Consider the following 144,179-nt stretch of genomic DNA (forward strand, 5'->3'; position numbering starts at 1 on the left):
GCGGGCATCATAGCTAAAATAAAAGCAATAAGCAAAATCAAAAGCAACATCGTCTGACGTCGTATGTACCTGTCGAAAAAGGGGCTGGGGAGCTACCGCTGCTTCGTCTGTTCTCCTATTACTTTTTGAGAGTTAGCGGTAAAATTAGAGTCGTTGTTCTGTCTAAAAACACTGCTTTTACTTGCATTTTGTGTTTATACCCGCCGCGGTGGCTCAGTGGCGAAGGCGTTGTGCTGCTGAGCACGAGGACGCGGGTTTGATTCCCGGCCACGGCGGCCGCTTTTCTCATGGAGTCTAAAAGCAAAAACGTCCGTGTGTTGGAGATTTCCGCGCACGTTAAAGACCCCCAGGTGTCCAAATTATTCCGGAGCCCTCCATTACGGCGCGCCTCATCGGCTCCATTGCGTCGACGCGTTAAACCCTACAATCAATCAAATCGATCAATTTTTGGGTTTATGGTCCCTTTGAAAACGAAACAAAACTTTTGATAACATCGTATCCTCAAGGTTTGAGCTGTATGCTGCACCCGCTAATGGGAGCCCACGTTCGCGGAATTTATTTTCTGCGCAACCAGTCCCTGTGTTATCTATGAGCGCTCAGTCATCACCGCGTCTTATCACCGCTTCAATGCTGTCTGGACTTAATTTGGGCGCCTAGTTGCTATGAAAAACAATGCCTATCGCTTAAAGCTCTCAGCTAGTGATCCAGACGATATGGCGAAGGTGCAGTGCATAGGGTCGTTAGATGGCACCGCTCACTGAATTGTGTTTGCTGCAGATGAGAACTTCGAAGCGGCCATGTTTTCGCTAAGATTAGGTCAAGCACTTTAGACGCCGCGGCGCGCTTCGACCTTGGCCTTTAGAAAATTGCCTAGCTAAGTGTCTCCCAAAACTTTTTCCCGTAGCACTCCTTTTATCTTCATGAGGGCTATATGCGGGAAATAATGCTGGGCAGTTCAAAATCAGCTAGGGTAGCGGCACTGTGAGATAGCCGAAAATTAGATAGATGATGTGCTGATTTGCCGCTGAAATTTATAAGTACGAACTGGACAATGCGCCAAAAGGCATGCACTGTATCCTAATCGCAGACGTAACAAAAGTGAATAAAACAACAAAAAACATAAAAAACCGTCGTCAAAAGACCGTCGAGTTAGCTCTATCTGTAAGTTCGAAATCCTTAATGCGGGCAAACAGAACTGAGATTGATTGATTGATTGATTGATTGATTGATTGATTGATTGATTGATTGATTGATTGATTGATTGATTGATTGATTGATTGATTGATTGATTGATTGATTGATTGATTGATTGATTTTAGGGTTTAACGCCAACGCAACGCAGGCGATGAGGCGCGACGTAGTGGAGGGCTGCGGATTAATTTTGACCGCATGGGGATCTTTAACGTGCGCCGAAATCTCGTACACACGGGATTTTGTACGGGAAATCTCGTACACGCAAGTGAGGACGTGCCTTTGCGCTTTCGAATGGTTTCAGTCTGTCTCCTTCGCGTTGCGTCGCTGCTCGTTCCTGCTGCCATGTACTGGGAGAGTTGACCACGTGGGTGGATTTCACTGCCCATCGGATCACTCGTGTCACAGTGTTTTTCTGCTCCCTTATTACATCTGTTTTATAATGGCATGGGCAGACATGTTTCGCTACTTCCGAGTTAAACGCATGGTATGGAACGCCTCGCGCAATGGAACGCTTTAGAGACATGTGGTAGCTGTTTCAGTGTTGGAGACGCGGACGCCAGCGATCGCTCAGTGGGCCATTCAAGGCTTTCGCATTAAATTGTTTTGGTAGCCACTCTACGCGCGTATTGGGAATAACTCATAATTTCGTGACAAGTGGGAGTAGCGCTGTGCTTACAAATATTCGCACCCAGACTTTTCGCACTCGGGGTGCCCCAGAATGCGCCAAATTAAACTTGCTACGCGTGGTTCAAATTTGGGCAACACGCAGCTCGAGCCACTATAGTTGGCCACTGCCTCGCCAGATGGCGAAAGTGGGCTCAATGTCCTATGGATCGCTCCACAACGCAGCGTATCGATGCTTTCGCCGTTAGACGTGCCACAAGTTCTCGCAAGTGGAGACCGCCTACACGCACATACCTCACCAACAACGGGTTGAAGGCGTGCTTAACCGAACATGTCCGCATTAGGAATTTCAATGAAGACAGCCGTTTTTGTAAAAAGTCACTGCCTCCCTTATGCTCACCTTGGCGCTTTCGCCTGCTGTATTTTCTTTCTGTATTCGTTCAACCAGTGGGGCTCTTCGATTTACAGTCTCGGACTCACCGCGGACTCCCCGAGAAGCAGTCCGGCATTCAATTTTCCCATGCATCCCTAAGGTGTCGGGAAATCCTAGGACTACCCGCGGACTATCCGCGGTGAGTCCGAGACTCTAAATCGAAGAGCCACAGCGTCTCAATTCTGGTAACGTACACACGTGGGCGAATTAAAAACGGTGTTTTGGGGAACAAAGTAAAACTCAATAAGTCATTACATTTAGTGCTCGTTTACAAAACGCTTTTGCATTGTCATTCTTCGCCGGTGTCTTCAAATGGGGAACGTGCGCCTGTTGAAGTTGGCGCGCTTTCACAAGAGTAAGTTTTAAAACTAGCGCGCAAATAAATTGGCGCCTATGCTCGTTTTATTGCAAAAGAGTGTATCCGCACCTTAGAGTTTCATACTAAAGAGAAATATGGCGCCACCGTCAGCTGCCACAGTTGTACTGGAGCAGAGGCGAGCACGCATTTTCTGAAACTGCGCGGCTGGCCCTCTTCCAGCCCGGCCGTTGTAGGGCAGCGGCACTCCAGCAAGCGGTCCGTCATATACCAGGCAGGCACGGTCCACTTGCCCTTTGCATGGTCTATTAACAGACTGAAAAGCTGCCGCTGGCTGCAAAAAAGCAACAACACTACTTATTCTAAAGGATTATTCAAATTTCCTTGTGATCATAAAATTCAAGCTCCAAATGATTTATTTCTCAAGGATTATTTAGAAGCTTTATGCAAGATGAACAAGAAAAAATGCTACCGTTTTTGTTTATTTTGGCTTGAAGATAAAAAAGAAGCCATGTGGCTAGTCAAGCCAAGTAGGCGAGGGACATCGCTAGCTGCAATGGCGGCGCCCCCGACGTCCAGCGATTGCAGCGCCAGATTTCACTCTAGTATAAATTAGTATGGAACTGTACGCTCCGCATGGTAGGGCTCGGTATTTTTATTTTTTTTGTCTGCGCCTGTTACAGCAGCGGCTATGCACTGTCGTGAGTGCGCAGACGACAGTGCAGACGAAATCGATACAACCTCGTGACCGTTCTCTCATTTTGGGCTTGCTTTTTGTGTTCTTTGTTTATCGTCTGTTGCAGTCGAGGCGGACGAGGCCCGCAGCGTCTGCTGCCTGCAACATCATTGCACCGCTGAGCGGCTGGGCCCACCGATACACCAGTTGGTTCGGTCGCGCCCACGCAGCAGATGACGCCGCCTCGCCGGAAAAGTCCCTCTCGTCTTTCGAAATAGGTTCGCTAACCAGATTCCGGATATCCTTGCTTTCGGAACTTCGTTTGTGGTTCGAACGCGACCAGTTTCTGAAGAGCTTTTCACAAAATGCTCTTTGCACCGCATTTGAGATCCCCAGGCGGTCAAAATAAATCCGGAGTCCTCCAGCGTCGGTGCGTTAAACCCCAGAATCAATCATCATATACTTCTTTGCAACCCCTACTCCCTTTCCCCGCAAACGTAAAAATGGTACCAGAGCAAATACATAACGGCGCCAAGCCACATTTAGGTTAGGTTCGGTTAGTTGAGGTGAGGTTATTTAAGTTAGGTTAGGTTAGATTAAGTTAGGTTGGGTTGGATGGGTTCGGTTGGGTTGAGTTTACTCCGATACATGCGAATAACTGTCAATATACAGGGATAATCGTTTGATTAATTTTCTACTATGGGCTGTGGCTGTCTATATGTCGCAGCAGATACTCCTGCTGCATCAATGTTGCTCAGATGCGGCTTAGAAAAAACAGTGCCTCTACTTTATCGGTGCGCTAGGGTGTTAAGGCAGCATGCGAGATAATTTTGTTGTAACTTTAATTACAAGGTTAGTTGGACAGGCATGGTAGCAGGGTTTATTACGTCGACTTTCATCGTTTTTTTTAAATGGCGTATAGGGGCAAGGCCTCGGCTAACTACTCCGTTTGGGCGCTTTCCTTCTCGCATGGCGACTGAGCAGCAGCAGGGATGCATGTAAAATGCACGTACTGTCGTGACCAAGTGGAACGCGACTGTGAACCAGAAAATGTGAACCGAAACGAAAATGTGCACCAGAACACACAAATAGCGTGATTCCTTTCAATGAGAGTCGAAATGACGTGTGGCTTAGTTACAAAAAAAAAGTTGCGAAGTGAGGCTTTCTATATTGCCGTCAACCGTGCTTAGCGCGCCATTATTGGACTTCAACGAACAGTATTTTTCGAATTTTCGCGTTCTGGTGCATATTTTTGTGTTCGCACTTCATTTGTCCTTGAATGTTTATTGATGCAGACATACACATACACACACATACATGCATGCATTCACATACGTACATACATACATGCATACATACGTACGTACATAGACACACACATACATACAAACAATACACACGCGGGCACGCACACTCACAAACACACACGCACGCACGCTAACGTATACACCAAATACTGAACACCGTCCGCATCTTGTACCGGAGAACCGATTCCAATATGGCGATCGTTACAGGGAGGGCGCACGTGCGCATGCGCAGAATTGGGTTCGGCGCTGGTACGCAGGTGCAGTGGCGCCGATCGGCTTCCGTATCCCGTACCGGTACCGGTTCTCCTGCGTTTATATCTCTGCTACAACTTGGTGCCAACTGCGCACCCCCTACCCTGTAGTAGCTGAACATCAATGAAGCAGTCTAAAGGAGCACCACTGAGTAGGGTAGCATCAGGTCACGCGGTGATGCGCACATACGGGAGACTACTGAAGCCAAAGAAAAGAAGTCACGGGGAAAGAAAGAAAACGTGCAACCCACGCCTCCTTAAGCATGCAGAACAAAAACAAACAGCGCGAAGAGGGTACTAGAAACCTAGCAAGTAACGCACAGCGTTGGTGAGCGGCGTACGTGTGTTTGTGTACGCGCTTTTTTTTTCTTTCCCGCTTCCAACGAATTCGGGAATCGGCGTGAGCGCTGTTTATTTTTCTTACGAGTGATGCATCAGCCACATAAATGGTTATCATTCATTATAAAACAAACATCCGCAAGACGAAAAATAAAAATAACAAAACTGCACAGCAATAATCCGGTAATTCGGGAGAAAAACACTGGAGTACGGTTGAAACGAGATCAAGGCGACGAAACAATTTATCAGAAGAGCAGCGGCTTACGCAGGCTTTCATTCCAAGAGAGGGGGGGGGGGGTGACAATGGCAAAGAGAAAGGATGAGAGTAGGAGGAAGTAAATAAGAGGAGAAAGAACAAAATAAGACAAAATTATAAAATCGAAAGCAGGGAATTTGCACAAGTGTAAAGCACAAGGATTCCGAGATTATGTCCTACCCCACATAACTTTTCGGTTGTTTCGTTCAATTTTTTTCGTCTGAAATTTCGTAATGAATGACCTTCCTGGCGAAAATTAGCAAACATCGAAGTCACATGTGGTTCATACATAGTTATAAATCCACGAAAACAATTAACGGTAGCCATTTTTTGTTAACAGGCAGGGCTATTTTCGTCTGTCGCCCCCCTTTTCTCTTGAAGTGGACAATTTTAAGTGGGGGACCGGGCGCCATTGTAGGGGAGCATACGAAGGACTAAACGGAAGCGATAAATGCTAATTATTTTTGCGCGAGTGCACACCACGCAAACACACACAAAATCACATAGCGAGTGTTATTACATTTGTTGTTTGGGTGATCTTTAGGAACATAACAGGTCGAGTAACCTGGTAGCGAGCATTTTTCTAACATTTGGGGCCAGCGGGCGCAGAGGTAAGACGCCATGTCGTCTCGAATAAAATGTACGGACGTTTTTCACTAATTTCGGTTGTTAATTAGTGGATGTTCCCAAGTACAGCCACGTATAAGATAAATGGGATATTGGCCCTTAAGTGATATTGGCTTAGCTTGCTTTGTTTATATAAAAATACAATGTACAAAACGTAAGAATATTGTCGGGTCGGTAACTATACGCCTCGAGATTCGCGATCGCAGCGCCGCCTGCCGCCGCTTCTCCGCGGCGTTTGCGGGATTAGCGCTGCGTGGCTGATAGGTGGTCTTGCAGTGTTTTGGTTCTCTTTCGCTTCTCTTTGCCTTTCCGCGCTCTAAACAACTTGTTATGGTGACGTCTGTAAGCTAACTGCACGTTTAGGGCACCTAAAAAAAACAGCTGCGTCTTGGTAGAGCGCTCTAACGCCAACAAGAGCTACCCGGGGAGGCGGTTCTGCGCACTTCTTGACCGCTCTTGCGGGCGTCGGCGATGGCAGCAGCATATCACCGCTGTCACCTTCGAACACGTCAGCACAAGTGAATTCTATTTATTGTCGCCTCGCTTAGACCTGATATTGTCACTGTAAGTGGTTGGTTCGTTTTGCAGCGCAGACAACAAATGCGGCTTTGCTTCGAATATGTACGTCGTAGAAAAATATGTTTCGGGGACGTGATAACCCAATAGCTGACAAAAACTTGTGACTTTTATGGGAATATAAGCCACGCGAAAATGTTAAGTAGACTCAAAGGCTGTGCATTGTCAGATATGTGCCCACTCATGCCTTATAGTAAGAACCAAGGTATATGTTAATGAAACCACGGGAAAATGAATGGTCTGCAAGTAAGGAATAAATAGAATAGTCGTACGGGAATGAAAAAAAAAAAACGAGTGCAGCTTCTGAAATGCTAAAGACGTTTGTTCGAGCAAGGTACTATTCACCAGACCAACTAGATGCGAAATGCACTGATATTTCGCTAGACATGGGGGGGGGGGGGGGGGGGGTGAGGAGGAGGACGCTCAACTATCGTTGTTTACAAATGCGGAGCGGAATCAACGAATGAACGTTTTAGTAATCACACACACAAGATGCGTGTTCACTTTTCGTTTGTTTTTCGCCTTGAAAAACGGCTGATCACTCGCCGGACTCATTTTTTGAAGAATACAGGATAGGCAGTTCACAAGCGATACGAGGTGTCGTTGGAAGAGTTGATTGATTGATTGCAGGGTTTAACGCGCCGACGCAACGGAGACGATGAGGCACGCCGTAGTGGACAGCTCCGGATTAATTTTGACCACCTGGAGAGCCTTAACGTGCGCCAAAATCTCGTATACACGGGCTCGTTGGAAGAGTGTCGTATCTGATAAGGGCCTCTGATTTCGGTTTATGCTAGATTCTGCAGTCTCACTGTGTCATGACTCTTACGACGATGTTTCGAAGAAGAGTTTGGTCACGGACGCGGATTACTCTATAAGCCCATCTTCGCGCTTCTCGTGGAGGATAAATGTAACAGATGAATCTTTGGGAGCGCTCACCTCGGGACAAGACGACCCAGCATTAAATTTGTCGTCGTGTGCTGACTCCGGAGTCTAATTTTGCATTATCCGTCGTACTTCTTTGGTACAATGTTTGTGAAATTTATGCCGCATTGGCTTGTTCATGGTACTGATCAATATCTGATATGTGATATTGGCAGGCGTAACTTGCGTGCTGTCAGGTATGAGTGCTCCGCTAGATTTTGTAAGTGCACAAAGTCGATTTACATCATAGTGTGTATGGCCGCAACATGACCATCGGAGGAAACACTGCTTACGGAGACACTGTCACTAAATTTCAGGGCAGCGGAATTGCAATCAGCTGCATGCAAATGCTGGCTTCGGGACGCCGGACTGTGACACACGCCCGGCGCTCATATAGATCTCACTAAGATCGCGTCATAAACGTTTATACTCTCGTGAACATGCCACGCGTGCAAACAGAGTGCCTGCCCCACGTTATTCGGTATTTCGAACGCGGACAAACGGTAAATCGCTGTCTTGAACGAGCCCCAAAAGCAACGGCGACAGGGGGGAGCGGGCCGGGGACTCCCGCGCCTGCTTTCGAAACGGGCCGCTAGGGGGATTTCAGTGGCGCCCCTACAGGCCGCGCTCGAGGCGTATACACCCTACAGAGAGTAGAGTTAGTAACTTTACCCTCTAATGCCGTAGCATGGTGTTTGAAGGAACACTGAAGGATGGAAAACCTTTAAAGATGATAGGCTTTCTTGAGCTACTTAAAGGCGAGAGTTTTGGTTTGTCTGTATGTCTACCTCTCGATTCAGCCATCCTGCCGAAAGTTAAGAAATCCTTGAACGAGACGTTTGTGTAGACAAAACAATTTCCAAACTAGTAAATCTGGTAGCACACTGAAAGGAAACGTTAGCGATATTGAAGGCAACACATAAATACCAAACTGTTACTAGCAGTGTTGTATTAAAAGAGTACTGACATTATTTTTTTGTTTCTATGCTGTAATCAGTACCTATTCGCCCACTGATAACAAAAACCGACCAAAACCAGTCAGCACAGATAATTCAATGGATTTCTTTCCAGCGCAGTGTCCGTCGCCGGAAGCACAGATGGCAGTTCTGATCCATTCCGGACTGTATTGCATCAACGTTACTGTGACCACAAACCTGCAGATTGTGACATAAATCAAAAACCCGTGACGATGTTGCGGATTTCTAATCTGCCAACATGGACAATGATGATGATTGTAGAGACGCCGACAACGAAGTGGCACGTTGACGCGCCTGGCGATGCGTGCTGGCACGTTCGCTCGTGATTGAGTTCGGAACGCTGCGCTTGAACGACTGTGCACGGCTTTGCATCGCTCTCTTCGCGGCGCCAATAAACGCTGAAGATCGGCTTTCCCTTTTCGTAACATTGGTGCCGAAAATCCGGGAAGCAAACCAGCGTTGCCACGAGCCTTCTCCTGACGAGCTGGGTACGCCTTTCTTCAGCTACGACCGGCATGGAACGTATCAAGAACAAGCGCGCGTCACGGCGGGCTATGAACACGAAGATTATAAGCGAGGTGGACCAGCTGCTACAGTCCCAGCAGTTGGACCTTTCCGTACTTCGTGTCTTTCACGGGCGTCTTCGAGCGAGCAATGTAGCATTGTCCGCACTTAACGCCGAGCTTGAAGCCCACCTGACCGACGAACAAGCAGTGGAAGACTACGCTTCGGTCATGGAGTATGACGACGCAGCAACCAGCGCACTGGCTTTACTCGAGCATCACATGGAGATGTTGAAGTCATCTTCGACGCTCCAGACAGCTCCTTCATTTGATGACGCCAGCGGAGACCGCCGGGCTGCGACGTCTACCGGACAGCCCATTCCACCGACTGGTGAGTTAGGAGCACGTCTCCCGAAGCTAGAGCTGATAGGTTCGACGGAGCTATAACGCGGTGGCAACCTTTTTGGAACATGTTTCGCCATTCCGTTCACGAGACTCCCAGGCTCTCCAATATTGACTGCTTTAATTACTTGCTTTCGCTTCTTGACGGAGCTGCTGCTGAAGCCGTTGCTGGCCTTCAAGTGACAGAGTCCTGTTATCAAGATGCTCTTAATATCTTGAAGAATCGGTTTGGCAATTCCAAAGTGATCGAGCTGAAGCATTTTGAAAATCTGCGGAAACTCAGGCCTGTCGATTCAGCCAGCAACGTGCCCGCATTGAGGAAGCTGTACGACAACGTGCAAATGAACCGGCGAGGATTAGAAAGCTTGGGCGTTGGAATTTCTCCGAAGGAAAACCACTGGCTGACACCATCGCTTTTCCAGGCACAGAGTTTAAACAAGAAATGGGCCTCCTGATTTGGTCAGACCAGATCTGGAAGTTCATTCCAGAAACGAGCCAGGTACAGCAGGAAGAAGCGAATCCTGCTTTGGTCGCTGTGAATACCAGTATGGGATGGACCTTACAAGGACCGTTATCTCTGGAAGATAGCGATAGATGCAAAAGCAGCAGCCTCGTGAGCGTCCTCCGCACGTACGCGCACGCGAATGAAGACTTCTCTTCCACTTTTTGGCGGTTTCGGGAGGTAGATACAGTTGGCCTTGTAACCACACCGTACTCGCACCCCGATGAAGATGGATTACCTAAGTTTGAAGATTCTACGGTCGACAACCGCAAGAATGCGCTTTCGAGACCTTATAGGTTACCTCGGCGCCACACTACAAACGAAAAAGCGATTAGGGTATCCGACAAGGCCGAAGGACAATACCAGGATGACTGCACAGAAAAAGTGAAGCGTACGTTTTGTCCAGGACATGCCCCCTACATACCGCACCGTGATGTCATCGTAGAGGCTTCAAGAACCACTCGTCTTCATGGCGTTTTTGACGCATTCAAAGATGCTGTTACACCGTCTTCCTTGAACTACGTCCTCGAGGAAGCTTCATCATTAACCAGTAACCCTAAAAAAGAACCGAATGTCAGGGCGACATTAGAAGAAAGATGTCCGGTACAACTGCCCGAAGATCATCGCTCTAACCATCCCATTTACAGCGGTCATGAACGACTTCCTCACCGTGGAGTCAGATTTACTCTCGTTATAAGACGCAATTGTTCCAGTGTAGTTCGAGGCCGACCATGCGAGAAGACAGACCTCAGACGTTGCGAAGTGAGTGCACCTTTCAAGCTGCAAACTGCTTATGCCACAGCGCTACCGAGTGACAGCCGGCAAAGTCCTGGTGATGTTTTGGAAACTGGACAATATGGGAATGGTTATATACCGTCATGCTAGTGGAACTGGTGTGGCTGTGCTCTTAACTCTGCAAGTGTGCATTTGGTGGGCGCAAAGGATGTTGCGGATTTCTAATTTGCCGCCAACATGAACAATGATGATGATTTAGAAATGCCGAGAACGAAGTGGCGCGTTTGCACGCACGGGGAATGCCGCAGGCACGCGGGGGAGATCGGAACGCTGCGCTTGAACGACTGTGCACGGCTTTGCGTCGCTCTCTTCGCGGCGCTAATAAATGCTGAAGATCGGCTTTCCCTTTTCGTAACAGACGTAACACGCGTTTTCCGCATCGTCTGCGGTGGTCTCACGGGGTTTGCATGGGCCCGCCAAATCTTTCGACGGCAAACGTGCTGCGGGACATTTGAAAAGTAATTTGCAAGTTCGTTCAATTATACTTATTTATTGGTTTAATTTTTAATTGTGGCTCATTTGTGTTCGTTTCTGTTGATGATGTTGGCCTTCCATTAGTTTTTGAAAACACAGCGTTAAGTTTGATGGCGAAACGAGACCACCAACAACAGCAGCGCAAGAGGGTGTTTCCGGTTCCGGAAAATCGCAGCACGCACCCGGGCCAATTAAAATCGATTTTCGATGTATTTTCCGACGCGGCTGGCTGCAATAATTGCCAGAGGGCGTCATCACAAACTACTGAAGCCAGTTACGGGATTTTCTGGGTCTCCGAGTTTGGTGTCAGTACACTTTTAATTAAAAGTAGTCCTGGGCGTAATTTTTCCGATGGCAAGCAAGGACAAGCGCAGTGAAAATAATGTTTTAATCGCAAAATACAGAAAGAGCTCACGCTTTAGGTGCATGCATTGCTCGCAACCGTAACAAAAGGTTCCGACAGATGGCGTGGCAGCAGTGCAAACGCGGAAGAGTTGGAATAAATTCAGCGAGGACTTCACGGTGTTTATCACGGGCGGACCGAGACAGACAGGAGGGGGGCAGCATGAGAGGTGGGCGCGATAGAGAGGACGGCCAGTTACCTGGCAGGGGCCTCAGAAGACTATCGCCTTTCGAAGACGCTTGCAACTAAGCAAGCAGAGATGCGGCCAATGTCGTTTTGTTTTAACGTAAAAAAAAGTCATCTTTATGCGCCCTTCCGCCGCTTATTAGACGCCAGAGGCAGACATAGCTCTGTTTGAATAGAAGCAAATCGCTAAAATGTGATATTTGTATCTTCCGTTTAACCTGCATGCTTTTTTTTTATCGCGGCGTAAACTCAGTATAGGTGATATAATTTATTTGAAATAAAGAAAAAGAGATGGACTTGGGCTGGCCATTTATTGAGACTAAATGACAAACGCTGAACCACCAGGATAACAGAGTGGTTGCCAGGTGGCGGGTCTAGAAGAAGGGGGAGAATAATAAATAATAAAGAAATAAAGGCTTTTAGAGTATCGGCACTCTTTTCTATCATTGATATGTGCCGCCAGGGTTTTCATTGGTCGGTCGGCACCACGTGATGCTTGTTTATATATGGGCGCAGCCATTTTGTTTCTCGGCGCCTCTCGGTCTCTCTCTCTGTCTGCTGCGCGGACGCTAGAGCAGCCGGTTGCACTCTGCCCGCCACAACCGGCGGAGGTTTCGTTGGGAGAGATGGCAACACTGCAAGCATAAACAAAATGGCCCCCAGATGCTTCCGGGCGAACGAAGTGGCGGTACTCTTATTTAGTGACACTAGGAGAGGCCTTCGTCCTACAGCGAACCTAACAAGGAGTACTGTTGGGCTAGTCGATAGGACATCATTAGAATACTATAGCGCAAGGAACGAAAACAAAGACAAGGAAGACGAGCGCTCGTATTTCTTGTCTTTGTGCCCGTTCCTTGCGCTGTAGTATTCTAGTGGACCTAAGTTGCTGATAATGATTATGATGAATAAGTGCGCGTAACAAGCCAGGACGGGAGAACGAAGCTCCGCCCACTCTCCAGCGAGCTGCTGCCGGCTAGTAGAAATTGCAGAAAGCATAAATCGTAAATACGGTGGCCATATTGGCCTCCTCTCCACCTCCGCTAACCCATAAAGTAGTAAAGCTTTATTAGCCTATATCCATACAGGAGGGAAGCTGATGGTTTGCTAGTGCATACGAAGCTGAAATTTGCGCCCCTTTAAAAACATATACTCGACTGCAGGTGCAAGATAAATATCTCGCAATATGGTGTACTAGGTTCCATCGTCCTGTTCTTTTCAGGAAGCGCCTAAACACGTTCTCTCGATTATGTTTCCTTATTCATGATGTCTTGCATCGAAAAATTGTAGTGCCGGTATGTCTGGGAGGCGATACCGGTTTTCACGTGTTTTCCATTTTCTGCGTAATGAAGCAACTAGAGGTACAATGGGCAGTATATTAATGCGTATCACTCTTTGCAGGGTACCCCCACATCCAGGACTTGTAACGCCCCCCATTTCCACAAAAATGCAGATATCGCGGAAGTTCCACCTGTAATCGCTATAATGGCGTAAATGGAGATAACCGGTCGCGCGAAATTTTGAGAAACTAAAAATTACGGGAAATGCGCAAAGTGTAACGCCTGCATTTCAACAATAATGCTGATTTCGTGAAAGTTTCACCCGTAATCGTTATAATAGCGTACATGGAGATAATTGGTGGAGCGAATTCAGACAATTAGTTGAACGAAATTTTGAATAACTAAAAAACAAGAAAAATACAAAATAATTACGCAAAATGGCGAACCGCGTAACGCCCTGCATTTCCACGATAAGGCAGATTTCGTGAAAGTTCCAAATGTAATCCCTATAGAAACGTAAATGGAGATAATTGCCAGGGCGAACTTTTGAAAAACTAAGAAATAGCAAAAAAATTTTAAAATTACGGAAAATGTCAAAACGTATACCGCATGGCATTTCCACAATAATGCAGATTATAATAGCGTAAATGGGTATAATTTTCAAACAAAATTTTGAAATGCTTAAAAATAAGAGAGAAATAAAATAATTACGTGAAATGGCTAACCGTGTTTCCACAAAAATGCAGGTTTCGCGAAAGTTGCAGATGTTATCGTTATGATAACGTGAACGAAGATAATTGGGCGGACGAAATTTTGAACAACCAAGAAATAAGAAAAATAGTAAAAATTACAGAAGACGGAAAAACGTTTAACGCATGGCATTTCCGCAATAATGCAGATTTTGCGAAAGTGTCACCTGCAGTCGTTAAAACAGTTTAAATTGAGACAATCGGTTGAACTAAATTTTGAAAAACTAAAACATAAGAAAAGAAAAGTTTAAAAAAACTTGCGGAAAATGGCGAACCGTGTAACACCCCGCATTTCCACAATAATGATGAAGATTTTGTGAAAGTTTCACTTGTAGTCAATATAATGCCATATTTGGCGATAATTGGTCGACCGGATTTAGAGCAAACAAAAAATTTGGCTGGAAAAAAAGTGACACTCAGGAAAGGCGGCATAAGAATGCTAGGCATTATTACATAATTCTATGAATTTCTGCAGAATTTGTTGTATTATCGGCACTGCACTCCTCTACACATTTTACCCAATCCCCCTTTTGTGTTCCTTCGTGTAGAAATACCTGCACAGTCATTTGTGTGTATTCATATTCCATAAAAAGGACTAGAAAATCTTTAGCTGCATTTAAGGTCACGTGTGGGCACAATACAGTCGCATTTAAGTTGCATGGGTTATTCACTTTGACTACTGTAAAAATGCTTCTCGTTTCTTTTTATTTTTGGAACTCTTTTATTCATACATTTGCCACGTCCACGGTGGTTGGGCGTTTTATCGTAATAGAAAGTCACTTAATTTTGTACGGGAAGTACACCTCGTCGATCAACGCATGCATATTTACTTTTATGATCCAAGTGTTTTGAAGGTTGGGGGAGGGGTGCTGAAGACAACAGCTGCCTATTTCAAATTTCAAAGTTTGGGGGGTGAAATTTCAATTTCAAGAAATTTCAGGCTTGGCTTTTCCAACTGAATCTTTAATTATGCACCATTTATTTTATGCAATAGCTTTTAATCCACTTGAAACATCCTGTACAATGTAATAATTAAGGCTGTTATTCGTTTGTTTAGGGAAGAGCAATCGCGCCCTCTCGGCGTCACTGAAAATTCACTTGCACTCGCCTTAACGCCTTATACAATCGCCAACAAGAATAAAATTATAAATAAATAATCTACTCCCCGTAGAGGAACAACAAAACTCAAATGATAGTAATGTGTCAGTAACAAGTTATAAGATGATGATGATGATAAATAAATCTTTATTTGTCAAGCTGGTGCAGATGTTAGGGCACCTGCCCGGTGGGGGGCTTCCTTCTTCCGGGAATACCCTGAGCTCGTCATAAGAAAATGAAAGAAACAACGTGACTAGGGAATTAAATATTAGCCTTGACACACTTGACGTGTGACATAGGGAAATGGCTGTCATATTGAGTCTGAACTCATATAAGTGTGCCAAGACCAGGGGGGAGGGTGAGCTCCTTTTTGACCACATGGGGGCAAGACTCCCCCCTTTTGACTTCCCCCGCCCCCCATCCGGCGACCCTGGAAACAGATACATCTACACGACTTGAATGCACGCCTAAATGTGGCACCGCAAATTGGGCTTGCCTCTTTATAAAGAGCACGTCATCTATCAAAACAAAAAAAAAATGAATGAGAAAAGTTGGCACAGCGCATCCATCTGGCGCATATCTCGCTGAGCCCCGTGCCGGGCGCGGCCGCTCGCGTCGTCTGCTTCCACTCTCGATTTCGCCTGCGCGCGCTTGGCAGATGATACGCGTTTAGCAGACGATGCGATTCTCTTGTTGTCTCATCCCGGCCTCCACGACCGCTCAGTTTCTCTTCCCCGTTCCCCTACTCTCTTGGCACAGGCGACGCCACATTCCTAGAGTGCCTTGTCAATGACGTCGGCAGCCCGGACGACAACCAGCAGTGTCACTTCCTAGCGACGACACCTCCCTGACTCGACGGCGTCACTGTGGCCACCACCACCGCCGCCCCGCCCTCGTCGCCGTCGCCAGTCTTGCGAAAGGCCAAGAAGAAAGTGACGTTCGCCTCCAACGGGCCGGCGTCCAAGGCCAAGGCGAAGTCGATGCCAGACCTGCTCGAGCCGCCCGACCTCTCAGCGGCTGAGACCGAAAGTGCCCAGCCCAGGCCCGAACCCAAAGCGACGTCTTCCTCTAAGAACCCGTTCCTGTTTGCGTCCTTCATGCAGTTCTCGACGAAGCGCACTAGCTCCTTTACGAACACCGGTCCACCGGTTATGGATCAAAGATGCAGAGTTGCCGGGACCTTGTCCCCTTACAGACTGTGTACATAGTGAACGAACGCTTGAACTAAAGTGAGTTCTTTACCTGGTACCCGTTGTTACAAAATGCATCGTTTGGGGTGTTTACTTCGGTGTTTAAATTAAAAGCACGTGGTGCGGTTTATTTAGGACGGCGTTAATTTGCGTCGTGTTTGTTCAACGATGACCCTATTCGCAGGTATACGTACAGAATGTCGCAGGTCACGGTAGCGGGCCGACTGCGCGTTTGTGTTGGTCCCTTTTGATAACCACATCAGCTATCGAAGGCAGCGGTCATAGGATTGAGGGAGATCTGCCTACTAGAGTCAGGTTTATCATTCTTCGTCCAAGGTTGTTTGGTATGGTTGGGGGTATACACACGCACACAAAATAGAATTACTTGTGCTTTTTATGAAGAGCGATGTACACTCACTTTTTCAAAACTTTCTAGGCCAAACCTAAGCTTTCTGGACCACACAGAATTCAAAGAATAAGCTTTATCTCTAAATGTGACAAAATATTTTTATAATAGTCAGAAAGAAAGGCGCTTTATCCAGCTTTCCGGTATAAAACGTTTCAGCCTCGCTCTGGACGCAAGCTTGTTCATTTATTTTTTGCGGCCTGCGTTATTTGTGCTTGGCCTAGAAAATTTTGACAAAGAGTGAGCGCGCATAAATTCTAGGTGCCTGTCAAATCACGCATCGGACCTCCATAAGGTATCACCGGCTTTCACATTTGGTATAAGAGGCATTTTTTTACCACAGATCTGCAAGCATTGCAAAGTGCGATTCAAGACAATCAATTATGTGATGCAGACTGCGTGATGTACCTAAGGGGGCCAAGAAGACAAAAAAAAAACATTGTTAAAGTCGAAAGAACTAGCCTTTATTTACTCGGTCCTCTCTACTTCAGCCGCAAGAAACGTTTCATAATTGAAAAAAAAGAAATATTTAAAAAAATTTAAATTTCGCGCCAGAGTAACGCAATATGGGCAGCAGTGACGTAATATGGGCCAGCAAAAAAACATTAAGAGCCTGACTACTGCACGTTGACATTCAAATGATAAGGTCTCCCGGAACGGGCCCCACTACAATCGTAGTCATGTTTCGTGGTGCTGGCTTATGTCGGCGGCCGCCAGTTTGACAAACAAGATTCCTTGACATCACCGAAATTCCGTGACGTCACCGGAAAGTGTCTGAGGGGCCGCCAATGCACCATCTGTTTTCTTTACTATCTCAACCATTGGTTTGAAGTCTGCGATAAGACTGGTGCCTTTATCAATACGAAGCAGCCTTTTATTAAAACAAACGTGTCGTCATGGTCGCTTTAGGCGCTTACGGATAAGCGGTGGAGTATTGCTGACCAGCAATCCAATGGCCTTGAACAAGCACAGCACGCGATATTGCCCACTTTATCCTAGCTCGAATATCACGTTATAAGCACAAACTTATAACATCCGGGTGGTGTACACAAAATCGTCTACTGTATGCGGTAGCTTGAAAATGTACCACATACCCGCAGCGGTGGCTTAGTGGCTGTGGCGTTACGCTGGTGAGCACAAGGACGCGGGTTCAATTCCCGGCCGCGGCGGCCGCTTTTCTCATGGAAGCGAAAAGCAAAAACGCTTGTGTGTTCGAGATTCCGTTGCACGTTAATGATCCCCAGGTGGTCAAAATTATTCCGGAGCCCTCCACTAAGGTGCGCCTCATTGCCTGTGTAGCGTCGGCGCGTTGAACCCTACAATCAAGTCAACAAATCGAAAATGTACCGCATACGGGCTATTGGAGAATCATAACCACAAGTATAACCATCATCTTTACCAGGATGTTATTTGTGAGCTACGAGTAGAATATTTTCACCCTTGTACACACTCCAATTTAGGAATGTATGTTTATCTGGAGAAGAGGTCATTGTGCAGGTACCCCGCACGGGGCACCTTGAGCAATCTTGGTGACGGTACTGGCGATACCGCGGACCCCGAGCCCCCAAACATACGCTGGATCCAACCGTGGCAATGTGTTTATAGGTGGAGGGTTAGAAACCATGAACAGTGGCCGTCGGAGCCTTGGTCAAGCTCCGGCCGATGGGCTCCCTGCCTGTCTACCAGGCAGGGAGCTCCGGGACCTCTTTGACTACCAGGGTAAGGTCAAAGGAGAAAGTACCCCCGTCTCCCTGCTTTTCAATGTATCATATGGCATTTTCCAAACCCCCCCCCCCAGACGTGATCGGCCCCCGAAAAGGGGCCGCACCGAAGTATCTTTTCCTCCTTTGCAATCGATCTCTCTCCCAAAGCCCGATAATTTTTCGCGCTTTCTGATCATGGAATCTCTTGATAAGACAAAACCAATCACTTCGCAGTCCGTGTTTCTAATCTCCAAGTATCTTGAAAGCCTTGTGGGAAAGTCCTACAAGGCTAAAAAACTCACAACGGGAGAAGTTTTGATAGAAGTAGAAAACAAACAGCAATCGTCTAACCTCCTCAAGCAAACACGCATGGTAGATGTCAACATCAAGATCACGCCCCATCGCAGTCTCAATAGCTGCCAGGGCGTGATCTCTGATCGGGATCTAATGAATGAGACTGAAGCAGATCTGCTCGAGGGCCTCCGAGATCAGGGCGTGACAGCAGTGAGGCGAATCACCATACGCCGAAATGATGAAATAATTCCAACTAAGCACATAATCTTGACACTTGACCGCTCTAGCCTTAATGAGTCGGTCAATGCAGGTTTCTTGAGATGTCCAATCCGACCCTACGTGCCAAACCCACGCCGCTGTTTCAAGTGTCAGCGGTTTGGGCACGGCACAACGTCTTGTCGTGGTAAATTGACGTGCGCAAAATGTGCAGCACATGATCATCAAACTGACAATTGTAAATCCGAGAACTTCACCTGTGCCAACTGCCAGGGACCACACGCTGCCTATTCTAGGAGCTGTGAAAAGTTCAAACAAGAGAAACAGATCATTGCCTTGAAAGTCAACGAAAACATCACCTTCCCAGAGGCGCGGAAGAGGTTCGCCTATTTCCCCCTGGGGAGGTACGCCGACGCAGCTCGCCGGGGGGCGGAGCGGCGTCTTGTTTCGGCGGGGACCCAGTACCGCGAGTCGGACTTGGTCCCGCCCCCGCCCCCCCCTGGGTTGCCTCTGGCAGCCCAACCCGCCACCGCACCGCCTGCTAAGTCAGCAGCGGCTGTGGTGGCATCCACGTGCGTTGGGGATGCTGCTGCACCCTCTGTTTCCTCCTCTCCACCGGCCCGAAGCACATGCGAGGGCCCGGAGGAGATGGAGTTGGAGGAAACCGCAGCAGTTCCCACCTCCGCCGCACCCCCTGTGCCACCCGGGGCGCTCCTGACGCCCTCGGCGGTCGCGGCCAAAACGAAGGGCACCGCAAAGGGTGCCAGGTCCGGGGGGTCCGGTACGCCGGGTACCCCTTCCAAATCAGATGATGACATGGATGTGGGACCCTTCCTGTCTGCTTCGCAGCGGAAGGAACGGGTCCCCCCATCTAAACCTCCAGAGGAGGTAAAAAAACCCCGTCCAAGAATCCAAGCCCCGAAAGACCCTACATAAATAGTCACACTCCAGTAGCTCTAATACATAATAATGGGAAGAGAAAATATCGTTCAATGGAACTGCAGAGGCCTTCTAAATAATCTTGACGACGTCTATGAGATTCTGCATGCTAATCAGCCAAGTGTAATGTGTGTTCAGGAAACACACCTGAATTCCAAGAACACAAATTTCTTGAATAGTTACCTGGTATACAGAAAGGACAGGGTTGGCTGCACACACTCTTCTGGCGGTGTGGCCATAATCGCCCGCAAATCCTTAGCATGCCACCCTGTCACCTTGAACACTATCCTGGAGGCTGTGGCAATTCGAACGATAATATTTAATAGGTTGATAACGGTATGCTCCATATACATTCCTCCTGATGTTTCACTTTTAAGCTCTGACTTCGAGGCGCTGGTTGACCAGCTGCCCGAACCATACATCCTGACAGGCGACCTTAATGCTCACAACACTCTTTGGGGCTCTTCTCGCACGGATGCCCGAGGTCGCCTCATAGAGAAATTCCTTACATCTTCAGGAGCATGCCTTTTCAACAGTAAACAGCCTACATACCATAACATAGGACACAACACATACTCATGTCTTGACTTGGCGATTGGCTCCGCAGTTCTCTTTCCTCTTCTCGAGTGGGGTGTGGGAACTGACCCATATGGCAGTGACCACTTCCCCACCTCACTTACATATATAGATAAAGGCCCAAGCAGTTCATCTTCCCATAATAGGTTCAATGAAGCACGAGCTAACTGGAATACATTTACAGAGACATCCAAACTACACCACACATCCATAGGGCACCTACACGTTGAAGAAGCTACCCAACTCCTCACGGCGCACATCCTCGACGCCGCCGAAAAGTCCATTCCCCACGTCTCTGGTGCCCCGCGCAACCAGCGGAGGCCGTGGTGGAATGAGGACTGTAGGCGGGCGCGAGAGGCCCAGAACAAGGCGTGGGGTATCCTTCGTCGGTACCCCACGTCGGGAAACCTCCTCTTGTTCAAACGGGCCAAGGCATTAGGAAAACATGTGCGCCGTGAGGCAAAACGAGAGAGTTGGCGTACATTCATAACATCAATAAACTCCTACACAGACACACGGAAAGTATGGACACGTATACGCAAACTCAAAGGACAACAGACACACAGCCTGCCCCTGGTCAGTACAACAGGGGACACTCTGGAAGACCAGGCTGACACACTCGCACAACACTTTCAACACGTGTCCAGTTCAGCACACTACACGAACACTTTCCTGAAACATAAAGCCTCTTGTGAAAAGAAGTCCCTACACGACAACAGCAAATCACAGACTTCGTACAACTCCCTGTTTTCACTACATGAGCTGAGGGCTGCTCTGAGCACGTGTAAACCCTCAGCTCCAGGCCCAGACAACATTACATATACAATGATACAGAACTTACACACAGACACTCTTGTAACACTTCTCCACCTTTTCAACAAGATATGGCTTTCGGGGCACATTCCAAAGTCTTGGAGGGATGCCATAGTTGTAGCATTCTTGAAAGAAGGGAAGGACCCTTCTTCTCCCGCTAGCTATCGACCCATTGCCCTGACCAGCTGCCTGTGCAAGCTTCTCGAGAAGATGATAAACCGGAGGCTCGTGTACTTTTTGGAGTATAACGGCCTTCTCGAGAGCTGCCAGGCAGGCTTCAGGGTGGGGCGATCCACGAATGATCAACTTGTGGCACTAGAGTCGTATATTAAGGATGCCTTCGTGCATAAACAGTTCTGTTTAACTGTGTTTTTCGACCTAGAAAAGGCCTATGACACCGCTTGGCGTTATGGGATTCTTACTGACCTGAAGTCATTCGGTGTTTCTGGTAATATGTTTAACACCCTTGCTAGCTATTTGTCGGAGAGAACCTTTCGCGTCAGAGTTGGTTCTGCACTGTCAAAGGTACACGTGCAAGAAAATGGCGTGCCGCAAGGCGGAGTTCTAAGCTGCACTCTCTTCATAGTAAAAATGAACTCCCTTGGGAAGGCACTGCCGCCTACAATTTCTTACTCCATGTATGTAGATGATGTGCAGATATCTTTTAAATCATGTAATATGTCCATCTGCGAACGTCAAGTCCAGCTCGGCGTCAAGAAGCTTGCCGGCTGGGCAGACAAGAATGGTTTTAAAATTAATCCCGGAAAGAGCTCTTGTGTTGTATTCTCCAGGAAGCGTGGGGTCCACCCGGACCCAGACATCACTCTTAACAGCGCGTCGATTCCTGTGAACAAGGAACACAAGTTTTTAGGCATTTTATTCGACGAAAAGTTTACATTCATCCCGCATATCAGACAGCTCAAATGTAAATGCCTAAAGGCAATGAATATTCTTAAGGTTCTCTAGCATCAATCTTATGGGGCCGACAAACAACTCCTGCTGCGCTTGTACACAGCGTTGGTGGGGTCCCGGCTCGACTACGGCAGTGTCGTGTATGGGTCGGCGACAAAGACCGCACTGAGAATGCTCGACCCAGTGCTGCATCTTGGCCTTCGCCTCTCATGCGGCGCTTTCCGCACTAGCCCTGTCGAAAGCCTTTATGTCGAGTGCGACAAGTGGTGTCTAGGGCATCAGCGGATGTTGACCTGCTGTATGCATCTAAGATTGTGTCCCTTACCAACCATCCTTTTAATCCCATCATGAACAATACATCAAACTTGCAACTCTTTTTAAACAGGCCATCCGTTTCCTTACCTTTCTCTCTCAGAGTTAGGGAGGAGGCTTCTGCACTCACGGTCCCTCTTTCAGACACGCACAAGACACCCATTCAAAATTTCATCGCACCATGGCATCTTCGTCCTGTATCATGCGACCTGCCATTCACTCTTGTAGAAAAACATAGGGTACCCAAGAATGCAATTCTGCAGCACTTCCTGTTCCTGCAGGACAAGTACAGGTGCGCAGAATTATATAGCGACGCGTCGAAAACTGGTTCTACGGTATCTTGTGCAGCGCACGGACCAAATTTTAGAGTAAGCAAAACAATGAATTTTCATAACAGTATTTACACGGCAGAAGCATATGGCATTTTACTCGTTACAAACCACATCATCAAACATAAAATTCCCAAGTCCATTGTGTACACAGACTCTCAAAGCGTTGTACAGGCACTGTCATTAGGAAGGTCATCTAAAAACTATGTCATAAATGCTCTTTTCAAGGTACTAATGTCTGCACATGCCTCAAATCTTGAAATAACTATATGCTGGGTACCAGGGCATTGTGGAATCCCTGGCAATGAGGCCGCCGACCAAATGGCTGGTGATGCTGCTCTCATGACTACAGTTGACGTTACAACAGTACCTTACACCGACCTAAAGACACACATCAGACGACAGCTTCGTAACACATGGCAATTACACTGGAGTCAACAAACAGACAACAAACTACACATAATAAAACCACAACTTGGACGCTACATAACTGACTCACACAACAGATACACTGAAGTCGCCCTGGCTAGGCTGCGGATGGGCCACACACATGCGACGCACTCCCACCTGCTCACTGGTACTTCGGGACCCACGTGTAGCAGGTGTGGAAAGGGCCTATCCGTAGTCCACATACTAATCACATGCAAGGCACTTGACACAACACGACACAAACATTTCCCTGAATTATACAGACAACACATTCCTTTGCACCCATCATACTTTTTAGCCGACGAACCAATGTTTTCTAGTCAACGTGTTTTTAAGTTTTTAGCTGAGGTAAACTTTCTGCAGCTCTTGTCATATCATGTGTAATCACCCTGGCCCTATACACCAGCCATCTCCATTGTCTTTTGTTTTACATCACTTTTACTTTTAGTTACATGTTTTAGTACTTACGGTCTGATGAAAACTCAATAACTTCTTTGGCGCTCTTTGCCCTCGTTGGCCTTGCGCCATAAAACACCAACCATCATCATCATCATCATCATCATCATCGTGCAGGTAATCAAAGCCCGCCTGTAGTGCAAGCGTTGCTTAAGGTCGTACACAGTCAACGTGGGAGACATCCAGCTGAGGAGTGCAGCAGCCGTCTCTCGGTGCTGTCGTCATGATCTTAAAGATATTGTGCAACGCTTCCTTCCCTAGGAAACGAACATGAATTTCCTGTGGTCTCCTATCGCGGGCGCCAGTGGTGCCAATATCAGACCAAGCAGAACAGTTCCGCTTTCATCATCGGCAATACCTTCCGGATCTGTCTGCCGGTATGACACCCGCCGCGGTGGCTCAGTGGCTAAGGCGTTGCGCTGCTGAGCACGAAGACGCTGGTTTGATTCCCGACCGCGGCGGCTGCTTTTCTGATGGAGGTAAAAAGCGAAAACGCCCGTGTGTTTGATATTTCGGCGCACGTTAAAGATCCCCAGGTGGTCCAAGCTAATCCGGAGCCCTCCACTATGGCGCGCCTGATCGCTTGCGTTGCGTCGGCGCGGGAAACCCTGCAATAAGAATCAAACCGCCGGCTTGACAACTTGTGCATAGATGCGTGACGGTGTAGCCCTTGCTAAAGGATGCATGTTACCGACGCGTATTAGGTTGGTGCGGAGTACCTTAGGACCGCACAATATCCGTCCGCGTCTGTGTGCAGAGCATTTACAATCGCAAAAAGTCACAGAGGCACCGGCAGGATTCGAGCCTGTGTCTGGAAGAGCAGACAGAGTTAGTGTCAGTGGCCTTGCCCATTGGACTACTACCGTGAGTTGGTTCCCGAGAGCCAAACGGCCTACTCCCTCGCCTGTAACGGTGCGGAGTACCTTAGGACCTCCCAATGTCCGTCCGCGTCCATCCGCGCGCACACCACCATCAAGCGGAATTCGATTTGAGCCGTGAGTTGCAGTTTTATTTGGGGAATAATCAAGGTGCAACTCACGGCACAAATCGAATGACGGTCGGGGCGCAAATCGGATGTCACTCGCGGCGCAACTTGGATGTCATTTCGAATCCCCGTACTCCGCACCCTCGCCATCATCCACGGAGTGGAGATGCTGCCATTTTCAAACACTACAGAATAGAAACTGAATGCAGGTGTACGGGCAAGGGACAGTGCACCGGAATAGCAAGAGATTTTTGAAATGCGAATTCATTTATTAGCCGGGGGTTGTCTTGCTCCGTTAGCCGGCGTGCGCCTGCATTCCTCCGGCATGAGCGCACGTGAGCGCGTGCCTCGTAGTTCTGCCTTCGTCTTCGTCGTCGTCGTGCCGGGGGTTGTCTTGCTCCGTTGGCCGGCGTGCGCCTGCATTCCTCCAGCGCGAGCGCACGTGAGCGCGCGCCTCGTAGTTCTGCCTTCGTCGTCGTCGTCGTCGTAAATGAGAATGCATTTCTTAGTCGGGGGTTGTCGTGCTCCGTCGGCGTGCGCCCGCAGGTGTTATCTCTCCGCGCTCCTCCTCGCCCCTAGCAACAGCTGTGGCGCGCCTAGCAACCGGAGCAGGTGGTAGCTCGGGCGGGAGTAGCTTAGGGCAAGGGGAGAGGACACGCCCGAGGTAACTTGATATCGCACGCTGTTGCCACGTCTCCCGTTCGAGACACGTCTCCGTACAAGGACTTGTACACCCTTGCCTACACCGGAGACGGAGTCTTTGTGGTGACCGTGGACCTCGCGCCCAACCTCGCACGAGACGCCGTTGCCGCGCAGCTGGACGCGGCTATGGAAAGTGTGCGCGTGCGCTCCAAACCCTCTGACCCCATAGTCTTGGTTGGCGACTTCAACGTTGACGTGCGCAAGAAGAGTGGCGAGTGGCTGGTCGAGTACATGCAGACCAGGCACTCTATGCATTGTCTCTCTGCCGGCTTTGACACGTGCCCCACTACCATTCACGGGAGTTGCATTGATCTGGTCTTTACGCGAAACTGTGACGCGCGTATGCTTCTGAAGGACCCTTTGACCGTGCACTTTAGCGATCACAAGGCAGTGATTGTGGCCGTCAGGTACAACGATAACACAAACAGGTGCTGATGAATAAATGATAACGTTCACACTCCCGTCATTAATTGCGCCATTACTCGCAACACACTCATCGGTGCACCCAATGCATTCGCATTTCTGCACGATTCCCTTCGGGGAGGCGCGGGGGAATTTTTTTTTTGCTGCCTTTTCGTCCCGCTTTGTTGCCTCTGTCTCGGTTGTACATTAGCGGACGGAGCTCGCCTTGCAAGGAGTGCCGGCGCTTTCCCCGCCTGAGCAGGACCTATGAATAGCGTGATGATGTGGCCGAAAGGCGAGGAGTTGCAGCCCCCAAGCAGCAAGACCCCTGGGAAATCCCCAAGGAGGTGTGTGCCGGAGTGGCCGAGCGAGAGTAATCAGTCGAGTGTGTGGATCCGGCGGAAGGTCTGCGGCGGAACGTCTGTCGCTGTGAACGGTCCCGCTAGGGAAGACGCCAGTTCCTGGCGAAACGACTAGTTCCGGACGCAGCACAACAGGCTCGGCATCCCGACCGGCGTCCGGGGGGAGGCGTGACCCTCGTTCGAGTTCGCCGGCGCCGCCCGGTGGTCCATGTAGCTCCGGGCAGCATCCGGGGCCCGGAGCTACTCCCGGAGTCACTCCCGCCGGTGAGGGCGACTACGAGGGATCGCGCTACGACGTACGAGGCGACGCCGCCGCGTCGACAGTACCCGGCCGCATCGGAAGTCCCATGTAGGTCGTACCCGCCGCGGTGGCTGAGTGGCCAAGGCATTGCGGCGCTGCTGAGCACGAGGTCGCGGGTTCGATTCCCGGCCTCGGCGGCCGCTTTTCTGATGGAGGCGAAAAGCAAACTCGCCCGTGTGTACGCGTAACTCCTCAACCTCGGTCAGTGTAGCTTACGCGACAAAAGGCGCAGTGCATGGGCAGTGGCCTCTCTTGACAGACCGGATTCAGACACTGAGCTTTGTGACTCACTGGCGCGGGGGCTCGGGAGCTCTCATGGAGTTTAAGGTAGAGCAGAGGAGATCGTACTTGACAGCTGAGGTCTGGAAGCGGAAAGCACAATAGGCCAGTTTTGTCCATTGACGACTTTCTCCAGAACATCAATGTCCATCTCCTTGCCCCTACCCCGTTCCCTTCAATTGTAAACAAATGACACCAGTGCAGATTTGGAAATCTTTTTAACATAAATTTCGCCACCTCTACGCGGCTTTGCTGGCACTGCTTTCGAATGGTTTTCACTTCCCTGGCGAAACATGCTGGCGCTTCTCTTAGCTTGCACGGTTCCTGAAAGCGTTCATTTTTAGGTGTGCGCCTATATTTTATTCTTTACTATGAAACCACTGCAATCACTCCATCTGGTCCTGTATGTATATTTGTAAATAAAATTACTGTTACATAAAAAAGCTACTCAGTGGCGCAGTAGTAGAGTCCCGGGTTTTTGGCGCTAACGCCCTGGGGTTGAGTCCCAGCAGTTGTGTCGTTTTTGTACCGTCAGCTACACTGGCCGAGGTTGAGCAGTTACGCTTGGCTCCTGGAGAGCAGTGCTGCGCAAGCGCGAGGAGCAGTGGCGTCACACCGCGCACCGAACGTTTCTCGCTGTTCGGCGTCTCACCCACACCCCACGCGCCCAGCGTCTTCGTCGACCTCCGTTCGCAACATGGCGGCCCGGTGCATTGGATGATCATGCGAGGGGTGGCCGGGTGTGCAACCGATGGCTCGTGCGTCGCAGCAACACGACACGAGCGTGTGCCTGTGGAACCTGCTTAGCTCTGGGGAGATTGGTGACGCTGCGCCGGAGCCGCTCGATAAATATACACGTGTCACATAATGCGTATACCGTGTGTGTGTCATTGAAGCAGCAGTAAGCATAATAATCAAGCTAATCCTAGACAACCAGGAAAGCTAATAATAACCAGCTGAACCTTAACTCATGCTACGTATATCCTGGCATAGCCGAGCTGAGCCACTGCTATTTTTTTTTCTGGAACCTGTGTTGATTGGTGTCTCTTAGGTTGCTTTAGACAAATAAGGATCAACTATGCCATGATACCGTCCACAGAATAAACTTGTACATTACCACAGAATAATGCTGCACGTCCTGTGTTTATGATCATCATCATCCAGTGGTCCACAGAAAAGGCACTGCTATCCGACAATAACGTCCTCCAAGGTCGCGTTGCGATCCTAGGAGTGAATTTGGCTGTCAACATATTATCGGCAGTCTGTTAAGAAGGCATAAATCTTATTTGAAGCCCCTTCACGGGACATTCCTGGGGATCGAATAAGAACAGTAAGTTACAGGGTCGTCCAACTCGACGTGATTTATACAAAAACCGAGGGAAGAAAGCTCGCTTTTTAATTACAATGAGGGCAACTCCGCAAAGAAGAAAGTTGATTTCGTTACTTGCAAGAAGCGCTGCGTTTTCCGGCCAGTCGATACATCAGTAATTGATACGCACAGCCACGACCGTACGCGGGGCGTTAATAGCTCGCTGTTCATGCCCGTTTGCTCAGTAAAGTTACAGAAAATAATATTAGGTAATGCTCAGTTTCGAAAGCAATAGATCCCATGGCAACGCAATGCTGTTCGCTGTACAGGCCTAAGGCGTACAGCACGCCTTTGGTAGAAAAGAGGCTTCCGAAATTCTAGCAAACTGATGGGGTCGGGCCAGAGGTGCTGAAAAAGCGAGTACAAACAAAACAGCTAAACAAATAATCACAGCACTAAACATCGGACACCTTTCGTTCGCACAGGGATGGCGTGGCAGTTGTCAAAGCTAAAGAACCCTATTGCGAGAGTAACTTGCGCGTGGGACGCTAGCCTTCGTCAACACTCGACATTGGAACAGGGCCACACGTCAAGGCGATAGGACCGGTCCACATCACAGTTAGCCGTTCTTGCATTGTTCGGGTAATAACGCAAATGTATATTCAACAAACATTGAGTAATTTAAGGAAAAAAACGAAGTTGTCCGCAAGTGAACACATCTCGCGGTACACCGCGACCGACCCAGTTGACAGCAGCTGCGGCGCCATGACCACACTGCACTAGATGAAGGGACACTTGTCCATGTTCAGCTTGGTTATCCCGCGGCATTGAAAGGCGGGTAAGAACTGGTGGATGTTTGCGACGGCCAGGTGGCAGCGCAGCCGAGGCAGCAGCTGCTTCGCGTCCTCGTGGGTGCTACACGTGAGCAGGCAGAACCGTATAAAGAAGGCCTGGTCATGCTGGCGTCTCTCTCGGGATCGCTGAGTTCGAGTGTGATACTTGATCCGGTACCTGCGCAAGGGTTGAGTCAGAGGGAGCTGGTTACGCTGTTACTAGTTTGATGATCGTCTAGTTTGGCGGTGAACTAGCCTGATGATTGATGATGAGGTCAGTTCCCTCATGACAAGAAGTTAAAGGGGCCCTGAAAGCCGTTTTGAGCACACTAAATGAACTAGCGCAAACGTTAGACCGGGTCGTCCTCGTCATCTGTGCCAAGTATTACTCTTTTACGCGCAGCGCAAAGCTCGCACTTTTGTTGCAAAGTTTGTCGCTCTTGTCTTACCCTTCCCCGCGTGTTTTTGGACGCCGCCATCTTCACATGTCTACGTCACCGATTCCCAGATGTTCGTCATAAGGTAGACATCCTGTGTTTGAGCGGCTTTTTCACGCACTTCCGAGAAAGAGATGTGTCGTCTGCTCAGCGTCGGCTCGCCGGCTGATCTGCCAGTGGAGTGCCGGAGTGCTTGGACATTTTACGACTATCCAAAAAAGTGTAAACAAACGCTTAACCGTTTGTATTGAATGAAACACAGCCATAACACGACCTGGATATTCTCTTACCTAAATACGTTCCATAAAGAAAGCATTGAAACCCCGTGGCACTTTTTTCGTGCAATCGCAGAGAACGCCCTGAGCCGAATGCCCGGGTTTGATGCATACATTTCATTCAACTTTAAAACTATCCAGAGATGGGTTTCGAACAAACACAACATCACAACATGCGTTGCAAGTTTGAACCGCCATTGACGGACGATCGGTTGCCTCCTCCTGCCCGTCGTAAATTCGGCACTCAGCTCGAGTGCGGTTTGCGGGGACGAACAGCAAGTCACTTAGCTCTGGCGACTAAGTCAAGAAGGCTTTTAAACACGCAAACTGCACATATACCACATGCGAGGTTGAGTCGTACGTCGCTCAAGAAAGATAATCCAAACCATGGGAAGCACTATCCATCCGCAGACTTCGCATTTCATCGCGAAACAAACGCGTCCACAACACACACACCATCGCCTCCTGTATTTTTACAATGTCAAACGCATCGCGCACTTCCCAGTGGGAGTGAGTGGTACGCCTGCTGTGCCCACAGGTCGCGAGGTGGGGCCCCAAGCTGAACGTGGATCACGCAACCGTAACTGACTTCGAGGGCGGTTTGTGCCTTGTTGCCAAGGCAACCGAACCTCTATGTTTGAGATAGGCAAAGAGGCACTCGCGCCAGCGATAGAAAGCTCAGAGCCGCGGCGGAGCATGTTTTGCCAGCGTTGCCGCTCTCCACCACGCGTCGCCCCAAGCTGAACTGGTCACATGATGGAAGCGCTGGAAAGGTGCATCAAAGGGAACGAGCGCACGATCCTCCCTGTGCGGCTGCTGCGAGTTCGCCGCCGATAAAAAGTCCCGTGCCCCCGATGTCAACTGGATTGAAATGGATTGGATTGGATATTATGGGATTGGATTGGAATTGTACGTACTGTACACACGCGTTGTACTCATTTACATGCGCGAGTGGGCAATGCCACGTGTGATTTACGGTAAGAACGATCCCCAGTGCTTCGCCCAATCGTCGTGGTTCACTTCGTGGAGAGGAGTGAATTTTTTTTGTTCCGACTACGGCCTTGTACCATGCACAGTGGTCTTCGGGACATACAGTGCAGCATAGCCGACAATCGAGTAACGCGCAAAACGTACACAAGGGCCGGAAGAAGGGCAACAGAGACACGCGCTGTTGTCCTCCTTTTGTCCCTCGTGTACTTTTTGCGTGTTACTCGTCAGCTATGGAAAACCAACTTGCCCAGAAGTCCGCATTAATCAGGTACAGTGCAAAGCAGAACTCTGGTACGTAATGGCTAATGAATTCCACTGTGCTTAAAGATGAGACATTCATCGAAAAGGTTCAAAGGGAAATCAAAGCACTGCGGTCGTGAACTATTGGTGTGGAAAAGTGAAACACTTTCGAAGCACAGACAAAAAGTTTCGCAATCACTACAGGGTGTGAGGAGGCTGCCCGCAAAAAAGAAAAGAGGCGCCGTCTTAACGAGACCATCTGCGCGCTCATTGAGACACCCGAAAAGATGCCAGGGAAGTTTAGAGAGGACATCCGGTTAAAAAAAGAAGAGTTCCCGGGAGAGCTGGAAAAATGTTTCTGGTGTGCTCTGGTATATACGGAGCAGGGAACAAAGGTTAGAGTTTGAACCAAGGCCGTCGAAGCTTTCTGCAGCCTTCCAAAGGGAGCACACGGCGCGCAAAACCATCATGGAGGTCAAGCATCTTTCGGGCTTAGCAACAGGCAGAGAAAAAGTAGCTAAATCCTTCGCAGACTATTACACCTACCTATTCTCCCTGAGAAGGGTCCCAAACACGATCCCAGCAGATTTGCTAAATGAAATGTCCAAAATACCCGAAGAAACTAAAGAGGTTACATAGAATTGATAAAAAACCCATTCCTAGCGCCGATTGCACCTGTTTTCAACAGGTTCTTCTTATATGTTTTCACAGAGGAGGATTATTCCAATGTGCCTACTTTTCCTGAACTTGACGCCGCCTATATGGAACCTATTACTGTCACAGTTGGAGGCATTGAATCACTCATTAGTAACGTAAAATTATCCACTTCAGCCTGTATTGATAACATTAATTCCAAGATATTAAAGAACACCCTCCCCATATCAAGCAAAATATTATGCCAAATTTTTGAACAATCCCTAACATCTGGCATGCTACCTGACGACTGGTTCACAAAACTCGAGATATTAACTCGCCTGACAACTATCGACCCATATCTTTAACTTGCATATGCTGCAAAATGCTTGAGCACATAATCATTTCACACGTGTAAAATCACCTCGAGACGAACAATTTTTTTTTTACTAATCAGCATGGTTTCATAAAGGGATTTTCGTGTGACACACAATTGTTTGAATTAACCATCGATTTACACTTTAACATGAACAGCAACCTTCAAACGGACTGTATCTTTCTTGATTTTTCTAAAGCCTTTGATCGCATGCCCCACTGCCAACTAATCTCTAAGTTATCTGCTCTACGACTTGACTCTAACATTATCGTGGATTCGTAACTTCATTTCTTTCCGACAACAGTTCACTGTTGTTAACAATTTCGTGTCTCCTCTTTCTTCCGTTAGTTCGGGCGTACCGCAAGGCAGCGTCCTTGGGCCCTTCCTCTTTTTAATCTACATTAATGACTTACCCTCCGAGATTACTTCTTGCATGCGTCTTTTTGCCGATGATTGTATAATATACCTTTCTATAAACTCCAGTACTGACCACTTAACCACTCAAGCAGATCTTAACCATATTTCTAACTTGCGTAGACAAATGGCTCATGAAATTGAACTTTACAAAATGCGAGGTAATGTCCTTCAGCCGTAAAAACATAAACTCTGAATTTTCCTATTACTTGAACAACACGATGCTTTCCCACACTTCTTCCTACAAATACCTTGGTGTTCTTCTCACAGAGAATCTTTCATGGGCCTCACACATCGCGTATGCCTGTGCCAAAGCATCACGTTCATTAGGCTACCTACGCTGCAACATGCGAAATTCCCTTACTAAATTCGAAAACTAGCCTTCCTCACCTTTATTCGGCCAATACTGGAATTCGCCTCAGCAATTTGGTCCCCTCATCAAAACTACTTAATCATAATGGCAGAAAAGATTCAAAATAGAGCTGCCCGCTTCATATCACGTAACTATGACATCGGCTCAAGCATAACACAAATTAAATTAGACCTTCAACTGCCGCCATTAGATAACCGCCGCAATATTGCTCTTCTCTGTATGTTCCAGAAATATTTTACCTCTAATAAACGGACGCGGGTTCAGCTTCAAACACCTCACTATTTTTGGCGCAGATTGCTTAATCAGTTCAGCTTCATGCGCATATACGGTACAACTAATGCATTTATCTCATCACCACTGCCTCGGGCCGTTCGTCTTTGGAATAACCTCCCCGATTGCATACCATCCATATCTAATCCCGATACATTTCGCCGTCAGCTACTTACTCTTTTTAACATGTGACCATGTTCCTGAATTTTGACTGAATTGCGTATTACGGCGATTTACATTTCCCTTGTCTTTTATTTGTTGAAAATGTATCCCTCTTTCGTCATGTTCAAGTGAGCAATTTGTGCATCTTCAAATTTACCTAACCCTGTACCGGGGCATATGTGATTTCAATTATATTTTTTGTTGTTGCACTGACCCTGCCTGTAAACTGTACGTTATCTGTTCTGTACCTTCCCGATTTCTCCTTACCTAATGCCCTGTCCTGGGGCCTGTAAAGTTTTTTATGAATAAAGAATAAAGGTGTTCAACACCCCCATAAAAGAAGCGGAAAATGAGCGCACCATCAAGAATCTCCCACGAAACAAATTTCCGGGGGCGGATGGCATTATTTGAGAGTTTTCTGTGGCCTTTAGGAAGAAACTGAGTCCCATCCTCGCCATGGTTTTTGAAGAGTTAAGAAAACAAGAACGCCTACCGCCCTAAATACGCACGAGCCACTTAGCCTTAATCCTCGCAAAAAGTATCCACCGATTCCGTACCTAATTTCGCTGATTATTGGCTGATCAGCCTCCTCACAACAGATTATACGATCCTCACCCGAATTCTAGCTGGACGACTGTAGAGCGCACTGTGCGCAGTGGTAGGTCCGCACTAGCGTATTTAGTGGTTCTAGTCCGCACCAGACGTGCGGTTTCAAAGGGCGGTCCATCATCTCAAACCTACCTCGCATGAGGGTAGCCTGTGAGGCGGCAGGATCAGGCTTTCTACCTCTGGCCGTTGTTCAGCGCGACCTAAGGAATACAGTTGATTTGGTGGACCACAGATTTTTACTTGATCTGCACCAACACTGCGACATTGATTAAACAATGATTGAGTGGATCAAAATATGCTACGCGGACATTTCTACCAGTAATAGGTGGGTCGGTGAGCACGAACCATAGACATCCTTAGGTCTGTATGCCAAGCTGCCCCATGTCACCCATCTTATTTATACTTCTAAGGTCATAAATACCTCTAAGGTCATAGATGCCCTCACGCTGAGAGGTGAGGAGCTCCGTGTTCTCGCCTACACCGACGATGTGGCCTTCGTTTGCATACACAGACCACAAGTGGGCGAAGTAATCAGGCTAGCGAATCAGTTTTGACGCTTTTCAGGAGCAGAGCTAAGCCTACTTAAGTCGAGGGAAGCCTGCTTGGGTGAATGGGCCTCCAAACCAAGTTGTCTATTTGGAGTGACCTGGGAAGAGGGAGGACCAGTTACTTGGGCGTCGACCTCAACCAAAGCGTCGTAGTCACAAAACGATGAAAACCCAAGCTGTCAGCGGCGGAAAGAAAGCTCCAACCGTGGAGAAACAGACACATCACTCTATTCACGAGGGCCCATGTATGCAACGCAATAGCATACGCCCCGGTGCTGTATATATGGAGCCCGCATAACAACCATTGACGCAGGCTCCCTGACCAAGCTGCACGGGTCCTGGGCGGTGTCCTTCTGGCGTTCCATGTACGAACCCATGCGCCGCTCAAACCTTTTATGGAGCCTGGAAAGGGGTGGGTTCGGTCTCGTCAACGTGGAGCTCAAACTGACAGCCCAGTGGCTGCTCTACTTTCTGGAGCGAAGGGACTGGTTCCTCGTGGCCGCCACGCACAGCCTGGGTGCCAGACGTTTGGCACCGTGGACCGCCATCACAGCACCTTCCTGCTTTGGCACACGCGCCACCGGATTCTATAAAGAAGTTGCGCTAGCCCTGGCCCTGCTCGAGCAACATTTTTCTTCGGAGTACCTACTCAAAGCAAAGCCCAGGAAGCTATACTAGGACCTCGTGAAGAAGGTCCTGCCGTCCCCTCTCTATCTACAACCCCCAGCTACTGACGACGTATTGAAACGGGTAAGAAGACTCCCTGTGCCGACCGGTTCAAAGGACTTTTTCTTACGCCTCCACATGGGAGTGCTGCCGGTGAAGGCACGTTTGGAAGACAAAAGGTTTTTTTCCTCCATAGCGGAAAACGGGAAACTGCGGACACGTCCTCATTGTGTGTTACAACGCGGACGGCTGCTGAAACGAGCTGCAGACTGCGTTCACTGAGCGATGGGACCAGTCGTGGTCAGACCTCGGCGCCTGAGTGCACCTACAAGGAAACGCGCGCTTCGAGACTGCGCGCTTGTCATCGGGCTCCACTCTTTGCAGTGTGGATCGAGGGCCAAAGTAGACGCAGTGGAGTGCGCTCGGAGCCCCAAGCCTGCCTGGTGGCACTTTACAGCACAGGCTGGATGGTCGGTGAGAGCGATGGGAGAACCAGATACCGACACAGACGTTCGCGACTCACTGCAAAAGGGATGTCGAGCCCCGGATAAGTTCAAAGCGAAAGAAATGCGACTCTGGCAACGGCTGTGACTCGCGCGTGGTCCTACCACTGCGGTCTCTCAACGCTGTACTCCACTTATCAGACGTTCTTCACATCAACCAAGAGTATACATCCGCCTGTGAACTCGCTTTTGTTCCAGCGTTCTGTGTTCAGTCCGTAAATTTTACGGTATTCGGTAATGTCATGGTTTCGTGCTTGTAACTAATTTTGCAGTCGCAGTCATGTGATTGGTATTTTGTGACTCAGCGAAGACTCACTTGAAGATGGCCGAAGGTTATGTCGCGGCAGTATGTACAGTGCTCACGGATTGAAACGCAACACAGCGAGCGCGTGGCCGTCGGTACATCCAGCGCCGTCGGTGGACGCCCGTGGAAGCTGAGTGTTGCATTGTGGTATACCGCAAGGATGAGACCGTGTTGACCGTAGACTTACTGCTTCCTGTTGCCAATGAGCGGGACCTGTGGTTCCCCGCAGTGACATCGGGGCGCTGCGAGCCTGGAGCACTGGAGCGCGTTTTGTGCGCTGACGGTAGTCGCCCGGCTGTGCGCGCATCCGATTTTGCGGCATCATGTGCGCGAGCTCTTGTTACGCGTGCCCTTCCAGTGCGGCACAGTAATGTCCATGTAATGCAGTCACGCTCATCTGAATAAAACAAACTTTTGTACGAAGGAACAGCAATCTTTATTCCTGGGTGCAAACAAAAAAAAAAGGAAAGACGCCTTTGCAGGCACGTTCGCGTGTGGTGTAGTGCATTAATACTTCGTCGGCTCTCCTCATTTTTAGTTTATATCATGGAATAAAGTTGGCTGTTCCTTTGTGCAGACGCTCGTTTTATTGAGAAAAGTGTGACCGTGCTTTACATGCACATTATCTGCGTCGCATCGGAAGGGCACGTGTAAGAGGAGCGCCCGAGCAGACTATGTCGCTAAATTGGCTGCGCCGACTGCCGGGCGGCGACCAGCGGCGCACAAACGCGCCCCAGGCTCGCAGCGCACCACTTTCCCTGCGGAGAACCACAGCCCCGCTTGTTGGCAACCGGAAGCAGCAAGCCTACGGGTAAAACACTATCGCCCTCGTGGTATACCACAATGCAACACCTAGCTTCCACGGGCGTCCACGGGCGGCGCTGCATGTACCGCAGGCCACGCTCTCGCAGTGTCGCGTTTCAATCCGTGAGCACTGACAGTCGGAATCAGTTTGAAAGTGATCGCTGGGGTGGCAAATAAACAAGCAGCAGCGCCATGTTACGACCTGTATCAAGTTTGTATCATGCAAGAACCAACGAGGGGAAGAGCGCACTGCTACCTGTTTAGCCAAAGTCCTGCAAACAGCCACTGTGTACGTTGAAAGGCCCGCTAATCGATGCTGCCATGATCACCTTGAAATTGATCGCGACTACGCGCACACTTGTCAATGCCTTGTTCGTGCCTGTGTATCATTAATATATGTAAATTTGTGTAAATAAATTTTGTGTATCAAAAAAGCCCTGTAACGATGTGGTATAGTACTTGGTTTTAAACGAGAAGTCTCAGGCTCGAGTCCGATATTGCTACTTTTTTTTAACATTCAGAATTTTTCGGTCATCGTGATTTTGTTAGCATTTTTTTACTCTGGTTTTTACTATATCAAAAGATCCACGCGCAGGAATGTTGAATTACGTTTATTGTATGTTGTGTTCTGCTTCGTTGGGCTGGGTTAGATAAAGTTTGTTACAGTTGTACTGAATTTGGGTAGGGTATGACGCGTTCGGTTAGGTTACGCTAGGTTCGGTGAGGATACGTTGGGGCGTACTATTATTCAGCAAATTTTAGTCCGGCCAGCTTTTATGGAAACTGCCGTGAGAATTTCTCGGAGGTGATTCTCACGGCTGCCGTGAGATTATACGCAGCCTTTCCGTCGTCACATCCCGCTGCGAGAGTGCTCTTGCCTGTCGAAGGCGATGCGCGCCGAGCGAACCCAGATGAAGGCGTCGTCGCGCAGTTCCTTGGCCATCGGCAGGGTGGTGTTCTCGAGATGGCGGTACTGCTCCTCGAAGCAGCGCAGCGACTCGGCGTACGCGGTCGCCGTCTGGTCGGTCCACCAGAGCGTCTCGATCTTGTCCGCCCTGCGGGCCGCGCCTGCGGGTCCGATGGCCTCGCTCAGCGTTTTGGCCACGAGCGCGCCGAGGGTGCCGTAGTTGAAGGGCTCGCCCACGCCTTTCGGGTAGAAGACCGGCTCGTGCATCATGATCGTCGGCATGAACAGCTCGCCCCGCTCCTCCAGGTACATCGCGTCGCCGGCCAGCTGCAGCCTGCACTCATTTCAACAGAGTCATGCTGCTACCAGACCTCATAGAGTTTCACACTAATACCGTATTTACTCGCGTAATGATCGCACCTTTTTTTCCAAAAATATGATGCAACTTTAGGGGTGTGATCATTACGCGAGGTAAATTTTTCGCGAAAAGAAGTTTGAGCGCAGAAAACGCAAGTTGCAGGTCAGAATGTTTACGATAAGTCTCATGAACATAATAAAAACAAACATAACAAATAAAACATAATAAAAACTCCACCGACCACCGAATGACCACCTAGTGGCGCAAAATGCCGTGTTTTCATTACGCAAAGTGCCGGAATTACGGAATTACGGAACGCGCCGGAACGAGTTTGCTGCGAGGTGAGAACGAGTCGACCAATAAGTGGCTGCTGCTGTCACAGTGTGGGACATCAACACACGGCGGCTCGTGTGTTGTATGTCTCGTACGGCGGCTCGTGTTTATATGTCTCGTGAGTACATTATGTGTATTTAGTGAGAGTTTCTTCCGCACCAATATTGAACTCATGCTTGCCGATATCGCCATATCATCAAATTCGCGTCAATAACGTAGCCATGTCTGCTTTGCTTGAGGAGGACACTAAGGTAAGCACGACCATTGTCATCAAACTTGGCACACATACGACATATGTCTGCGGCAAGTTCAGGGTGCAATCATTGCGCGGGAAATTAAAAAAAAGTATTTTGTCGACGAACTCCAGGGGTGCGATCATTACGCGAGTGCGATCATTAGGCGAGTAAATACGGTATATACTAAAGGTAAACCTGGCGCTGCTGTCGCGGGCTGTCGTGGGCGTCACCATTGCAGCTAGCGTCGCTAAATAAGCCACTTTGATCACCCGGAAGACTCTGGGGGCCATTTTGTTTCTGGCTTGCAGTGTTGCCATCTCTCCCAACGAAACCGCCGCCGGTTGTGACGGGCTGAGTGTGACCGGTCGCTCTAGAGTCCGCGCAGCAGACAGATGGACAGAGAGAGGACATACACCCAGAAACAAACTGGCTGCGCTCATATGTAAACAAATATCACGTGGTGCCGACCGACCAACGTCCCTCCCCTACTTGGATTGGCTAGCCACATGGCTCCTTTTTTGTCTCGAAGCCAAACTCAACAAAAAAAGGGTAACATCGTCTTCCTATTCATCTTGCGTGAAGCTTCTAAATAAGCCCTCACAAATAAATCTTTCTGGAGCTTCAATTACCAGCGACTGCAATCCCTGGTTGTGACCACAGGCGCGACAACATAGACAACCGATCTTTGCTGGGTACATTTTGTCTGTCTGAAATGAAAGGGCGTCACTTAAAAGACCTTCAAGGGGCAATGCAGACAAAATACAAGTTTGTTTTATTCGAAAGATTTTGTGTGTCATAACCCCCCCTCCCCACCGCTCGTCCAGATGCAAACGAAGTTTTATTCACTGCGAAATTCATTAATTTAAGTTAAAATGCTGATTTTCCAGCTATATCGTGTGTTTTCATGCTTTGCAATGACGTCACAGGAACCAACTGCTCTGCAGCCGGTTACGAAGCCTGGTTTACCGTTAGTGAACCTAGATGCCGTCAACATACCGCGGCAAGCCCTTTACTGCGTTTGGTTTGTTTTAGACCGTATTTAAATCTGGCTTGTTTTTCTTCAGGGAGAAAATAATTGTTTCGTGAAACATAGTGCTCGCTCGACAAATATGGTCACGTAAGACAGCGTTGCTTGCGTCAATCGGCCAGTATCGTCTGAGACAACCCCAAAGCCCCGAAGTGCTGTGCAGCTAAACCAGACATAGTGCGCGCAGGTACCAACAGCAGTATGCATCGGTACTTCTGTTTACGTGTGCTTCCGTAACTTCCACTGTTCGTCCCACCATTCGTACTGCTTTAAAAAGAATGTGCACTTAATTTAAGCGCAATTAGCTCCTTCGGCAAGCTTACAAGCTCTGCCTAATTTTCGTTTGCTTATGCCGGCCTCCACCAATCGTAGAGCTGGCAGGTATGACATCATAGTTTCTGTTGCGCGAAATGAGCTAGTTTGTCGCATGGCCATTGTTTTTTCCTAGTTGTATAGCTTATTTGAGAGACGTTTACGTTAAAAGTTGTGTAAGTATGATTCTAACGAGGTAATCTTTTCAATGAACCAAACTAGTGTTTTGTTTGCATTGCCACTTTAACCCGAAGAGGTTTTGCTGATAGCGCCCTATAACTTCTGAAATCTATATTTTTAGATGTACCAGCCGTACATGGCCCGTCAAAAGGAATACTGGCAACCGTGACAGTGATCCGTGCGGCAACATACTTTTAACTGCACGGGAGGTTAGAAGAGGTGCTTAAAAAAACCTGTTCCCGGCTAGAAAAACATTAAGGTGCATCGTTTCTTATTCCTTTATTCGGTTGTTGAATCACGCGTTGAAACCGACAGAGTATTTGGACAGGTACGGTAGTGCCACGTTTAGGCACTACATGGCGCCACCTTTCCGAGTTCAGAAATTTTAGTGCAAAATTAAAATTATTTCCACCTGTGTATTTAAAAACTTCTTGTGGTTACCCAGTATATAAAACACTAGCTTTCATATGAGCTAGAGGGCGTGTACTCCACAAAAATTGGTTGTCTGCCCCTTTAAAGGCCCAAACCTATTGCTTGTATTCACTGGCGAGGCGCGCATGCAGGTAACCCTGTGAGTGCGCCGTCACTCGTTACGTCGGGCTCCGCGGGATGACGGTACTTGTCTAGGCTAAGCACATGACTGCGTTGCACCTTACAAACTGTACCTCACCAAACGCAAAGTATTGCCTCGAGTCCACTTTGAGTGCGAGTAATAACATTTCTGTTTACACCACCGTTGAGAATGGGGTTGAAAATGAGCAGACGATGGACGCTGGTGGTTTTTTTTTTCTTCGGCGTGCGGGCGCAGTGGCCCAAGCAGCGCCATGTCCAACCGCGTGGCGAATCGGCCATGTCTGTGGCCGTTTCCAGTGTTGCCAAGCGAAGAAACTCACTGCTAAACTTTCAAGGGCCCCACTCACTTGCCGTAATCGCCCTGGAAGTCTTGACCAACCACATCCCGACGAAGCGTGGCGTCGACCTGCGCCGTCTCCATGTACGTGGCCACGAAGTCGTGCTTAGCGTTCGCCACGTAAGTGTAGTTCACGCTGCTTTTCAGGGCCGCCGGGAGGACCGTCTTGGGTTGCACGAGCTTGATGCCTCTCACCTGCGACAGCGTGACTCCTTGGGATGCAACCCTGACCAGAAGTACACTCGTCGAAACGGTCGCTTTTTCGCGCCTAATGATCAGAATGGTTATCAGGCGAGCATAGTGTGCAGCCTCCCAAATTTTAGTAATATAGCGGGAGCGACGACCGATCGGCACGTCAGCGCCTTATCACGGTGTTCAGCAGCGCAATAGGCGAGAGTACGCGCACGCGCATAGTGCTATCTCCTGTATGAGTGCCCTCTGCTACACTGTTTCCTTGAGAGTGATACATCCGCTGCCACTGCATTTGAATGACTGTTCCCCACGCTGCTTAGCTACCTGTTGCGGTAGCGAAACGGCCTTGCAAGTGTTCAAGATCATCATCAGCGGATCTCCCGCACAAGGCACAACAGAAGGGAGGAAGAAGACTTGCCTCGTGCAGCGTGCAAACATCCTCATCTAGCCTTTTCTGCTGTTCCTTTTTCATTAAACTTACGCTGTGGAAACGTCCTGCGGTCTCTCGTTACTAAATATCTTCGTAGCAACTCCTTGCCGCTTTATCGCACAAGACAGCAAGATAAGAAAAACAGGGGGTGTGTTGCCCTGAGAAGTACAGCGGAGCAGACGACACTCCCACAACAGATAGTTCTGTGCACGTGCGCGTACCCTCGCGTATTTTCCCCGTGAACACCGTGATAAGGCGCTGACATGCCGATCGGTCGCCGCTCCGGCTATATTATTAAAAATTTGGGAGGCTGTACCTTTCGCGTTAATTTTTTTCACATAACGGGCACTAACACCGTTGTAACGGAAGCGCCTTGTTCATGGTGTTTCGTGGCCGTAAATGCAGTACGCAGAGAGCAAGTTATCATCTGGTTTAACAAAGCATCGCTTCTAACAAAGTCTGTCTTCGGTGTCTACTACTTCTTTGTAATATTAAATCGATCAATCGATCAGTCAATCAATCAATATATCAATCGATCCATAAATCGAGTGATCAATTGATCGATCGATCAATCAATCTATCGATCAATCATTCAATAAATCTTTTTGTAGCGTGTCCAGGAACAGCATTTGTGCTGGTGCGCAAGAGCAAGAAAAACAAGCAAAAAGTACAATGCACACGACTCACAAGTAATATAATTAGGCGATAGCGCTCGTAAAGCAGATAAAATATTACACACCTTGTCGTACACACTAATATACAAGCACTCCCTCCACAGACACACGCACGCAAGTATAATGCCCAACTGTGACGCGTGTTACACCACACCTGTGATCGTCGTACACAGATACTCGTTACAAAAATATACGTAAATGGCAACAATGTAAAGTTGTGCGAAAGCGGAATGACCTACGGTGGCTCCATTCTTAGCAGCCAAGTTACTTCGTAGTCGGGGGGAGCTTATGTTCTAAAGGTTGAAGCCCAAAGGTGGTTCGGCGGGTTCAAACATTCCACCAATCCTCGTTTTCAGTTGTGTATATTAGAGCGAAAGGTCTACAATGCTACAGCTTTTAAGGTCATTCATCGCGTCGCAAGTGGCCTTCAGCAGCCGGCGCGCAAAGCGCGCCATTCTGATCGTTTCGCACGCTCGGAGCCTCGCTTCTGCTGTATCACGTGACTAGGCGAGGGTGAAACCGCTGCTTTGCCTGCGCTTGGTGTTTCCGTCTGGCTATCGATGGCGCCCCACCTGGTTTGTCTGTGTGTACCCTCGGCGCAAGTGAAAGGATGAATCCAACAATCCAGTACAGATAACCAGACGGCAGGCTGCGAAACCCCAAGAAAAGGGAAACTCACAAAACACTGTGCGTAGTCTTTGCTTTCGCTTTAGGGTGACGTTGGGGTACAGTAACGCAGTGTCTAGAGTGCCGTCCGATGGCACTCCAGCTCATAGCCACAGCAACGGCTAAAGTGCCGTCCGGCCACAAATTTTTAAGACTGGGCTGATACAAGAACGTCTGCCGTAGTGGTGCAGAGGTTCCGTCTCAGCTTCGTGTTACTGAGTACGGTGGTTTTAGTCTGGCTCTTAATTCCTTTATTTAGTTTTTTATATTTTTAGGTACAATCATAATTTTTATGGCTTGGGTTAGTTTTCGAAGTTTTAAAAGATTTGTTTTCTGTTCGTTATGTTAGTTCGTGCTACGTTACGATAATGAAGGGCGAAGTAGTGCCAGACGCGGCATTTTCTCATCGAAACGCCGGTGGACGCCGTTTTAGTTGAGTGCTAATAGTTTCATCGGACGGCACACTAGACCGGAGTTTCATACTAGCATATACAAGAGGGAAATCTGGCGCCACTGTCTAGGGAAGCTGTGCTTCAGCGAGCGTTCCGTCATGTACCGGGCAGGCACGTTCCACTTGTCCTTGGCATGGCTCATGAACAGGCTCAGAAGTTGGCTTTGGCTGAAAAAAACCAACAATACTACTGTGGAAAGTTCATCAAATTAATTTTGGTATTATAAAATTGAACCTCCAAAAAGATTAGTTAGTCAGTTATTATGTAGAAGCTTCATGCACAATGAACAAGAAAACGACATGTTCCTTTTTTCTTGATTTTGGCTTCGAAACAAACAAAGAAGCCATATGGCTAGCTAATTGTAGGCGAGGAACGCCGCTAGCGGCAATGGCGCCACCCACGGCGGCCCGCGACTGCAGCGACACATTTCGCTCTAGTGTATATTAGTGTGAAACTCTATGCTCCAGACACATCCCTGCAGTAACGGGAAGACAGAGCGATGGGCAACAGTGCGAGCACCTTCCTGACGGCTTCCAGGCGCGAGGGCACCTCCATCCACTCTGTTAGATTCATGTGCTCGGCGACGCCGTGGAGAATGTCGTCGTACAGTGTGAGGCTGTTGTCCAAGGCCGTCGCGTTCACGGTCAGGTTCGCCACGAGGTAGGCCCACGAGTAGTAGAGGAAGCGGCGCGTGGTGTTCAGGCACAGCGCGACCACGTCCCGGGCGTGCTGCTGCTCGTAGCGGCGGAAGTAGTCGTACCGGAGGAGGTCGATGGCCACGTGCACCGCCAGGTAGGTCGCCATGTGCACGGCGGTCTCCTTGTCCCCGGTCAGCAGGTCGATCACCTTCCTGCACGGCGCGCGGGAAACACGCGGGCAGCGCTCGAAGACTCACCCAGAAGCACGTGGAGGCTAAGGGGGGGCCGTGAAGACAAAACACAAGTTTGGTTCATTAAAAATACCGCTGTGTCCCGACTGCAACGATATCAGTATTACAGCTAACTTCGAAGACGAAAAATTGGTGCAGCTTGCACTGGTGGTGCAAGCCTGGAGAAACAGCAGAGCTGGTGTCCCCTCTCCCTTCGTCGGAGACACAGCTGTTGCAGTCCCATGGATTGCCGAACTTGCCGCTGGAAGTTTTCCATCACTGGCAGCTAGCCCGGAACGTTTTGTCCGCAGGCTTTCACATCTCTCCCGAAGTGGACCGCGTTAGCACGCGCTAGAACCGCCTTCGTGAACTCGGCGTCTGTAGCTCGAGGTGAATTCTGTGTTCCCCACCTCAGGCGCAAGCGCACGTGAACTGGCGATGAGAAGAGCACGCCACGAACGCTGCAGGGGCAGAGTGTTCTCGAAGGCCGCGGACGCTCCTCGCGAGGCGCTCACTTACGTGCGCTGGGTAATTTTTGTGGGTATTTTTGTGAGCTCCTGAAGTGGCGCAAACCCACGCACAACCCTGCACGACGCCGGGAGCTGCTCACGAGGCGCATGCTCACGAGCTCTCGGTCTTTTTTATTGATACTTTTTTTTTCAGGTAACACGAACTGAAATCTTTAACAGCTCTGCCGTTAAAACGAGACATCGGAGAGGACATATGATGCAGTGGCGACTAACCAACCACTTTCCGACGATTTTTTTTTGTGATGTCACAGCACCTTCTTTGTGTGGTTAGCGACGGTCGACCAAAGCCACCGCCAAGCAACGATGGTAGTGCGATGGTAGTGCTTCCTTTAGTTTCGTGTAATCGTATCACATGAATGCTAGTGTGCGGGTAACAGACTGATGACTGTGTTTTAGTGTTTCAGTCTAATGCGTCCCTACCCACAACGTGAAGCGCTACATTTGAAAGTTTTTCAATTTCTTGCGTTGTTAAAGCGAAGCTTTCTATAGCTCTACCAATCAACGGTTCTTTAGTGGCGTGCAAGAGAACGAACTCTCAACGCTGCAGAGGAGGCGGCGGCGGGGGGAGGGTTTACCTCACGATGAACACTGTAGATGGCGCGGCGTTCCCGGAGTATCCAGCGTTCCCCGCGCGCCGGAGCCTGCTCAGCCCGGAGGGCGCGACAGCGTAACGCATTCCGTCGGCTTTGTCGTCTGCTTCAGAGGCGGCAATTGTGGGCCTGTTTTGGAGCAGCTTCGCGTCCATTGCGCGCTTCCTTCGCACGGCTGGAATAGCGTGTTCGGCAGCATGTCTTGCGTAACGCGGACCCGACGGATTTAGGATGATCGTACGGCAAAGATCTGTTAAGGATTGGTTTTCAGGGCGGGAAAACAAAATGTAGGCACCATATACAGACCTTTCACCGCTAGAGAAAGGCTACCATTTGAGCACTGCTTGCCACGAATGGGACTACGTTTTCTAAATCGGTGAATACCGATTCGGTTGTGTTTTAAGATGTATTACAAAAGGCGAAATGAGAACCGGTTCTGCTAAATAGCGATTATAAAATGTTCCCTCAGCTTTCTCGCGAATCTCAAACTTACTAATCTAACTAGTTTAAATCGGCATAAATGGGAATCACTAAGCTGACATACAGAATAGTTTCGTTGTCTGCGCTTGGGTCGCGCGGTGGTGTAGCCCCAAGCTAGCACGTCAGGACGGCTAGGTTCCTCCGTCTCACCCTTCGAAAGACGCTCCTCTCCGTTTTCTTTCACTTCCAACTCACCGCCGGGCTACAGCGGCGGCGGCGTCCGCCGCTCTAGCCCGGTCAATGCCGACGCTGCTGCAGCGTTCGGGACGCCGCAGTAGCAGGTAACGGCTGCAGAATCTCTAATTTCGCTCTTTGCAGAAGCCACATGTATGAATTCAAGTGAGGTCGCATGGGCAATTGTTGTGAGTGTCGTTTAAAGCTCTACTTTCCAACCACCTTCACAGCGTGGACTGCAGCCAACCTTTTTTTTTGGTTAAAAACCATCTTTCGTGGCCAGAATGAAGCTGAGTGAGTTGCGTTCAAATCAGGCAAAGTTGTGTTTGGCCTTCATTAGCCTTTTAAAAGAAACCTAAGAACTTCGTATTTGTGCTGAATGCAAAAACATGAATGTCTAATTGAACGCCCCACACGAATGGCTTCGGTCTGTCTCCTACGCGTTGCGCCGCTGCTCCTTCCTGCCGCAGTGTAGTGGAGAGCTTACGACGATGGTGAATTTATCTGCTTGTCTATTCGCTCGTTCGGCTGCGTTCTTCCGATCCTCCCATTACCGTTGCACTGACGTGGACGACCACCTCTCGCTACTGCCGAGTTCAAGCTCCCGGTGTCGAGCGCCTCAAGCGAAGTGACACTTCGGAAGGACCCACCTGTCGCCACTGCCGAGTTTAAAGGAACCCTGCAATACTTCCGATAAGCCCTTTCACTCGTTCCTTCGCGTTTGAAAGCACTGGGAAAGCTATAGTTATCGCCAGCACGGAGCGGCACTAGGCGATCCGCGCTTTGCAGTAGATGCGCCTTGCGTTTCTGCACTGATTTTGTGACTTTCTTTTTAAACTGGCTATCGAACGCGTTCATTGCTGCAACTGAAAGGAGGCCAGCCAATAGCCGCTACACCACTCTAATGACGTAATTCCAGCGGTCAAAGAAAGCCAAGAACGAGCAAGAGAGAAAAATCTGTTGAGCAAGTTTCTAAGTTATCTGATAGGCATAGAGCACTAGTTTTTAGCTGAGGTAGTTTGCGGTTCTCTACTATAAGTACTGAATGGGTTTATTGGTTACGGCTTGAAAGCACTTAATATTTGCAAAAAAAAATTTTTAAAAATGTGGCAGGGTCCCTTTAAGCTCCCGTTACAAAACGGCTCGTGGTGTGGAGCGCCTCGCGAAATTGAGCGCTTCCGAATGCACGGTCTCTGTCGCGGACGTAAAATGGCTTAGCTATTCCCTCAACGGTGAAAAATGACAGTAGTCGTCGTCGGCCTTTCAACAAGAGCGGTACCAAAATGGTCTGAAAAACTGTGTTATTGCGGGCTTGTTCGTACATACTTAGTTTGATAACAGCGCTAGGACAGGACACAGAGAAGGCAACAAGGCAGCGCCCAGTCTCGTGTCGCCTTCTCTGTGTCCTGTCCTAGCGCTGTTATCAAACCAAATGGTCGCCGCTGTAAAAGAGAACAAAATTCACGCATCTGATGAGTGGGCGAAGCATGATGAGTGGGCGAAGCACTGGGGATCGTTCTTACCGTAAATCACCCGTGACATTGCCCACTAGCGCATGTAAATGAGTGACAACACGTGTGTACAGTATATACTATTCCAATCCAATCAAATCCGATACAATTCAATTTAATCTAATCCACTCTAATGCATAACAGAGTGGATCCCTAGAGAAGGCAAGCGTTGCAGGGGGCGGCAGAAAGTTAGATGGGCAGATGAGATCAAGAAGTTTGCGGGGATAAATTGGTCACAGTTGGCACAGGACCGAGGTATTTGGAGAATAATGGGAGAGGCCTTTGCCCTGCAGTGGGCGTAGATAGGCTGGTGATGATGATGATGAATCTAATGCATTGCTCCTCACGCATGCGCAACACTCTATACGGACGCCAAGCACCGGACAAAGCGAGGACGTAAAGTGCTTCGCCCCTACTAAATGGGGTTCGTGTGGGATTTGAGCGCGAGTCGCCAGAGCAGCAGGCAGGTGCTTTAACCACAGCGTCAACCCGGCACCCTGGTAGAATGGAACAAGAATCAGCCTGATGCGTGCGCCATGACAGGTACACGTGGCTGCACATGCACGGCAGTTCGCGTCAAATTTTCGCAAAATATTTCGGGGGTAATTCGCGTCAAACTACGAAGAAACGAAAGCGACGAGAGGGACGCAAACGCGACGCAGCAGTGGAGAATGTCTGAGAGTCGCTAGCCTTCGAAAAAACGGGAGCAAGTGCTCGATGAATTCTCTAATTTCTTGTTTCCTATAACCCAATTTTCACATCTTCGAATACGGGTTCTCCTTTTCCAAAATTACTGTATCTCTTCTACTTTGGTTTCTCAGAGCAATTTTCCAAGGCGGCGAGCATCTCGTTCTAGCAGCTGAGCTCTTCTAAGTCGGGCCTTGTCGCCTGTCCGCTGCTTTAACATCACGGCCTCCGTGATGGGCTGGCGACAGCGCACTGCGCCGCCGGCAGCCGATCGCTGGGCGTCGTTTGAAGTTCGAGAAGCGCAGAGTAAAACATGCTTTTAGAGAAGGCTGAGAGCAATGGATAAACATAGGTGGACAGCTAAGGTTTTTAGGTACCTATACTTGAAAAGCGTGGACAGGCAGTGGCTAAGGAAGACTAGAAGGCTAGTGATGAAATACAGAAAGAACACTGGAGAAGCCAAAACAGCCAAAGAAACCAAAAGAGAAGCAAGGTTGATAGAAACGAATAAATGTAGAGAAAAAATGCAAGCTAAAACGCCGACAGAGATGTACAGTGCTGAGAAATTTCACATCAAAAAGGAAACTTTGTATGATAATTCACAGGCCAGTGCTTTGCTTTTTTTAGGCTAGAGCAGGTCGCTTGCGAACAGGGGGTATGCGTGGTCTGCGGAGAAGAAACAAACTATGCGGCACATAGTATTGGAATGCGGGGGTATCCATCCAAATCTACATTAGGTAAATATTCGGCTTTCAGATGTCCTGGGATTTAAGGGTAGTACGGAGGAACTTAAGTTCAAGGCTTTCGAGACGACGAAAATAAATTTTGAATGCTTGTGGACGAAAAGCAGGGAGGGGAATATTGCCTAAGACCGCTACCACCTGTAACAGAAAAAAGAGTATTTTGTGCCTAATAAGTCTTTTGTGCCTGCCCTATGCAGCGCCAGTATTATACAATAAGTATAAAACATAGGTTCAACTTAAGGTTCAACTTAAATTGAGAACTACTCAGTGGGCAATGGAGCGGAAAATGATAGGTGTAACATTAAGGGACAAGAAGAGAGCGGAGTGGGTCAGGGAGCAAACTGGTGTTAAAGATATATTAGTAGAAATTAAGAAGAAGAAATGGACGTGGGCAGGGCATGTAATGCGAAGGCAAGATAACCGCTGGTCATTAAGGGTAACGGAGTGGACCCCTAGAGAAGGCAAGCCTTGCAGGGGGCGGCAGAAAGTTAGATGGGCAGATGTGATCAAGAAGTTTGCGGGGATAAATTGGTCACAGTTGGCACAGGACCGAGGTAAATGGAGAATTATGGGAGAGGCATTTGCCCTGCAGTGGGCGTAGATAGGCTGGTGATGATGATGATGATGATCATGATGATGATAAAACATAGGTATATTAGTCCATTTAGATGCGAAGCATCTCATGCTCGGGGCTGTGTCCCTCCCTCCCTCGTCGTTGTCCGCCGTCCGAACCCCCACTGCGCGTGCCTGGCCAGGCACCGGTGATGATGATTGTGGCAGGATGCGCCTAGTTATTGGCCAACCAAATAATTCATCACGAGATAGCTTCGCGTTCAACCACCGTCGTCATCTTCCCGTATGGGGACCCTGAGTAGTATGCGAGGCATTCCTCTTTTCCTCTCCGACGCTCCTCTTCTCACCGGCATTCATCCTCTCCTCACCGAAGCTCCTCTCCTCTCCGGGATCGCGCAACGAATGGCAACACCTGCGGCTGTGTGTGCGATAATGCGAAGCAGCTTAGGGTTAGAGACGTGACGGTAGCTGCTGCATACTCCGCTGTGGGCGCCGCTGTAGCTCCGCGGTATAAATGACGCGCGCGCTCGCTCCGCTACCCTCATTCTCCTCCCGCAACGCCGCGATCGAACTGAAAACTAATGGGAACTTGAGTTGACCCCATGGCTGCTTCGCATACTAGTCAGGGCTCCCCTGCGGGAAGATGGTGAAATGTTTTATTAAGATGACACATCATCACCTCGCTACAAAGGGAAACTCAATAGCAATCGCCATCATCATCGATGGGAGTGGATAACCAGAAAAAGCTCTGAAGGAGGAGAGGGTAGATTGCCGGCGGGCGACCTTTCACCCAATGCCCTCCGAATGGCGCGAGCGGCAGCGGGAGCGCGCAACAGAACGGCAGAGCTGACGACGCAGAACACCCGAATTTCGAGAGCGGAAATCCGAAGCGAAGCGTCAAAATTGATACGCGTCAATAAAACTCAACCTCGCAGCAAAGCCAGCTTTCTGATAAACGTTGTGTACATCTCAATCTAATGTAGACATCTCGAAAACCACCCACTAGGACGACTCTATCATCACACCGAATTTCCTCTACGTGCTCGCTTCGTGCACTTCTTTGTATGCGCCGAGCTCCGCTGGTCATCTTTCTTCTAAGATTGCAAGGCACCTGAATTTCGTAGCGTAAGCTACACTGGCCGAGGTTGAGCAGTTTCGCGTGGACCTTGAAGGGCCGTGCTGGGCAAGCGCGAGGAGCATTGGATTGGGTTGGATTGGATTTGGATTGGATTAAAATGGATTGTATGTATTGGAAATCCAATCCAAGTGGAGTACGGGTGTGTGGAGAATGGGGTCTTCACATTCGCTGGTCTGCGCATTCCAGAGGAGTGACGTCATTGCCACGGCAGACGCACTGGCGCCGACGCGTGCCTAGCTGTGCGCCTCGGTTGCCCAGTAGACAAGTCTGACGCTGCGCGGGAGCCTCTTGATAGCCGTTTCTCGTGGCTCCTGGAGAGCCGCACTGCGCATGTGCGAGGAGCAGTGACTGAACTGGACTGGATTGGACTGAACTGGACTGGACCGGATTAGATTGGATTGTAAACCGTTTTAGCAGCAATAAGCATGATAATCAGCTAATCCTAGACCACCAGGAAGCCTAAGAATGACCAGCTGAACCTTAGCTCACGCTAAGTATATCCTGGCATAGCCGAGCTAAGCCACTGCTAATTTTTTCCATCTGGTTTTTCCAGCCGTATTCGTAGTAAAAGAATGGAGAGTTTTTTTTTGCCTGCACAGATTGCAGACTCCCAGCCTTATAACCTAATCTAATGTAGATATCTTGAAAATTACCCGCTAGTACGACTCTAACATTACAGCGAATTTCCTCTACGTGCTGGCTTCGTGCACTTGTTTGTCTGCTGCGAGCTCTGCTGGTCATCGAGTGCAAGGGAACTGAATTTTTCCATTTGGTTTTTCCAGCCGCATTGGCAGTAATAGAATGGAGAGGGTTTTTTTGGCTGCATAGATTCCAGGCTCCCGTACTTGATCTCTGCGAGGCCGGTAACGAATATCTCCTTGTCGACCGTCTGCTTGTAGCTGTCGGAGACCAGGTTCTTGTTGATGGAGTCCATCCACACGTTCTCGGGGGTCGAGTCGTGCAGGCTACCCAGAATGTAGAACGGCCCCGTCTCCGTGCGGGATTGGCGAGAGAAGATGCCCTCGATCTCCTTGTCCTTTTTGAGGATGTAGTCAAGGGCGTCTTTTCCCGCGGACCGAGATCCAACATTCAGGACCTGCGTCGCAGGTTGCCAGAAAGCAGCCTTCGTGAGCACTTACAGGCAAAATACAGGTAGTGAGAATCGTGGAGAACCGCGGCGCGCGATCCCGAGCCGGCGCGCGGTTCGGAATAGACGCGTTGCGCTGAAACCGGTCCCGCGCTCCACTGGTTCGTCGCCTCATCCCCCCCCCCGGGAGAGGTGGCACCACCGTTCCGTGCGGGCTTAGAGTTAATACTACGTGCACGGCATAGGTATGGTGGCTATAAGGGTAGAAGGGGAGGTGTCAGCATCGGCGCGCCGGAGAGGCACCCACAATTCATCCCGATGCGGCGGCACTGCTGTCGGCTCCGAGATGCCCGCGAGAGCCCCCGCCCGTAGCAGACACCTTTCGCCGCAGCTGTTTCACGGTAATGCGGTTGTGTCGGGTCTTATAATAAAGGCTAGTTGGCATACTTTCCTGACTGCTTGCTGCAAAACGTGTATTGGCGCTGAAAACTAACGTCGTGAACTTCTTCCTTGTATGTTAGCTGCCTGCGACGCTCGCATCGCGAAGTGCTGGAGGATAGCGAATCAAGTGACTTGCCGTGAGCTTGTCACCAAAACAACATCCGTGCGGTTTTCGCTTTGGTGCCAAAGTGTTCAAGAAATGTCTTAGCTCAGATTAACACGCAGCACGAACCGTACAAAAACAAGTTTGTTTGAAGGAATTGTAGGTCAAAAAATTGCGATCACCTCCCCTCGCGGGAACGTGCGTTTCCGTTGGGTTGATCCTGCCATCGCGTGAAACGTGCCGTGAACGCGTATGATGCATTTCCGTCTACTGCGGGGTACCCGCGAGGGGAGGTTGGCGTAATTTGTTGTCGTTAGACTCCATTCAAAGCGGCGTTGATCTTCGGAGCACCGGCGCTGGAACGACGGAGCGGAGCGGCGCAGGTAGCGCGTTTTATACCGCCACATAACGGTGAGGGGAATGAGAGAGAGCAGCGCATGCGCATGCGTTAACCGAGCGCTAGCGTGCGCCGACGCACAGCTGGCATTGCGAGGAGCGAATCGCAAACCCGCCGCTGGCATTGCGAAGAGCGAGCGCTAACCCGCAGATGGCGCTGCGGTGAGAGCGGCGGAGAGCGCAGCTGGCGCGGCGAGGAGAATGGGGGAGGGCACGGACAACGACGCCGGATGGACGCATGCATGCATGGACAAGGCGGGTGAATGAGATGCGTCGCATCTAAAAAGGAAGTTCTCTTTCGTGCAAGCTTTTATGTATATTTGACACAGACTCCGAAGTCTGAATTGGCTAAAAACACCCTCAGAAGGTAAAGTAGGTAGAAAATGTGCATCAACATTGCAAACTTGGCTATAGCAAGTGAAGACACAGTCAGTATTTGATTAGCAAACACAGATAAAGTCATAACATTTAGTGTCCCGAAACTATACCAATTTCGAACATCACCAGATTGGGATATCAAATACGCGATTGAAACTGTTATAATATATTGTTAAGGAGGGATCAGGACATAAGCCACAGAGCAGGAAACGTGTAGTCGGTAAAACGTTTTGTCTAATTTGATATTTCAACTGAAACTAGGTACATCTAAGAACTTCCGAGATACTCTCTTTACAAACAGATTGAAGACAAGAGGGGTGGGCTTAGACGCGAGAGAACACCGCAGTAGTTCCCGCTCAAATCCCAGTAGTAGTTGAAATCCCGCTCGGGCGAGGGAGGATAAGGCTGAAAGTACGAAAGCAGTGTTATAGGCAAGCGCTTTACCGACTGTATAAGGACACAAGAAATTGCGAGTAAATATTTTCCGCCGTGAAGGTGGATGCGTGACTAGAAAGCTGTATGCAATGCACATCTCAAACATGGTTGGAAAATGTGTACATATCAACAGGGGCTCCGGGGGGGGGGGGGGGTGGAGTGCCGCGGAGGCTCAAGCTCCCCGCACATGCTTTTTGAAATGAAGGGGCTTAGTTTCCCCCTCCTGATTCTCGCACGATTAGAAAAATGGTGAAAAACAAGACAAAACAAAAAACTGGCTGAAGTGGTACAATGTGCAAGGATCTGTTGAGTGCGGGTGCCATTCCAGTAATTTAGCCAGGATCCGACTCACCTGCAAGGCTAATCGTTACTTAATTCCCGATTCGCCTTATTTGAGTTCTTCTTGGAACTTGTTACTGACGCATTCCTATCAGAGTATTGTAGTTAGTTTAGTAACGAAGAGAAAATTGTTTCCTTACAGTAATTTAATTAATATTCCCTATGTCAATGTCGACTGTATCACGCGTGATGGCATACAGTGCAGTTCATGTTACACGCAGAGGGTACGATTGACAGCTTCCCTAAGCAAACATATACATAATAAATTTACTTGTTGCAATAGGACGCTTGAAGTAGATGCTGCTACTTAAAATAATTTTCTTCAACTAACAAATTAAGTAAAGAAAATAGAACTCGCCGTATTGATATGGTCCTCTCAGCGGCTAATTGTCTTATACATTTTTGCTAGATATTTTCACAAAGCACCGGTTACAGCCGCTTTCTGTACCGCTCGTACGTTTACAGCTTCGGCTAAGTATTTATCGCCAGTAACTGAAATTCGGCATACTGTAATAGTCATCATAGCAGCCAGTTGTTATATAACTTTTCATGCGACTTTCTATTCAACAAGTGTTGAGGCTGTTTTTATAACAATACAGCCTCTGTGGCCATGTATCGAAAGCAGACGGGAAATATTCTGTAACGTTTAGAACTTCACTGTGAACTAATTTGTCGCAACTAAAACTCGAAGTAATTATGAAGTTGTCCTTGCGTCCAATCGTCATAATATTGCTTTTGGTAAAGTTTCGTTAAACAAGAGCTACAGGCGCTCAAAAGTTGACAGTACACGATAAAGTTGACTTCGCCGCAATGCATTTTTTGGCTCCGCGGTGCCCCAATACACGGAACCCAAGACCTAAACAGCTTTTTGAAATTTGCGGACCATATCCACAAACAGCTTCGATGTAAAAAAATTACACCAGCACGCTGCAGACGTGAAAACACGAGCAATCTTTGCCGTCAAGGCAGGGGTGGCAACGGCGGTCTGCTGCTCGAGGCATCTCGGTAACGACGCGCGCGCCGACGCGCGGCGGCCGAAATACCACCACGCCGCCGAACACGGCGCGGCCCAGCCGATGCTGACACCTATGTTGACCGATGCTGGCGCCGATGCAGCCGATGCTGACACCTATATTCGCTGGACAGTGCGAAAGTCGCACTTTCTAGCGAATATAGGTGGCGCGACGGGGTATCCAAAATGGAGGATGGGACGATGATCGGGACGTCGCGAAGCACGCACGTCTGGGGGAAAAAGCCGATCCGGGCCCATTAGTGTCTCTTCAGGCCACGTTTACCCTTTTTGATGAGACACGAAGGTGCTCTGTCGAAGGCGAAGCAGTGTATAACGCCAGTGGCACAGTGTTTTGCGGCATCAGGGAGGCCACCGATGACAAGCTGGGCATCGACGGATTGTGCCTGCAAACGAATGGCGTCTCCAGCCAACCGCACAGCGTGAACGTTTGTTGGCGCAGGTTCTATAGAGGATGCTACACTTCTATCCATGCTCGTAAAATTGTTCAAGCATACTTTACGAATATTTATTAGGCACCAAGCAGAGCTCGGTAGATGCAACCGAGCACAGCGTTTTTTTATCGCCACTTGGGCAATCTTGGCGGGTTAAGTGCGAATAATGCGAGTAAATTATAATTTTGTGAGCTGTTTTTACAAGCAAAGCTCAAACGGCGTTTATGCAGGTTACAAGTAATAATAAAAATAGCGAAACTAAATATCAAATGCTGATGCCTCCACGGCAGGGCCTGTTAAGTCAGCTGTGCTGTGCTTTCAGCGCGCTGTCGGAAACGACAATGCCCCAGTAACACGTTTATTTATTTATTACAAATACCTACATTGCCCATTCCTGTGGGGGGTTCGAGAAAGAAAAAAAAGAAGCAAGTTCAAAACAGTAATCACACATAATGCTAAAAAGAGAACGAAGCACAAACAACCCAACAAACCACAAAATGGAAAGCGGCAGCATATTTTAAACGGAACCAGCGCGTTAATGAAAGAACAATGACGTTCTCTTGTTGATTCTTGGCTTCACTTTCTTCTCGTGCGTGCGCATAGGAATTTTAAGTGGTGGCACGGCGCCTTTCTTCAACCGCGGTTTCAGTCGCTGCAGACCATCTATTAATAAACGACACACTCAACTTGCACGAAAAACACAGCATCAATAACGAGAGAGCGAACTAAACTTAAGGATTTTGCTCCAGAAGAAGTCAGCTCTCGTGAAGTGACTACTGCAAACCCCATTGTGTTGCTGACACCTTTTCCAATGCGGAGCATAGTTATCCAAACCTTTCGGGCTTTTTTATCTCAAGAAAGGTATGAACGCTGTCTTTTTCCGGCACTGAGCGATAACTATGCTGCGGTACACAGCACATTCGATTGCTTTTTGTTTTTTTATTTATTTATTTATTTATTTATTCAAAAATACCCCTAAAGGCCTCACTAGGAGGGTATTACATAGTGGGCAGGATACACTGAGAACGAAAAAAAAAGGAATACTAGAAGCACGTTAATAGGCAAACAAATAAATACAAGTGGGTGTTAGGCAAAAAAAGAAAAAAAAAATGAAACCAAGAAAGAAGGAAAACAAACAAAAAATCTTGAAGGAGCTCTAGAACCTATAAAAGCACTTTTTAGTAAAGTTAACATGCGAAGTAAGTGTGTAAAAGTTCTTGGAATTTGGTCGGATCTGTAAAATTTACAATGTGAGATGGTAGGGCATTCCAATCCACAATTGTGCGAGGTATGAAGGATTGTGAATATTTGGAAGTGTGGCATTTCACACGCGTCACTTTTAAGGCATGGTCCCGTCGGGGAAAGATGGTCAGTGTCGATAAAAATAAATCAGGATGAAGAGAATAGTGATGGTACAGTTTATGAAACAATGATAAACGTGACAGTTTACGTCGATCTGATAGGATAGGTAAAGATGCGCGATTTTTTAGAGCCGTGACGCTGGTATGACGTGAATAATCTGAAAAGATGAAACGAACGGCACGATTTTGAAGTGATTCAATTTTGTCATTTAAGTATGCTTTGTCAGGGTCCCAAATGGCAGATGCGTACTCAATTTTAGGTCTGATGAGAGTTGTGTATGCAAGTTTGCGGAGGTTAGATGGAGCACGTTTAGTCTGTGCTTTAAAAAACCCAATGAGCGGTTGGCGGATGCAAGAATGATGTCGATATGATGAATCCATGTCAGGTCACAGTGCAGGTTAAGTCCCAGGTACTTGTAGGTGTCTGCTAGCTCAACAGTTGTGTTATTTAAGGAATAGGAAGTTTGAATGCGCGATGCGTGGTTTGTAAATGACATGGGTTTAGTTTTAGAATTATTCAACGACGTTAACCAAGTGGAACACCAAGTAGATTTAGAGTCAAGGTCAGTTTGGAGGGCCAGTTGGTCAGTAGAGCAGGTTATTGTACGGTAAATAACACAGTCATCAGCAAACAGCCTACTCCTTGAAGAAACGCAATTAGGTAAGTCATTGATATAAATTACAAAAAGCAAAGGGCAGAGGACACTGCCTTGAGGAACACCAGAGTGTACTTGACCGAAAGAAGAATTAACGTTATTAGCAGATGTGATTGAACCCTTGATGACAGAAAATCTTTAACCCATGCAATTACAAGAGGGTGGATATTAAGTTGTGTAAGTTTGATTAGCAATCTGTGGTGAGGTACCCGGTCGAAAGCTTTGGAAAAATCTAGAAATATTGAGTCGATTTGAAGCCCAGCGTCAACGGAAGAGGGAATATCGTTAATAAAACCAGCGAGCTGAGTGTCACACGAATGCCCTTTCCTAAACCCGTGTTGGTATTTAAAGATGATATTATGTTCTTCTAAGTAGCTAATCACCTGTGAGTGGATGATGTGTTCGAGAAGTTTACAAATAGTGCTTGTTATTGATATCGGTCTGTAGTTGAGTGTTCAATTCCCACGTTTTCAATGCGTGCTCAATTCCCACGTTTCCGAACGCTCCGTCTGCCTTCGCCCGGGAGGCCGATCATCTACAAACAGCTTCGGCAAAAAGGCGCGCGGCGGCGCCACCGTTGCTGGAAAGTGCGAATTTGCGCGTGCGGAAGGGAGAGTCGGTCCGGAGGTCCGGACTGGTGAACATCGGCGGAACAGCGCGTTGGTGGCCGATACCATGCATCTCAGGTGGGAACTGTTTGTCGCGCGCCGCGAATGGCTGCTTCCTGTTGGCGATCACGACCCTTGTGCTCGCATGCTTTGGAAGTTCCCAAATAAAGGGCTGTGCTTCGGCACTACTGTCTACTGTGTTCTCGTATCGGCGAACCGCGATGGGCTGGCGTAGGCTCGGGAGCCCGCGTGGTGGTCTACGCCGGAGTACTCACTAGGTCGCCCCGAGGAACCACACTATTCCACAAGGTTTGGTTCATTAAGAGGACTACTTTGTACCGATAACGATGACCCCGATCTTATCGCACATTTCAAACAAATTACCCCATATTGAAGAGAACAGATGAGGCAATGGCGAGTCGGCAGCCACTCTCCCGCCACGTATAGAGGAAGCTTTTCTTTTCTCTATGGGCCTCCTCAATTTGCCAGCCCTGGACGGTCCGCGGGCATGCAGTCCGAGGACTGCCATCGGACCAGAAGTCCCTTAGAAATACATGGGAAATTCAAGCGCCGGATGTACCAAGCAGTCCGCGGGTAATCGAGGAGGCCCAATGTGGCGACATTTCCTTGAAGTCACATAATTTTGTTTGTGCGACCGGCAGGCTCCGACCTACGAGGCACCACCAAGAAACAAATGAGTGCAGATGTACATAATCTATACGACACTCCGTACAGCCGCGGCGCCTTTGTAGATCCTTTTGATCGAGTAACTTGAATGCTAATGTGCAGTAATACGCTGTGATTGTAGTACACTCGGCTCTTCTGCGTCGCTGCTGGCGCTATTGCGTCACCGCTGACGTCGTGTAGCGCGAAATTTGAAAGTTTTTTGATATTCTCGCGTTTTATTCGGTTTTAAGGAAACGTCTCTCGTAGCCGCAATAGAGGTGAGTGAGTTACCAAAGGCTAGTTGTTTCAAACTTAACGAGATTGTAGTATTTTGTCTTCATGACGCCTTTTTAGGTGAGCATTTCTGCGGAGGTTCTGCACCATAGGAGGCAAGGGCCTTCTCACCTGAATCACTTCTCCCAGGTAGTCGTCGTAGGTGCGGTGATTGGACACTGGACTTGCCTTGAACCTCAGCGATGTGCCTTTGAGGACGTGCAAGAATATGTCTTTGTCCTGTCAGAGAACCAGTAAGACGTGTAAGGCGTGTAGCTGGGGACTCAGAAATTTTAGTGTACGAAGTGAACAGACTCATGCTGAATGAATGTCTCTTAAAGGAACACCAACGTGAAAAAGCCGGTTGCCCCTAATCAGTAGATTAGAGCAGTGTGGATACAAATAGAGCAAACATTCGTTACAACGAAATCACCTTATTCGAAATGTAGCTTTCTTCGAGGCGCGTCATAGTCCCCACTGCAGTGCAGGCAGGTAAAATCAATTCCGCTTTTATCAAAATTTCCTTTATAACGAAGCGAGTTTCCTGACTCGAGGACTTCGTTATAGCGAGTATTTACTGCATATACGACTCGAAGTAGCAGTAAAGTTGTTTATTACCGTAAAAAACGCCAGAGGCATGAGAACAGGTATCGCCACCTCATACACCTATATATTTAGCGAGAATGGTTTACTCACGATTAAAAACACAAACACTGCTTTGCTCACGTTTCGACAGGAAGATCAGTCCTCATCGGAGTAACCGACGGAGTTACTCCGATGAAGACACCTATATAGTGTATTTTGCGGGGAACAGAAATATATGGGACGAGGTATTCCGTAAGAACACACATCAAACATGCAGTCCTTATCCTTATTGCAGTGCGGTTCGACACCTTGAAGGTGCTTTATAGCACCGAATGAGGCAATTCTCAATTTTGTTCTCGACTTTGGTTTCCTTATTCCCGTATCTTACAAAAATGACATTCGCCGCTACAAAGCATCTTCAAGTAGCCAAACAGCACTGGCAATAAGGGCTGCATCTTGTATAAGAAGTTTCTAACTCCGAAACTGTTGGCAACCAAAAACGGGAAACGTGTCAGTGGACTTCTTTCACTATTTTTATACTGGCCCATCGAACCTCATGATCTCTCTCTCTCTTTATATATATATACATATATATATATACTTTACAGAAAAGGTTCCTGGCTATAAGGTTAACTGTACGATAGAGAAGTCACATTGAACAACATAACAATAATTATTCTAACGTTTCGACCGGGGTCCAGACTTTTTCAAAGATACCTTTGAAAGGTATCTTTGAAAAAGACCGGACCCCGGTCGAAACGTTAGAATAAGTATTGTTATCTTTTTCAATGTGACTTCTCTATCGTATATACATATATATATAAAAGCATCAGATATATATATATATATAAGGGTCAGATACACTTCTAGTAAATATAAATAGCCCAGAAAGTGAAGGAGAACACAGTCACCCAGATAGCCGAAGTGGTAAGGCATTAGACATGTAATCGAAAGGCGTGGGTTCGGTCCCCACTCTGGGCGCGTGTTTTTCTTTCTTTCTTTCTTCTGTATAATTAAAAAAAAGTTTACTTAATTAACCGTAGTGATAAGGAAAAGAGCCTAACCACACCCCTATGCCTCCTTTGGCATTGTAGACTGCTGACCTATCTTTCTGTATTTCCTCAACGAGCCCCTCATTTTCTTACTATATATATATATATATATATATATATATATATATATATATATATATATATATATATATATATATATATATATATATATAGGAAATGAGGGGCTCGTATAAATAACACAGAAATAAGGGTTGGCAGTTAAGAAAAACTCGGAAAGCAAAGGGGCGGTTGTTGTAGGTCATTGAAACAGATAAAGAATTTGAAAAGAAAGAAAGAAAGCGGAGAAAAATGCCCGCCAGGTGGGATCCGAACCCACGACCTCCAGAATACCGGTCTGGTGCGATAACAACTACGCTACCGGCGGGGCGATTTTCTCCCCCGCTTTCTGGGGTATTTATATCAATGTAATTTTTTCCTGTGCTTGGGGGTGGTAGCCAGCGCCACTCTGACTTCTCGGGTGAAGGGGACCTTCTTTTTAATCCCCGCGCCGTGACTCCAGTGTCTAAGACATGTCGAGAATGGTGAACCAGCGTTGAACCCTCTTAAGCTCCCTATGGCACCAAGATTGCCAGTACAGAGGCCCTCGCTATACATGTAGCGAATCAGAATAGGAAATGAGGGGCTCGTACAAATAACACAGAAATAAGGGTTGGCAGTCAAGAAAACCTTGGAAAGCAAAGGGGAGGTTGTGGTAGGTAATTGAAACAGATAAAGAATTTGGAAAGAAAGAAAGAAGAAAGAAAGGTCGTGGGTTCGGATACCACCTGGCGGGCATTTTTTCTCCGCTTTCTTTCTTTTCAAATTCTTTATCTGTTGCAATGACCTACCACAACCTCCCCTTTGCTTTCCGAGGTTTTCTTGACTGCCAACCCTTATCTCTGTGTTATTTCTACGAGCCCCTCATTTCCTATTCTGATTCGCTACATGTATAGCGAGGGCCTCTGCACTGGCAGTCTTGGTGCCTTGGGGGGCTTAAGAGGGTTCAACACTGGTTCACCACTCTCGACATGTCGTAGACACTCGAGTCACGGCGCGGGGATTAAAAAGAAGGTCCCCTTCTCCCCGAGGAGTCAGAGTGGCGCTGGCTATCACCCCGAAGCACAGGAAAAAAATTACATTGATATAAATACCCCAGAAAGCGGGGGAGAAAATCGCCCCGCAGGTAGCGTAGTGGTTATCGCACCAGACCGGTATTCTGGAGGTGGTGGGTTCGGATCCCACCTGGCGGGCATTTTTTCTCCGCTTTCTTTCTTTCAGTCCAAATTCTTTATCTGTTTCAATGACCTACTGCAACCTCCCCTTTGCTTTCCGATGTTTTCTTGACTGCCAACCCTTATTTCTGTGTTATATATCTATATCTATATATATATATATATATATATAAAATCCGGGGAGTAGTAGAACTTCGAAGATGGTAGAGTACACAAGAGAAGAAAAACTTCGAGCAAGGTAAAAGCACTATTGTGGTCTACGTTTCAGCAAAGAGAACTTGCTTTCCTCAGGGCCCTGAGGAAAGCAAGTTCTCTTTGCTGAAACGTAGGCCACAATCGTGCTTGTACCTTGTTCGAAGTTTTTCTTCTCTGATATATATATATATATATATATATATATATATATATAGCAGAACAGAAAGTTACGGGACGAGGAACTCAGAAAGGACACATATCAAGGTTGCAGTCGTCATTGCCAGTGCTATTCGGCTGTTTCCGAAATATTAATTAGTGCCGATTGATGTTTCTTTGATAAAGTGATAAATAGGCGAAAATAAGAAAAGAAAATAATAAGAGAAAAGAAAATAAGAGAAAAAAATCCGCCGTTGTTTCCGGGAGCGCGAGTCGAACCCACATCTCCGCATAACGCGTGCGGTTAATGCGCCGCACGCGTTATACGTGTGTGATGATATGATGCTGATACTGATGATGATGGTAATGTTTGCGGTGATCAGACAACAGTCAATCCCACGGGATGGATATGTGCCAGGTGAAGACGCGGGACACGAGCTAGGTTAGAACATGGCGGACAGTGCTGGACTAGGCCTGCGCAGCGGGACCTCCTTCGGAACGGGCCCTGGGGAACGGGACTTCCAATATAGGTGTGGTTTTCCGGGGTCTCGGTGTCTTTCTCGGGAGCCGCGGCAGGGTGCAGGGACCCCGGTACCATATGTTGAAGAAGGTGGCCATGATAATGATTATGAGTTGTTTAACCTTCGCTTACTAGTTACGCAATGTCTAGAGTTTCTTTCGGCGGCATTCCATCTGATCGTGCAGGCATGGCTAGAGTGCCGCCAGCCGACATTCGAATATTTAAGCCTAGGTTAGTGCCGGCAAATGCGTCTGTCGTTGTAGTGTAGATGATCAATCTCGCCTCCTTGATCCCAGAGACGGTTATTCGAGACCGGCTTTTGCCTCGTTATTTTTCCTCTTTAAATTGAATTAGGATTTTAATGCCCTACGTGAGCATTGGTGTTTTAAATGATTTCTTTGTGTGCGCTAGATCATGATAGGTTATGTTTAGCTTATAAGTTTGTAGCGCCAGAGTGATGTAGTGGGAGACGCGGAAAATATCTCATAGAAAACGCCGGTGGACTTCGATATAGCGGAGTGCGTATAATACCGTCGGACGGTGCTCTCTCTATTCAGGGCCTATTAGTAAACGGAAGTTCGGAACTTTAGTTCATCTACAACGGCCGTGGGAAGAGATAGCCCCGAGATCACCCAGGGCCGCTTAGTGAACCACCGCAGTGCTGAGACACTTGTTTGCAATTTGTTTTATTCACAGACTTCGAAATTTTGATTTTTCCCTATTTGATGGCACATATTTTGTCGCCATTTCCCCTACGCGCAGGTTGTGCGGGTTGGCATGCTTTGAAACCGCTGTTGACCAGTCGTCTCAAAGCTGACGTCTGCAAACAGATAAGGTAAGGATTATCGTCACTAAATAAAGGCTTTTAGAGTATCGGCACTCTTCGCACATTGTTATATGCCGCCAGAATTTTCATTGGTCGGTTTGCACCACGTGATACTTGTTTACATATGGGCGCTGCCATTTTGTATCTGGGCGCCTTTCCTGTCTCTCTCTGCTGCGCGGACACTAGAGCGGCCGGTCGCGCTCTTTCCGTCACAACCGGCGGCGGTTTCGTTGGGAGAGATGGCAACACTGCAGGCCAGGAACAAAATGGCCCCCAAACGCTTCCGGGTGCACAAAGTGGCGGTACTCTTCAGCGTATCCTATTTAGACTGACTGACTAACTAAAAAACATTCATTTAGGGAACTTTTTACAGGGAGGGTGGGGAGCGGTCCGAAAGGGGCCGCCTCGTACAAAGACTACGGGGCTCCCCCTTACGGGTGCCCAATGGCGTCGGCCACGGCCCTGGCCCGCCCGACCAGGGCCCGTTGGGCCGTCAGGTCAGAGCAGCTGAGCAGGGCTGCCTCCAAGTCCATATGGGACAGTTTGCGTAGAGGGGGTAGGTTTGGGGTTTTTTGGCACTCCTACACCATGTGGAAAATGTCAGAGGAACCTTCCTCACCCCGCGGGCACTTGCCCGTAAAGCGGGGTCGAAGTGTTTTAAGACTACCGGGAACAAGAAAGTTTTGGTATAAAGGCGAAGGAGGATGCGCTCCTCCGCCTTCGTGAGGCCCCTACAGAGCTTGGGATAGACGGAATGGCCGGATTGATAAAACTGTCTGACCTCCTCAAAGGTGTAAGCGGGATTGGGTTCTTGGTCCGGATCGGTAAGGGATGAGGATGATGCCCGGAGAAGGAGCGCGTGGGCAGCGGCGTCAGCGCCTCGTTACATTGGACGCCCGTGTGAGCTGGAGCACATATGATCGTTCGATTCGCGGGAACACCCAGTTAGTTACTGTTTTGCAGAATTTTGTAAGCAAAGTACGGAATGCACCCCTGCTCGATATTGCTGTAGGCACCCCTTGAGTCGGTGATAATGACCCGCGAGTCCTTAGCTGCAGCGGCTAGGGCAATGGCAATATCCTACGCGTGTGTAATGTTGTGTGCACGGAAAGCGAGTCCGTTCACTGCGGTGTTTTGGTAGACGACCACGGTCGTGTACCAACCCCTGTGGTGCGGGCCGGAGGCGTCTACGTAAAAGACTCCGTTTTTACGACAATAGTGGCAAGCCAATGCTTCTACCCGCGCCACGCGTCGGCCACTGTGGTCATCTCGTGTCATGTTGGCCGGCAGGGGACACACATGCAGGGTGTATCTCTAGACTTAAGGAATCTGTGCGCGCCTTTCCGTATGTATTGAGTGATGGATGTGTAGTCGGGCAAGGAAGTGGCAACCCGACGGCGTGTTAGAGAGTCTAGTGTATTGATTCGTCAAGTGCGCCTCACGCAGCTCCTTGAACGTGTTCACCATTCCCAGGCCTAGAAGGCGCTGGTTGGAGGTGTGTAGCGGAAAGTCGAGAGCACGCTTGTAGATTTTACAGAGAATGACCTCGAGTAGATTCTCGTCAAACTTGCGTAGGTGAAGGTATGGAGCCGAGTACGGTTCTCGGCTGGTTACGAATGCATGCGCCAGCCACAAGGCATCTTTGCATCGTAATCCCCGATGCTTATTGAAACCCGGCGGATCATCCGGCCCACCTGGTCCCCACTTACGCAATTTGGCCAATGTTGTGTCTGCTCTTCGATGCTTGTGAATGAAGAGCCCCACCACTCTGGTCTCATCGCGTTCGGGTATGGGTCCGCTGTGAAGGGATTGGTTGATTTTGGTGGTGCACTTCGGTGAGGGGCGTATGTGCACGAATTCTGATTTGGACGGGGATCACTGAAGGCCACAGCGACGGGCGTAGTCTTCTACGATGTCCGCAGCTTGCTGCAGGTTGGCCTCCATGTCTCCTGCCGAGCCGTGTTACGCCCAGATGGTGATGTCGTCGGCATACAGCGCATGCCGGATGCCTTTGACTTTCGCCAATAGAGCAGGGAGCCTTATCGCTGCCAGACTGAATAGGAGGGGCGAGAGGACCGCTCCCTGCGGCGTCCCTCGAGTGCCTAATTGGTATGGGCCGTGTTCCATGTCCTGAATTCGAATATATGATTTTCGGTCAGTGAGGAATTGCTTAATATAGTTGAAGGCATTTTGGCCACAGTCCACTTGTGAGAGATGTGTTGGGATAATTTCGTGAGTCACGTTATCAAAGGCCCCCTTCAAATCCAAAGCGAGCACAACTTTGTCATTGAGAGGGTACTCGACGGGATCGAGGATCTCACGATCGAGCTGGAGCAAGATATCCTGCGCGGACCGGTGTGGGCGGAACCCGAACATTGTGTCTGAAAATACATTTTTGTTCTCTAAAAACTCGGACAGCCTGTGGCGCACCATCGTCTCCATTAATTTTCCCGAACAAGAAGTAAGGGAAATGGGGCGGAGGTTGTCCCTGTCAATGGCTTTGCCCGCTTTGGGTATGAAGGTGACCAGGGCGGTCTTCCAATCAATCGGGAAGGGTGCTTCCCCTAGCCAAATGGAGTTGATGTAAGCAAGGAGCATGGCGTAGGCAGAGTCGGGAAGATTAGCAAGTAGTTTCACTATGGTGTGATCCCGTCCTGTTGCCGTTGCTCGCTTCATTTTTGCTAGGGCCGCCTTCAGGTCGTATAGCTGGAACGGTGGATCCAGCTCCGCGGTCTCGCTACCTGCATACGAGTACGCGGACCCTCGGGGGTCCTGCTGTGTGCTTAGGTATTGGTCTCGCAGTTTGCATGCCAATTTTGTCGTATCCCCATCGAAGCTGTAAATCGCCCGTTGGAGGTGCTTTTGTGTGTCTGTTCGAGTTTGGGTAGAATCGATCAAGGCGCGGAAGAGGCGCCAGGTATTCCTGCTGGACATTTGTCGCGTGGCCGTGTTGCATCGGTCCACCCAGTTAGAGTCGGCGAGCCTGGCCGCGTTCTCCGACGATCGCTGGGTGAGCTCGGCGATGAGAATTTTCAGTTTTCGATTGTGTTTTTTGCGGCGCCACCGGCGAACGAGGCTGTGCCGAGCAGCCCAGAGGTGAATGAGGTAGTTATCCACCTCCGAAGTAATCTCCGAGAGTTTAATGTTGGTTTCTGTGGAGCGAAGGGTCGAAACCAATTGCTGGGACCAAGAGTGGTACCCTTGCTACTTAATGGGGGTGCAGTTTCTGTATGTTTGTCGAAATGTATTACAATCGGGCAACTTTGCCTCTGCGTAAGATCTTGCCAAGGGATGCGGGTGCGATTGGTGGTGTTGAGTATGAAGTGGTCGCTGCCGAGGGTCTCCTCGGTGTTGACCCAATCTGCATATTGGATGTTTTTCGTGAGGCTTAGGTGCGGACATGTGTCCTGGGTCACGGAGTTACCCACGCGAGTTGGGTAGGCAGGGTCGGTGTGAAGAGTTAGGCCCAGCGTGGACACAAGTTCCGCCACTTACCACGTCGCTGTTCACGCACATATCCCTAAAGTGTGCTGGGGGCGCCAAAATCGCCCCCAATCACCAGGGTTCCTTGCCCGCAGCCTTTAAGCGCGGCTAAAAAGGCCTGCGAATGTAATGTTGGCAAGTCTCGTCGAGCAATAGATGTTCAGCACGTGTAGTGGCGGGTCCTGTTTGCGTAGCGGAAGGATTGTTACCATCACGTACGAGAATTTGGGCTTAAGGTCAGGGTCAACTAGGTTGGCCGTGTAATTTTTATGCACGCAGATGCAGGATAGTGGTCTTGCTGAAACGTAGTATAGTTTGTGAGCGTGGCAGCGCTGCCTGGCTCTTGAAGGGTTACCACAGCAGGAAGGTTTTCAAACGTCGTGAGGAAAAGTCGGAGGTTGGCCCGCTTTGTGCGGGACTTAAGCCCGGACAGTGCCAGTGGGTGATTTGAATGGGGTTGGCAGAGTTGGATCGCGCGTATTTCCAAATTTTAGAGGTGCCCGCCATGGTCGGTCAGGTTAACAAGTGATTGTGATGGCGGCGCTCCCGAGCCAGTCCTGGGGGTTCTCCTCCAATCCCGCGAGGGAGCCGCTGTCATCATCATCAAGATCAATCTGTCGTCGATAAGTTTTGGGGTACAGGCATGTCCTTAATTAAGCCAGTTCATTTGTTGGAACGCGCGACTTTTTGTATGAGGGTGGGGATGGCCTCTGTCATTTTCCCGATAGCGGCTTCTACGAGAGTCGAGAGTTGATTTTCGAGGGCAGTTATGTTTGTTTGCGTGGCGATGGTTAACCTTGATGTAACAAATTCGCTACGCTGATGAGCAATTGTTTTTTGCACTTTTTCTGAAAAAATCGGCTGGAGATATGCATTAATTTAGGAAACTCTGGCCGCACCGCGAACTACCGTGCGTTTCCAGTGTGAGTGGGGTGTCGGCTAGGCCTTCCTCTCGGTGTGTAGTTGCGCGTCTCCACTGTGTCGGTTCGTCGGTGATGAGTTCTGCTGCCACAGAACGAGGCGTTTTGTCTTTTCAAAACAAGCTCGCAATTTCAGGTGCCGTCTCCGCCTGCGAGAAAGATTAACGTTGTCGCAAGTATCCCAGCTCGCACCCTCGCAAACCGTTTAAGTGCGGCAAAGAGCATCACGTTAGGGCACCCTTTCAGCATACGTTTGGTCCTTGATACTGGTTAAGGCACCTTAGAGTGTCAAAACGCAAAATTGATACTAATGTTACGTTTGCAAAGAGAGGGGTAAATTACCTTGATTCTTTGGAGTGCCGTGTACTACCTTCGTTGGAAGGCAGAAGGCACAAAGCACGCATTTTTTCACTGTCAAATACATTCTCAAAGGTTTATAGTTCATTATCTCTGATGTCTGGCATTTTAATTCACTTTTTGCTTCATTTACGGAAGCCTTACCTCGGAACCTGTAACAATGAGAATCTGCATGTAAAGACAAAATGCGAATTTTTATCAACCTTGTTACATCCCGGTTTAACTGTATTAGTAAATAATAAAACATTACGACTAATTCACTACCTATCTAATTCTTAATCGCTTGTGGCTGTAAACTTCCCCTATAGCTAACATGTAAAACATATGCCATAATAGCATTGACAGCGTTCTATTTAGGTCCCCTAACAAAGTTTCGCTGTTTTCTTCAAGTTATGCTCAGTCATTACAGCGGGGGACTCCTCATCTTTCGTAGGGAGGATTATGACGCACGCATGCGCACAACCTTCAATATCCAGCAGTCGTCCGCCTCCTTCAACAAGCCAGCTCCGCAGTCTCCCACGTCCGAAGCATTTACAACTGGCGAACGATTTTTTGTAACACTTATATATGAACGATAACTAGTTGGCATTTCTCCATCGGTTTGTCCACAGCAATGATATGGCACAATGTCAGCAAATTTTTTACGATACAACGGTGCCCAGTATGAAACGTACCTTTTTCTAGACCACTTATAATACACCGCTATATACGTCGATAATAGTGTCTAAATCACAAAACCTTTCTTGCGAATTCGCGTTCATCCATCGCACAGCTATTCCTTCTACTGCCTAGAAGCACTGGGTTTTATTTTACAAAAATTTCTACTACAATATTTTATCCCAGTCTTGAACATATTACAATTTATCTCATTCGCTGCCGCATCTGTTCATTCCTTCCATTTGCAATTTTAAACTGTTAGTGAGGTCGGCTCAGAGACATAGAATGACTCTTCATAATCGAATTACCGTACGTCCTGCTGCTAAAACAAGACCTATAAGAAAAGTTCAATAATTCTATAAGGGTGGTCTATACGGAAACAAGGACTATGAAGATGGCGTTAGAATCACCTTCAGGAAGACAGGTATAGCAATGCCACCCCATCAAAGCCTCAGTAATGCGTATCACTCGCACAACCAACCATCGTTTATCCCCAACTAATCAGCTACAACAAGGTCTATAAGTAAGGCCCTTAGTTCTTTAAGGATAATCTGTAAGGATCCAAGGCATATGAAGATGACCTGCAGGAAGAGCGTAGTAATGTCACCCAACTAAAAGCCACACTCACGCTTGTGACTCACACAGCCCTCGATCGTTTATTCCCAACTGCTCAGCTTAAACAAGGCTTTAAGTAATCTCTATTAGTTCTTTAGGGATAATCTATAAGGATGGTCTTTAAGGATCCAACGCCTATGAAGATGACCTGTAGGAAGAGAGGTGTGTAATACCACCCCATTGAAAGGTCACGCTTGCCACTCGCACAGCCTTCGATCGTTTATTCCCAATTCCTCAGCTAAATCCAGGCTTAAAAGTAAGGTCTATTAGATCTGTATGGATAATCTATAAGAATGGTATTTAGGGATCCAATGCCTATGAAGATGACCTGCTGGAAGAGAGGTGTATAATGCCACCCAAATTGAAAGCCACAGTCACGCTTGTCACTCCCACAACTATCGGTCTTGCACTACCAACTGCTCAGCTAAAACAAGGCTTATAAGTAAGGTTTATTAGTTCTTTTGGGATAATCCATAAGGGGGGTCTTTAAGGATACAACGCCTATGAAGATGACCTGCCTGAAGAGACATGTGTAATACTACCCCATTGAAAGGCACAGTCACGCTTGTCACTCGCACAGCCCTCGATCGTTTTTTCCCAACTGCTCAGCTAATACCAAGCTTATGAGTAAGGGCTATTAGTTGGGTAGGGATAACCTATAAGGATGGTCTTTAAAAATCCTAGCTCTGTGAAGATGGCCTGCAGGAAGAGCTGCATAGTAATATCACCCAACTAAAAGCTACAGTCATGCTTGTCACTCGCACAGCTCTCGATCGTTTATTCACAACTTCTCAGTTAAACCTGGCTTATACATAAGGACTATTAGTTCTTTAGGGATAATCTATAAGGGTGGTCTTTAATGATCCAACGCCTATGAAGATGAACTGCACGAAGAGAGGTGTGGATTGAAAGCCACAGTCCCGCTTGTCACTCGCACAACCCTCGATCGTTTATCACCAACTTCTCAGCTAAAGCAACGCTTATAAATAAGGTCTATTAATTCTTTAGGGATAATCTATAAGTATGGTCTTTAAGAATCCTAGGTCTGTGAAGATGACCTGCAGGAAGAGAGGTGTGGTAATGCCAACCAATTGAAAGCCACAGTCTTGCTTTTCACTCTCACAACCCTCGACCATTTATTCCCAACTTCTCAGCTAAAGCAGGCTTATAAGTAAGGTCTGTTAATTCTTAAGGGATAATCTTTAAGGATGGTCTTGAAGGATCCAAGATCTGTGAAGATGACCTGCAGGAAGAGCTGCACAATAATGTCACCCAATTGAAATCCACAGTCACGCTAGTCACTCGCGCAACCATCGATCTTCCACTACAAGTGCTCAGTTAAAACAAGGCTTATGAGTAAGGTCTATAATTTCTTTAGGGACAATCTATACGGATGGTCTTTAAGGATCCAATGCCTATGAAGATGACCTGCATGAAGAGCTGTTTAGTAATGTCACCCAACTATGCGCCAGAGTCACGCTTGTAACTCGCACAAACATCGATCGTTTATTCCCAACTGCTCGGCAAAACTAAATTGCACCATTCGCTCGATGAACGCTACTGATTTCCCCCACTATGCTGCAGGTCGGCCGCCATTGGAGTACTCGCTCACCCGTCTGAACGCCAGCTCGAAGAGAGTGGTGACGCCCCTGACGAGGGACAGGTGAATCATCTGCACGAATAGGTCGCGAAAAGTGTTCCGTTGCATCAAGCGGCGAACTTCGGTGACCGCGATTACGTGTTCCACGGATTCGTGAACCGATTTGGTTGTCGTCATGAACGCGAAACACTTGGAGTAAAGGGGGAACATAAGATGGCGTCCGCCGGCGTCCACAGGCTGTGGATTGGTCACGCTGAGCAGGGTGCGGTTCAGATGGCTCCAGAAGGCATCTGCGCAAACAAGTCCCGGAATGCTGCAGGCTGTGTTCCAATTCGTGGTCAGCAAGGTAGACTGCTCATTAGACGTCTAAAGCAACAAGAAACGGCACTGTGGCCATCGTCGTCATCATTATAAACTTTCGTCACCCCTCCTAAATAATTCTAATTATGATAAAGGGAAGAGGGATATAAGGGTGGAACTATGGGCACAGCCTTATGCCCATAACCCCGGTGGCAGTAGCTCCGGCCTTGGCTCTGTGGACCCGTTGTAACTGGTCTTGTAGAGCGTGACTTTGCAGGGCCGCCTCCAAAGTTTCAAGGGAGGAGTGCATGTCACTCTGTGTCTGCCTAAGGATGGGGCAGTTCCATGTAGCATGAAAAAGGTTGGCTTCGTCTTTGGATTTGGAGCATTGCATTTGCTAGGAAACATTGGTGCCAATCAGGGGCGGAATCTCCAGCTTCGTCCATTTTATGTTCGTTTTACGCTATCCGTTTTGAGCGAGCCCAGATTGGCTGAAAGCAGACGACCGGATGTGACGCTGGACATACATCGGTCAGTGTTTTCGCAAGAGCATCTACGTCACGACTGAAAAGGAAGATAATTGAACGTTTTCGAAACGGACACAACTCAATTTGCGCCCATGGACTTGCGCGGAAGACGTTGGTCTGAAGTTATCTCGACGTTTGTGCATCTTGTATACCTAGTCCTCGTGTTGGGTAGGTAGGGTTCGTCGTTACAATCGTTTTCGGAGTATATAGACGTTCACTGTAGATTACCCGAAAGCTCCAAACAGTGCCGCGGCCACTGCCGCAAACAAAAACATTGTTGCAGACGTGTTAACTGAGCCAAACCACAGCTTTGTAACAGACAAATACAAGATCATAATAAACATTAAGCAACTAAAAATTAGCAAGAGCAGGCGCACAAGAAAATCGTACGAAACGTGTAAATTAAGAAACAAGCTTGTTTGACGCAGCATTACATGCATGAAGGTGACGCTGGTGTTTTTTTTCAGGTTTAGACAGCAAAGTAGCCTCATCGTGCATCGTCGTTGACTTCAACGCTGCCTTCGGGAAGCAGTCTTCGTTACCGTCACGGTTGCGAGGATTGCAACAAGACTTAACATGCCGGAAGATCCACTAAGATGGCAAAGAAGCCGTCGAAATAGGAAAATGAAACAACACGCATGGAAGGACACATAGGAAGAGCAGAGTAGTGTCACTTCACACTACTCATCCGCCACGTGTCTGGACCCTTCTGGAACCCACCGCTTCGAGCAACGCCGAAACACAAGAGGCGTGTGTAGCGTGGCTCCACCCATACAGTTCGTCGGTGCAGTCGCGTGCCGTCGTGGGCGCCGCCTTAGCAACTACAAGCATTTATCTTCTACTTAGCTCGGCTCGGCTTTCGACATGGCTTCTTTTCGCTCCTGAATCCAAAATCAATAAGAATGGGCAACATTTTTTTGTGTTCGTTTTGTCTGAAGTTTCTAAATAATCTCTGACAAACAAAAAATTTAAATAACCATTTACAATACTGATTTTTTTTTTTTGCATTCACAGGGTATACTTTTGAGTTTGTTGGTGAGCGATGCCAAGAAGGGACGGGATGTTTCTCCGAGGTGAATAACAGCACCCGCACTGAAGTGCGGCTCGCCTAGGCACTAGCGCCAGATCTCCCTATCGCGTGAAACCCTACGGCCACCCTCATTTCCCCAAACGCGCGTCTGTCAGTTGTCTTTTCACAAAAAAATGTGCGATACGCAACACCTCTGCCGCGCTGAGGATAAATGAAGCGCGCGGTCATGCAACGCCTCGTGCGAAATTGTTTTGCGAGCAGACGGTATAATTAAGCGCACAGTGAGGGTGCAGACAGGTAGACGGGAGGTGTATGCCCTGCGGAGGTCATGCTGGTACAGCCGGGCTCAGGATATCAAATGAGTAGTGGGGTTATCTAGTTTATGCTAGGAAATGACTATTGCAGATTGATTGATTGTAGGGTGCAACGCGCCGACGCAACGGAGGCGATGTGGCGCGCCGTAGTCGAGGGCTGCGGATTAATTTTCACAACCTGGTGATCTTTAAAGTGCGCCGAAATCTCGTACACACGGGAGTTTTTACTTTTCGCCTCCATCAGAAAAGCGGCCGCCGCGGCCGGGAAACGAACCCGCGACCTCGTGCTCAGCAGCACTATTGCAGAATAATTTCAGGTGGCGCTCCATGCGGATCATATCACAAGTACTTCATCAGCGTAAACGGCCGCAACCCAACGCGCCGAATATGCCGGGCGTGATGCGCGTGATTGCGCCGGTTCCGCTAGAGGTGTATCGGACGCTCCACTATCGCTACTCTCACAACCCAATCAGCTGGAAACTCGGGAGTAGGCAGAACTCGAGCCTTGTGGAATAGCGCCTGTCGGCCTTTATTGAGAACGATTGCGCAAAATATGGGCCTGGGAAAACGTGGGGGAGGTCGCGTTACCGAGCACTCTTAATAAAAAAAACGTCGTAAAAAGGTAGTTGCGGCCGTTTTTACTAACTCCTTAAGAACCGTATTATCCCGGGGTTTTGCACGTAGGCTCTACCGCTAACAACTGCATGGTTAGGAAATTAATGGAGTGTAGGGAGTAGTATGCACTAGATTAAGGTCGTGCTTGTGACTAGGTTATGCGCGGCCAGTTAGTAGACGCATGTAGCTCAAAAGAGTGTTATCACTAGGACATCACTAGGAGAGGTAGTGGTACTTAGTGCCTGCTTCAGTTGGTAACCCTAACTAGTACTAAATTTACTACTTCCAGTTACTAAGTACCTAGTCTATACTGGGACAAGTAACTTGTCATTGTTCCATTAGTGAATGCCCCAACCTTTTTTTTAAGACTGTGAGAAAGAAAGAGGAATAAAGTTTATTGAAGGCGCAATATAAGGTTTTGCCGCTGTCTTGGTGTGCTCCCTAGTCTTGGACTCAACATTCCCTAGACCTCTCTACAGCCAGGTAGACAAGGCGGAACTAGTAACCGGTCTGGGCTGCCTCCTGGCGCTCGCGTGAAGACAACGTTGTTTTGGCAAGTTGGCTCAACAGCAGCGTGGAGTATGGGCGAAGACAAGGAATACACACGGGAAAAACGCTATCAAGTGTTTTGCGCTGTAGAGGACGCGTCGTTTTGCACTGTCACGCTGAAATAATGGATAAGCAACATGCCCAAGATGTTGCATTACCAACGTGCTACCCACGTTACGTTCTGGTCCTGTTCACCTGTCAGTTACTCCAGAATGAGTCCGATATGGGAAAGACGACGCCAATATAATTTCCTTTCGTACCCTTTACGTCCTCGAGGAAAGAGAGCGTCGATGCACGTCGGTGAGCCCAAGTGTTGCAGACGTAGCTGTAGAAGTCTTGGCACGGGTCAATATCCTCTGTGATGTGTTCTTTGACGTAGTCTGCTGCCAGGCGACACTCCGGCGTGTAGCACTCGTACCTGAAAACCGCCGTCATCATCACCATCATCAACAGCAGCAACCTGCGTATGTCAACTGCACGAAGGGCTCGCCCAGAGATTTCAAATCGCTTGCATCTTCCGTCGCCCCGAGTTTACTCTTTGCCTCAAATTTTATTACCTCGATTACCCCTGCACAGATACTAGAGCAAACGCTGTTCCTCCAGGTACATAGAGAACGCCCCATTTCGTCAATTCCTCGTATCGTGCATATGACATTCAAGCTCAGCCAAAATCAAGCCAGAACCTCGTGCGGTTGCCCAGTGAACGCGTGTAATCGCTCCTTCGTTCGAGACCATAGAGTTTTATACAAATATACATTAGACGGAAATCTGGCGCCACTATCTAGGGGAGCCGCGCTTCAGCGAGCGTTCCGTCATGTACCGGGCAGGCACGTTCCACTTGTCCTTGGCATGGCTCATAAAAAGGCAGAAAAGTTGGCTCTGGCTGCAAAAAAGCAACAATATTACTGTAGAAGGTTCATGAAATTTGTTTTGTTATAAAATTGAGCCTCCAAAAAGAATAATTTGTCAGTAATTATTTAGAAGCATCATGTACGATGAACGAGAAAAAAATATTACCCTCTTTTGTTGGTTTTAGCTTCGAGACAAAAATGAAGCCGTATGGCTAGTTAAGCCATAGAGTTTTATAGTAATATGCACTTGAGAAAAATCTGGCGCTGCAGTCGCGGGCCGCCGTGGGCGGCGCCATTGCAGCCAGCCACGTTCCTCGCCTCCTTAGCTTGGTTAGCCATATGGCTTCTTTTTCGTCTTGAAGCCAAAGGGGTAACATTGTTTTTTGTTTATCTTCCATGAAGCTTTTAAATAATCCCTGTCAAATAAATATTTATGGAGCTTTAATTTTACAATAACAGAACAAATTCGATTAATCTTCTGCAGTAATATTGTTCCATTTTCGAGGCCAAAGCCAAATTTTCTGCCTGTTCGTTAGCCATGCCAAGGACAAGTGGAACGTGCCCGCCCGATACATGACGGCACGCTCGTTGAAGCGCGGCTCCCCTAGACAGTGGCGCCAGATTTTCCTCTAGTATATATTAGTATGAAACTCTATGAGCTACGCGAAGTAGGCGAGGAACGTCGCCAGCGGCAATTGCGCGGCGCCGCCCACAGCGGCCCGCGGCAGCAGCGACAGACTTCCCTCTAGTATATATTAGTATGAAATACTATGTTTCATACGGAGGGGTGCGGAGAGGGGGATGGGGGAAAGAATTAGAGCTCGTGTCATCAGAAAATCCTACAAGATGGTGCTGGCTGTATCCAAGTTCAATGCGCGTTTGCCCTTACAACGCCACTGGAGCGAGCCGTGTCTTGCCATGCAATTTTTTTCACGTTCACTGCGTATCCCGACAAACTTCTCAAGCTTCACAGTGTTCAACTGCAGCAAAATTTATGAATATTGTTGCATGTAATGTATCGTGCTCGAAGTGCTAAACTATTTCTTGGGAGCGACCACAGTTCACGCTCACAAAAAATAAAATTTACCCATACTTTTCCCCTGAATTGTGCGTCACGTCTACGTCGTGGGCAAAAAACTTCGCTGGCCATCCACCGAGTGGAATTTTAGCGGAACTGCATGGTAGTTCGAGAAAGCATTATTGCTGTAGCAACAAAGATAATTGCTGCAGCAGAGATACGGTTGCTATAGCAACACGTGTGTTGCGCTGGTGACGGCCTATATAACAATGGATAGGGTGCAAACTTGGGAAAATTCTTTAGAGAAGTCACACACAAAACAGAGATATCAATACCCCACCTGTGAAATACCTATACGGTAAGAGCGAAACAAATACATTAGGACAAAAATATAGAATAGCCTCGCCATGAATGCTATACAGAGGACTATTTCTGTCGAGAGTCAAGAAGTGTGGGAGAGGGTAGAACTCTTACTACATTCTTAACATCGTTCCTTGCCTGCAAATATCGCGCCACGTTTTTTTTTTGTTCGCATAATGTTTCACTACGTATTCGGCAAAGCGTGCAGTTTTTGTCCTTTTTTTAGTGCGCGCGTATTTTTCATGAACCATGTAGATATTTTGTTTACGTCCTAACGACAAAGTCGGTGCTTGTGTTTAAACATTTTGCACGGGCATACTACTGCACCATTGCTGAGGGCCCAGATCACACAAATGTCTACTTGGTAACAATGGGGAAAAACAAATTGAGAAAATCTAAATTGAAAATTTGAGAGGAAATAACGCTTGCAGTAGCAGCTGGATTGCTGTAGTAGCTGACCGCATAGGCACCCTGAACCGGAAAGAGGCCACTGTGAACGCACAGCTTTTAGGTGCGAAGCACCTTAGGACTCCGCTTTGTCCGTACCTTGGCGTCCGTCTACACAGTGCAACGCATGCACGAGGAGCATTGGATTGAAGTGGATTGGATTCAAATGGATTGAATTGGATTTGGATTGCACTGGTTTAAATTCGATTGTATCGGATTGGATTAGATTGGAATTGTACATACTGTACACACGCGTTGCCCCTCATTTACATGCGCGAGTGGGCAATTCCACGTGTGAGTTTCGGTAAGAACAATCCCCAGTGCTTCGCCCACTCGTCATGAATAACTTCGTGGAGATGCGTGAATTTTTTTCTAATAAAGAGCTCTGCCAGCAGTGCCGATTTCTCAGCCAGTTATCGCCCACTTGCTGCAGCCCGTCATGCGAACGGTCTACGGGGCTAACAGAGAGAAGGGGTAAATAAAGAACAGTGATGAATGCGTGACTTCCTCGTTGCCTGATTGGCCGGCAGCAATATCCGCGACTGACGTCTTTGTTATCTGTGCTACTTAAACTTTGCGGCCGTCTCCGTTGGTATCGTCATGATGTTACCCAAGTGCCTTTGCGTGGCCGCCCGTGGCCCGGCTCGTGATGTGGCTGTTGGCAACATTTTTAAGCGGTGGCTCTTGGTACCCAGGGTTGGTATCTCGCCGATACTTACGTAAATTAAGTGCTACAACAGAGGCGATGAGCATAGAAACTTTCTCACAATACATAGCTTCCACGCGACGTCACCTTACCATTTTTTGTGCACAGCTCGCAGCTTCCCTGCTGGTGCTCGAGATAAGAGCAACAGATAAGTGCACTGCCTTTCACCGTCCACGCGGTTCGTGAACATGGCGGCTATTGCGACGTCAGTGGAAGACATGTAAAAAATGACACCCCGAACCACCATGGTATATAACGAATAGCTCTACTGCTTGAACGGAAAACATCAGTGCTATATAGACCATTCCAACGAGGGCGCCGCCATCTTGCGTGCGCAGCGTCCTCTCGTAGCTGGCAGGTCTGCTGGCTTGGGCGTTTGCTCCGCGGCGCATGGGTGCCTACGCCGGATCGGTGAATTTTCCGTTGTAGCGCGTTGTACGTTCTTTTCCGCAATATACTTTAAAAGGGAAAGTTGTTGCATACAACCGGTCTAAGCGATCTGGCTTACATTGGCGGCTTTTAAGGCCACGGTGGAGCTGAAATTCGCTTCGAGGTATACAGCGTGGTCCACGATGGATAAACGATGCCATATTGAACACGTTTGCAGTACTTCATCACAATTTTTTTGTTTGCGTGTGTGTGCCCGGGAACACGTAAAGCGGGTATTTTGATCGTTTTACTGCAAAGACTAATGTTCATTAAAACAATCTAAACGTGATGCGCTCGGCGCCCATGGGCAACAAACAAAAGCGCGTGTCGAGGTCAGTGAAACAGACTTCTGGTTTCACATCCTTTCAGGGTTTAATACAGGTTGTTTTGGGTGGACTTAGTAAATATTTGGCACACTACATAGTTTGTATTAAACATTATCGATATATCAACACTGCCGCCAACTATAAACAACACTTCCTCTTTTCAGAATTTCAAGCTGATCTGCAGCACAATTTAGCGCGCAACTAATGTACAACATAAATAAAATGAACAGCACAGCTCCTGGAGAGCGTCCACGGTTATACAACTAATTATTAGGCGTCCGCCGTTGGGCAACCAGACAAGCGTTCGCTTTTGCGTTGCTTTTATCTAGGTTTGTTGGTGCCGACAACGAGGCATCACATTTGGGTAATACACTGAACACTTTGCTGGAGTGAGTGAGTGAACAGTTTTATTTTGCCCGAGTCGGGGATGGGGGAAGAAGGGAGGTGGAACCCTTTTCAGTGGTCTCCTCCCCCTTCCGCTCAGATTGGCTGTGGAAAGGTACAACCTATTGAGGAAGTAATCACTGTGAAAATCGCCAACTCTAGCCCACGTAATACTTGGAGCCGGGTATGCCGCAATGTGACCGGAGCAACCGTGGATGGAACTAATACCATCTGCGGCACAGGCAAATTTCAGTGACCCATTTTAGTTTGGAAAGACGGTAGAAGAATTTTGTGCCACTACTTCAAGGTAGGACAGTAAGAGCTGAGAAGAACAAAATTGCCAAACCTTTTGTGTGCTTTAAAGTGTGCAACTAACAAGCTGCTAGGCTCGCTCATTTATTAGCAACATTTAATTAAATGAATGCGTAAATTAGTGGCAAACCCGCACGCGCGATGCCTACGAAGCGTAGTCAAGGTAAAGGAGCAGCCGCGCCGGGCCCGCCGTGATCGCGCGCCCAGTCCAGAGAGGAGGAAAGGCGGCCGCGCGCCGCGACCACTGAGTACGAGAGTACGTTTCCCCCTCGCCCGATGGAACGGTCTATACAACGTTCCTATACAAACTGTGCAGTCTAATCATTCGGGCGTGGCACCGCGATATGGGCGCAGTACGTGCCGTCATGATGCTTTCTATGGTAACGGCATGCTAGAGTTACTGTATATGCTATATACAGTCTACAACATGCCTCGCGGCAGCGCTTATGGCGACAAGAAAGAGCGACACGCAAATGAAGAGATCACGAAGACAAAATAGAAGTTTGGTTCGCTAAAAAGACTGCTTTATCTCGGACGATGATACGTTTGTTATCGCAAACTTCCGACAAATAACGGAGATATTGATAAAAACAGATAAAGCAGCGGCGACTCCCCAATCACTTAGTTTTGCGCCTGGCGGCAGCAGACTAGCTAAGTTACTGCCAAGAAACACAACAAGGCGATTATAGCAGGGTACCTCTATAGTCAAGTTTGGTCGTATCAATGAATGCTAACTCTCGTTCTCGAAAAACTGCCACAGAAACATCGCGGACTGTCTTGTGTATGCCGCAAGCACGCGAAATTTTCATCCAGTTGACAACATTGGAAATGTTTTATTCGCAGCTTGGCAGCGAGCCTTCGCGGCCGTTCCCGTGCTACTGTCACTGGAAACGTCACAGAGTAGCGGCACTCTTTTCTACTATTGTTCCGTGCCGCCGCCGTGATCATTGGTCAGTTCGCACCACATGACATTTGTTTACACTGCGGCGGTGCGCGGGCACCGCCATTTTGTTGCTTATGCGTTTTCTGTCGGTCAATTGTGGTATTCTCAGCTTGTCCTCCCTAGTCTGCGGCTGCGCATGCTTGGCGTCGTTCCGAACGCGAATCAAAGATAACGCGCTTCGCACCATTTCAGCTGCAGATGTGCCTCCGAAGATGCCGTGTTGCTGCGTCATCGGCAGTGCTGTTTACAAATGACCTCGTCAAATTTATCGGTGAGGCTGACCGAGGCAGCAATGTGGCAACACTGATAAACACCAAAATGGCCGCCGTTGCTCACTTGCGTGCCTCAGTGACTGTACTCTGTGGCTTATCTAGTGACACTAAATGACAGTACTCTGTGGCTTATCTAGTGACGCTATACGTGCCCATACAAGCGCGGCTGCGGTTCCTCGTGACAGGCAGCGTAGTTCTTAAGTTCGGCCGTAAAGACCGCTCTTGTTTAAATGACGAGAGCTGGTGTGATTTTACTTTTTGCGCCACCTTGCGACACCGCCTTTGGCAAGGCGGTATGTGTAAACCACGGCCTCCGCGATCGGCTGCCGGCGGCACGCCGTAGCAACGGCGGGCCGCCGGCAGCCGATCGCGGAGGCCGTGTGTAAACCATAGACTTTCATACTAATCTATACTAGAAGGAAATCTGTCGCTGCAGTCGCGGGCCGCCGAGGGCGGAGCCATTGCCGCTAGCTACGTTTCTCGCCTACTTGGCTTGAAAGCCATATGGCTTCTTTTTTGTCTCGAAACCAAAATCAACCAAAAATGGTAACATTTTTTTTCTTGTTCATCGTGCATGAAGCTTCTACATGATCACTGACAAATTATTTATTCTGGAAGTTCAGATTGATAAGATGAACCTTTTATAGTAATATTGTTTCTTTGTTTTCAGCCAGAGCCAACTTTTCAGGCTGTTCATGAACCGTTCCAAGGACAAGTGGAACGTGCCCGCCCGGTACATGACGGAATGGTCGCCGAAGCGCGGCTCCCCTAGACAGTGGTGCCAGATTTCCCTCTAGTGTATATTAGTATGAAACTCTATGGTGTAAACCAACGCCGTCTTTGTGAACAACTGGGACGGCATTTCCGACCCGAAAACCACCTTCTCCTTGCATCCAGTGCTATTTTGACGGCGGACGCTACAAGCGCCACCTGCAGAAGGCGTACGATGATGATGATTATTGCTGATTGATATTGGTATCTCTTTGTAGTGGGGTGATGACGTGTCATCTTACCAAAAAAAAAGAACATACCTATGTTTTACACTCTTTGTTTAAAACTAGCGCTGCTCTTAGGGCAGGCACAAAAAGAAAACTTATTACGCACAAAATACTTTTTCCTGGTACAGGTGGTAGCTGTCCTAGGCAATATTCCCCTCTCTGATTTTCGTCCACCAGCATTTTGAGCTTCTTTTCGTCGTCTCGACAGCCTTGAAGTTAACCCCCTCTGTGCTACCCTTAAATCCTAGGGCTTCTGGAAGCCGAATATTTCCCTTGGATGGATACTCTCGTATTCTAACACTATGCGCTGCATAGTTTGTTTCTTTTCCACAGACCACGCATACCCCATAATTTCGTGTATACTTCCCCACAAAGCTCCTATTACGCAAGCAACCTGCTCTAGCCTGAAAAAGCAAAGCACTGACTTTGGACTTATGTTAGAATATTTCCTTTCTGATGTGTAATTTCTCAGCCATGTACATCTCTAACGAAGTCATAGCTCCCATTTTTTTCTCACCATTTATTCGTTTCTATCTGCTTGCCTCTTTTTTGGTTAGCTTGGCTGTCTTGGATTCTTCACTGCTCTTTTCGTATTTCATCGTTAGCCTCCTAGTCTTCCTTAGTCACTGCGTATCCACGGTTTTAATGTATAGGTACCTAAAAACTTTAGCTGTCCCCCTACGTTGATCCATTGCTCTCAGCCTCCTCTCAAAACATATTTTACTCTGCGCTTCTCGAACTTGAAACGAAGCCCAGCCCGTATCTCCCTGCACTGCTTCGTTAGTCGTTTTTCCAAGCTATCCTAAGGCCAAAGGGCCTACCGTTCTCTGGTTCCCTTCAACACCTGCTAGAACGTCTCATTTTAAGAAGAGGACTGCATTAGCAAATGTGAGACCCATCACCATTACTCCTTTCCACATTCCTCTCACTACTTCATATTTGTTGTACCCCCTCCCCAGAGCTTTATGCTTCATTATAGCTGCGTTTCGCTTTCACTTCCCTGAAGTTACTCCACGCGAGTTTTTAAGTAGTTATTCCCTTCGTTTATCCACACTCCCAAATATCTATATTCCTTCACTTTCGGTAATTCGCCATGTTGGGGTGACACTGCGTCAGTTCTAATGCCCGTGAAAAATATTAATCCCGTTTTTTCTGCGCTACAATTTAACCCGAGGTCAGTGTCGTCCTGACCGCTAATATTTATAAGGTCGTTGTATATCGGTCTGGTTATCAGCTAAAATAACGATGTCGTCTGCGTATAACATTCCCGGAATACGCTGTTGTACCGCTTCGCCTTGCAGCATATGGGTTAGGCTGAACCCTAATTGACTTTCTTCCAGTTTCTTTTCTAACCCTGCCATGTAAAGCATCAACAGTATTGGGCTCAAAGGGCATCAGTGTTTCAGTCCCCGATTGGTGTCGACCAGCTCGGCGCATTTGTCCTTGCCATGTAAGGTTCACTCTATTAAATTGCTATAAGGAACTGTAATAACTCGTCATATAATCCCTGGAGTTTCAGATTATTTCACCCGAATCTTTGAACTCGTTTATAGTATCTCTTCTCAAACAGTTTACCATTTCCTCATTTCACTCCCTAGCACTACTTCCGGTCCAGAGATACGCCACTCCTAAGAATGTATTTTTCCGCTCTATGATGCCTCTAACCCATAGATGCTCATTGCAGCTTTCACGCATTATCTGCCAGTCGGTCCCTTGTTTAATAAGCCCGCCAACGCATCCCCCTCTCTTCATTCCTGTGGTCACGTTGCATCCTTCCCAGACACAATTGTCAATGACAGGTGGGGCTCCTACTTCTCGGAGGTTAGTCTCGGCTAAAGCGTATACGTTTATTTCTTCCTGTTCAAGATGGTTTTGAATTTCTACCCACTTATCAAGCTTCTCTGCCTCCCTGCATGTTTATGTAGCTGATTAAATATTTATTGCATTTGTTTTTCCATTTGGCTTTCCGCTCACGGGGTCTATTTTACACTCTCGCAGCCACCGCCATTCTGACGATGGACGATATACGGTGGCCCGCGGCACCTCCGCGGAGTTCTTACCATTCTCGGGAGGCCCTGGTACGGTAGATGCCGTACACCGAAAGGACGATGAAGGATAGGAAGAGGATGGCTGCTATGCCTGTGATGACGATCGCCTGCGTCGAGATGCCGCGGGATTTTCGAACCGCCCGCAGGTTTCCCACGTTGCCAAAGAGCTGAGGATGTCTGCAGCGGCACACGACAGAGTTTCCAGTTGAAGAACGGGAAAAAAAAGAGGGCGTGCTTTTTCACTGAGCGATTTTGAGGGAACTTGGGGATAGAGCATGTATACGTGCGTAAGCAGCACAACTCACTGCGCAATCGGCAAAGACGAGAGAACAACACTGCCGTGCTGACTTTACCTGAAAGCTTGTTGCGCGTAACGGTAGCATACACGTACCACCATGAGCAGGAAGATATGATAAACAACAACAGGGGTCGGCCAAAGATTCGATCGAGGGATGAGCTACGAAAATTTGGGGTTAAGGGTGGACTTAGCTAGCACTCGATAGACGTTGCTGGAGATCTTCGGGAGAGGCCTTCGTCTTTCCGTGGGCACAACCAGGATGATTATGACGATTACGATGACAAAAAACATCCGTACGCGGCCATTCCGTTCTCACGACCATTTTTTACTTGCCTCCCTGCCATGCAAACGCCTCCCTTCTCTCCTTCCTCGAACCCCTTACTCTCCCCTTCCTGTCTCGCTCCTACGCGATAGATACGGCGGAGGTTTGTTCAGTTTCGGCGCACATTAAAAATGGCCAGGTTATCAAAATTTATCCGGAGCCCTCCACTACGGCGCGCCTCATCGCCTACATTGCATCGGCGCTTTCAACCCTACAATCAATCAATCAATCAATCAATCAATCAATCAATCAATCAATCAATCAATCAATCAATCAATCAATCAATCAATCAATCAATCAATCAATCAATCAATCAATCAATCAATCAATCAATCAAGTTTGCTCAAATCCATTCAATTTTTTCGAGATCCACTGCTCGCGCAGCGTCTACTGGAACCTTTCGTTACGGTTGGACTTGAAATGCCGCCACGAGATCTAGGCTTTTGCGCGAGCCCTGTCTGTATCTTTTGTGTTAAAACATTGCTCTCAGCGCGAATTCTTTATTCGCTATCACAGAAACCAAGCACGCATATTATTTCAATGAAAAAAACAGTGCTAATAGCCGTAATGTTTTGTTTTTCTGCCTCAAATATGGCTGCTCGCTTTTTCTCAACGGTGTTGACAAGTAGTAAATATTGTACCTGATGTAGCAGTTTAGAAAGGTGTTTCCTCTAAAACTTCTCGTTTAAGAATTCTTTTAACTTTAGTCCGGGCGGTGGTATCGACGGACGTGCAGGCAGGAAGGCAGACAGACAGACAGACAGACAGACAGACAGACAGACAGACAGACAGACAGACTATTTTTGAGGCAAAGAAAAGGAAATTAGCATAAAGTGCGTACAGGCTAGTATAAAAAAGACTATCGTCATTGAAATACAAGCAATATGTGACCCCTTTGCGCATCAATAAAGGCAACCTGTTTCGCCAACAAAAGTATTAACGCTGCGCTAACACAGCAGGGATGTGTGATGAAGCGCCGCGATTACGTGTCCTTCAATAAACTCCCTTGTTAGCAGCTCTTCCTACCTGAAACGTTTAGGGCGACAGCTCTATCATTGCAGGCACAAACCCAGAAAACGCCCCGTAGTGTCCTTCTGACCTTCAAGCTCAGCCAAGGTCAAGCCAGCGCCGCGTGAGGTTGCGCAGTAAAAGTGTTTATTCGCTCGTTCATTTCAAGAGAAAGGGTGCGAAGAGGGGCATAGGGGAAGAGTAAGACCGCTGGGCATCAGAAAATGATACTATATAGGAGGTGCTGGTTGTATCCAAGTTCACTGCGTGTTCGTGCCCACACCGGTCATTGGGACGGCCAGCGCCTGTATTGCCTTTTGGAGCAATTGTGGGCGCAGTCACTGCGCGACTTCGGCGCGAAAACAACTCTCGCTCGACAAACTTGGTTTAACTGCTTTCAACAACAGCAAAAGTTCTTTCATAATGTGTGTCCTAGCATCCTGTTCTCGACGTTATATGTATGATACAGTTGCGTACAATAACCTTTCAGTTGGTGTCACCGCTGCTGTCACGGTTGTTCCTAAGTCTCTCGTCCTTGTATTTTGCGCTTTTATTTTCCGTCACGCTCCAACTCACCCAAGCTTCCACGTTATGTAACACAGAGACAACACACTGCATTGTATACACGGTGTCACAGTTAACGGGTGCACGGATATTTAAAACGACCGAAAAAATACAAAATGAAAAATACGTCAAAGGGACTTGACGTTTTGAGTTCGTTTATGTTCTTCAGGCGCAATGGTTTGTTTCGGTTTTTTTTCCTATTGTGCGTGTTGAAGTCAGCGAAACCACCCTTTTTGGGTGTTAATAACACATCGGAGGAGCCAGTTCTGAAATATTCGAGTGTCATGGGAAACGGCTTCCTCTGGTAATGTTGATTTGCGTATGGTTAGAGCAGCCGTTTTTTTTTCATCAGTATAGTTAGAGAAAACTTGCTCGAACGCATATTACGCGAACATTAGGCGCCATCAATTCCGCCTATGTGTCTGTGCCATCTCAGCGGACAATCATGTGAACAGTCTCACGTAGACTCACTAAATAAAGGCTTTCCGAGTATCGGCCCTCTTTTCTCTCATTGTTATGCGCCGCCAGGATTTTCATTGGTCTGTCGGCACCACGTGATATTTGTTTACATATGGGTGCAGCCATTTTGTTTCTGGGCACCTCTCTCTCTCTCTCTCTCTCTCTGCTGCGCGCACGCTAGAGCGGCCGGTCGCGTTCTTCCTGTCACAACCGGTGGCGGGTTTCGTTGGGATAGGTGGCAACACTGCAAGCCAGAAACAAAATGGCCCCCAGACGCTTCCGGGTGCACGAAGTGGCGGTACTCTTAAGCGTAACTTATTTAGTGACGCTAGCATCAACGGAAGAAGAGAACGAGATTGAGCTCCGGCTTGGTACTATCATCCACACACGGCTCTACCATCTGCGCGCCGTTCGTCATACACCTTGTAACCTCAATACATATAAATGTAACTCGTAATACATATACTTTCGTGCCAGATGATGAATGTATACATACCGACGCGCACGCGCACTCACACACACGCACATCTGACTCTCCCTCCTGGGGAGAGGGATCACAAAATTTCACTCCTCGTACCATTATGCTGCTCCTAATTTCCCCTCACGAGAGGGAAATTACGCTCCGCAAGGTATGGATACGGTGTCTCTTGTTTCTCTTTCTAAGTTGCATATAGTAATTGTTCTATAAAGGGGCAATTTCTATAAAGAGGGCAATTTCACAATGGGTCCCTTTGTACTTACTGATTATTACATCTTAATAAGGGGGCTCTTCCGGTTGATCCAAAACTAGTTAGCGTCGGCGTGTGTCAATCCTCGGCCATCCATAACTTCCTTGGGGCCTGAGCTCCGAACACAAAAGTGAACGCACGTGACAGCGCACCACTATTACAGTTGACGATGTTATAAAGGCGGTGTCTATTCTGGCACCGCTCCATGGCATACTAATTTTTCCAGAATTCTACCGACAGTCACCGTTCATCAACGCCCATCGGCTACCAGAAGTCACATGACACCTGCCGGTAAAATAATGGAATTGTTTTTCTACCGCAGCCGACAAAAAAACCTAACTTAATCAAACCTACTGAAAGCAACGACAAAAGAAAGGCACAGAGGACAAGGCAGCCAATGGGTGGCCACTACCGTTAAAAGTTTGTAAATTCTTCCGCCGGAGCCGGCAGAATAGACAATGACATGCTGTAAAGAACAGTGGTTCGACTTTTCAGTATTGGGCCTCCTGATACTCCGCTCCTTTGCTTCCATTCCCACCCCTAGTAACGTTACTTCGCGTGTCGCTATTTCGCGAAGCCGGGCCATTTTCAAGGCCATGGACTTCGAATATTTCCCCGGCGTGTTCGCCAGGCCAGGCCACTATACAGAGGGAAATCTGGCGCTGCCATCGCGGGCAGTCGTGTCCGCCGCCATTGCAGCTAGCGACGTTCCTCGCCTATTTGGCTTGGCCAGCCACAAGGCTTGTTTTGTCTCGAAGCCGAAATAAACAAAAAGGGGATAACATTTCTGTTGTTCATCTTGCATGAAGCTTCTGAATAATTACTGACGGAAAAATCTTTTGGGGCCTCAATTTCATAATAACAAAACAAATTTCGTTAATCTTCCACAGTAGTACTGTTAAGGTGGCTAGCCACCTTAGTACTGTTGCTTTTCGGCAGCCAGAGGCAACTTTCTAGCCTCTTCATGAGCCATGCCAAGGACAAGGACAAGTGGAACGTGCCTGCCCGGTGCATGACGGAACACTCGCTGAAGCGCGGCACGCCTAGACAGTGCGCCAAATTTTCCTCAAGTATATATTAGTATGAAACTGTAGGCCGGCCACGACAGACAGGGCCCTTGGAGGTGAACAATGCACTTGCCTTCTTTTCCGAGGAAGACCTGTCCCTCGATGATGTGAGGGGCGAGGCGGAACATCCTGTGGGTTGCCTTGGGCGCGGTGGCTCCGACGTTTTCGCCCGGGTGGAACATGGGCCGGCGACCCTTCTTGCTGCTGTTCTTGTCCTTGGCCATCGCTGCTCGCTCGCTGGAGGTGCAGAGTCGGGAGGGCTGCGTGCGATGCTCAGCACTTTCCTTCTTCTTCTCGCCCTAGCTGCACGCGACGGCAAAGTTGTTGTTTTTGTTGTTCCTGGCGATGTGGCTCATATCCACGTGGGGAATTGGCCAGGAATCGGGCGTGAGAAGGGCTGATGCGCCCGCTTAAAACACCGGAAACTAATACACCTCTCTATTTATACGCAGAGAGAAAAAAGGAATTGGTTGAAAGTTATAGCTGGATTTTTGATTAGAACAACTGAGCTTTTTGGAGCGGAAAAACTACATGCCAGAATCAACGCTAACAGGGCAGGCGCCTGGACTCGGAAACGTATGCATGAATGGCTGCAGCCACCCCTCGGTGACAATACCCCAGTTATGTGGCCCCAAAAGATAGTAGAACGGGCATGAAAATAGGCAGGCCAATTCGTCGTAATGGCTTGGCAAGATGACGTTGCCTCATCATAGAAAAACCGCGGATATGCAATATAAAGTGCTCTAAAGTCTCCTGATCACCGCAGACAGCACATCGGGAGGAGGAGGCTAGACGAGCCCGGTGCATATAAAAGTTGAGTTGGGGGACTCGGCATCTGAAGGTAGTCAATGTGACCTCGCATTGTCGAGATTCACAAAAACGGGTATTCCAATTTTGTTTTAAATGGACATAATCTTCAAAATTAGTGATGATTCCTTCCTGCATTCCTGCTAGGCGTTGGTAGGTGCGAAACCTTGCTCCTGCTACAATGAAGGGAATAGGGCATAGGTCAACTGCAGGGCCATCTAACGACGATCGCGCCAAGAAATCCGCCTGTTCATTAAGCTGTAAGCCTTCGTGACCTGGAACCCAAATGAGGCAGATGTCCCGCAAATGGGAAGGAACAAGAAAGTTGAATGTACGAATAAGAGCGGAATTTGCGGATGAAGACAGAGCAGAACAAACCGATAAGTAGTCAGTAATTATTGCTACGTTAAAGTGCTGCGGAGGTACGTCTTTTAAGGCCAGAACTATCGCAAGGAATTCGGCTTGAAATATTGATGTGAAGTCAGGCAAACCAGCGAGACTGACCAGTTAAGGTGTGGACTAAAAATTCCCACACCTGCTCGCTCCTCACGCTGGGATGCATCTGTTGCAACTATTGCATAATTCTTAAAGCTCGCCAAATGGTCGTGGAGTATTCCTGTTAAAAATCGCGAAGTAAGCATTTTAGCGTTGGTGGGGAAAATATTATGGAAAGTTAAAGGCGCAGGAGGAACGTCACAGGGCATTGTCAGTACTGTGGGAATATTGATACTCAATGGTGAGAGTAACGTCTGGGCATAAACACACTGTGGTCGAATGTACCGAGGCCACCAAGAGCTGAAAAAGAGTGCTGGCTGAGCAACCATCAATGAAAAATATCTGCTCTGTGGAGATTCAAAAATCCTCATAACCGTCAGTACTGTTAGTAGCCGAAACCGAGACTCCAGGCGCGGAATGCGGGCCTCCCAATACAAGATATTATTGGCGACGCACCTTGGGAGGCCGAGGCACAATCTCAGTGCAGGATGTTCCAACATAACAAGCTTTCTGAATTTGTAATCTGGTGAACCGGAAAAGAGGGCGCAGCCAAACTCTAAAATGGGACGCATGTACCCCCTGTAAAAAAAAAGTAAAGTGTCCCTTCTCATTCCAAAAGACCTATTGCTGAGTCTCCTCAACAGTCCAAGTGCCCGCTCTCCTTTGGTCGCAATATGGCTTATGTGAGGGCGCCAGTCCATTGTCTGGTCATATATTACACCCAAATACTTCAAAGACACCACCTGAGGAATAGTCGCCTCCCGATACGTCACGCAGAGGGTAACCGGAGCAGATACCGGAAAAACAATGACAGCGCACTTCTTGACGTTAAGTTTCAAATTTATGTATGTTAACCTCCTTTCGATGGACAACAAATATGCCTGTAGCATTTCATAAAGAACGTGAATGTCCTGGGCAGCAGAGAAAAAGGCTATGTCGTCAGCGTAAACATAAGTACAGACTTCCTGATTTGTTGGGATTGAGCGCATTAGTACAGTAAATAGGATGGGGGAAAGCACCGAGCCTTGGGGGACGCCCCTTGTCTGATATAAAGTCGATGATTTAAAGCCATTTTTCGAACAACCCTTACAAAAATGGGTTCTGAATTTCTGTTGACGTTTCATTGAGTTCTCATTGATTCAACGGAAAATCAACAGAAACTCAATGTTCATTGAGTTTACACATTGAGAACACAACGGAATTTTCGTTGTGGTCCGCACAATGATTTTTCTATTGTGGAGTTCTTGTTGACTTTTTGTTGTATTTTCAGTGACTCATGGTGATTATTTGTGAAACTCAATGTTCATTGAGTTTACACATTGAGAACACAACAGAATTTTCGTTGTGGTCCGCACAATGATTTTTCTATTGTGGAGTTCTTGTTGACTTTTTGTTGTATTTTCAGTGACTCATGGTGATTATTTGTGGGCAAGTCATCAGCAACTGATGCCAAATACTATCTGCATGCTTCTTCGACATGGACAGCCACGTGCACTAAAACGTTAATACCCACTGTCCTGGATGTATGAGCCTAATTAGGCAGCATCTTAGCATATTTTTGTGCAGTGTGAGTGTATTAAATAAGTTGCATTTTTCAAGGAAGTTGCATTTTGTACAGGTAGCCAGCTTTCACAATGCAACTCTCAGCGCTTTCTTGTACCGGTACGTATATCCCAGCTGAAAATATGGCAACATATCCATACGACATGCATGATATCATAACGATTTCGAGATGTCTTCAATATCACAAAGATTTCAACGAAAATCACATAACTTTTACGGCATGTTGTCGACACCTTATGAATTCAACGACATTTCGTTGTCCTCAACATCACGAAGGTCCAATATCGCAAAGATTTCAACGACTTGTCGAATAAGTATAACGACATGTCTTTAATGATAAGGACTTCTACTAGATGTCGATATACTGCAAGATTATAAAGGTCTGATATCGTAAAGAGTCAAACAACATGTCGAAGATCAACAACATGTTCATGATATAAAGATTTCAACGATGAGTCCTAGACGTTCTGCAACATGTCTTCAAGGTATTCTTACAACATGTCACATATCGCACAAATCAGCTCCATCATGTCTGATGCTTTGTGTAACATCTCGCAGACAATATATGTTCTGCCTTGTCAGCATTGGAAGCATGCAAAGTACAAGATACAGCACAAGGTAAAGTACAGTACAAACTTTGATAACTTGCACTTTCAGTGTGATCGAACAAAATTCAAATTCTTGTTTATACTGCTGTTTTATCAATGTTTCTAGAGTGCATATTTCAATTTCAGCCATTCAGTTAACCCATAAAATTCACTTGTCCATACTACAAAATATCCGCTGCTTCACCACCAGCTAAAAATTTGTCTCCAGATATCATTAAACAGGAGCGTCTATATCTGGTATAGACGCTAGACGAAAACGTTTGCGTTCTGATTTTTCCCTTCTAGACGGACGATAGCATAACGACAACGATGTCAAGATATGCTTTGACTCATACCACGGCAAGCACAATCGTTTGTTGCTGAAGCCTCGGTTGCTCTTCGTCAACAACAAACTGAATCGGCCGAACAGTTTTTTTCGATTGCGTGTTTCCATTTCTGCGCAGGCCGGCGGGGGCGGCCCATGTTACATCTTTTTCGCTCGTCGCTGCCGCCCACAGTACCTGTTTGCTGCACTTATTACGTCGCCGCCACCACATGCTTCGGTCTCTTTAATATTGCCTTGCATTATCCCCAACTTGTTACAAACTACGAGGTTTTCGCTGCTGTATGCGCCTGACATGCCAGGAGTGACATCGCTTGTAGTTTTAGCGCGATGTTGCTTGTCTGCAAGATCGGTGCGTGACAAACAAGCGTTACCAACGCCACAATTCCAACGGCGCATGCCATTTCCTTCGTGGCTACCGTGGCTTGCGAAGAAAAGATCGCGGGTGACCTGCGATAGCTTTGCTTGAGTCAAATAAGGGAGCTCCGGCTCAATCGCTAGGAGTACTAACAATGTGACCTCGTCGGCAAGATCGGTGCGTGGGAAACAAGCGTTAGAACTGCCAGAATTCCAAAAATGCAGCATTGACTAGACACAAACGAAAATTTTCATTGCCGGCTTACGTAGTTATACAATCATTTTAAACTTCGCCTGACGTCCCGCCTGTATGGCCCAGTGGTTACGTCTTCGATTACTATATTGAGGGTCCGTGGTTCGAATCCTCGTCGGACGTTTTTTTTTTCCTGATGAAGGTTTTATTACCTCTTCTTTTTTAAAACCATAGTAAGCGCCTGTTCCTCGCTTTCAATCACACCGACGTTTGCTACCCTCTTCCTAAACCCAAAGTAGTTCGTTTTCTCGCACCTCCTCTGTAGAGAAACCCGCCGTGAAAACAAAACCAAAACTAACTTTAAAACCTTCTTTACAATTTAAGTATATATGTCAATTAGTTTACTTTTATTCGCTTTTGCGTTTAAAAACCTCAAATTCAAGTTATAAACACTTTTAATACTTTAAAAGCAGGAAGTTAATTACCAATAACACAATTTTCGTCAAACACAGAAATGTTGCTATTGCAGTCTGGCAACTATCACTCCCTTTTTGTGTGTTTGTTTATGGAGTTAGTTTTGTGCGGAGTGGTAGCTGGGGCGATTTGTTCAGTTTTATCTATTTCAAGCTTAAATCATAGTTATAAAAGCTTTATAGGGTGATGATTGCCCTTCCAACCTACGCGTGTGTTGAACACGCGGGAACGGGAAGAACGATCATCGCCTCAACGATCATCGCGCATCAAAGATGGATGACATTCCGTCCGAACAAAGTGTCGGTGTCCTTGAAGGGGAAGACGAGCGTGCAGAAGGATTTTAGGCGGGAAACGTCGTTTCTGCTGGGGTGAGTACGCATTTTTTTGTTTTTCTGTTCTTGTTCGGAATGAGTTCTGGTGCTTATGGGTCAGTTATTCGGTAGACCCCCATCTCATTTGCTCTCAGAGCCTATGCGATGTAGCATACTTGTTTGGCGCCTTGGATTTACCTGTCTACCGTTTCCGCAGCCGTCAGCATCAATTTACGCTGAAACTAGACCTTTGTTGCGATGCTCGCGCTGTAGAACGCGGAAGCTAATTATTTGACATCACGCAAGGCTATTAAACACCGGGGCGTTTGTTTGTTATGTGTCTCTCAAAAGTGCCTTTGCGGCGACTGTTAATTCCGTGCAGTGCGCTTCGCAGCTATTACGCTCGCGAGACCGGCTGCCGCCGTCGCGACCCGTCTCGTGGTCTTCGGGCCGCGATATGCGTCGTGGTATGCGTGCCGTACTCGTGAAGCTCACATTCACATACGTGGAAATTGAAGGTGAAATGCGCGCGCGTGGTCTCGCAGGGGCGCCTGCCAACTCAACTCTATTTATATTGGAGAATCGAACTTGCAAAGGCAAGCTAGGCATTGAAATGGAGGAGCCTCAACTAGTACACACCAGTTCCGATTGAAAGCTAGGGATGCATATGGGCTGCTAGCAAGCGTTCCATGCAAATTAGCATAGCAGAGAGCTTTGCATATATCAGGCATACCCCACTCACAGAACCTGCGTGCCTAATAAATACATTACTGTGACCTAAATTTCAGTTTGGGTGTTGCGGGAATGTTCTTATTAGGGCCTTGGAGGTTACTCATTAACGATTAATAATCTGCTTAATGTAAGCATTCGTGGTTTGTGTGTGCTTTTCTTGTATTTCATCAAGTGCCACCACACTCACAGATTACGCACTTTCAGGTGCTGCTGCTGGCTGTCCGGGTTGGCTGGCTGGCTTTCAGTCCAGTTTCAAAGGCTTTGCCAGGGCCCTCCGTGGCCAACTGACACTGCACCTGCTGTACCCAAGTACTGCCTGGCCTTTCCTTGGTGCTGGGTACGCTTTGCCGCCAGGAATAGTCAATCCTTCATCCATCATCTGGCCGCTTGGACCACCCGTTCAGAAGCCAGCGCATTTGCTCAACGCATCGGTCCAGGCACCGCTGCCACATCAGTGCATCCACTGATTATGTACTTTCAGGTTAGTTATTTCATGTTGGAACCTGTCATAATGTATACCTGTTAGCAGTGCTCTAGCCCCTGGTTATTTGAAACAGTTTCATGAAGCAGTGTTGTGCATTTTGAGTGTGTCATTGCTTAGCAGGGATATTGAAGCGAATCTGGGCACAATGGCTAAAGTGCAAGAATAGAAATTGAACTGACTTTGAAGCAAGTATCCGTATGTAATCAAGCCAAGCAAACATTTAGGATTTTCGATATGGTTTTGAATTTGCAATACAAACTGGTGTGGAGCTACTTTCCATTTTAAGTAAGCTTACAATATTATCTACTTCAGATCATACTGTTATTAATCACACTATACCGAAAAGTACATACCGCAGTCTGTAGATTTTGTCGGCACTTTTTTCGCAGTCTCTCATGACAGGCACTATTCTCAGTGATTGGAGGCTAGCTGAGGTAGCACCAGTCTTTAAATCAGGGACGGTACTTCACCATTAAATTTTCCTAACAAGCACCATACGCTAGGTCAGGGAACATTTCATCCACTCTCAAGTTGCTAATTATTTATAATATCACATTCGAATATCAGCACGGTTTTCACAAGGGTTACTTGAGAATTTTTCGCGTACCCAAGCTGCAGCATAAGTGTCTGATTGATTTTCGATGGCTTCCCATCGATGAAACGGACCAAACATACCTCCAAAGAACAGAAACGTGCGATAACGATTGAGCATGAGGGTGATTAAACAGCGCTTCCAAAAGCAGCGTACCACCGGGCTCATTCTGGCAAATTTGCCAGGCTCTAAGTCTGCGATTTAGCGCGACGACCCATTTACGGTGACACTCAAGCGACGCAGGAAATTTGTGCAGCCAATAGACTCCGCACATGCAGACACTTGTTTTGTCATGGTGCACTTCGCACGGTTTTTGCATGAGCACTTTGTGCTTACGCTGATTGTTGGTGCAGCCAGTAACGATGTAATCACGCCTGCCCGGACAAGTAGCTTCTGAACATCGCCAAGTAAAAGGCAATGATGGCAATTTTCCCAGAATTCCGAAAATAAACATCAATTGAGAATAAAAAGGTCAGGCGTCCTGCTGGCAGGACGAAACGTGGCCTCACAGGCAATGCCTGTCAGGGCAAAGTGGTGTGGACTGGCCCGCCACCTTAGCGGGTTAGGAACAGAATTGATGGGCGAACGGGACACCTCTTGGAAGAATTAAACGTTCTCCTTAGGCACTGCTAAACTTGTTGCTGCTGAAATGCCAAATAAATGACACCGATTTTCGATGCCGTTCGGGGTGTCTGATATTCACGCATGGCACGGAGCAACAGCGTGGGACTCAGCGTCGTCTGCTCGCCCCGCAGTCCGAAAGAATTGGTGGCGCCCAGTGCAGGATGGAAATTCTTGTCTATCATGTCTGCTGCAAAATATGCCCATGTGGTCGAGATTTCGGCGCATGGAAAGATGCGCAGGTTGTCAAAATTAATACGGAGCCCTCTACTATGGCTCACCTCACAGTCTGTGTAGCGTTGGTGCATTAAACCCGAGAATCAATCAATTATAATTTATGCTTCATCTACATTGAAAAGAAAACACTTGAAAATCTTTGTCCCCCAGGTGGAATCTCTGTCACCGCCACTGTATGTAATTTTATTGCACTCTTACCTCGCAGTCGTTTCCACCCAGATCCTGTGCATAATCGCTCAGCATTGGAAGCTCAGGCGGAGGATGGTCATGCGCTCAACATACCAGAACACTGTCACTAGAGCACCTCTCAAACTCTCGTACTCCTCAAGAAGTGCGCAGCATGCCTGGGGGGGCACAGTAAAAACAGTGCCTCTTATCACACGCCACCACCACATGAAATATCGTTGCAGCTTTAAGTGCATAAATTTTCCTTATTCGAGCCACAGTCATTTGAAGCAATGAAAAAAAAATAAGGCAATCAGCGCGCGGAGATGACACAGACAGTGCAAAATTACCTTATCTGAGCCGCTGTCCGCACCTGTCCAATTGTCACGCTGTGCTAGCTCGCTGTGCTAGCATTCATCGTGCAGCCTGCTTTGTGTCTGTGGTTGTAGGAGGCGTGAACAGCGCAGTGCGGAATTTCGAACCAAAAACAATGCTGGGTACTCCTTACGACAAGGCATTCGCAAACCCACAATCCTGCAGAAAGAACACCAGCCACACAAAAAGTTCCTGCTAGCACCACGCCGCAAACCACATTTCGCTTATGACCCTCGTGCACTGCTAGCCAATGAAAAAATGAAGGAGCAAATTGGCCTAGTTGTAACTAGGGTTCACTCTTTTCAATTTAAATAATTTAAAAAATCAATAACAGTCTGCTCATTTTATTTTGCTGAATCGGGTGCTAAAAAAGGTCAGTTTTTTATGGATAGTTGCATGAGTCAGGGCAAGGCATCGTACTGCCTACTTTGTGTGCATTACAGCCATCTGACTATTTTAGCCACATAACCTTTCATCCAGATTGACCTAACAGCACCCAAATGGTTTTTTTTGGCCTTTCTACCACAAAGCAATACACCCACGGTGTACTGCAGTGGGCACTTGGCAAACACTTTAATGAATTCTTGAAACGCTTGTTTAAACAAGCCGAAAGCATGTTGAGGTATGCATGTTCACCCGTAAAAACTAAAAATATACATTTAAATTAAATCTATTCGAAAATAATTTTTAGTGGATCAATGCCAAAATCTGTAAATGAATTACCGTAATATTCTGAAAAATTGTTCATGGGTACTCAAACTCTTCATTGTCTCGATCCTGGAGTTCATGTTGGTTCAACTGTTTCGGTTTTATTTTCTGCTCGCAGGTTGACATTGGGGGCGGTGTGCTAATTGAGAAGGGGTACCTGGATCAGCTGGTGCATGCGTGTGCGAGTGGCCCTGGCAAATTTGCCAGGGCTCTTTTGCGCCATGTCTTCACTCCGGAGGAGCTCAAGGGGAAAACTCTCTTTCGAGGGAAAGGCAAAGCCCAGGGCGACGCTCCTACAAAGCCAGGGTTGGACCAGGTGCGGGTGAAGGCTGTGGTCGGTGAGTGCACATGATTTGCATTTAGAGTGCCAAGAACAAAGCTGTCATCTTTGTCAACTTGTAGCTAATCACCCGTTTTTCTTCATGTGCACAGTGAGATCAGTGCATCCCTTTTATGCTTTTTGGGAAAGTGTCTATTTTTGCACACTTTTATTACTAATTCTGAGAACTTGCTGAACATGTTTTCATTTTTTATAGTAAATCATAAATTCATTCGATCTCTTGCAGGCTACACGGGCCCAAAGTTTCCAGGTGTGAGCGCCGGTTACATAAAAAATAACTTATCATCGCTTTTGAATCGGGAAATAAAGAAAAAGTGCACGCTGAACACCTTGTTTTTCTTTTTGCATATCTGCATGAGGCAGAATTTTTAGTCACATGACATGCACTACTGCCACACCATAAACTCGTGTATTGGTGGTGCGATAAAATGTAGATTCTTGTTCAACCTACAATGATCGCAAAAACCTTTGAAAGAAATCGCAGCAGAAACACATTGAGCACTCGTGTAAAACTCAACAACATATCAACAGAAACGCATGGGGCACTCGTAAAAATCTCAACAAAATATCAACAGAAACGCATGCGGCACTCGTAAAAATCTCAACAAAATATCAACAGAAACACATTGGGCACTCATAAAAACCTCGACGAAATATCAATACGAAATTCAGTTTAGACTCAATGGAAAGGCAACAGAAACTCAATGGGAATTCGACGTAAGAAATTCAACGGAAAATCAATGAAACCACGGTGGCCACTTTTCCTGAAAAACTCGACAAATCCTCAACACAATCTCAACAGAAATTCTTTGGATACTCAACAATGTTTGTTGAGTGAATTCAACAAAATTTCTTATGAAACTCAACAATCATTTTTGTAAGGGAACGTCCAATTAAAAATTGTTGGATCCATGAAAGAATGTACTTGGGCACCCCACATTCCTTAAGATTGGCTAGCAGTACGCTATATTCCACGCTGTCATACGCTTTAGCAACATCCAGTGTGACGAGTGCGCATACCTGTTTGTTTCGGCGCGCAAACTGAATACGGCTCTCCAGGTCAACATGGGCGGACCAAATGAAGTATTCTGGACGGAAGCCAATTTGATGCGGACTCAGAATATTTTTACTGGACAAAAACTGGGCTAATCGCCCACACAAAATTCTCTCTATCAATTTGCCTAGGTTGCTATTAGTGCAATTGGTCGAATATTGTCCGGAATAACACATAGACTGGGGTTCTTTAGAAGGGGGACAATTTTTGCGATTTTCCAATCTGCAGGAATTCATGATTTTTCCAATGAATATTTATAATATTCAATAGATCGTGAGGAGATTCCTCAAACAAAAGTTTTATCGCGGGAGTAGAAACCCCATCTGGCCCCGGGGAGGCTCCCGGCAGCCGCATAACAACATCCCCCATCTCTCCCATCGTGACAGGGGAGAAGTCTACAACTGGTATACATTCTACGACAATTGGTGACAGTGTAGATGAGAACCTGAGTTGTAAGTCCTGGGCGACCTTTTCGATCGAATTCACGATTTCATCAGACGTTTCCACGACTGAAACATCGTTACTGCGATTGTGTACACTCTTGCGGTTACGCAAGAAAGCAAAGAGAGCACGTCTGTTTTTTGTATCTGAAAGCGCCGAGAAACAATGCGAATGATGCAGTTGCTTGGTCGTAGAGATTGTTCGGCGGAAAATAGCCGAATATAATTTAAAATTTGACCAGTTATCGGGACTCTGATTATGAATGAACGTCTTCCACGCTGCCTTCCGACGCCGATAATCTCTAGAACAGTCCTGATCCCAGCAGGGGCTTATACCCTCTCTCTTTGCAGAAGCAACAATGAATTCAGACTTCTTTAGTGAGTTTTTCAATGAGGCTGTTACCTTCTTAGCCCTATTTTCCTCAGACTCATTCGGGAGCGATATGATAGCCGATTGCGATTTCTTTTTCATAACTTCATAATTTACCAGCGTCCGCAATACCCGTTCCGGTGTACTTGGAGAGACAGCTACATGAAAAACTACCGGTATGTGGTCGCTATTTGTCGTGCAATCGACAGTACTCCACGAAGAGACTGACACGCCCTTTGCAAATGTTAAATCCAAGACAGATCGCATTCGGCTCCGGAAAAATGTCGCACTACCCGTGTTATAACAAAGAAGATTGTTGGTGGACATCCAGTCTAATAATCACCAGCCACAGGTATCTGTTTTAAAACCCCAACTGACGTGATGTGAGTTGAAGTCACCGGCGATCACGAGGTGTTGCTTACTCGACGAAAGAGCAAGATCTAGGGGACCTGTGGTAGTCACTCCGTTAGGGAAATATGCATTGACTAAAGAAAAAGAAACGCATCCAGGGAAGCACATATGAATCGCCAGCAGTTCGCAGTCCGGTGACAAGGACTCAAAATACAGTTTGGCTTTGTGGCAAAATTTGGAAGATAAAAGAATCAATAATCCACCTCCTGGGGTCTCCCTATCTAATCTAAACACACGAAAATCCGGAAGAGTGAATGGCTTATCCTTGGACAGCCAAGTTTCTTATAGGAGAATAATATCAGGACATTGACTGTTAATGAGACATTTGAGATTAGTGAGAGCCGCAATTATCGAACGACAATTCCACTGAAGAACCCGGAGGGACATTAGGGGGAGTGAATAGGAGCCATGGCAGCCTCCAAGATTCTTTCTTTAAGCTTAATTTGTGTTTGGCCCTTTTTAGCTTTTTTGGATTTCGATTCTGTGGGGGAAGTAGGTTGTTGCGAAAGCGATGAAGTTGCCCGTTTCCTTGTCGAAGTAGCTGGAAGCTCTAATTCCATTTCAAGTTGAAAATCTGACTCCAGAACTGGGGAGGAAACCTGACCCTGTGAAACCACAGGAGACGAAGGAGCCAGAACCTGGTTTGTTGAGGCGGTCATCAGAGCCGGGCTAATAGCCTCGTTGGAAGTAACCGTCTGGTGGGGGATTATCGGTGAAGGGTTCCCGCGAGGTTCTCCCCTCGCACCGCTGAAGCCTGGGATGTTTTACCCCTGTTAGTCGTGGACAAAGGCTGCGAGCAGACCTGCTCCTGGGAAACCGGCGCAGGCAAAGACAGGACTTCCACAATTTGTTGTGTCTGAGCAGACAAAAGGTTCGCAACCTGTTCCGTCACCGACAAGACCATTCGTCCCGAAACCTCAGGCAACACCTCTTTTAGTGCCATCGCTATTGCCTTGGCAAGAGAAGCCTCATTGGTTGGGGTGTGGCGGGCGGCAGCACCTGAATACCCATCAACTCTCTCTTTGACTATATTTACCACTTCTGAGCGGGAACAATGGCGCTTTTCCAGGACCTCCAAGACCCTGACTTCCGTTTCGCGGGCTCGGCAGTTCGAGTAGTTCGCTGGATGAGCAGCTCGACAGAGGCAACATGTAACTTCATCCGCAGTACACTGGCTAGCGGAATGATCGGCTCCGGAGTTGCAGCAGCGAGTGGATGATTTACAAGATCCTGCAGTGTGACCATAGCGCCAGCAGTTCTGACATTGGCGAGTACGGGGGGACAAAGGCTTAACTCTGTAGATCAGGGGCTAGACTTTGATTTCTGAAGGGCATGAGGAGCCCGCAAATCTGGCGATAACTGATTCTGTAGGGGTGCGGACATTATCCACCACACGAGAGCAGCGGTACACCGCGATCACACCTGCATCCAGAAACTGCTCGAGGAGCTCACTTGGGGAAATGTCCACGTCAACTCCGCGGACAATCCCTTTAGTACACGCAAGATGAGAGGGGACAAAAGGCCTTACCGGGAAAGAAGCAAACGACGAGACCTTCATCAGATCAACCAAGCAGGCCTTATCTGATGACTTGCAGATAATTCCGCCCTTCCCGTACGGTCGCACCTCCTTAAAACTCCTGAAGTGCTCACTTGCGGCTTGCAGGTCTTTTTGGATGGTCTTGAAATTTTTTAACCACATTGCCCCACCATTGGTCGGGACCATCGCCACCGGGACAGCCGTCACGCCATTCTGCAGGAAGGAATCCAGAGGCAGGTCCTGCGCCAAGAGACTAGCCGACCAGGGAAAGGACCCCTGGCCGGGAGAAGAGGTAGACATGGGCATTGCCTATCAGCTAACTGAGATAATAATCAAAACAGATAACACTACAGCAAAGCACCGATGCCTGGCCAAACCCAACGCAGAACGCAACGTCGTAGCCGCAGAGGAACTTCAACAAGCTCGCGGGCACGTTCCAAGAACTGCCTCAGCTGCGCCTCGTGGTTCGCGAGGATGCCGCTGACGACGATAATGGCATCAATGAGAGATGAGGCTACAAACAGAGGAAGACCATCAACTGGGCGGAGGGGTGAAATCAGAAATATGGAGGCGAAAACTGCACCAGGGCATTGCAGGACAGGACCGGCTGGAGGAAGGCCTTCGTGCTGCAGTTGAGGAAGATGGGAGGTTTCATACTGCATTGGATGCAACCAAGAAGAAGAAGAAGAAGGAGAAGCGCTCCGCTGGGAAATCGTAATGTGTGCTGAGCATTGCCCGTCCTGCAAGGCCCCCGAAACTATAGAACACTTTCTTTAATATTGCCGCAGCTTTTCCTCGATGCGGCGCACGCATCTTGAATACACGTTTAATCGGCTTAATCTCCCTTTATCTTTAACCGTTATTCTTTCCCTGGGTGCTTGCATCCCAGGATATTCCCACAGAGATGTTGTGGTTGCCTTTCGCTCATTTGTTGCGGCGACAGGGCGAATGCTCTGCTAGACAGCTATGTCTTCATTCGCAATTTTTTTCCTGACTATCCTGTTCTATCCAACGATTTCTTTTTCTTCTCTCAATATTTTTTCTCGCACTTCACTTTTTTTTTCTCTCGCTCTAAAATAAACCGGGTCACAGCCTAATCATTACAGGCAGCTTCTTGGCCTATCCTCGGCGTGGGTACGCGCCATGCCTGAAGGTTCCAACCAACCAACCAACCAACCAAAGGGGATGCACGTTCAATTCCCGGCCGCGGTGGCCGCTTTTCTGACGGAGGCGAAAAGCAAAAACGCCCGTGTGTACGAGATTTCGGGGCACGTTAATGGTCATGAGGTCGTCAAAATTCATCCGGAGCCCTACACTTTGGCGCCCATATTCGCCTGCATAGCGTCGGCGCTCTAAACCCTACAACCAATCAAATCGTAATGCGGTTTGTTGGCTGCGGTCCCGATGTTAGTAATGAGCCCTGAAATTTTTTTAAGAAGGCAAACAAACCAGCGCAACTTTCAGAATATACGGACACGAATGCTATCACCAAACTATTCATCTATAAGTGCCACAAAAAGCCCAGACGTCATTCCCATGAAATTAACACGTCCCCTGCCGCTTTGTTGCACGTCCTCAACTTCGTTTGAAATTGTCCTGCTGGCGTCACGGTGACCTAAGCTGCCTTACCGGTTGTAGCTGGCCGCCGTAGCCTTTAATTAGAAGTCTTTACTGTCTCAACCTCAATTTCGTGTTGACTTTTCAGTTGAGCGGTAGTCATTAAACAGGCCACGAAGACAAAATCAAAGTTTGGTTCAGTAAAAAGGGTTCTTCGTCTGGATTAGCCAACAAAAGAATTCATCACTAGAAAGCTTTGCGTTCAACCATGATAGTCGTTAGCCGGAGAGGTGCATTCACTAAACGAGCCCTACTGCGGGAAATTTCGTCGTGGCCTACACGGTAATTCCGCTTCAAGACGACCTCCATAAGGACTGAACCCCCCTTCCCTTCTTCCCCGCTCTTTCAACTAAGGCCACAGGCCTTCCGCGCCATTAAAGGTGGAAAGAACGACAGCAGCAACAACAAAAAAAAAATGCACCCCTCTGTCTAACGGCGACGATAGGTGAACGGGAAGCTTTCTCGTGATGGATTCTTTGGTCGGCTAATTCCACGCTGCGCGTATGTCCTGCGCTGCAGCTACGCACCACTTCAGCTTATTTCACCCAGTCATTGACCCTCACTCTATGTGGGTGCCGCCAAATGCCAAACGTCTTTCTCTCACACAAACGATTCCAGTTAAAACATGGCTGCACGAAAAAGGGATGTCGATACCTTGGATCAGGGGCGTAGTCAGGGGGGGGGGTGCACACGGGACCCGTGCCACCCCCTCCACCTGAAATGTTTCGTGCCAGGCTGGGGTGCGGTTTCGGTAGCCTAAAGAACCGCCTGAAGTCGCCTGCAGGCGCGGAACCAGCAATTTTAAGGATATTATTGCTCATATAAAGCTGAAAACAAGGGCTACGTACACGTCTGATCCCAGTGCCGGCTCCAGAAGCTGTACATGTTAACATGTAAAGCCCGGCTGCATTTCGCGCCGGAACACCGAGCAGCGCCGTGAACCTGCCGCGAGGCGATGGAGGCAGTCCCGCTATTTCGCTGGCGGAACAACACGGCCGGGAAATGGCGGAACAGCAGGGAATGCCTCACATACTCACACATGTGGTGTGGACTTTAGCGTGCCATTCCTTGTCTTTACACTGGTACCAAGCATAATCACACGACAGAGCATGTCACTGTATTTTGTTCAGTCAACTAAAAATTCTTGATATGTTTATGTTTTTTACCGACATCGCATTTCATTCACAACTGCACTTCCATAATTTCTGCTGTATGAAGAGCATTGCTCTGCCCATCTTGTATTTCCTCCACATCAACAAAACTGCACAATTCTCTTCATTGCAGAGCTTTGACTTTCTGGCACTATTTCAGTGTTTCCTTTACGTCCCTCTTGGTTAGAATCAGCATTCTGTATTTGCTTAACCGCAATTTTACTGAAGCCATTTGTGTTCGATTTAATGGATACAAATAGGATGAAATTTAAGAAAGGTTCAACAAGCTCAACATTCAACAGCAGTGCAATAAGCAAGGTGTACCGCTAAGCGTAACTTTACTATTCGCGTTACTGGCACAAAAATAACAAAAAGGAGATTACTTAAGGACGAAGACGCACGTTTGCTAGCTTCACCCCCATAATGTACGAATGTGCCGCACGTACAATCCACTGCGATTCGAAGGTTATCGCGGGAAAGCTACCCTTTTAAATGAAGCAGACAGAACATCATCTTTGGCAAATCTTTCATGTCAGTTTCGTTATCGTCGGCGTAGATAACAGGCAACAAAGTATGTGCTTGATAACAACGAATGTAAAGCTTGAAACACAAAGGATGACAAGTAAGTCGTTCGAGCCATTCTTGTACCATGGAACAGCCAACAAAGAGAGAAGAGTGAGAAATCTTGATTTTCATGGTTCCGAAACGAAACCGTAGAACGGTGACACGTGTGGCCGCTCAATGCTGGCGCGATAACCTTCAAATAGTGCTCGGCCGTACTTCGTAGCTGATAAGAAAGCTTATTAGTCCCATTTTTAAAAGAAAATCTGGAACACGCGAAGATTGATAGTAAACACGCAGTGTTGGCCTCCACTTCTGCCTGACGAACTTCCGGGACAGCGCGCGCCACTCACGAGCACACTCATGATCACGCTCACGAGCGGGTGCCCGCATAACCGCCTGCTCTACGGACGAACAAATCCCCCATGGCTTACCCATAGACCGGCGAACGGGAATTCAGGCCATTGTCATCATCATCATCTAAGCTCCTTTAAGGCCAACTGCACTCAAATTTTTGTTTGTCCGAATTTGATCCAAATAAGTAGTCTATGCTCTTAAAATCACCATGGTGAAATCCTTAGCTTCGGTATAACAGAGCACGCCAGGTTCCTTTGTTTAAAGCACCCCCGGGCAGACGACGTTTGCACCTGGCGGAGAGTTGCCGAAACAAGTTCCGAGCGGCCTGTGACGGAGGTTGGGGAACCTGTCCCGTGAAGCTCGCGCTTCTCCGGCGACTTGCATGGCGCTGCGCCGGCTGCAGGGATGCGTTCGGCCGGGATTTCTCTGCTACACCAGCGCGCTGTACCGCCGTCATCACCACATGTTTAAAACTAACCGCATGGGTAGCAGTATCCGCGATTGTTTTCAATGCAATAAAATAGATCAGAAGCCTACAAACTACTTACGCGCTTGCGAACGTTTCGGAGTTAGCATAATTTTTTTACTTGAAAATATTTTTACTCAAGAAAAAAAAATAGCGCGAAACGAGCACCTAATTACCCTACATTTGTCACTTCTATTGCACCTACCACAGAAAGATATTTGATAAATTCTTGATCATTTGCACTTCCGCGTCCAATATTGGCCATATTTCGCCTGGCCCAACGCCACCTCAATCTTTTAGACCATTCCAAAAGCTTCCCGACCTAACTGGAGTGTCTGTACACGCAGGTATAAATATTGGTGCGTCTTTTGCCTCACTCGCTAAGTGAACCAAAATCAGCCTTTATCGTAGTAACAAATACATCCGCACAAATATCGGCTGTCGTCTTCGCGAAGTGCGAAAGCTAACGAAACTGCTCCTCTCCTAAACACATAACTAGATTTTTTGTTCCATTCTCAAGGGAAGTATTTACTAGTGGTAGAGCGCTATATTTAGTTCACTTGAAAATAAAGTGGTTTCAATAGCACATGCCTCTGTTGAAAGTAGAAAACAGCGTTACATTTAGGAAACTTTTTCCAGTGTTAGTGCATCATTAAGCTATGGAAGCTGGCTTAGAGTTTCAGAAAACTTTTTTCATTCGAATCTCGATGTGCAGCAAGGTGAAAAATACTGGGCCGATATTCACGAAGCTGTTTCTACCTACCCTAGCACAAATTCCTATAGAAATTTCTATTGGTCCAATAGAAATAACGAATTGGCCCTAAGGGTCATGCTATTGGTTATTTGAGTATTTATTGGACCAATACAAAATCTATTTGTCCGATAGAGTGACATGTATTGGTCCAATAGACCAATTCGTATTGGTTGTATGGGTCCCAATGGGACCAATAGCTATTGGGATCAAAAGCTATTGGGATAGTGGTACAAATAGGTATTGGTTCTATCAGCCCAATAGACCAATAGGGGATATCTATTGGTCAAATACATTGTCCGGTGCTATTGATTTACAGGCACTAATAGAAAGTAGAGCTGTTAGCTTTTTTAGGCGGTGTGCTGCTAAGCCCGTGAAACGACGGTGGTGCAATCCCGGCCGCAGCGGTTGTTTTCCAAATCGAGGTGAAAGGTAAAACAGCTCGTATGTCGATCTCGCGTTGCGGCGTTCGAGGTACACACCACCGGTGGTCAAAATTAATCTGCAGCCCTGCCAGCAATGTTTCCGACCGAAGACATTCGATTCACGATAACTGCAAGCATTTTGCATTTAGCACATCTCAAAAATAATGTCCCTGTAGCGCGTAAAAATTTCCTGGTAGCAACGAGTTGCAGCCGCTGGCGCTTGGTTGCTGCCCGCAATGCTTGCGACAAACAAAAAACACCGCGCGTATGATTCTGTGCCTACAGTAGTTATAGATTTTTTCGCGAGCGTCAGCGCTCGCCTTCCTTACCACACAGAACAGGGAGGATTTCTAACCATCGCCTCTAATTTTTCTAATCTCGCTGTGCCGCGGGGCGGCCATATTTGTTTTGGGTGCCGATTCAACGCCGATTATTAGGATAGGTGTCGTACTTCATACATGTTTGCAGAAAGTAAAGCCTACCAAATCAAAATTAACACGAAAATAATTAACCCCGCATTATAAAATTGCATCATAATATTAAGGTGATATACAATAAATAAAACTGCTCAATAATGCTTCTCTGACAATATGAACCTAGCGGAGGTTTCGTATGCAAGACAAAGCAAAATGGCTTCTTCCAAGTCGGGCGCTTCGGCACGATCTCCGGTGCGGGCGTTCATCTCAGCGGTCAGCAACCGTGTTTGTAAATTTTAGTGCCACACATTGTATTTGTTAGTTTTAATGTTACGAGGCCATCATCTGTGGAGCACTAGAACGTAAAGACACCTTCGACGTCGCTCGGATTCAATGATTATTGTCTTCACTCACGGCGAGGTGACGAACGTGCACGCATTAAGCAGCTCGGAGTTTTGCATTTGAAGGTATGTATACATTCCTTTTCACCGTGAAGCTGTAGAAGGTTTTTATTTCCTGATAAAATTTTTATTAAAAATAGCAGAGCAGGTCTACAAGCGGCGCTTTCATTTTTGGAAAAGCCACTACCGAAGCCACCACGTGTGAACTGAGTACAAATGCATGTAAGACTTTGTGTTCCGAATAACGACTGTGCATATAGCGTTTTGTACAGATGAAATGAAGTGCCGCGGGTAAAATTCATCCAGATGGAATCGAAACGGAATATCTGGCTTTAGAAGCGTTCCCACCACATCGGCGTACTTACGCACCGTAGTTCGTTGGGGTCGAGCGGGGTGCTGCCGTAGAGTGGTATTTTTCGCGTGGACGAAATGCTAGACACACTTATAAAAATGTGCAGTTATTGGGGAAGTTCCTAATTGTTGCCATACAGTTTTTGCAGGTCTTGCAGCTCTGACTCGAGGAATATATGCCCTGGAAATTCGACAGCCTGTTGGGCAATAAAGCTGCAGTCAACCAGCACTTACAGCTTTGTCGTATTTGAAGGGTAGTGGGACCACGTTGTATTTAGCAACTTTCTGAAGCAAGTGTAGCATGGCCAAATAAAAGCAGTGAACTAAAGGCCTTGGCATGCATTTGGCCATATTCCAATCGGTGCTCCAGTGGGCACATGATACCAATACACCTATAGGTACCAATACACCAATATGTACCAATACACCTATAGGACTAGACCAATACACCCATAGGTACCAATACACCTATAGGACTAGACCAATACAACAATACACCTATAAAGTGATAAACCAATAGCTATTGGTGTCAATAACCCAATAGGCTATTGGTTTTGTCTATTGGTAATTTTTGATAGCGTAGTGTATTGTAGCAATAGTGATTGAACTCCTTCTGCGTGCAGTTTGTTCCCTTCAAACTGAGCGATGTGATTTCCGAGGCTGCGGCTAATGAAAGCTACTTTTCGATATCGTAGGAGCAAGTAGCTTTCTAAATCAGGGTCCGCTTTTTTACTCGCAATGCCAAGAATCGCCACTCCGGCAGTTATTCTGATGAAAAAAAATTCCGGTCGGACGGTCTACTTCAACTCGATTGATAGCAACGCGATGCCGGAATTAGGCTTAACTCCATTATCATGGGCAAACGTTGGTGGAAGTTTTGTGGAAATAACAGTGCCAAACGCGACACTACCACGCGCATTTGAAGGGGGCTCTAAACGGCCGCCTGTGCTAGCGCGGAAGCTTCCGTTCCCTCACGTATGTCACGTCCGGCCGCCGGTAATGGCCGCCTTTTATATTCAGTTTCGGTTCCGAAAACGCCAATTTCGCGAGCCGTTTGCGTCGCGCGCGTTGATGTTTGAATCGCAGAGTTTTGCATTTTGCACGCTTTTTATTTGTACTATTAGGTTAAATTATTTTACGATGTCGAAAATTTGAGTTCAGTTGGCCTTTAAGATGGGCTTTACTGTTAGCGTTCAGCATACACAAATCGCATGTTGAAGTCACTTATTTCAGGCTTCGTTTCAAAAACAACGCGCAAGAAGCAATTGCCTACATATTTCCACATCCCATATTTTGGTCGACCGCCCCGAACCAAATTCCTGGCTACGCGCCTGCTTTGGACAGTCAACTGCCGCTTGTGCAATCAACCAGAGACTATATTGACCATTGGGCCTCTTTGCAACGGACACTAAAAAAGCACCTTGACATAACCCCGTACACCATTGATTGATTATAGGGTTTAACCCGCCGACGCACTTCGATGAGGCGCGCCATAGTGGAGGGCTCGGGATTAATTTTGACCACCTGGGGATGTTAAACGTGCGCCGAAATCTCGCACACACCGGCGTTCCTGCTATTAGCCTCCATCAGAAAAGCGGCCGCCGTGGCCGGGAAGCGAACCCACGACCTGCTGCGCGAACCCGCAGCAGCGCAACGCCTTAGCCATTGAGCCACCGCGGCTAGTAGCCCGTACACCATTCGCTTCTTGAAATTTCAAGATGTTAATCGGGTGCCATATGACGTTTTTGTTCAGTTAGGATTGTTTGGCTTGTGCAAGTTCCGCATGATTGATCGGCATGCGGAACCCCCTATGCCCACAAAGTGGGCAATGTGGGCATTGCGGCAGCAGCAACAAGGTGGGCATTTCTGCAGCAGCAACAAGGTGGGCAATGCGGCAGCAGCAACAGCATCATGCTCAGATTTTTCTTATCTTTCACGCAGCTCCTTAGCTGCCTAGCCGGACCGACCATCAATGACGCCACCATGCCCGTTACTACAGCATCTTGGACAACAGCTGCTCTCGACCTTCTCGGGGAACGTGAACATCTTATCTGGAGCATGCGCGACTGCTGTCCAGTCGCCCTCGTGGACGATGGCGCTGCTGCGTACGTCAGCGTGTGCACTGGTGGCCTCCAAGCTCCCCGTCTGCCTGACATCATCTTGGATTGTCCAATCGTCCCTCGCGGGCACGTGACTTCAACAAGCGACAGTATAAAGGTCCCGACCACGGCGCTCTCCTCCAGTGGGCATTGCGGCAGCAGCAACAGCAGCATGCTCAGATTCTTCTTATCTTTCACAAAGGGTATGTTATTTGAATAATGCGTGCTGCGTCAGGTCTGACGATCTTTTTTTTCTGCTGTTCCTTTGCCCACCAAATCTTGCGGTATCGTTCTCTAATGCACTGTGTCGTTTTACTGGTCTAATATTGTGCGGTGAAATCGAACAAAACACAGGTGTTCTGAAGGAAGTCCCTCTTACCCGGTCAAAAACAGGCGCTACTCCAACTTTGCAGACCTTTCCGTCAGAACCGAATGCGGAAGATAGCTCTGATAGCCCCTCCGTGACCTCGATGTTTCGGCAACTGCTTGATAGTCAAAAAGAAATCCCTCGTGACATAGCCGACATCAAGATGCAGTTGAATGCTCGTTTTGAGACGCTTGAGGCACGTGTAGTGGCACTAGAATCTACGTCATCGGGAGAGTCGTCAGTCATTAATGAACTACAGGATGATGTACATTCTAACCAGGAAAGCATCAACGAGCTCCGTAAAGAATGCCACCATCTGCAATCCTGTCTTAATGACAACGAGGATAGGCTACGTCGCGACAATTTATTATTCTACGGAATCCAAGAATCTTGGCCAGAATCTTACGCAGGCGCAAAGCAGAAAGTTACCTCGCTGCTCTCTGATTTACCGAATTGTACAATCAATTCAGACGCTATTGTTCCCGCGCACCGCCTTGGGCATGCCACTGGAAACCGCTGTACACCCCTAAACGTTAAATTTGCGTCTTTCAAGGTTAAAAGCGCAGTGCTGTCAAATCGCGTCCGCCTTGAGGAAAAGAATATAACGATAAGCGAAGATTATTGTCCAGCGACTAGGCTTGCTCACAAACAGCTCATTGAATTCGCGAAAACCCAAGGAGGCCAATATCAAATCAAATACAAAAATTACTTTTGGGTGGTAAGACTTACACGTACAATCCAGTTACCGGCTGCGTTGTCAACAGCACACCCAGTAAACACACCGTGAACCCTAAGTCGCCCAGAATTTCTCCCAATAATTCCATGAGCACGGACGTTCACTCCAGCTAGAGGTCCCCGGGGGAAGTGGATCTAATAGGAAGCTTTCGGTTGTTTACACAAACAACCGCAGCGTTCTCAAAAAACGTGAGCAACTAAGTGCATTTATCGACTCGGTATCCGCTGATATAATTGTGCTCACGGAAACTTGGTTTCTAGCAAAATCAGTGACTCGGAAATACTAGAATGCAAAAACAAATACACATTCTATCGAAACGATAGAAATAGTAGGTCAGGTGGTGGTGTAATAAATGAAAGAAACTCTACCATTACGTCTGCTCACGTCAATGTTTCCAGCAACCTAAAATTTCATGGGCTTCCTTAACACTTGAAGATAAGAAGGATATAACAGGAGCATGCTACCGGTCCCCGTAAGACGACAAATCTTTCATTGATAATCTTCATGACGTAGTTAACTTAATTTTTGTTCCATACCCCCATACGCCGGTTATTCTTTTTGGCGACTTTAATTATCCCAGCATAAAGTGGACCAAGGATGGTCCTCGCATAGTACCTCTAAATTCCGAAGCAAAGTCGTTTCTTGACCTTTGTTCAACCTTCCACTTCACCCAGATGGTAACACAACCACCTCGATGCTCTGGAAATTCGGCCAACATACTTGACCTTGTATTAACAACGTTTCCAGACGCAATAATATCATTGTCAGTCCTACCCAGACTTAGCGATCATGCCCTTCTTCAATTTGACCTAAATTTTGCTACTACCCGTAACCCCAAAAAAGTAAAACAGATACGTGATTATTCCCGAGCGGACTACGAGAGCATAAATACCGAATTATCCTAATTCGAAGAAGACTTCTTAGAAAATTTTTCTTCATGGTCATTAGAGAAAAACTGGTGTCTTTTCAGAGACAAAGTAGCCTATTTATCTAGCAAGTATATCCCGCTTCGTTGCATAAAAACTAACAGGTCCCCATGGTTCAATAAACAACTTCAGCGACTATCTAACAAAAAAAAGCGTGTATTCCGTCAAGCCAAGCGCTCTAATCTTCCAGAAAAAATGGCAAGATTATCATCTTGCCAATCGCAACTATCTCCGTGCTTTGCATGAAGCGAAACATATTTAAAACACACAAACACGTCCCGAAATGCTTAAAAAACCAGCCACGTCAATTCTGGAATCTTGTCAATGCTCATCACGATGATGTTATTACCATTACATCAAACGATGGTGTCAAGCTTTCCAACGAACAGTGTGTTTCCGCGTTCACTGACTTCTTGGTAAATCATTTTCCATCACCCTGCACCCACCGAACCCTTCAGTTCATAGTCATAAATTTTCGTACATGCTTCCGGTTTTTATAGATCCATGCGGCGTTGCTAAAATAATTGAAAATCTCAAACTTTCCTCAGCCGCTGGCATCGATAATATAAATTCTAAGTTTCTAAAAAATACCAAAGAGTACTCCTCAATTATTTTGTCAAGAATTTTTGAACAATCTTTACTAACAAGCACCCGGCCGTCTGACTGGAAAGTGGCGAAGGTGGTTCCCGTCCACAAAAGTTCAGATAAGCATATTGTCAATAATTACCGCCCCATTTCACTTACAAGCATTCCGTGTAAAATTTTAGAACACATTTTATCATCCGAAATCGATCGTCACTTGGATTTCAAGAAGTTCTTTCACAATTCTCAACATGGGTTTTGTAAACATTTTTCATGTGAAACTCAGCTAGCCTGCTTAACACACTCACTTCATGGTATAATTGACCAGGGTTCTAAAGTAGACTGTGTATTCCTTGATTTTTCCAAAGCTTTTGAAAAAGGTATCACACGAACTACAAGTTTTAAAACTACGCAAACTCAACCTCGATCCTAACACCTTTGCCTGGTTACGTAACTTTATCACAAACCGCTCTCAGTTCGTGTCTGTTAACCAAGTTACGTCTTCTTTTTCTCAAGTCCATTCAGGTGTTCCTCAAGGCTCTGTTCTTGGACCACTGCTCTTTTTAATATTCAATATTGATCTTCCTACCACAGTACAGTCTTCAATTACCCTGTTTGCTGATGATTGTGTTCTTTACCGCGAAGTTACAACTGATAATGACTCTGCTATACTCCATTCCGATATTAACGCAATCGCTGCGTGGTGCAATGACTGGCTTATGTCTCTTAACATAAATAAATGTAAAGTAATGCATGTATCCCATAAAACAACTGGTAGTTTTAATTATACCCTTCAAGGTAATCTTCTGGAGACTGTAATATCGTATAAATACTTAGGCGTCTATATATCATCCAATCTCTCCTGGGAACCGCATATTAACTACATAACAAATAACGCTAACCGCACGCTCGGCTATTTAAAACGAAACTTTTCTAATCTTATGTCCTCGCTGAAACTACAATTGTAAAAAACTCTAATTCGACCAAAACGTGAGTATGCGGCTTCTATTTGGCAGCCTGGCCTGGCATCTTTAACTTCAATTGTTGAATCCGTTCAAAACCGTCCTGCGCGTTTCATCCTTTCTAATTATCACCGCACAGCTAGTGTATCAACCATGAAATCAAGTTTGCTCCTACCCGATCTGTCATTACGCCGTCAGCTTCAGCGTTTGTATTTATTTCATAAAATCTTTCATCACGACACACTTCACGATTTGCTCCTTTCAAGCCCCTCGTTCATATCGCGTCACTTAGATCACCGCCACAAGGTTGAACCCATCCATTGTAACGCTAATGCGTTCTATCACTCGTTTCTACCCCAAGCAATAAACCTCTGGAACCACCTTCCCGAGCCGATAGTTCTAATTCGTGGCAATCATTTATTCAGATCTGCTGTGTCAACTTACATTTTCAGCCAGTCATGAATGTGCCATTTTTTTTCGAACCTTTGTGCCTATTGTTATCATTTTGATGTATTATTACTTACTATCATTTTCACTTGTGCTACCTACGTTACCGCTTGCTGATTAGAAGTCAAAAATTTCCGGAATATGTACGTTTTTTTTTCATCTGTTAGTCATTTTATTTACGTTAGTTTTGCATCGTTTGCCTGCTGTTATGTCACACAAGAATGGAACTTTACCGCTGTATTTTGTTGCGAACTTGGCCTGATCTTATTTTTCACATTTTTCTGTTCTCATTTTTTTCCTTCCTTGCTGTTACGTCTGCTTATTGCATTGTTTTGTTCCCACTCCTCTCTGTAACGCCCTACCCGGGCCCTCAGGGTAATGTAAATAAATAAATAAATAAATAAAAAAGTGCATTTTTCGGGAACAGGCAGCCTTAGTGCGGAGATGTTATGCAGCGCAGTATGATCCACCGGAGTGGCTGCATCTTTTAGATGCGTGCGTCCGGTTGCCTTAGTTTTGAAATGGTGCCGATCTTTGTTAGTCCGACCTACTTACCCCTTGCTGTTGGTTGTTTTTTATATTGAGTGTTCGTTATAGTCTCTGAATTTGTCCCAATTTCCCATGCTTCAAGGGAAAAAAGATGTCGAAATGGAGCAATAGGACAGACGCAGGCATCATAACGCGAGGGACCCAGGTTCGATTCCGCCCACGGGAAGCGTTTTTTTTTCCTTCCCACGTGCACCCACAATCATTCATCATCACTGTCAGAGAAAGTTGGCTTTCCTGCAGGGCGTATTGGCGCACAACAGCATCACTGAGGACACGAAAGCTTCGCTTTAACAACAATTTTATTGTCACGATAAGGCGATAAAGAGGGAAGTGGGTGTAGCTGTGCGGTCACAGCCTCCGACGACGAAGCCTCTCTGCAGCATACGCGGGCTTTGTCATAGCCGTCATGTACACACTGGAAATACATCGATCGCTTAATAAAAAATTGCCCGCCTATCTTCTCCTTTCGTTGCAAATGTCGCCAAAAGTCGATAGTCTTTGTAGACATTTGCCAAGGAAATGCCCCCCTTTGCTTTCCCGCTCACCTCTCATTCCGTTCCTGTACAGTCACGCTCATCCCAAGGTAAACACACTAAAGGTTTGCTCAAGGCGATTTGAATTTACCGCGTTCCACTCATACAGGCTGGGTTCCTAGATGCCAGTGCTGCAGTACGGCGGAGAGTCGAGACGCGCGTGAACGGAGCCGGCCGACTACAAGGTTTATAGAACCGCATCGCAGTGCTCCACGTGCGTTCCAAGCAGAACGTAGAACCTAGCTACTCGGACCTTTCGTTGCTCTTGTCGCGTGATTTTTCATATGCCGCAAGAGGCGGCGGTTTTCTGCAGCAGATGTAGAATATCATTTTCTATCGAAAAAGCAATCATCCATGAATTTTGTTAAAAAGGAACACTGTAAATGTCCGTTGTGTAATAATTTCCTGTCTTATATTTGCGTAATGTCTTGTACTTGTTCAACAAATTTGAGAAGTATGAACACATTAACCGGGCTTAGGCATTTACGTTTGGTTGGGAGTATATAGGAGTATTGCGCAATAACAACTTTACTTTGGCCGGCTGGCTGAATCGAGTCACGGACAGACAGATAGACAGACATAGAGACAGACCAAAATTTCTGGTTTTAAGTAGCCCAAGAAAGATTGTCGTCTTTGAAAAACTTGTAGTTGATTTCTCTGTAATATTAATCGATAATGTGCAGCGAAATCTGCAACTGAGCATGTTTTGCGGGTCGGCGGCTGCTTTGGTGTGCTTGTCAAGCGACTTGCTGCTGGCGGGTCTCTTCTGTAGAGGTGTACTGGCGTCATTTCTGGGACGGATATGAGTTCGGTGAAATCTTGGTGTACACCCGGATGCGAGAGAGAGAGAGAGAGAATAAACGTTTATTTAAATCAACAGGGGGGATTGTACTGAAGCTTGAAGGAGGCGTTCTCAGTCCAGGATGCCTTGAGCGCGGGCAGCATCGACAGCCCTTTGAGCCAGCCGAAGCTGGTCGTCCAGGCCTGTGCTCGCTAAGGCGCTCTCCCAAAGCTCGGCAGTAGAAAGTTGCATGTTGAGGGAAATCAGTGGGGATTGGTCACACCCTCCGACCGTATGGCGTAGCGTTCCGGGTTCTCCGCAAAATCGGCAAAGCCGGGAGTTCTGGCGGTTAAAAAGGTGAAGCCGGATAGGATGAGGGAAGGTATTCGTCTGGAAAGCACGTAAATGACGTTCGTGCTCTCGGGGTAGAAATTTGTGGGGGGAGCAAGTGTCTGACGCGACAGCCTGTAGTGCTACGTGACCTCTGCGTAAGAGGCCAATAGGGCTGCATGCTCTCGGGTTCGGCACCGCTGCTCTGTGTGCTCGCTCGGTGTGTCAATTCTCGAGCGATGACATCCGCCGCCTCGTTTCCAGGAATACCGTGATCTGCCGGAGCCAGGGGCGGCTCGAGGGGCCCACTTTGGGGGGGGGGGGGGGCGGTTTCATAACGCTGATGGGACGGGGGCGCAACCGACCAAAATTTCAATTGTCCTCAGTTGCACACCTAGTGATTTGGTTGCTAGTTGCTGGCTTTGGTGGGGGGGGGGGCGAAGCCCAACCGCCCCCCCCCCTTGGATCCGCCATTCGCCGGAGCCCATACAATCCTGATTAGCCTCTTCGGGGGCTGCTGCTGGATGATGCGTAGCGTTGTTGTGTGCAGGTGTTCCCTAGAGAAATTTTGACAAGCCAGTGAGTCAGTGACAATGACCACAGGATTAGTTTGTACGACGGCGAGGGCTATGGCCACTTGATACGGCCGGGATGAAACGTTTACGTGTTGAAATATAAAACCCGAAAACGAGCAACCCTAAGTATAACGTACTCTATAGTACTAAATGTTGCGTCCCCGCAAGAAGACCATGTGTGCAGGGGTGTATCCTTTACAGGTCGCTTGCTCCGTTGTACTGGCGTCATTTCCGTGACGGATATGACGTCAGTGACATCTTCGTGTACCAGGGAATAAAACACTTTCGTGTTAAGAAAAGCATCTCTTTGCAAATAGATCACTTCACCATCAACCACGGACCACCTAATTTTTTCGTCCGCCGCGTCACAATATTAAGAAAAACAGCGGAAGCAGCGGCGGCTCCGCAGCCTCTTCCATGCGATCTCTTATGACGTCACAGAATTTTGTTAGTGCAATTGGCGGCCGCTGACCTAAGTAACCGCTAAGACACATGACTGGACTAACGAAACACCGTCTATAACGGACAAACATTCGTTTCCGGTTTCCATTTGTATACATGGATCTTATGTCCAGATGTACAGTATAGCCGACTTATAGAGGCCCCGGTTTCAACGAAACCCTGGCTATAACGAACAAACGTTCGTTTTTCGTCACCATTTGTATACATAGATTTTGTGTACAGATATACAGTATAGCCCACTTATAGCGAACCCGGTTTTAACAAAACCCCGGCTATAACGAACAAATATTCGTCTTTATTTACCATTTTTATACATATATTTTGTGTCCAGATACACAGTACAGCCCACTTATAGTGAACCCTGTTTTAACGCAGCCCCGGCAGCATCGAACAAACTTTCGCTTTCCGTTACCATTTGTATACATCGATTTTGTGTTCAGATATAGTAGTACCACTCGAGTGCTAACGCGCAGTTAACGCACCGATTACTATGCTTTCAGTGCTCGCGTCTATTGCGTCCCTTTTGCCTTAACACGGCAGTGTAGCGCGAAATTCGACATTTTTTCAATGGATCTTGCATTTTTTCGGTTTAAAAGAACGTCTTTCGTGGTTGTAATGGTACTGAGTGGGTTATTTCTGATTGAAAAAAATAACATTTTGTCTTTCGGGCCCCTTTAATGTTGGCGATATTTAACAAAATGCGCGATAAAAAATGGCATAGCCTTTTCTGGTCTTCTGTTACGGCTTATCGCTTTTGAATTTCGGTGGTTCATTAACGTTTCCCCAGGGAGCCTTTCCGGCATGGCGTACCTGTGTACGGGTGGAAACCATTCGTGTCCCCATTCCAGCCCGCTAGAGCGCATCTGTGAAAATGAAATGAGTTTTTTTTTCCTTCAGTGCTTTAGGATTTCATATGTGTAATTAAAAATATGAAAAAAAACATGCATGCTCATGCGGGACCTTAATCTGGGTTTCTAGAACAAAATTCGGGTGAGGTGCCACGGCACCACTCGGCACCCTGCCAGAGCTTGACTGGTGCGTGCTCCACGTGACAGGAGAACTTGACGGGCCGTGAGTAGGAGAGGTGCGCTCGGGGAGGAGAGCTCTGGCTGCGGGGAAGCCCAAACGAGAGCGAAAAGAGGAAGACGATGATTCAATAATTTAGAAACGTCATCATCATCTGATATACTCTAACCACTACAGTTCTCGCTTTAGAAGTACGCGAGCAATCTTAAGTGTGCGAAAACATTTTCTTCGCGTGCTTATCTTGGCAGGTTCTGAAGACGTCCTGAGGCGAAGCAGTAGAATCACTCAAGTACGTTAGGGGAGGGAGATTATTGGTTTGTCCTAGGCGGGTAATATAGTGTTCTCAAGCCATCATTGTTGTTGTGTGATGTAGAATGCTAGAATGCAGGTTGTGGTGTAATCAAGGTAAATGATGCACAATAACCCAGAACAGAGTGCAATGCCGTTTAGGTTACTGAAAAGTCGCTTTTTTGTAGGAGGCATAAGATTACAGTAACATACAAAAATGGCTAGACGCTGAAAATTTGAACACACGAATGACGTACGGGCGCTTAGGTATACGTGGGCACCCTAGACGGATTGAAGCAGGAACATAAAACACTTTGGTGTTTTTATTGTTGTCGTCCAATAGCTGAAATTCTTGTCTTGCTCAAATTTTTGGGCTTCTGCGGCAGCCCACAAGTCTGGCAATCGAGATAACCTCTTCGCGGCACCCCCAATTTCCTGTTTGTTTGCTTAAGGTTATACTCGGGACAGAGACAAAATACTTTGGGCTCTCCGCCCCCCCCCCCCCATTCCTTGAATTTATGAGTCGCCATACAAAATGCGGAGTTGATGTTGCCCGACTTCGTGCCAAAATTATCAAAGGTGGAGATAATTCGGCATTACTGTTTCACGTAGGCGCGTTCTCATAGATCACCGTGCGTCGCAGCTGGAATCACGTTGTCAAGCCAGCTCATTATTGTAGCGCGTCGTACTTGAGCGCTTCTGACGCGCACGCCCGATTCGAAAATAAAGGCGCGTGACAGGGACGCGAGGAGGTCGCAACTACCTCTTTCAGAGTCTAACAAGCGTGACGTCAAGATAAAAATACTTTTATACGACATAGATGGAGGTGTGTGGCTTCGCTGGCCGTAGCTTTCTTCACTGCGCAACGAACGCGAGCAGCCTCTCCTGACATATGCAATAATCGTATAAACAGGGCACGGTGGGCGCGGCGAGTTTCATTTGCATGCGCCTTTGGTGCGTTCACGCCGGTGCTTTTCTTACCACTTTGAGCTAAAAATTGAACACCCGCCCGCACAACTAAACAAAATGGTGGAGGAACATAATTCAAATTATCCTTTGCTTAGTTTTCAACAAAAGTTAATCAATTATTAAGTTGGATACGCACAAATTTCCCGACAGAGAAATGAATGTATCCGCACAAACAGATGCGGCTTCACAGGAACAGCGAACGCGCCGAATGCGTTCGTTTACTCGTAGCACCGCCAGTTTATTCTTCGGTCTGCCATTGTTTATTTTGTACGTTTTTATTACTGTAAATTTGCTGCATTACTGCTCAAGTAAGTGCTTTACGTTTATAATGTGCTTAACTTTCAAGTCTTTAACAGGTTTACGGGAATAAAATCACCAAAACAAAGAAAAAGGAAAGCGACACTCGAGAAGGCGCTTTGATCACACCGGATATCCGCCCCACGCGGCGCCGTCCGTGACGTCATAGAACATTAGGAGCGCACTCCGTGCGCAGAGCGCTTGGTTAGGCCTTGAAAAAAAGGCTGTTGAACGGTAGAACGCCGATGACGCTCTTGTGTTGTTAGTCGCGGACTGCGATCGTGGCGACTGAAAGTTCCCCAACAGCGTTTCTGTCTACCAGCAACGACGCAGTCTCCCCCAGAGATAAGCCAGCCGGGCCTTGTTCGTATGCGGCGACGTGACCGTCTGCGTCAGAGCTTAGGCGTTATCTGTGCCTTCCGTCGGCCATTGTGAGGGATCGGGGGGTACTTTGGCGTTATGGCCAAGAAAACGTACGACCTGCTGTTCAAACTTCTCCTCATCGGCGACTCGAGCATCGGAAAGACGTGAATTCTCTTTAGGTTTTCGGATGATGCCTTTCACACCACATTTATTTCCACCATAGGTGAGTCTTCCCCCGTTTTTTGTGTGCGCCTCACGCGTCCTGCGCTCTCGCCCCTCGCGTCGCCGATGTATTCGGGATCGTTCTAGGGGGTACCACACAGTGTTGTACACGTTCCTCTAAAATAGGAACGAAAGCTCGTTCCTTCGTAATTTTGAAACCAGTTCCCGTTACAAGTTCCTTTATTGCCAAAGGAAGGCGTTCCAGTTCCACTTCGAACATTAGAACGCGTCGTTACATTAACGTTACAATTAGGTTTTTAAATTAAAATATAGTTTCGGATAATCCTGGGGCGAAATTAAGTGAAAAATGTAACACTCTCTTCGAACTACGTATATTATACGAATATTAACACCACCGGTAGCAAATTAGATCTGGAGATAAAAATAATCAAGAGAAACGCTCCTAGGCGAATTTTTTTCAGTGATCACCGAGCAAACTACCGATGGGTCTAGGACATTTCGGTGCAGGATGTTCCCGTGTGGAAATTTCGGTGTACGGACATATTGGTGTATGGGCGTTTCAATGCACGGACATTTCGGTGAACGGACATTTCAGTGTATGGACATTTCAGTGCGCAAACTTTTCGGTGACCACATTATCCTGTGCTAGCCTGTTTGCGAAAGCCGTTATATTTTGGTTTCTGCTTAGCGTGAGGTATGGACAAAAATCTGAAGCAGTGAATTTATTTTTTGATTGATGCCATATTTGATCTTGGCCAGGTATTTTTAGAAATTTTACATTTATATATTTTTGTTTATTACCTCGTCCTGGGGACACTTGTTATGCAGCCCATTCAATTCTTTAGCACGCGTTTTTTTATTTATGACGGGTTGTTAATTTATATTCGCTCTTTTTTAGCGAAGTTCTGGTATTTATGATGGTCTAAAGCCCTTTTTTATTTTTTGAAATTACACACCCTCAAATTACATAAATTACATGCACGCTCTCAATATCCAAAATATAACAAACATTGGCTAGCCCCCCAGAATGCAGAAAGCCTTATGAAGAGTAGGCTGGGCTGCCTTGCTAAAATGAATTTGCGAACATTGGTCTAGTATAATGTCGTGAAGGAAGAACGGGCCTTTTTGAAAACAGCCCCAGCTTCTATATCTCCTAAGTGCTGATTAAGCGCGTACCTGTTATGCATACAAATTCCACCCATCCTGTTCGGGAAAACCAACCTTCGCTTTATGTTGACATGCCTAGATTCACAACATTTTAATTCTTTGTCCTTGCGGCTTCCGCCCCGCCACCTTCCGCATCTACGGTTGAATCTCGACCAGATTTTTTTTTCGTCAAATTATTTTCGGTTTCCCCTGAAAATCTTACTGGCGTGGCGGAGTTCACGGTTTCCGAAGCGTCACCGCAGTGTACAGGAAAAAGCTTTACATTCACCATGAGCTCACGAAACCTACATAATGTGCAATAAAAAGTCACCCAAAAAGCCGCTGAAAACACAATGGCCACTATCATTTACTGACTACGCCCTTCTGCGCGTCGCGGTCATACCGACGGCGCCCCCACTCCAGGAATCGCTCTTTCTTTGCCTTCATTCTCCCCATTGGGGATTAACACCTCAAGTTACGCATATCATGGACACCCTAGCCATACATCGCTTTCTCCCATTATAAGGAGCAAAATATTGTATAGGCTACTGTGACGAGAGCGGCAACAGTCGTATTCAAGTTTTCTAAATCCAGTTGACGAAATGGCGAAGCACAAGTGACACCCCTCTCTCTCTACCAAGATGGTTGGTAGCCGGCGGGGCTCAGCCTTCCCCTCCCCAAAGTAACGCCAGCGTAAGTGCGGTCGTTGGTCTGTTAGTTTTAAGAAGAAGCGACAGCGAATGCAACGAAGACGAGAGTGATTGAGAAAATAATTAAAACTAAGTTCACACGCGATTAATCGATCTCGTTTTTCTGTTTTTTTTTCTCGGAATTTTTGCTGTGGGGGGGGGGGGGCGGACGAGAGGCATGCACTGAAAGCATCACCGTCTTGCACCGTTGGGTGTATTGAAAGCAAAGCGCTTTGGTAACACCTAAAGTATTAGGGTTGTCCACATGAATGTTAAAATAAAAAAAAAGGTTGAACGGATACAAATTAACAACGTTAATTTTTACCATGTACTACAGAAATTTGGTTTTACGTGGTAATGTTCCGCCAGGGTTTAGCGTTCGTTTCAAGCACGGCGGCACAAGCATGAGTCTCGAACGTAAAATCATATCAAGCCACGAAATTACAATATTAAAGCAAAAATGTTCACACCTTGCCTGGGACATCCCGGGACACAAAATGTCTGGGCCAAGACGTCGTGCACTAAAATGGCCGGGCACAGAAATGTCCCCACCGAAACGTACTGCATCGAAATGTCCGACATCGAAATGTCCGGATCCCGTCTTAGACAATCTTTCCCCGTCAGGAAACAATTCTATCTGCCAGACGCGCATCCTGGCCTCCACAGACAAACGATGAAAGGTGAAAAGCATTCTCGCGGCTACACTATTTACCGGTCAAACGCCGCGTACGTTGAACCGGCATGAAAGCAAGGACAAGCTGCGGCCTTCTGTGTGGTTCTGCCTTTGCTCTTCGAGGAAGCACGTACGGCGTAAGGGCGGGCAAATTGGCCAGCTTATACGAAGAGAAACCCAGTAGCGACTTGTGGGTTTTTGAACTCGAACCTTGGCATCAAAAACAGCCAAATCCTACACTCTAAGAAAAAAGGTAGTCAGTACTGACTCATTTTACAGAGTCTTTGGCTTGCTACAGAATTGACTACCTTTGGACTCTTATGGGAAGGGTCACCAGACTGTCTTTCAAACAGAGTCCTGGGACTCTTAGGGAAGGAGTCGTGACGAAGAGTCAAGAGTGAGCCTCAGGACTCCTGAAATTTAGTCACGGTGACTCCGAAATAGTAAACAAAAAGAGTCTGCTTGACTACGTTACGGCCCAGCAATGAGAGTCGTCCTGACTCTGTTTGGAAAAGAGTTTTGTGACTCTGTTAGACCAACTAAAAAAAGGCTATGCAGGACTCTGTAAGGGAAGTCACCTCGACTCCTAATTTTCAAATGAAGAGACTCTTCATAACTACTTTGCGACTAGTAAAAGTAGTCACACCGACTCTCCGTTTGGCTAGAGAGAGCCCGCTTGGCTACTTTGTCTACTACATGACCCCAGCCAAGTCGCCCTGACCTGCTGAAGGGAATCCCCTGACCCCTGAGATAGAGCATGCAGGACTCTGCAGCATCGTCACCAACACTGAAAATCTGCAAAGAAAAAGTCCAGTCCACTATTTTCCGACTCGAGCAAACAGAATCTCCTCAGAGTCGATAGGGTAAAAAAATACCATACAGATACTATTATGACCCTATAGGGACAGCCATGCATACATGCAAGAAACATCAATGCAAAGTACCAAAACAACTATTTTATTGAAATAAAGCCTACAACCGTTGTCAAATATGCATTGGCTCAATGACTAGAAAAAAATTGATACAAAATAAAAATCACGAGTTTTTGTTCAGACAATATATATTCGACTATAAGAAACGTGAGAAATACAAGATTCAAAATTATCACCTTAGACAACATTTGTGTGTCACATAACAAAAACTTGTTACATTGAACGGGACGCGCAACGGGACGAGTTCACATATACAAAGCACAACCCTACAACAGTGATCAGCCATCAGCTGCGGGCTCAATAACTTAACAAAATAATAAGTGAATATGAAAACCCAAATTTTCCTAAAGGCACATTTATAGAAAAAGTGTTACAAGAAATAAAAATCACGAGTTTGTCTTAGACAACATATACATGACTAGAAGAAACGTGAAATATACAAGATTCAAAATTATCACCTTAGACAACATTCGTGTCTCAAATAACAAATTGTAACATTGAACGCGGCAAGCAACACTTGAGCTCACATATACAAAACACAACGCTACAACAGTGATCAGCCATCAGCTGCTGGCTCAACAACTTATCAAAATGTGAAATGAATATGAAAACACATTTTCTTAAAACCATATTAAACAAATATTTGAAAATGTCACTTGAGACAACTGAAGTGAAAAAATTCTAGAACAATACAACTCGCAAATTGAAAACAGGAGAATAAAATACACAAAACAGAGTTCGGCAGTGTTATTGCTTAATAAAATTGTAATTTTGAACACATTCATATTTAATGCATACAGCTAGGTTCGGCTTTATGATAAGGCACTTTGACCACTCATACGCAATGCAAATGAACATTCAAAAAAGGGTGTTAAAGAATTATTAATTGATGATTGTTATAATTTTCCTGGGAATATTTTGTACATTTTAGAACACAGACATTTACTCGGAGGCTATATGTTGCAATACCCACCACTTGATCTGCTTGCACTGGACAATGTATTTATTCCCTGGCTGCCCCTGCATGAGCTCTCAAGGTAGTGACTACTTTTGTCGCTGGCATTAAGGTGCTCAATCATGCGCCCTTTCGCACCACCATCAGTTCCTCCAAAACTGTAAAGGTCTGCTTTGCAGACTTCGCGTACTGCAGGTTGTATGCCCAGTACATGGCACATACAGTACATGGCGCAGACTTGCAACTAAAGTTTATTCCACGCTGAAACACACATAAATACACATACGGGTCTATCATTGCGCACTCGCGAAAACCAAGAGATTCGCGAGGCTTACCATATCAGAAAAAAGGGAAATGACTCTGTCAGTGATACGTCGATTGTGCTGTACAACAGTGAGATGTTGTTTATGGACGATAGTGTATGAAAATGCTCACCACATACTGTTGATATGTTCTGTTTTGCGTTTGTTTTTGGTTTTCCCGCATGCGCAATGATAGACCCGTATGTGTATTTATGTGTGTTTCAGCGTGGAATAAACTTTAGTTGCAAGCCTGCGCCTGTATTTGTGTACCTCTCTCTGTGTAGCGTCTTCCTAAGCGCAGTTTACCCCTGCTGAGACCTTAATGGAACGGTGGCGTTCCTCCGTTCCTCCCAAAAAGGAACTAGTTCTAGGAACACTGTTCCTTGTAACGCCGTTCCTTGTAACGCATTTTGTACAACACTGGTACCACCCAAGACCGTCTTTCGTGTTTGTTTGTTCGTTCCCCGTTTCCTGCGTGCGCGCGCGTGATAAAAATTTCCCCCTGCCACGAAGAGGCTGTAGCTCCCGATGTTGCCCGGCGAGCGACAGACAGCCGCTACTGGGAGGAACTGAGATTTCAGGTCGACCTTCCTTCCGCCAAAGGCCTCTCTCACGTAATAAAGCGATCGCACCTTTAGAATTCATCACCGCTCGCGTCCTCCGCGTAATCTTTGGAAACAGCAGGCATAAATAACGCCCGAGTGCAGTTTGACGCGCGCTTTCCAATGTATAAAGACGAATCATCTGCCTGAAGGCGAGTGTGAGGAGAGCGTCAACGTTTGTCAAAAGGCGCCGTTTTTCTTTCGTTTTTTTTGTTACCCACATCGTCGTGAAGAACGCTTGTCGGGTTCGCTGACGAGGCGACCTCGAGCTTTGAAGCGTGCGCGATGTTTGAGTGTCTGTGGCGAGCCGAGTCGGCTGATTGGAGAGTGTTCGATTGGACGCCGCTGTACACTAGACGAAAACAAACAAAAAGGCGGGGGGGTAGCTTGCTAATCTCTTGCACACCGACGACCCCCATCACCCTTACTGTTTTTTTGCCGGTGGCGCGGGGTTCATGAACTATGGGGGGGTGGGGAAGCTTACCTGCCCATTTCGACGGCACAGACGTGTCGGACGCGCTTGCAGGCGTCCAACACGTCTAGCACGCAACCCTCCTCGGCTCTGCGTCTGATTTTTATTTACACGCGCCGTTTAATTTCGTGCAAAATCAGTTCTTCGTCACTAACTTTCTTGTTCGCCGTGTAATTTGTAAACGGTGAACCGGGTAATAAGAGTTTTTGCCCGGCTACACAAAGATTTTGGTGACGTGATATTTCGTACGGAAGTGACGTAGCCAGAAAAAGTGCCATTGACGTGGCGGCGTCCGGTTTCGATCCCAGGACTCTCTGGCCGCAAAGCGAGGTGCGCGGCGCTCTTCCCACTGCGCTACAGAGCGATGCGCGAATGAGACGACAAACGCGCCTTATAGCCTTCCTTTCAGATGGTGCTGCGTGGCCTCTGCGATCTGCTGCCGGCGGCGTGCCGCTCAGCTGCTCCTTTGCTCCTTTCGCTGCAGCGTACCGTGTGCTAACCAAACGATTCGCTGACAAACCATTTCTTTTCGTTCGCAAGGATGGTTTGCGAGCGCCTGTGGTTTCAGTCGGATTTACGCAATGCTCCGGGGCGTGCAATCCAGTGTCTAACGTTGATGCGTCTAACGGTGTCATACCGACGAAATACAAATAGCGACTTGCAAGTTCATATCAATGCACAGTAAACATTCAACCGGTCCTGTGAATGCACATTTCACTTTTGTGCTTTACCGGTTCCTATGGAAGAGGAAACAAGCACATTTTTGTCAAAAAATATAATCTGTGCAGCCATAGGCCCGTTTTGATCCTGCGGAATCAGGTTCCAGAACTACCCATCATTCACATCGAAGCGTAAGCTCCGCCTCGGTGTTGGCGTTGACACTAGCGCTAGTTTCCCCCCCAGTTCTTATTGTATGAAACTCTATGGGTAGCCGTGACGTTCACTCCAAATGTCCGAAGATGCCGCCACGACGCAAGGGCTCCTGACCGCCGTTCAAGAAGGAAGGACGCGTAAAGCCTCCCACCCATTTCCTTCTTTGCGTCATTTTGGGCACAAAGTCTCTCTCTCTATCTCTCTTTCTCTCTCTCTCGCTCTCTCCGGAGTTACGATGTGCCAAACAACGTCAGGGTGAAGGTACCGCTTTAGAGCTCAAATTAAACGTAGTACAAAGCCTGACATCAGGCCGGAACAGAACATACCCACGTTCGCATTGCCATTCGCAGCAAGCATAATATTCCGCTAATCCTGGACAACAAGGAAACCTAAGAATAACCAGCTGAACCTTAGCTGACGCTACGTATATGCTGGCATAACCGAGCTAAGCCACTGCTATTTTTTTTAAAGGCACGCTTGATTCCTTTACCAACATCTTTCACATACTATCTGGTAACGCCGGCGGATGTGCAGTCCTGCCCATTCCTCGGTTGCATGATGTGCTGTGCGTTGGATTACTACGACGCAGCCTCCTTCTACGTGCCCTCTCTCAAAAGGAAATGCGAGAGTTCTGCAAAGTATGCAAACACATGTCCTGAGGGTGCGCATTGGAGTGCCAAAGACGCACCACATCCACAGTGGGAACGCTAGTGGAGTGTCGACTACTGGCACCGCCTGCCCTTTGCGCGCAGGAGCTCCTTCACGCGCGACTGCGCTTTGTACCACGGTAGCAAAGTTGTACCTTAGCGCTCAGCTATTTCACTGAAGTGCGAGACCTCCTACCCTTGTACTACCAGCACCCTGCTACGTCCCTGAAACCGCCTTGGACGTTCCCTCCCATGCAAATTACAGCTGGACTGCCCGGCAATACCGGCAAACAGGATATCCTCACCACTGTCTTAAAGTTCTTCGCCTTGGAACTGATCTCTCAAAAAAATTCACAGCATATCCACGGGGTGAATGATGATGAGTGGGCGAAGCTCCTGAGGGGAAATCATCGGTAAAACTGTGACTCTTCAGTGAAAGTTCGCCCGCTACATCTGTGTCCGAACGTAACGTCTAGAAAGTCTCGCTTAAACCGCGCGTCGGCACCTTGGGGCTGAGCTCGCCTGATGCGTTTTGCAGACGCCTCACGAGCTCTCACTGCATGGGGGTCTGCCTGCCGATACGCGTCCTTGCGGGCTCGCACATCTGCAGCCTTATCCATCGGGCGACTCCGAGCCCGCGCCAACAGCGAACGGATTTTATTACAACGCTCCCCGCCATCTAGTAAACAATCCAAGCGCATCTTTTCATCATATACAAGTACCGCCATCTAGTGAACAATCCAAGAACTAAACTAGAGGTAGCCAGGCCATCTAGTAAACAATCTAAGAACTAAACTAGAGGTGGCTACATACATACGTCGAGGATGGACAGACCCACGCCCTAAGGAGCTTCGCCCCTAAAATGCAGGGCAGACACCCATCTATACATGGATAGATCTGTAACAGCCACCTCAGCTGCTTTAGGAATCCGGTTTCCGTCCTCCCGTACCGCTCTCAGCGCAACGCTAAGCCACATGACAACATCCACGGTTACCGAACTTGCCGCTCTGCGCGCGCCTTTCACCTACATCACCGAGCAACCAGCATGTGAGTTGGCAGCTTATTCACGGATTCTCGGGCGGCGCTTCAGTGCTTAACATGGTACCCGAAAGATGAGCTTGTTTTCGACATTGTATTGCACTTGCAAGCTCTTAAAACACACCGTCATGTAGAGCTTCAGTCGATTTCAGCAGACTGCGGTATAACCGCGAACGTCCAGGCGGAAACTGCTGCATCAGTCGCGCAGGATCCACACGGGTCAGTGTTACCTACATGATTCACCAGGCAAGGTGCTTCTGCTGTTGCGCCAAAGGTTGCTTGCAATGTTGAGCTATCTACGCGAGCTGCAGCGCCGCAAAATTCAGCGCGGAAATAGGAGGCCTCACGGACTGCCCAAGCATGACCTAGCGGTTCTTCACAGTGTATGGCTGAGGGTCCCTTACACAAGTGGTTTTTACTTCAAGCTGCAAGAGGCCACTTCCTCCCTCTGTACTCTTGGTGACGTGCGCGAGGAATTGAATCACGTTATATGTGAATGTGCGCGGTACGCAGTACCTAGGACGTCCCTCCTAGTGCCCCTGGGACAGCCACTTTCTAGAGGGCTAACGCGAAGTGGCGTGTTAAGCCCCTGGTCTAACACTAAAAGAGCTTCCCGAGCGATAAAGCTATGTTGACTTCCCTGCGAAGTACAGGACTTGATCAGACTCTTTAAACAAGGCTTCATTAGTGAGCGCATCATCGTCCTCATAGTGAAAATCATCACTTTATCAATTTCATGTTGCTGCAGCAGGCTAGGTGCCTTTGCCAGGCTAACCTCACCAGTACCATTAAAGAGCTCTCTCTCTATCCCTCCCTCCCTCTCTCTCCCTATCCCTCCCACCTCTATATCTACCTCAAAAGGTTGCCGACTCTGAACTGCATGGAAGTCTAGTCCGAAAAACTTTAAAATAACGCCCTAACTACAATGGCAGTATGCTCACTGACACATTTAAAAGTAAGACAGGCACACGCACGCCTCAAGAAGATGCAACCTGTCTGGAGGCTTCGTTTGTGCCGCATAGACACCATACACAAGGGCACATCGTTCACAAAAAATTGACTTAGTTCCCGAGGTTCCTCCGCATTTCGGTCAATCGTGCGACACTTCCGCCGGCTAAACCATCCAATTAGCAAAAAAACAGATCGTAGGACACGAAACAGTTCTTAATCACTTGCAAGAATCGTATACTGTGGGGGTGATGTCTATGTGCTCTTTATGAGTCCGCTGCAGGAGTCCCTCCTAACCACAGCATCCCGACACAAATCACAGCAGTGATCACTTGTCTCGGCCTGGTTACCCAAGTGACAGTTTACAGACAAAGGCACATATGCATATTTACTATTGAGCCATGCTTTAACGGGCAACGTGGATGTGTGCAACTTTAGTTGGACTCAGCTGATCACGTTCCTATGGGACCTACCACTTCACGACCCAGGGGCTTAAAAAACATTGTGTGCCAATACGAAAAGGTTTACAAATATATAGAAAAGTTCCTAATGGTCTAGCTTTGTTCTTTCAGAAATATGTCACTACGCTGTGCTTGTAGTATACTGGGCTCTACTGCGTCACCGCTGGTGCTATTGCGTCACCGCTGACGAGCTGCAGCGCGAAATTTGAAAGTTTTTCGACTTTCGGCTGTTTCCGAAATATTTAATAGTGCCGAATTTTTTTCTTTTGATACAGTGATAAATTGGCGAAAATAGAAGTCGAGAAAAAATCCGCCGTTGTTTCCGGGAGCGGGAGTGGAACCCACATCTCCGCATAACGCGTGCGGTTAATGCACCGCACGCGTTATACGTGTGTGATGATATGATGCTGATACTGTTGATGATGGTAATGTTTGTGGTTATCACACAACTGTCACTCCCACGGGATGGATATGTGCCGCGTGAAGACGCGGGACACGAGCTAGGTTAGAACATGGCGGAGAGTGCTGGACTAGGCCTGCGCAGTGGGACCTGCTTCGGAACGGGCCCTGGGGAACGGGACTTCCGATATAGATGTGGTTTTCCGGGGTCTCCGTGTCTTTCTCGGGAACCGCGGCAGGGTGCAGGGACCCCGGTACCACATGTTGAAGAAGAAGACCATGATAATGAATATGAGTTGTTTATCCTTCGCTTATTAGTTACGCAATGTCTAGAGTTCCGAACGGCGGCATTCTAGCTGATCGTGCAGACATGGCTAGAGTGCCGTCAGACGACATTCGAATATTTAGGGCTAGGTTAGTGCCGGCAAATGCGTCTGTCGTTGTAGTGTAGATGATCAATCTTGCATCCTTGATCCCAGAGACGGTGGTTCGAGACCGGCCTTTACCTCGTTATTTTTCATCTTTAAATTGAATTAGGATTTTAATGGCCTAGGTTAGTATTGGTGCTTTAAATGATTTCGTTGTATGCGCTAGATCATGATAGGTTATGTTTAGCTTATAAGGTTGAAGCGCCAGAGGGATGTAGCGGCAGACGCGGCAAATATCTCATAGAAAACGCCGGTGGACTTCGACATAGGGGAGTGCTTATAATACCGTCGGACGGTGCTCTCTCTATACACGGCCTATTAGTTAACGGAAGTTCAGAACTTTAGTTCATCTACAACGGCCGTGGGAAGAGATAGCCCCGAGAGCACCCAGGGCCGCTTTGTGAACCACCGCAGTGATGCGACACTTGTTTGCAATTAATTTTATTCACAGACTTCGAAATTTTGATTTTTCCCTATTTGATGGCACCTATTTTGTCGCCATTTCCCCTACGCGCAGGTTGTGCGGGTTGGCATGCTTTGAAACCGCTGTTGACGAGTCTGTCTCAAAGCTGACGTCAGCGAACGCATAAGGTGAGGATTATCGTCAATAAATAAAGGCTTTTAGAGTGTCGGCACTCTTTTCGCTGATTGTTAAATGCTGCCAGGATTTTCATTGGTAGGTCGGCACCACGTAATATTTGTTTACATATGGGCGCAGACATTTAGTTTCTGGGCGCCTCTCCTGTCTCTCTCTGCTGCGCGGACGCTAGAGCGGCCGGTCGCGCTCTTCCTGTCACAAGCGGCGGCGGTTTCGTTGAGAGAGATGGCAACACTGCAGGCCAGAAACAAAATGGCCCCTTCTTGTTTCCGGGTGCACAAAGTGGCAGTACTCTTCAGTGTAGCTTATTTAGTCTGCTTGACTGACTAAAAAACATTCATTTACAGAACTTTTTACCGGGAGGGTGCGGTGCGGTCCGAAAGGGGCCGCCCCGTACAAAGACTACGGGGCACCCCTTACGGGCTCCCAATGGCGTCGGCTGCGGCCCTGGCCCGCCCGACCAGGGCCCGTTGGGCCGTCAGGTCAGAGCAGCTGAGCAGGGCTGCCTCCAAGTCCGGATGGGACATTTTGGGTAGAGGGGGTAGGTTTGGGGTTTTTTGGCAAACCAACGCCATGTGGAAAATGTCAGAGGAATCTTCCTCACCCCGCGGACACTTCCCCGTGCAAGCGGAGTCGAAGTGTTTTAAGACTGCCGTGAACAAGAGTTTTGGTATAAAGGCGAAGGAGGATGCGCTCCTCCGCCTTCGTGAAGCCCCTACAGGGCTTGGGATAGACGGAATGGCCGGATTGATAAAACTGTGGGACCTCTTCAAAGGTGTAAGCGGGATTGGGCACTTGGTCCAGATCGGTAAGGGAGGAGGATGATGACCGGAGAAGGAGCACGCGGGCAGCGGCGTCAGTGCCTCGTTACCCTGAAGGCCCGTGTGAGCTGGAGCACATATGATCCCTCGATTCGCGGGAACACCCAGTTAGTTACTGTTTTGCAGAAGTTTTTTAGCAAAGTACGGAATGCACCCCGGTTCGATATTGCTGCAGGCACCCCTTGAGTCGATGATAATGAACTGCGAGTCCTGATCTGCAGCGGCTAGCGCGATGGCAATCTCCTCCGCGTGTAGAATGTTGTATGCACAGAAAGCGAGTCCGTTCACTGCGGTGTTTTGGTGGACGACCACGGCCGTGTACCAACCAACGTGGTGCGGGCCGGAGGCGTCTACGAAAAAGACTCCGTTTTTACGAACATAGTGGCAAGCCAATGCTGGCCGCGCCGCGCGTCGGCCACTGTGGTCATCTCGTGTCATGTTGGCCGGCAGAGGACACACATGCAGGGTGTATCTCCAGACTTCAGAAATCTGTACGCGCCTTTCCGTATGTATTGAGTGATGAATGTGTAGTCGGGCAAGGAGGCAGCAACCCGACGGCGTGTTAGAGTCTAGTGTATTGATTCGTCAAGTGCGCCTCACGCAGCTCCTTGAATGTGTTCCTCACTCCCAGGCCTGGAAGGCGCTGGTTGGAGGTGTGTAGCGGAAGGTCGAGAGCGCGCTTGTAGATTTTGTGGAGAATGACCTCGAGTAGATTCTCGTCAAACTTACGTAGGTGAAGGTATGGAGCCGAGTACAGTTCTCGGCTGGTTACGAATGCATGCGCGAGCCGCAAGGCATCTTTGCATCGTAACCCCCCGTGCTTATTGGAAATCTGGTGAATCATCCGGTCCACCTGGTCCCCACTTACCCAATTTGGCCAATGTTGTGTCTGCTCTTCGATGCTTGTGAATGAAGAGCCCCACCACTCTGGTCTCATCGCGTTCGGGTATGGGTCCGCTGTGAAGGGATAGGTTTATTTGTGGTGCACTTCGGTGAGGGGCGTATGTGCACGAATTCCGATTTGGACGGGGAGCCTTGAAGGCCACAGAGGCGGGCGTAGTCGACTACGATGTCCGCCGCTTGCTGCAGGTTGGCCTCCATGTCTCCCGCTGAGCCGTGTGACGCCCAGATGGTGTTGTCGTCGGCATACGGCGCATGCCGGATGCCTTTTACTTTCGCCAGCTGAGCAGGGAGCCATATCGTTGCCAGAATGAATAGGAGGGGCGAGAGGACCGCTCCCTGCGGGGTCCCTCGAGTGCCGAATTGGTAAGGGCCTTGTTCCATGTCCTGAATTCGAATATATGATTTTCGGTCAGTAAGGAATTGCGTAATATAGTTGAACGCATTTTGGCCACAGTCCACTTGTGAGAGATGTGTTAGGATAATTTCGTGAGTCACGTTATCAAAGGCCCCTTCAAATCCAAAGCGAGCACAACTTTGTCATTGAGAGGGTACTCCATGGGATCGAGGATCTCACGATCGAGCTGGAACAAGACATCCTGCGCGGTCCGGTGTGGGCGGAACCCGAACATGGTGTCTGCAAATACCTTTTTGTTCTCCAAAAATTCGGACAGCCTGTCGCGCACCATCGTATTCATTATTTTCCCAAACAAGAAGTAAGGAAAATGGGGCAGAGGTTGTCCCTGTCAATGGCATTGCCAGCTTTGGGTATGAAGGTGACCAGGGCGGTCTTCCAATCAATCGGGAGGGGTGTTTCCCCTGGTCAAATGGAGTTGATGTAAGCCAGGGGAATGGCGTAGGCAGAGTCGGGAAGATTGGCAAGTAGTTTCACTATGATGTGGTCCCGTCCTGGTGCCGTTCCTCGCATCATTTTTGCTAGGGCCGCCTTCAGGTCGTATAGATGGAACGGTTGATCCAGCTCGGCGTTCTCGCTACCTGCATACGAGTATGCGGACCCTGGGGGGTCCTGCTGTGTGCTTAGGTATTGGTCTCGCAGTTTGCATGCCAATTTTATCGTGTCCCCATCGAAGCTGTGAATCGTCCATTGGAGGTGCTTTTGTGTGTCTGTTCGAGTTTGGGTAGGATCGATCATGGCGCGGAAGAGGAGCCAGGTATCCCTGCTGGACATTTGTCGCGTGGCCGTGTTGCATCGGTCCACCCAGTTAGAGTCGGCGAGCCTGGCCGCGTGCTCCGACGATCGCTGGGTGAGCTCGGCGATGAGAATTTTCAGTTTTCGATTGTGTTTTTTGCGGCGCCACCGGCGGACGAGGCTGTGCCGAGCAGCCCAGAGGTGAAGGAGGTAGTTATCCACCTCCAGAATAATCTCCGATAGTTTAATGTTGGTTTCTGTGGAGCGAAGGGTTGAAACTAATTGGTGGGACCAAGCGTGGTACCCTTGCTACTTAATGGGGGTGGACTTTGTGTATGTTTGTCGAAATTTATTACAAATGGGCAATTTTGCCTCTGGGTAAGATCTTGCCAAGGAACGCGGGTGCGAATAGTGGTGTTGAGTATGCAGTGGTCGCTGCCGAGGGTCTCGTCCTTGTTGACCCAATCTGCATATTGGATGTTTTTCGTGAGCCTAAGGTCCGGACATGTGTCCTGGGTCACGGAGTTACCCACGCAAGTTGGGTAGGCAGGGTTGGTGTAAAGAGTTAGGCCCAGCGTGGACATAAGTTCCGCCAACTTACGTCCACGCCGCTCTTCACGCACATATCCCCAAAGTGTGCTGGGGGCGCCAAAATCGCCCACAATCACCAGGGTTCCTTGCCCGCAGCCTTTAAGCAGCGGCTAAAAAGGTCTGCGAATGTAATGTTGGCTAGTCTTGGCGAGCAATAGATGTTTAGCACGTGTAGTGGCGGGTCCTGTTTGCGTAGCGGAAGGAGTGTTACCATCACGTACGAGAATTTTGGCTTAAGGTCAGGGTCAACTAGGTTGGCCGTGTAATTTTTATGAACGCAGATAGGGGTCTTGCGGAAACGTAGTATAGTTTGTGAGCGTGGCACCGCTGCCTGGCTCTTGAAGGGCTACCACAGCAGGAAGGTTTTCAAAGTCGTGAGGAAAAGTCGGAGGTTCGCCCTCTTTGTGCTGGACTTAAGACCCGACAGTGCCACTGGGTGATTTGAATGGGAGTGGCCGAGTTGGATCGCGCGTATTTCCAAATTATAGAGATGCCCGCCATGGTCGGTGAGGTTAACGAATGATTGTGATGGCGGCGCTACCGAGCCAGTCCTGGGGGTTGCCCTCCACTCCCGCGAGGGAGCCACTGTCATCATCATCAAGATCAATCTGTCGCCGATAAGTTTTGGGGTACAAGCATGTCTTTAATTAGGCCGGTTCGTTTGTTGGAAGGCGCGACTTGTTCTATGAGGGTGGGGATGGCCTCTGTCATTTTCCCGATCGCGGCTTCTACGAGAGTCGAGGTTTGATTTTCGAGGGCATTAATGTTTGTTTGCGTGGCGATGGTTAACCTTGATGTAACTAATTCGCTACGCTGTTGAGCCATTTTTTTGCGCTTTTTCTGAAAAAATCGGCTGGAGATATGCACTAATTTAGCAAACTCTGCCCGCACCGCGAACTACCGTGCGGTTCCAGTGCGAGTGTGGTGTCGGCTAGGCCTGCCTGTCGGCCTGGCTGGCTGAAATTGGCTGAAAGCAGACGACCGGGTGTGACGCGGGACATTCATCGGTCAGTGTTCCCGCAAAAGCATCTACGTCACGACTGAGAAGGGAGATAACTGAACTTTTTCGAAACGGACACAACTCAATTTGCGCCCATGGACTTGCGCGGAAGACGTTGGTCTGATGTTTTCTCGGCGTTTGTGCATCTTGTATACCTAAGTCCTCGTGTTGGGTAGGTAGGATTCGTCGTTACAATCGTTTTCGGAGTATATAGATGTTCACTGTAGGTTACCCAAAAGCTCCAAACAGTGCCGCGGCTACTGCCACAAACAAAAACATTGTTGCAGACGTGTTAACTGAGCCAAACCACAGCTTTGTAACAAACAAATACAAGATCAGAATAAACATTAAGCAACTAAAAATTAGCAAGAGCAGGCGCACAAGAAAATCGTACCAAACGTTTAAATTAAGAAGCAAGCTTGTTTGACGCAGCATTAGCATGCATGAAGGTGAAGCTGGCGTTGTTTTTGCTTAGGTTTAGACTGCAAAGTAGCCTCATCCTGAATCGTTGTTGAATGCAACGCTGCCATCGTGAAGCAGTATTCGTTGCCGTCACGGTTGCGAGGATTGCAAGAAGACTTAACATGCCGGAAGATCCACTAAGATGGCAAAGAAGCCGTCGAAATGGGAAACTGAAACAACACCCATGGAAGAAGACATAGGAAGAGCAGAGTAGTGTCACTTCACACTACTCATCCGCCACGTGTCTGGACCCTTCTGGAACACACCGCTTCGAGCAACGCCGAAACACAAGAGGCGTGTGTAGCGTGGCTCCACCCATACAGTTCCTCGGTGCAGTCGCGTGCCGTCGTGGGCGCCGCCATAGCAACTACAAGCATTCCTCTTTTACTTAGCTCGGCTTGGTTTTCGACATGGCTTCTTTTCACTCCTGAAGCCAAAATCAATGACAATGGGCAACATTTTTTGTGTTCGTTTTGCCTGAAGCTTCTAAATAATCTATACAAACAAAAATGTAAATAACCATTTACAATACTGATTTTTTTTTAATTCACAGGGTATACTTTTGAGCTTATTGGTGAGCGATGCCAAGAAGCGACGGGATGTTTCTCCGAGGTGAATAACAGCACGCTCACTGAAGTGCGGCTCGCCTAGGCACTAGCGCCAGATCTCCCTATCGCGTGAAACCCTATGGCTCCACCCTCATTTCCCCAAACGCGCGTTCTGTCAGTTGTGGTTTCACAAAAAATTGGCTATACGCAACACCTCTGCCGCGCTGAGGATAAATGAAGCACGCGGTCATGCAACGCCTCGTGCGAAATTGTTTTGCGAGCAGCCGATATAATTAAGCGCACACTGCGGGTGCAGACAGGTAGTCGGGAGGTGTATGCCCTGCGGAGGTCATGCTTGAACAGCCGGGCTCAGGATATCAAATAAGTAGTGGGGTTATCTAGTTTATGCTACGAAATGACTATTACAGATTAATTACAGGTGGCGCTCCATGCGGATCATATCACAAGTACTTTATCAGCGTAAACGGCCGCAACCCAACGCGCCGAATATGCCGGGCGTGCTGCGCGTGATTGCGCCGGTTCCGCTAGAGGTGTATCGAACGCTCCACTATCGCTACTTTCACAACCCAATCAGGTGGAAACTCGGGAGTAGGCAGAACTCGAGCCTTCTGGAATAGCGCCTGTGGGCCTTTATTGAGAACGATTGCGCAAAACATGGGCGTGCGAAAACGTGGGGGAGGTCGCGTTGCCGAGCACTCTCAATAAAAACAACGTCGTAAAAAGGTACTAACGGCCGTTTTTACTAACACTTTAACAACCTTATTATCCCGGCGTTTTGTACGTAGGCTCTGCCGCTAACAACTGCATGGTCAGGAAATTAACTGCGTGTAGCGAGTAGTATGCACTAGATTAAGGTCGTGCTTGTGACTAGGTTATGCACGGCCAGTTAGTAAACGCATGTAGCTCAGAAGAGTGTTATCGCTAGGACATTACTAGGGGAGGTAGTGGTACTTAGTGCCTGCTTCAGTTGGTGACCCTAACTAGTAGTAAATGACTACTTCCAGTTACTAAGTACCTAGTCTATACTGGGACAAGTAACTTGTTAGTGTTCCATTAGTGAATGCCCCAACCTTTTTTAAGAGTGAAAGAAAGAAAAAGTAAGAAAGTTTATTGAATGCGCAATATAAGGGTTTGCCGCTGTCTTGGTGAGCTCCCTAGTCCTGGACTTAACATTCCCTAGCCCTCTCTTCAGCCAGGTAGACAAGGCGGAACTAGTAACCGGTCTGGGCTGCCTCCTGGACCTCGCGTGAAGACAACGTTGTTTTGGCAAGTTGGCTCAACAGCAGCGTGGAGTATCTGCGAAGACAAGGAATACACACGGGAAAAACGCTATCCCGTGTGTTGCGCTGTAGAGAACGCGTCGTTTTGCACTGTCACACTGAAATAATGGATTAGCAACATGCCCAAGATGTTGGATTACCAACGTGCTACACACGTTTCCTGTTCACCTGTCAGTTACTCTAGAATGAGTCCGATATGGGAAAGACGACGCCAATATAATTTCCTTTCGTACCCTTTACGTCCTCGAGGAAAGAGAGCGTCGATGCACGTCGGTGAGCCCAAGTGTTGCAGACGTAGCCGTAGAAGTCTTGGCACGGGTCAATATCCTCTGTGATGTGTTCTTTGACGTAGTCTGCTGCCAGGCGACACTCCGGCGTGTAGCACTCGTACCTGAAAACAGCCGTCATCATCACCATCATCAACAGCAGCAACCTGCGTATGTCAACTGCACGAAGGTCTCGCCCAGAGATTTCAAATCGCTTGCATCTTCCGTCGCCCCGAGTTTACTCTTTCCTCAAATTTTATTACCTCGATCACCCCTGCACAGATACTAGAGCAAACGCTGTTCCTCCAGGTACATAGAGAGCGCCCCATTTCGTCAATTCCTCGTATCGTGCATCTGACATTCAAGCTCACCCAAAATCAAGCCAGAACCTCGTGCGATTGCCCAGTGAACGCGTCTAATCGCTCCTTCGTTCGAGACCATAGAGGTTTATACTAATATACACTACAGGGAAATCTGGCGCCACTATCTAGGGGAGCCGCGCTTCAGCGAGCGTTCCGTCATGTACCGGGCATGCACGTTCCACTTGTCCTTGGCATGGCTCATAAAAAAGCTGAAAAGTTGGCTCTGGCTGCAAAAAAGCAACAATATTACTGTAGAAGGCTCATGAAATTTGTTTTGTTATAAAATTGAGCGTCCAAAAAGAATAATTTGTCAGTAATTATTTAGAAGCTTCATGTACGATGAACGAGAAAAAAATGTTGGTTTTGGCTTCGAGACAAAAAAGAAGCCGTATGGCTAGCTAAGCCATAGAGTTTCATACTAATATGTACTAGAGAGAAATCTGGCGCTGCATTCGCCTGCCGCCGTGGGCGGCGCCATTGCAGCTAGCCACGTTCCTCGCCTCCTTGGCTTGGTTAGCAATATGGCTTCTTTTTCGTCTTGAAGCCAAAAGGGGTAACATTGTTTTTTGTTTATCTTCCATGAAGCTTCTAAATATTCCCTGACAAATACATCTTTCTGGAGGTTTAATTTTATAATAACAGAACAAATTCGATTAATCTTCTGTAGTAATAGTGTTGCATTTTCGCATCCAAAGCCAACTTCTCAGCCTGTTCGTGAGCCATGCCAAGGACAAGTGGAACGTGCCCGCCCGGTACATGACGGCACGCTCGCTGAAGCGTGGCTCCCCTAGACAGCGGGGCCAGATTTCCCTCTAGTATATATCAGTATGAAACTTTATGAGCTAAGCCTGGCAGGCGAGGAACGTCGCCAGCGGCAATTCCGCGGCGCCCCCCACAGCGGCCCGCGGCAGCAGCGACAGACTTCCCTCTATATTAGTATGAAATACTATGTTTCATACGGAGGGGTGCGGAGAGGGGGACGGGGAAAATAATTAGAGCTCGTGTCATCAGAAAATCCTACAAGATGGCGCTGGCTGTATCAAAGATCAATACACGTTTGCCCTTACAACGCCACTGGAGCGAGCCGTGTTTTGCCATGCAATTGTGATCCCGTTTACTGAGTATCTCGACAAACTTCTCAAGCTTCACAGCGTTCAACTGCGGCAAAATTTATGGATATTGTTGCATGTAATGTATCGTGCTCGACGTGCTAAACTCTTTTTGGGAGCGACCACAGTTTACGCTCACAAAAAATAAAATTTACCCATACTTTTCGCTGAATTGTGCGTCACCTGTACGCCGTGGGCTAAAAAACTTCGCTGGCCATCCACAGAGTGGAATTTCAGCGGGACTTCATGGCAGTTCGAGGAAGCGTTGTTGCTGTAGCAACAAAGATGTTTGCTACAGCAGAGATACGGTTGCTATAGCAACACGTGTGTTGCGTTGGTGACCGCCTATATAACAATGGATAGGGTGCAAACTTGGGAAAATTTCTTAACGAAGTCACACACAAAACAGAGATATCAATACCCCACCTGTGAAATACCTATACGGTAAGAGCGAAACAAATACATTAGGACAAAAATATAGAATAGCCTCGCCATCAATGCTAAACAGAGCACTATTTCTGTCGAGAGTCAAAAAAATAGGGAGAGGGTAGAACTCTTACTACATTCTTAACATCGTTCCTTGCCTGCAAATATCGCACCGCGTTTTTTTTTGTTCGCATAATGTTTTACTGCGTATTGGGCAAAGCGTGCAGTTTTTGTCCTTTTTTTAGTGCGCGCGTATTTTTCATGAGCCATGTAGATATTTTGTTTACGTCCTAACGACAAAGTCGGTGCTTGTGTTTAAACATTTTGCACGGGCGTACTACTGCACCATTGCTAAAGGCCCAGATCACACAAATGTCTACTTGGTAACAATGCGTAAAAACAAATTGAGAAAATCTAAATAGAAAATTTGCAGAGGAAATAACGCTTGCAGTAGCAGCTTGATTGCTGTAGGAGCTGACCGCATAGGCACCCTGAACCCGACAGAGCCCACTGTGAACGCACAGCTGTGAACGCACACTGTGAAACGGTCGCTGCTGGTACCTCAGGTTGGTATCTCGCCGATACTTACGTAAATTAAGTGCTACAACAGAGGTGATGAGCATGAAAACTTTCTCACGATACATAGCTTGCACGCGACGTCACCGCCACTATTTTTTGTGCACTGCTCGCAGCTTCCCTGGTGGTGCTCGAGATAAGAGCACCAGATAAGTGCACTGCCTTTCACCGTCCACGCGGTTCATCAACATGGCGGCTATCGTGACGTCAGTGCAAGACATGTAAGAAATGACACCCCGAATCACCATGGTATATAACGAATAGCTCTACTGATTGAACGGAAAACATCGTGCCTATACAAACTGGGAGTCTAATCATTCGGGCGTGGCACCGCGATATGGGCGCAGTACGTGCCGTTATGATGCTTTCTATTGTCACAGATATGCTAGAGTTTCTGTATATGCTATATACAGTCTAACACATGCCTCGCGGTAGCGCGTATGGCGACAAGAAAGAGCGACACGCAAATGAACACATCACGAAGACAAAATAGAAGTTTGGTTCGCTAAAAAGACTGCTTTATCTCGGACGATGATACGTTTGTTATCGCAAACTTCCGAGAAATAACGGAGATATTGATAAGAACCGATAAAGCAACGGTGACTCTCCAATCACTTAGTTGTGCACCTGGCGGCAGCAGACTAGGTAATTCACTGCCAAGAAACACGACAAGGGGATTATAGCAGGGTGCCTCTATAGTCAAGTTTGGTCTATCAATGAATGCTAACTCTCGTTCTCGAAAAGCTGCCATAGAAACATCACGGACTTTCTTGTGTATTCCGCAAGCACGCAAAAATTTCATCCAGTTGACAACATTGGAAATGTTTTAATCGCAGCTTGGCAGCGAGCCCTACGCGGCCGTTCCCGTGCTACTGTCACTAGATAAGGTTACAGAGTAGCGGAACTCTTTTCTACTATTGTTCCGTGCCGCCGCCGTGATCATTGGTCAGTTGGTATCACGTGACATATGTTTACACTGCGACGGTTCGCGGGCACCGCCATTTTGTTGCTTATGCGTTTTCTGTCGGTCAACTGTGGTATTCTCAGCTTGTCCTGCCTGCTCGTCGTCAAGCGCACGCTTGGCGTCGTTCCGAACGCGAATCAAAGATAACGCGCTTCGCAGCATTTCAGCTGCAGATGTGCGTACGAAGATGCCGTGTTGCTGCGTCATCGGCAGTGCTGTTTACAAATGACCTCGTCAAATTTATCGGTGAGGCTGACCGAGGCAGCAGTGCGGCAACACTGATAAACACCAAAATGGCCGCCCTAGGTCACTTGCGTGCCTCAGTGACAGTACTCTGTGGCTTATCTAGTGACACTAAATGACAGTACTCTGTGACTTATCTAGTGACACTATACGTGCCCGTACAAGCGCGGCTGCGTTTCCTCGCGACAGGCAGCGTCGTTCTTAAGTTCGGCCGTAAAGACCGCTCTTGTTTAAATGACGAGAGCTCGCGTGATTTTACTTTTTGTGCCACCTTGCGACACCGCCTTTGGCAAGGCGGTATGTGTAAACCATAGAGTTTCATACTAATCTATACTAGAGGGAAATCTGTCACTGCAGTCACGGGCCGCCGTGGGCGGCGCCATTGCCGCTAGCGACATTCCTCGCCTACTTGGCTTGAAAGCCATATGGCTTCTTTTTTGTCTCGAAACCAAAATCAACAAAAAATGGTAACCGTTTTTTCCTTGTTCATCGTGCATGAAGCTTCTACATAATCACTGACATATTAATCTCTCTGGAGGTTCAGTTTTATAAGATGAACCTTGTATAGTAATACTGTTTCTTTTTTTTTCAGCCAGAGCCAACTTTTCAGCCTGTTCATGAGCCGTGCCAAGGACAAGTGGAACGGGCCTGCCCGGTACATGAAGAAATGCTCGCCGAAGCACGGCTCCCGTACACAGTGGCGCCAGATTTCCCTCTAGTGTATATTAGTATGAAACTCTATGGTGTAAACCAACGCCGTCTTTGTAAACAACAGGGAAGACATTTCCGGCCCGAATAACACCTTCTCCTTTGCATGCAGTGCTATTTTGACGGCGGACGCTACAAGCGCCATCTGCAGAACGGGGACGATGATGATGATGATGATTGATGATTGATATTGGTATCCCCTTGCAGTGGGGTGATGACGTGTCATCTTACCAAAAAACGCGAACATACCTGCGTTTTACTCTCTTTGTTTCAAACTAGCGCTGCTCTTAGGGCAGCCACAAAAAAAAACTTATTACCCACAAAATACATTTTCTGTTACAGGTGGTAGCTGTCCTAGGAAACATTCCCCTATCTGATTTTCGTCCACCAGCATTTTAAGCTTCTTTTCGACAGCCTTGAAGTTAACTCCCTCTGAGATACCCTTAAATCCTAGGGCTTCTGGAAGCCGAATATTTCGCTTGGATGGATACTCTCGCATTCTAACACTATGCGCCGCATAGTTTGTTTCTTTTCCACAGACCACGCATACCCCATAATTTTGTGTATACTTCCCCACAAAGCTCTTATTACGCAAGCAACCTGCTCTAGCCTCAAAAAGCAAAGCACTGACTTTGGAATTATGGCAGAAAATTTACTTTCTGATGTCTAATTTCTCAGCCCTGTACATCTCTAACGAAGTTTGAGCTCCCATTTTTTTCTCTCCATTTATTCGTTTCTATCTGCTTGCCTCTTGTTTGGTTAGCTTGGCTGTCTTGGATTCTCCACTGCTCTTTCCGTATTTCATCGTTAGCCTCCTAGTCTTCCTTAGTCACTGCGTATCCACGCTTTTAATGTCTAGGCACCTAAAAACTTTAGCTGTCCCCCTACGTTGATCCATTGGTCTCAGCCTGCTCTCAAAACATATTTTACTCTGCGCTTCTCGAACGTCAAACGAAGCCCAGCCCGTATCTCCCTGCAGTGCTTCGTTAAATGTTTTTCCATGCTATCCTAAGGCCAAAGGGCCTACCATTCTCTGGTTCCCTTCAACACCTGCTAGAACGTCTGATTTTAGGCAGTGGACTGCATTCGCAAATGTTAGACGCGTAACCATTACTCCTTTCCACATTCCTCTCACTACTTCATATTTGTTGTACCCCCCTCCCCCAGAGCTTTATGCTTCATTATAGCTGCGTTTCGCTTTCACTTCCCTGAAGTTGCTCCTCGTGAGTTTTTATGTAGCTATTCTCCTTGTTTATCCACACTCCCAAATATCTATATTCCTTCACTCTCGGTAATTCGCCATGCTGAGTTGACACTGCGTGAGTTCTAGTGCCATTGAAAACTATTATTCCCGATTTTTCTGGGCTACAATTTAACCCGAGGTCGGTGGCGGCCTGACCGCTAATATTTATCAGTCGTTGCATATCGGTCTGGTTATCAGCTAAAATAACCATGTCGTCTGCCTATAATATTCTCGGAATACGCTGTTGTACCACTTCGCCTTGCAGCATATGGGTTAGGCTGAACCTTAGTTGGCTTTCTTCCAGTTTCTTTTCTAACCCTGCCATGTAAAGCATGAACAGTATTGGGCTCAAAGGGCATCAGTGTTTCAGTCCCCGATGGGTGTTGACCTGCTCGGCGCATTTCTGTTGTTGCCATGTAAGGTGCACTCTATTAGATTGCTATAAGAAACTGTATTAACTCGTCATCTAATCCCTGGAGTTTCAGTATTCTAATCATTGGAGTTTCACATTATTTCACCCGAATCTTTAAACTCGTTTATATCTCTGCTAAAACAGTTTACCATTTCCTCACTTTCCTCCCTAGCATTACTTCCGGTCCACAGATACGCCACTCCTTACATTGTACTTTTCCGCTCTATGATGCCTCTCACCCATAGATGCTCTTTGCAGCTTTCACGCATTCTCTG

The 144,179-nt window shown here is 47.6% G+C and overlaps 1 protein-coding gene and 1 long non-coding RNA gene across 2 annotated transcripts; one reads left to right on the forward strand and one right to left on the reverse strand.

Moving 5' to 3' along the window:
- Nucleotides 1-28,583: 28,583 nt before the first annotated feature.
- On the reverse strand, nt 28,584-87,716 carry LOC144163854 (EEF1AKMT4-ECE2 readthrough transcript protein-like). Its single transcript, XM_077694535.1, has 10 exons — nt 87,562-87,716; nt 83,059-83,223; nt 74,220-74,370; nt 70,630-70,689; nt 58,552-58,659; nt 51,058-51,308; nt 43,438-43,768; nt 40,515-40,813; nt 37,120-37,482; nt 28,584-28,815 (listed from the first exon to the last, which is right to left on the reverse strand). The coding sequence occupies exons 1-10, from the start codon at nt 87,714-87,716 to the stop codon at nt 28,584-28,586; spliced, it is 2,115 nt and encodes a 704-aa protein (XP_077550661.1).
- Nucleotides 87,717-92,413: 4,697 nt separating this feature from the next.
- On the forward strand, nt 92,414-97,080 carry LOC144164299 (uncharacterized). The gene is made up of 3 exons (XR_013321145.1): nt 92,414-92,679; nt 93,559-93,835; nt 96,655-97,080. It is a non-coding gene; the product is annotated as an uncharacterized LOC144164299 (long non-coding RNA).
- The last annotated feature ends 47,099 nt before the right edge of the window (nt 97,081-144,179 follow it).

Source organism: Haemaphysalis longicornis, unplaced genomic scaffold, assembly GCF_048455015.1.
Source record: "Haemaphysalis longicornis isolate Haplotype H1 unplaced genomic scaffold, Haemaphysalis longicornis Haplotype H1 scaffold_13, whole genome shotgun sequence".
NCBI lineage: Eukaryota > Metazoa > Arthropoda > Arachnida > Ixodida > Ixodidae > Haemaphysalis > Haemaphysalis longicornis.

Bases quoted from the DNA above. Each gene is read 5' to 3' on its own strand.
- LOC144163854 (XM_077694535.1), bottom strand. From the start codon at position 87,716: ATGGCCAAGGACAAGAACAGCAGCAAGAAGGGTCGCCGGCCCATGTTC. The intron at 74,371-83,058 runs GTAAGAACTCCG...GGCGGTTTTCAG, and splicing joins ACCAGGGCCTCCCGAGAATG to GTACGAGTGCTACACGCCGG. The intron at 70,690-74,219 runs GTAAAGGGTACG...CTATTCGTGCAG, and splicing joins CGCTCTCTTTCCTCGAGGAC to ATGATTCACCTGTCCCTCGT.